The 108148-nt window shown below is 49.6% G+C and overlaps 2 protein-coding genes across 2 annotated transcripts; one reads left to right on the forward strand and one right to left on the reverse strand.

The window, feature by feature from the left end:
• Positions 1 to 8954: 8954 nt before the first annotated feature.
• Positions 8955 to 25424, reverse strand: MTX1 (metaxin 1). The gene is made up of 8 exons (XM_048482976.1): positions 25271 to 25424; positions 21724 to 21793; positions 17783 to 17862; positions 16458 to 16550; positions 13693 to 13879; positions 12002 to 12015; positions 11238 to 11469; positions 8955 to 9337 (listed from the first exon to the last, which is right to left on the reverse strand). The coding sequence occupies exons 1-8, from the start codon at positions 25349 to 25351 to the stop codon at positions 9117 to 9119; spliced, it is 978 nt and encodes a 325-aa protein (XP_048338933.1). The 5' UTR covers positions 25352 to 25424; the 3' UTR covers positions 8955 to 9116.
• An 18403-nt stretch (positions 25425 to 43827) lies between these two features.
• THBS3 (thrombospondin 3) lies at positions 43828 to 101071 on the forward strand. Its single transcript, XM_048482978.1, is given in 26 exon segments — positions 43828 to 44255; positions 51440 to 51646; positions 55312 to 55394; positions 55396 to 55500; positions 55502 to 55597; positions 57123 to 57225; positions 60220 to 60246; positions 61733 to 61815; positions 63396 to 63447; positions 65182 to 65330; positions 65432 to 65572; positions 66997 to 67074; positions 68077 to 68229; positions 70398 to 70508; positions 72633 to 72740; positions 74331 to 74490; positions 75800 to 75918; positions 78494 to 78546; positions 79510 to 79703; positions 82359 to 82537; positions 83400 to 83448; positions 85473 to 85669; positions 91172 to 91344; positions 96011 to 96150; positions 100647 to 100774; positions 100807 to 101071. Coding segments are annotated over 25 exon segments (2916 nt in total). The 5' UTR covers positions 43828 to 44155; the 3' UTR covers positions 100703 to 100774; positions 100807 to 101071.
• The last annotated feature ends 7077 nt before the right edge of the window (positions 101072 to 108148 follow it).

Here is a 108148-nt window from a genome sequence, read left to right on the forward strand (position 1 = left end):
AAAAAAATGCAAACCGTTAACAATATACGTATATAGAATATGCAATTGTATGCGCAATTATGATCTAGGAATTCTTTTTGTATTTAACTGTGTAATGAAACACAGTACATAGTAATAGTCAGCATACATAAGGGACTTTGGTTAGTGGTCATAATAGCTGTACACTGTCAGACTCTCGAACGTGGAAATAGCAGAGACGGTAGGAAAGTCCAAAAGCAGTTTATTCCATGCAAAGAGTAACAATGTATAGCAGGATCTGAGCTAGAGAGCTCAGATCCAGGACTTATATCTTTCAAACCCCCCCCCCCCATTCCACCCCACACCAAATGTCCATTACAGTTTCTACTGCTACAAAGCTATAAAGAACCTGGGAACCTTTCACACCTCTTTGAAGATGGGCTGGCGCCAGGAGATTGCTAACAGGAGATTGCTAGGAAGGGAAGAGGGAAACAGGAAAACAATTGCAAATCACACACAGCAAGACATCAAGATACTGACAGGCATGTTCCTGACATACACCTTCTTCGGAGTGCCAAAAAATCCAAAATAAGGCATTCTACAACGCCATTTGCAATAATCAGACGTTTTCATGAGCACTTCCTCAGTAGAATGCTGTGACCATTAGGTACAGTAGTAGTTCTCTGCAAACGGGTACTTCAATGCCATGTCAACACAGCAACTTTCAAGAGTTCCTAAAGTATTTTTAATACAGGACACGATCAGGTGTAGTACTAGGTTGCTGAACCCCATGACCTGTTGCCCTCCATCACTAGAAGCCATGGAGGGAGTAAAACTCTAAAAAGGGGCAAATAAGGCCTCTTCTTGGGGTTGCCAACATCCAGGAAGGAGCTGGAGATCTCCCAGTAGATCTCCCAGGAGCAGCAGTGGCGTAGGAGATTAAGAGCTCGTGTATCTAATCTGGAGGAACCGGGTTTGATTCCCAGCTCTGCCGCCTGAGCTGTGGAGGCTTATCTGGGGAATTCAGATTAGCCTGTTCACTCCCACACACGCCAGCTGGGTGACCTTGGGCTAGTCACAGCTTCTCGGAGCTCTCTCAGCCCCACCCACCTCACGGGGTGTTTGTTGTGAGGGGGGAAGGGCAAGGAGATTGTAAGCCCCTTTGAGTCTCCTGCAGGAGAGAAAGGGGGGATATAAAACCAAACTCTTCTTCTTCTTCTTCTTCTTCTTCTTCTTCTTCTTCTTCTTCTTCAGTATTACAACTGATCTCCAGATGATAGAGATCAGTTCCACCTGGAGAAAAACGGCCACTTAGAAGGTGGACTCTATGGCATTATAGCCCACTGATCTCTTTCCAACCACCTTTCTCCTGAGGCTGTACTTCCAAAATCTGCAGGTATTTCCCAACTCGGAGTTGGCAACCCTACCTCTTCCATTTTGGGAAATTCTTACCCTAAAGTTCCCGACAATTCCTAGAGTTACCCTTTCCTCTCCTGAGAAGCTCTAGGAATTGCCAGGAACTCTATGGTAAGAACTTCCAGTCAGTAGACAAGGCCTTATTTGTCTTTTTAATTTTTTTTTTCCGATCAACTCTAGCTGACAGCGAAATTTCAAGGCCAACATCCGAGATTCCTGCTCAAGCGAAAGAGGAAGTTGAAGCTCAAGGAAGGAAGGATCGGCTAATTTCATGGGTTGGGGGAGTTTCCATGTGTCAAAAGCTTCTTGAACTGTAATCGGGGGATGTCTGCACTTTTGGGCATGCCAGTTCGACCCTACTGGTTTATAGCCAACGAGGGCATCGTGGCCAAGAAGGGCATCCACGTCAAATACGTGGTGGTGGTTGTAGTGGTCCTGGGACACTGGCAACGATCTAGTTGAGAAATACCTTGACATTTAGGGGGTCAGACCTGTGGAGGACAGAGTTTGGAGAGGGAAGGGCTTCCGTGGGGAATAACGCCATAGGACACACCTATGCGGTCGTTTTCTCCAAGTGAACTGATTTATGTCACCTGGAGTTCAACTCTGATCCCACGAGATCTCCTGCCAACGCCTGGAAATTGGCAACTCTACCTCACTTTATATCATTGTTCATATTTTTTTATATTTCATTAATTACAAACACAATCACTTCTTTTTAACAACATCCGAAAGGTAAGTTCAACTTATTCGATATTAATTCAGGTTAAGTGTTTAATTCATACTCTCCCATCAGTTCCACTTTTCATAAGGTAAGTGTCCAATCAATGCAAAACCATGCATATACATTAATATATGTTCAGTCCATATTAGTTCATCAAAGTTTTATATGAATCCAAACTTTGATGAACTAATATGGACTGAACATATATTAATGTATATACATGGGTTTGCATTGATTGGACACTTACCTTATGAGAAGTGGAATTGATGGGAGAGTATGAATTAAACACTTACCTGAATTAATATTGAATAAGTTGAACTTACCTTTCGGATGTTGCTAAAAAGAAGTGACCGGGTCTTTGGGGAGACCGGCCGCTGATGCCCCCCCTTTTTTTTCATTTTATAACATCTGTGGATCCTACCGTCCCTTCCCCCCCCCCCCTTTCTTCTTAGGGGATTTGTTAATAGGACGTCATCTGTATATTTGATTGGACGCTGCTTTTAATGGGGTTAGTTTTAACATGTATAGAGCCACTATCTAATGCTTATTTAATTGAGTTGATACTATTGATTTTATTGTGTGCTCTATCTGTATGTTTTGTTCACCACCCTGAGCCCTTCGGGGGAGGGCGGTTTATTAGTAGTAGTAGTAGTAGTAGTAGTAGTAGTAGTAGTAGTAGTAGTAGTAGTAGTAGTAGTAGTAGTAGTAGTAATAACAATAATAATAATAAATTAGTATTAGTGTTAGTATTAGTGTTAGTATTAGTATTATTAGTATTATTAGTAATAATAATAATTAATGAAATATAAAAATATGAACAATGATATAAATTCATGCATGTATATATATACGCATATGAGAAATTAGTTACAGCCAGAGTGCAACAGTAGTTGTGGTACTTATTACTGATATTTACTGCTGCACCCCCCTCTACATCGCTGCCACGCCACTGCTGACCTCTATAAGGTGGGTTGGGAGTTGCTCCTACTGGAAACCAGCTTTCTGGGCTTTATATGGGCAGAACATAAGAAGTAGCAAGAATCTGCTCTTATTCTTTTCCCCAGGGGCGGGGGCGTGTGGGTGGTTGGGAGCCCTCCAAGTTTGGGGCCCAAGGCAGCTGCCCCTGTTGCTTACTGGCCAAATCTACCTCTGCATATGTGCTATGTGTACCCAGAAAGCAAACATGATTCCTTTGCTGTGGCTGCTTGAAGCAGACCTGTATGAAAACGACCCAGAGTTTCCAGAGCAACTGTTTGGGTCAAAGTCTGCAGCGCCACCTAGTGGACATAAAATTAGAATCATAGAATCATAGAGTTGGAGGAGACCCCGAAGGGCCATCCAGTCCAACCCCCTGCCATGCAGGAACGCACAATCAAAGCACTCCTGACAGACGGCCATCCAGCCTCTCTTTAAAAAAAACCCCAAAGAACAGTGAACTCTAATCTGGAGAACTGGGTTTGATTCCCCACTCCTCCACCTTGAGTCTCCTTACAGGAGAGAAAGGCAGGGCATAAATCCAAACTCTTCTTCTTCTTCAGGAAGGTAGAAGGGTTTCAGATGGGGCTGGATCCAGGTCTGGCCAAGGATTACAAGACAAATCCTTTTTGTTTCCGCCTTACAACCAGAAAACTGAAGGCACGTAAAGCTGCCGTATACTGAGTCAGATTCTTGGTCTATCAAAGTCAGTATTGTCTACTCTGACTGGCAGAAACTCTTTAGCATCAACGGGCAGAAGTCTTTCACGTGACCTACGGCACGACCCTTCTAACTGGAAACCCCAGTGATTGGCCCATGGTTGTCTGAACGCAAAGTAGATGCTCTGCTACATATTCATGGCGCCTCCTTCCAAACATTCGTCTGGGTTGGGGCAAATTGTAGATCATCTACAATTTGCAGCAGCAGAGAGAGCAGCAGTGGCGTAGGAGGTTAAGATCTCGTGTATCTAATCTGGAGGAACCAGGTTTGATTCCCAGCTCTGCCGCCTGAGCTGTGGAGGCTTATCTGGGGAATTCAGATTAGCCTGTGCACTCCAACACACGCCAGCTGGGTGACCTTGGGCTAGTCACAGCTTCTCGGAGCTCTCTCAGCCCCACCCACCTCACAGGGTGTTTGTTGTGAGGGGGATTGTCTTCTTCTTCTTCTTCTTCTTCTTCTTCTTCTTCTTCTTCTTCTTCTTCTTCTTCTTCTACATCTCCAGCCACCACTGATACAAATCCTTCCTTTACCAGCACACTGCGCAGTGCGGCTCATAGCTGTTTCCAATATGGTGTAGTGGCTAAGAGCAGGTGGAGAATTCTAATCTGGATCATTGGGTTTGATTCCCCACTCCTCCACCCGAGTGGCAGAGGCTTACCTGGTGAACCAGATGTGTTTCCGCACTCTTTATGCTCCTGCTGGGTGACCTTGGGCTAGTCACAGTTCTCTCAGAACTCTCTCAGTCCCACCTACCTCACAAGGCGTCTGTTGTGGGGAGAGGAAGGGAAAGGAGCTTGTCAGCCACCTTCAGTCTCCTTACAGGAGACAGTGGGATATAAATCCAAACTACTGCTACTACTACTACTACCCTGTTTCCCCGAAAATACGACATCCCCTGAGAATAAGACGTAGTAGAGGTTTTGCTGAAGTGCTAAATATAAAGCATCCCCCAAAAGTAAGACGTAGCAAAGTTTTTGTTTGGAAGCATGCCCGACGAACGGAACACCAGAGCATGCAGCTGTGGAGCGGAAAAATAAGACATCCCCTGAAAATAAGACATAGCGCATCTTTGGGAGCAAAAATTAATATAAGACACTGTCTTATTTTCGGGGAAACATGGTACTACTACTACTCTTAAGAACATAAGAACATAAGAACTAGCCAGCTGGATCAGACCAGAGTTCATCTAGTCCAGCTCTCTGCTACTCACAGTGGCCCACCAGGTGCCTTTGGGAGCTCACCTGCAGGAGGTGAACGCAATGGCCCTCTGCGGCTGTTACTCCCGATCACCTGGTCTGTTAAGGCATTTGCAATCTCAGATCAAAGAGGATCAAGATTGGTAGCCATAAATCGACTTCTCCTCCATAAGTCTGTCCAAGCCCCTTTTAAAGCAGCATATTCCAAACACCAATCACACGTTGTGTGAAGAAGTGTTTCCTTGTATTAGTCCTAATTCTCCCCCCCCCCCCAGCATTTTCAATGCATGCCCCCTGGTTCTAGTATTGTGAGAAAGAGAGAAAAATTTCTCTCTGTCAACATTTTCTACCCCATGCATAATTTTATAGACTTTGATCATATGCCCCCTCAGACGTCTCCTTTCCAAACTAAAGAGTCCTAAACGCTGCAGCCTCTCCTCATAGGGAAGGTGCTCCAGTCCCTCAATCATCCTCGTTGCCCTTCTCTGCACTTTTTCTATCTCTTCGATATCCTTTTTGAGATGTGGCAACCAGAACTGAACACAATACTCCAAGTGCGGTCGCACCACAGATTTATATAAGGGCATGACAATCCTTGCAGTTTTGAAAGGATTTTTTGAAAGGATTTAAAATTTGAGATGCCGTATCGATCAGCGTCTTTGAACATACGTAGAGAGTCTGGAAATAGAAGACAGGACTGCTGGTTTAGAAAAACACGGTGGTCTCAAAAACGCCGGAACTCCAGTTTCCCCGAAGAGCAAAAAGACAACCTCAATCTCTGAGACCACCCACCGTGCCTGCGGCCAAACGAGGATTCAACCCTGCCGCTTCCAGACCCAATGTTTAAACAGAACAACTCGGGGGGCCCGTACGCGCAAGAGGAGACGGACAGCGGAGCTGCCAAGATAAACGGGTCGACCGCACTGTCTTGGAAAGCTGAAGTTTACAAGCGAGAGGCACCAAGCCTCCGCAGGGCACGGAAGGTTGGTCCGGTTCCAGGCCTCGCTCTGGAAAACAGAAGCTGTGCGCTTTGGAACTTGGCAGGAGCAAAGAAATGAGATCACCCCGTCTAAATCAACAGCCACGGCTGGGGAAAATGCTTCTGTCTGGCCAAAGCACAGCAGCTAAACCCTCATGCAGCTGGGCAGCCGGCCCCGAACCACACGAGGAGGCCGAAGCCGGTGGTGCGAACAAGATCATGGGTTGCTGGGTCTGGCCGGCGGTGGGATCCAGGGGCAAGAAGCAGAGGTGGGATCCAGCAGGTTCTCACAGGTTACTAATTATTTGTGTGTGCCGAGAGGGGGTTGCTAATTGGTGGTTTTGCCACGTGATTTTTGCCTTAGCTACGCCCCTCCTCTCAGCAGTAGCGCGCAGAACTTGAAGCAGCCTAGCAGGAGGTGCACCGGCGTGCGTGGCAGCCTGCGCCTGCGTGCATTCGTTTCCCGCCCAAGGACCGGCGCAGCGGCTGCGTCCTTGCCACAGCCCCACCCAGGAATGCCCGGCCACGCCCCCGTTGTGCCCCGCCCAGCCCCATTGGCGCTACGCCACAGTTTGAATCCCACCACCATGGGAACCTGTTCCTAAAATTTTTGGATCCTACCACTGGCAAGAAGGCTCTGCCGATTATCCTTGCTCCCTTTTCCTCGCCAACGGTCACCTCTAGGCTGGATTATTGCTGCTCACTCTACACAGGGCTGCTCTTGGGTCTGGTTCGAAAAGTCCAGCCGGTCCAGAATGCGACAGAGAGGCTACTTATGGGATCCTCGGGTCTGTTGCATGTACAACCTGTGCTCTGTCGGCTGCACTGGGCACAGGTGGAGTAGCAGATCAAGTTTAAGGTGTTATCATAGAATCAGAGAATCATAGAGTTGGAAGGGCCATCAAGTCCAATCCACCTGCCATGCAGGAACACACAATAAAAGCCCCCCGACATACGATCATCCAGCCTCTCTTTAAAAAACTCCAAAGGAGACTCCAACACTCTCCAAGGTAGTGCATTCCACTGTTGAACAGTCCTTACCACAATTCAAGCAGGACACTGATAAGCTGGAACCTGGAATACTGTGTACAGTTCTGGGCACCACAATTCAAGAAGGACATTGACGAGCTGGATCAGGTCCAGAGGAGGGCGACCAAAACGGTCAAAGGTCTGGAGTCCATGCTCTACCAAGAGAGACTTAGGGAGCTGGGGATGTTGTTTGGTGAAGAGAAGGTTCAGAGGTGACATGATAGCCATATCTGAAGGGATGTCATGTCAAAAAGGGAGCAAACAAGAGGGAGACTAGGACCAGGAGTCATGGGTTCAAGGTGCAGGAAAAGAGATTCCACCTAAACATTAGGAAGAACTTCCTGACATAAAATGCACTCAAAGCACTCCTGACATATGCTGATCCAGCCTTTGTTTAAATACCTCCAAAGAAGGAGACTCCACCACACTCCGAGGTAGTGCCTTCCACTGTCAAACACCCCTGACAGTCAGGAAGTTCTTTCTGATGTTTAGGTGGAATCTCTTTTCCTTCACCTTGAATCCATTACTCCATATCCTAGTCTCTGAGGCAGCAGAAAACAAGCTTGCTCCCTCTTCGACATGACATCCCTCATACCTTCGGGACCGCGTTACCCCATATGTCCCCACTAGACCTCTGCGTTGGGCAGAGGCCAATTTACTGGTAGTCCCTGGCCCCTCAATGATGCGGCTGGCCTCCACTCGGGCCAGGACCTTTACAGCCCTGGCCCCTGCCTGGTGGAACACTCTTCCTCCAGCTGTCCAGGCCCTGTGGGATCTTGGTGAGTTCCGCAGGGCCTGTAAGACGGAGTTGTTCTGCCGGGCTTTTGGAGTGTCCAGCTGCTGAAAGTGCCCCCTCCCCCCCCTTTCATCCCCACAGAACTTTGGGTCCATTATCATCTACAGGACCCACCCTCTCTTCTCTCCGCTCGGGAGGGTTTAAGAAGGATTTCAGCGGGCATTGTTATGTAGTAATTGCTGCATTTTTACTTAAATTATTGAAAGATTCTTGTATTTGATTTTATGTCTATTTGTATTTGAACTTTATGTTGTTCACCGCCCAGAGCCCTTCGGGGGTTGGGCGGTATATAAGTTTGAAAAATAAAAATAAATAAATAAATAAATAAATAAATAAATAATAAAAAATACTGTTTCCCCGAAAATAAGACAGTGTCTTATATTAATTTTTGCTCCCAAAGATGCGCTATGTCTTATTTTCAGGGGATGTCTTATTTTTCCGCTCCACAGCTGCATGCTCTGGTGTTCTGTTCGACGGGCATGCTTCCCAACAAAAACTTTGCTACGTCTTACTTTCGGGGGATGCTTTATATTTAGCACTTCAGCAAAACCTCTACTATGTCTTATTTTCGGAGAAACAGGGTAGTTAAACATGGTTATGTCACCCCTTAACCTACGCTTCTCTGCAGACTAAACATCCCCAGCTCCCTAAGCCTCTCTTGGTAGGGCATGGAAGAAGAAGAGTTTGGATTTATATCCCCCCTTTCTCTCCTGTAGGAGACTCAAAGGGGCTTACAATCTCCTTGCCCTTCCCCCCTCACAACAAACACCCTGTGAGGTGGGTGGGGCTGAGAGAGCTCCAAAAAGCTGTGACTAGCCCAAGGTCACCCGGCTGGCGTGTGTGGGAGTGTGGGAGTGCACAGGCTAATCTGAATTCCCCAGATAAGCCTCCACAGCTCAGGTGGCAGAGCTGGGAATCAAACCCGGTTCCTCCAGATTAGATACACGAGCTCTTAACCTCCTACGCCACTGCTGCTCCAGATCCTTTACCATTTTGGTCGCCCTCCTCTGGACCCGTTCCAGCCTGTCAATGTCCTCCTTGAATTGCGGTGCCCAGAACTGTACACAATATTCCAGGCGAGGTCTAACCAATGCAGAACAGAGAGGTACAATTACAGCCCTCGATCTTGACACTGGACTCCTAAGAAGAGAAGACACAAGCTGAACGCAGAGAAGTCACGTGGATTTATTACCACCCCCCTCCCTGCTGGGTTCTGGAATGAATAAGTGGAAAGAGTCAGAGGAAGGGGGCGGGCCAGGGCCAGTCAGGTACAAAACAGTTTGTGGAACGACGGTGGCGCACGACGTCTTCGGCCTGTGTGGGTCACTCTTCTTTCTCCTCCTCTTCCTCCTCCAGGGCGATGGCACGAGGCCGTAACTGGCTGACCGCCTGCCTCTGGACGGAGACAATGCCGCTGAGGAAAGCGTAACCGATCATGGCCGCCAGCCCCACCAGCACGGACAGGATCTGGTTGCGGCGCTTGTAGGGGTCCTCCTCGGCTTCCTCGCCGGTAGCCGCCTTGGGGACTGGCGGTGGTGGATCCCCTAGTAAGGAAAGAAGATCCGTGAGATGCTGCACAACAGCTGGACACCTTACGATACTGGGATGCCCTCGGTCTGGCAGCCAGTTAGCAGTGTGATGCGGCAGCCAAGAAAGCCAATGCGATTCTGGGCTGTATCTAGGAGTATAGTGTCTAGATCAGGGGTCTTCAAACTATGACCCCCCAGATGTTCATGAACTACAATTCCCATCAGCCCTACCACTTGGCCATGCTGGCAGGGGCTGATGGGAATTGTAGTCCATAAACATCTGGAGGGCCATAGTTTGAAGACCCCTGGTCTAGATGGAGGGATGTAATTATACCTCTCTATTCTGCATTGGTCAGACTCACATTGTGTACAGTTCTGGGCACCGCAATTCAAGAAGGATACTGACAAGCTGGAATGGGTCCAGTGGAGGGCGACCAAAATGGTCAAAGGTCTGGAATCCATGCCCTATGAGGAGAGACTTAGGGAGCTGGGCATGTTTAGTCTGGAGAAGAGAAGGTCAAGAGGTGACATGATAGCCATGTTTCAATATCGGAAGGGATGTCACGTTGGTGAGGGAGCAAGCTTGTTTTCTGCTGCTCCGGAGACTAGGACCAGGAGTAATGGGTTCAAGGTGAAGGAAAAGAGATTCCACCTAAACATTAGGAAGAACTATATTGTCGAAGGCTTTCATGGCCGGAATCACTGGGGTGCTGTGTGATCAGAAGAACTTCCTGATAGTATCAGAAAAACTTCCTGATAGTAAGGGCTGTTCAACAGTGGAATGCACTACCTTGGAGTGTGGTGGAGTCTCCTTTGGAGGTTTGTAAGGAGCAGCAGTGGCGTAGGAGGTTAAGAGCTCGTGTATCTAATCTGGAGGAACCGGGTTTGATTCTCCGCTCTGCCGTCTGAGCTGTGGAGGCTTATTTGGGGAATTCAGATTAGTCTGTGCACTCCCACACACGCCAGCTGAGTGACCTTGGGCTAGTCACAGCTTCTTGGAGCTCTCTCAGCCCCACCTACCTCACAGGGTGTTTGTTGTGAGGGGGGAAGGGCAAGGAGATTGTCAGCCCCTTTGAGTCTCCTGCAGGAGAGAAAGGGGGGATATAAATCCAAACTCTTCTTCTTCTTCTTTAAACAGAGGCTGGATGTCCATCTGTCAGGAGTGCTTTGATTGTCTGTTCCTGCATTGCAGGGGGTTGGACTTGATGGCCCTTGGGGGTCCCTTCCAACTCTATGATTCTATGAACCAACAGTGAGGACCAGCCAGGCTCTTTGCAAGGCGAGCAACTGCTACTAAATCACTCCAGGAAATCTGCTACTCAACTGCTACTAAACCAGGAAAACTGCTACTAAATCACTCCAGGAAATCACTCCACGAAACTGCACCTTGGGATTGCACCCTGGGAGCAAAGAGGACCAGACTTTGGAGAGTCAGTGCTGCAGGAGGGAGCCATGACTAAGCAACAGAGAACCGGTTTTGCAGGTGGAAAGTCCCCTGTTCAATTCCCAGCATGTACTGATTTATTTAGAATATATTCTACACCACCTCTTTAGAGCCCTGCTTGAAGGAGAAGAGTTTGGATTTATATCCTCCCCCCTTTCTCTCCTGTAAGGAGACTCAAAGGGGCTTACAATCTCCTTGCCCTTCCCCCCCAACAACAAACACCCTTTGAGGCGGGTGGGGCTGAGAGAGCTCCGAAGAACCGTGACTAGCCCAAGGCCGCCCAGCTGGGTTGCGTTGGTGTGCACAAGCTAATCTGGTTCACCAGATAATCCTCCACAGCTCAAGTGGCAGAGCAGGGAATCAAACCAGCTTCTCCAGATTAGAGTGGACCTGCTCTTAACCGCTACACCAGGCTGGCTCTCTGGAGGCGGCTCATGGTTAAAAAACCACAGTGACGGGAGCGGTCCTCACCTTCATTCCAGGGGAAGTAGAGACTCAAGATGGCCGTGCAGTAATCGCAGAGGTTGGGCAAGGCCTTCAAGTGCTGCTGGAGCTTCCCGTTGGGCAGTTTGGCCTTCAGGAGCGGGGCCAGGTGGCTGAAGACGAAGGCATCCAAGGAAGCTGGCCTGAAAGAGAAAGAAAATGGGGCACCCCAAAATCCCCACCCCGTTCGGGGACCGTAGAGCGTGGGCTTGAAACAGTCCTCTCCGCTTCACAGAAAGGTCAAAAAGGAAACCAAGTTGTCATCTATACAGGGAATGGTTGCCTACTTCTTTCTCGGCCTAGCGCCGTGGTGGTGAACCTTTGGCCCTCCAGATGTTATGGACTACAATTCCCGTCAGCCCCTGCCAGCATGGCCAATTGGGGCTGATGGGAATTGTAGTCCATAACATCTGGAGGGCCAAAGGTTCGCCACCACGGGCCGACCATCAAATCTTTGGCCTTTAGATTAGATTAGATTAGATTAGATTAGATTAGATTAGATTAGATTAGATTAGATTAGATTAGATTAGATTAGATTAGATTAGATTAGATTAGATTAGGATAGATAGATAGATGAGAGAGAGAGAGGGGGGGTGGATAGAGAGGGATAGAGAGGGATGGATGGATGGATGGATGGATGGATGGATGGATGGATGGATGGATGGATGGATGGATGGATGGATGGATGGATGGATGGATGGATGGATCAGGCCTGCCTGCCCATGTTGATTTCTACGAAGTCTCCAAAGAACTTCTGCCTGCTGGGCTGGGCTGGGACAGGAGCCAAGGCACTCAGCATCCCGTACAGCCATGTGGGCACAAAGAGAGTTGCCGGTTCAAATCCTGTGCTCCACATCATGAAACCTGCGCACAGGCCCTCTTGGTCAGTCCCCCGCCTACAGCCATAAACCTTATGAGTTCAAAGTTGGGGCAGAGCGTCTCAGGAGGGAGCCAGAGTGGTGTAATGGTTAAAAGCAGGTGGATTCTGATCTGGAGAACCGGGTTTGATTCTCCACTGCTACATTCCTGCAGGGTGACCTTGGGCCAGTCACAGTTCTCTCAGGACTCGCTCAGCCTCACCTGCCTCACAAGGTGTCTGTTGTGGGGAGAGGAAGGGAAAGGAGCTTGTCAGCCACCTTCAGTCTCCTTACAGGAGAGAAAAGTGGGATATAAATCCAAACTCCTCCTCCTCCTCCTCCTCCTCTTCTTCTTCTTCTTCTTCTTCTTCTTCTTCTTGGGCTAGTCACAGTTCTCTCAGAACTCTCTCATCCCCACCTGCCTCACAAGGTGTCTGTTGTGGGGAGAGGAAGGGAAAGGAGCTGGTAAGCCACCTTGAGTCTCCTTACAGGAGAGGAAGGTAAAGATCCAAACTCTTCTTCTTCTTAAGGTTGCGATCCATGCGTAAGATTGGAAAAAAAACAATGCCTTTATTAGGGTCTGTTACTCCGGTCATCAAACGATACTCAAGAAGATTTCAAGAGCTTTATTGGAACCATGTCAGCCCAAAGGCTCGGGCCCTTTCCGCACAGGCGTAATACAGCGACCCAGGGACGGCAAAAACTCCATACCTGGGCTGCTGTTCACACTTCCTGGCCACCCAGGAGTGGGTGTGAAGCCGCCCCTGTTAACCTCGCAAAACAAGCGAGGTTTTTCCAAAGCACCGGCCTTCCTGCCGGGTGCGAACAGCACTGGCAGGAAGACGCTGCTTTCCCCCTCCACTCACCGCTCCTGTCCATGCCGTTTCTGAGAGCTATTAGAGCCCCGGAGCCCACACTGCCCTCCGACCCCTGGAGGCCAGAGGGCAGCGTGGGCGGGGCCCTGCAGCCCTCTAGAGTGACGCTGGATGGGATGGTAAGTGGGGGCGACCGACGCTGCTCCATAATGGAGCCAGCTTCTGGCTGAGGGGAAGTCGGGCCGGCCAGCACGGCCGAACGTCCCCGAGCCTCCACTGGCACAATTCAAGCCGGTGGAGGTGCGTTTCCACCCGTGTGCAGAAAGGGCCCAAGATAGCCGAAACTGAAGTTTGGCTCTCTGGCCTCTGGTATATATCTGTAAGTTACAGAAAAGTTCAACCCAAAATCCCACCCACCCACCCTCGCATTCCCATAATATCAGCACGTGAAAGTACGGTGGGAATAGAAGCATTGTTTAGGACAGACAGTTCACCCCTTCAGGAAGGCAGATAAGGATGAACGGCCAAGCTCTATTGACTAGTTACGTGCAAGCAGGGGAGGCTCAGAAGCCTTCAGCGATGCGGCCAGGTGAGGGCCGCAGCGTAATGGCCCGGGCCCAACAGCCTTGAGAGATCGGACCAAGACCCGCCTCGTCCAGAATTCTTTTCATCCCGCAGGGTCTGGTGGTCCACTGAAAACTGGCCAGCGGATGGGGATGTATACGTTACGCCCAATGTGGCAGGAAGGGTGAATGGCCGGAGCCACCCCACTCACCTCCTTCTCTAGCGCCTCCTCATTCTCCAGGCAATTCTCCCCGCAGATCATCTGCAGCCGCTCAAGCTGCCGCTTGTGCATGCGGCCCGGCAGGAAGAAGTTCAGAGGGAAGGGGATGGTCTCTGCGTACCATTTCCGCGTGTGCTCCACATAGTTTCTGGCGTCCACCCAGAACGTGTGAATCTGGAAGAGGGGAAAGCACGGCACTGAACCTCTACGCTGGCCCAGTTTTGCTACCTTTAATAATTTAAGAACATAAGAACATAAGAACGAGCCTGCTGGATCAGACCAGAGTCCATCTAGTCCAGCACTCTGCTACTCGCAGTGGCCCACCAGGTGCCTTTGGGAGCTCCCATGCAGAATGTGAAAGCAATGTCTAGCAGCTCCGAGTCAGGGATCTATTTCCTCTGAACATGGAGTGAGTGGTGGGTGGGAAGAGAGGTGCCACGGAATCCATAAACACGTTGAAGTTTCCTTATCCAGAAGCAGGCCGCTGGTCCATAAAGGCGCAGGTTCCCGTATCACTGCAAGGGAGTTGGACTTGATGGCCCTTAAGAACATAAGAACAAGCCAGCTGGATCAGACCAGAGTCCATCTAGTCCAGCTCTCTGCTACTCGCAGTGGTCCACCAGGTACCTTTGGGAGCTCACATGCAGGAGGTGAAAGCAAAGGCCTTCTGCTGCTGCTGCTCTCGAGCACCTGGTCTGCTAAGGCATTTGCAATCTGAGATCAAGGAGGATCAAGATTTATATTACAAGGTTGCGTGTGCGTCTGGAATTCCGCATTGGGCATGGAGTTCTTTGAATCTCAGCTTCACACCCTTCAGCGATTCTCAGCCCCATCAATTGCAGGATGCTGTCACTTCACAGCCTTGGCGACCCTGTAGGGTTTCCAAGGGAAGAGGCATTCTTGCCCTGAAACCTGGCTTGACAACACTACGTGTGAAAGGGATCTGGGAGTCCTGGCAGTCCACAAACTGAACATGAGTCAACAGTGTGATGCGGCGGCCAAGAAAGCCAACGCGATTCTGGACTGTATCAATAGGAGTATAGTGTCTGGATCAAGGGAAGTAATTGTACCTCTCTATTCTGCATTGGTTAGACCTCACCTGAAATACTGTGTCCAGTTCTGGGCACTGCAATTCAAGAAGAATATTGACAAGCTGGAACGGGGCCAGAGGAGGGCTTCTGGAATCCATGCCCTGCCAAGAGAGACTTAGGAGCTGGGGATGTTTAGTATGGTGAAGAGAAGTTTAAGAGGTGACAGGATAGCCACGTTTAGATATTTGAAGGGATGTTGTGTCGGTGAGGGAGCAAGCTTGTTTTCTGCGGCTCCAGAGACTAAAACCAGGAGTCACGGGTTCAAAGCGAAGGAAAAGAGATTCCACCTAAACATCAGGAAAAACATCCTGACAGTAAGGGCTGTTAGTGGAACTCACTACCTCGGAAGGTGGTGGAGTCTCCTTCTTTGGAGGTTTTTAAAGAGAGGCTGGATGGCCATCTGTCAGGAGTGCTTTGATGTCTCCTTGCATTGCAGGGGGTTGGACTCGATGGCCCTTAGGGTCTCTTCCAACTCTATGATTCTATGATTCATTAAGGGGTGGTTTGGTACTGTCTGCCTCTGCATGGCAACCCGGGACTTCCTCGGTGGTCTCCCATCCAAATACTAACCAGGACCGACCTCGCTTAGCTTCTGTGGTCTGATGAGATTGGGCTAGCCTGGGCCATGCATGTCAGGGGCCCTTAAGAACATAAGAACGAGTCTGCTGGATCAGACCAGAGTCCATCTAGTCCAGCACTCTGCTACTCGCAGTGGCCCACCAGGTGCCTTTGGGAGCTCACATGCAGGATGTGAAAGCAATGGCCTTCTGCTGCTGCTGCTGCTGCTGTTGCTACTGCTCCTAAGCACCTTAGAGGCTGCAGCGTTTGGCACTCTTTAGTTTGGAGAGGAGGCGGCTGAGGGGGGGATATGATTGAGGTCTATAAAATTATGCATGGGGTAGAAAATGTTGACAGAGAGAAATTTTTCTCTCTTTCTCACAATACTAGAACCAGGGGGCATCCATTGAAAATGCTGGGGGGAAGAATTAGGACTAATGAAAGGGAACACTTCTTCACGCAACGTGTGATTGGGGTTTGGAATATGCTGCCACAGGAGGTGGTGATGGCCACTCACCTGGATAGCTTTCAAAGGGGATTGGACAGATTGATGGAGGAGAAGTCGATCTATGGCTACCAATCTTGATCCTCCTTGATCTGAGATTGCAAATGCCTTAGCAGACCAGGTGCTCAGGAGCAACAGCCGCAGAAGGCCATTGCTTTCACCTCCTGCATGTGAGCTCCCAAAGGCACCTGGTGGGCCACTGTGAGTAGCAGAGAGCTGGACTAGTCACAAGCCTTTATTGGCATAAAATAAACATACAAAATCAGCATACAAAATTTGCCCATTATTGCTCACAATTATAGACACTGGTACTAAAAAAATACTAAATAATTAAAATATATACATTGGTCCTTCTGTAACTATAGGACCATTCCTTCAGCTAAGTTAACTCACTTAAACGGCCATCGGATACTGACAGAAGCCAGCAAAATTACTGCTGGCCATATGTATATCAAGTAATACATAGATTATTGGTATTCATCTAGACTTATGTCTGGACTAGATGGACTCTGGTCTGATCAAGCAGGCGCTTTATGATGTTCTTATGTTCCCTCCATTCACATATAGTTTCCTCCTGCTCTGACCTGGGGGAACTCACCAATACAGGCAGCAGCTTCTTCTGCAGCAGAGACACAAAGGCAAGGGTGTCGGCCCCCTGCCGAGCTGAGAGGTCATAGTCGGCGTTGAATTTCTAAAGCCAGAAGGAGACACAGACAGGGCTGAGATGACGGCCTCCAAACACACCTGCAGCTAAGACTCTGTGGTTGGAAAAAACATTTGACATGCCAAGAATGGGCCTAGAACCCATTTCACACTGCAAGCGGCACCTCGCGGGCCTGAATCTTTCTCCAAATTAAAAAAAAACCCCATTGCAGACAGGACAGCCAGCCTGGTTTAATGGTTAAGAGCAGGTGAACGCTGATCTGGAGAACCAGGTTCGATTCCCCACTCCTCCACCTAAGCGGCAGACTCTCATCTGGTGAACCAATTTGTTTCCCCGCTCCTCCACATGAAGCCTGCTGGGTGACCTTTGGGCTGGTCACAGTTCTTCCCTTGTGAATCCCTCAGCCTTCATTCTGGCACCTGCCCTTGGCACAAGGTGTCTGTTGTGGGGAGAGGAAGGGAAAGGAGCTTGTCGGCCACCTTGAGTCTCCTTACAGGAGAGAAAGGGGGGTATAAATCCAAACTACTCCTCCTCTTCTTCTTGGGCTAGTCACAGTTCTCTTGAACTCTCTGCCAGCTCCCACCTGATTCTCGGCTACAGGGGTGTCTGTTGTGGGGAGAGCAGAAGGGAAAGGAGCTTGTCAGCCACCTTGAGTCTCCTTACAGGAGAGAAAGGTGGGGGGGTGTAAATCCAAACTCTTCTTCTTATTGTAACATCTCTTCGTGCATCAGACTACTTAAATGAATTTACCAAAATAAATAAGTAAAGATGGGTGGGGTCTTGTTTTTTAACCTTGGGGGCACACTCCTTTTTAAAAACCTTTCTCCTTTTTTACAGCTCTTGCTTTTTTGGGATCTGGTTTCTTCTTGCGGTGCCCGGGGCATCAGCGAAATCCTGGAGTCATTATGTAACAAGATGTTCCACTCCCTCGTCCAACTGGAGAATCCGGACTAAACGATTTCAAGAAACCATGGCTTACGCAACCCGTTTGGCAGCAGAGTTGCCTATTAAAGGTTGATTAGCAACCTTGAAATCTGATAATGCCAAAAAAGGAAGGAGTGAGCTGGGTTCTTTGAACTGTAACCAGCCAGCCAAACCAAAAACCTTTTACATTTTACGAGACTTTTGCCTTTGACTGAGAAAAGAAACCCTTCTCTTTATTACGCGAGCCGGTTGGAAATTTAACCATGTAAAAATTAACTCTACAACGACTGGGGAAAAAATATGTGCCAAAGCTATCAAAGCTCCTGGTGATATACCTGTTTCCTGAGATGGGTAATTATCTGGTGCGTCTCCGAGAGGATGCCCTCGTCCTTGGTCCTCAGTGCTGGGAGGGTCCCTGGAAGCAGAAGCAGATGAAGAAGAAGAAGAAGAAGAAGAAGAAGAAGAAGAAGAAGAAGAAGAAGAAGAAGAAGAAGAAGAAGAAGAAGAAGAAGAAGAAGAAGAAGAAGAAGAAGAAGAAGAAGAAGAAGAAGAAGAAGAAGAAGAAGAAAGAAGAAGAAGTAGCTAAAGAGGAGGAGTTTGATTTGATATCTCCCTTTCTCCTGCAGGGAGACTCAGTAATGGGCTTACAATCTCCTTGCCCTTCCCCCCCCTCACAACAAACACCCTGTGAGGTGGGTGGGGCTGAGAGAGCTCCGAGAAGCTGTGACTAGCCCAAGGTCACCCAGCTGGCGTGTGTGGGAGTGCACAGGCTAATCTGAATTCCCCAGATAAGCCTCCACAGCTCAGGCGGCAGAGCTGGGAATTAAACCCGGTTCCTCCAGATTAGATACACGAGCTCTTAACCTCCTACGCCACTGCTGAAGAAGAAGGAGGAGGAGGAGGAGGAGGAGGAGGAGGAGTTGGAGTTTGGATTTATACTCCACCTTTCTCTTCTGTAAAGAAACTCAAGGTGGCTTACAAGCTTACAAGACACCTTGTGACGCAGGTGGGGCTGAGAGAATTCTGAGAGAACTGTGACTGACCCAAGGTCACCCAGCAGGAATGCAGGAGTGCGGAAACACATCTGGTTCACCAGATAAGCCTCTGCCACTCAGGTGGAGGAGTGGGGAATCAAACCTGGTTCTCCAGATTAGAATCCATCTGCTCTTAAGCACTACACCATGTGTAATGGAGGAATGTGTCATGTTACCACCTGAAGGAGACTTTTCGGGTAACCGTTAGGGAGATCCAAAAGATAATGCAATAGGCCGGGGGTCCTCAACAGGTGCCCATGGGCACCATGGCACCCATCAACAACTTTTTTTGCACTCCCCAATTGTTTTCAGGAAGTCTGTGCGGCCACGTAAGGCCTTTGTCTAGCAAAATTTCTGACTGGCTATTCAGATATTTTTTTTACATACTGCATTTACAGCAGCTGCCATCCCAGTGGTAGAGTCAGGATGGCGTAGTGGTTAAGAACAGCGGACTCTAAACTGGTGAACTGGATTTGTTTCCTCACTCCTACACATTCCTGCGGGTTGTTGTTGTTGTTGTTGTTGTTGTTGTTAAGAGCATGCATATATATTATTATTATTACATATTATTATTGTTGTTGTTGTTGTTGTTGTTATTAATTGGGTTTATAGGGACCGCCTTCCCCCCCGAGTGGCCTTGTGGGGTTACCTTGGGCTGGCTCCAATGTTCTCTGGTGAACTCTCCCAGTCTACCTGCCTCACAAGGTGTCTGTTGGGAGGAGAGGAAGGAAAAGAGTTTGTCAGCCGCTTTGAGACTCCTTACAGGAGAGAAACGCGGGGTATAAATCCAAACTCCTTTTCTTCCCAAGAATCTACACTGTCACTGAAATCAAGTGGGCCACCGGGGGGGGCGGGGGGGGGAGGAGCGCGGGGGTCGGGGAGGGCAGTGGTGGGATTACTGAACTGGTGCGAACTGGCTGAATCCCACTACTTCCCACACACCTTTAATTTATGCAGCCTAAGTATCTCTCTATAGCACAGGAGCAAGGCCAGTTTGCAAAGATGGCAACCTCAGTTGAAAAAAGAAAACTCTCCCAGAGAGATCTGAAGCCAATAATATTTTATATGGCTTTTAGTGGGATTATCACTAAGCCCAAATGACTAGTGCCTGTTTCCGGCTGGGAGGGAAGCCCAGGCTCTGAGGTGGCCAAGAGTCTGCAGAGCGAAAGGGAAGAAAACCAGCCCATCCTCATAAAAATTGTTGGGGGGGCGGGGTTGACTTCAGGATCAAGTGGCCACGACCCAGAGAAGGCTTCTAAAAGGCTTCTAAAAACTTTCTGTCCAGCCAGGCCACGCTCACAGAAAGCACCAAGCATCTTCGTAAAGGGCCTAACCATCAGGGGGCATTCATTGAAAATGCTGGGGGGAAGAATGAGGACTAATAAAAGGACACACTTCTTCACACAACATGTGATGGGTGTTTGGAATATGCTGCCACAGGAGGTGGTGATGGCCACTCACCTGGATAGCTTTAAAAGGGGCTTGGACAGATTTATGGAGGAGAAGTCGCTGTGGCTACCAATCTTGATCCTCCTTGATCTGAGGTTGCAAATGCCTCAGGAGCAGCAGCAGCAGCAGAAGGCCATTGCTTTCACCTCTTGCACGTGAGCTCCCAAAGGCACCTGGTGGTGGGCCACTGCGAGTAGCAGAGAGCTGGACTAGATGGACTCTGGTCTGATCCAGCAGGCTCGTTCTTATGTTCTTATGTTCACCAAGAGCTGGCTACCCCACCTGCCAAGACTTAGGCCCCTTCCACACATGCAGAATAACGCACATTCAATCCATTCTCACAATTGTTTGAAAGTGGATTTTGCTATTCCGCACTGCTGCAAAGTGCACTGAAAGTGGATTGAAAGTGCATTATTCTGCATGTGCGGAAGGGGCCTTAAGAGTTAGTGGGGAACTTCCAGGGCTCAGATGTTCAGAACTACCTCCATCAGTTTTCTACCAGCATGGCCAATTGGCCATGCTGACAGAGGCTGCTGGGAATTGTAGTTCCTGAACATCTGGAGAGCCGCAGGTTCCCTACCCCTGGGCTAGTGCAATGGTGGCGAACCTATGGCACGGGCGCCAGAGGTGGCACTCAGAGCCCTCTCTATGGGCACACGCAAACAGAGTTCGTCATGTGGGGGGAAATCACCCTCCTCCCACCCACACACACACATCTAGGCTGGCCTGGGCCGCTGGGCTCGATTATTAGCATTAAACCTAAGACCTAGTTTTGGGGAAGCAGTGTAGGTAACCCTGTTAAGCTGTAAAACCCCATTGATTTTCATGCGAAGAACTAAAGCGCGATCTTTTACTTGGGAGTAAGCTCGGTTGCCAGCAATGGGGCTTGCTTCTGAGTAAACCCTCCTAGGGTTGTGATTCACCCGTTGGAAGAGATGCACGGTTGCTTCAAAGCAAAGCCACCGACTACCACCAAGCTTACTCCTGAATAACGCACGCCTCGGAGCCAACCGTTTTTCCTAAACTGAAACCTCAGCATTCAGGTTAAATTGCCGTGTTGGCCCCTTTGCGATAAATAAGTGGGTTTTGGGTTGCAGTCTGGGCACTCGGTCTCGAAAAGGTTCGCTATCACTGGGCTAGTGGGACGGACGCATGGTCTGAGAAAAGGCTAACCAGGGCAAAGCTCATTTTTAGCATCAACTCCGCCTCAGATAAAGGAGCCACATCGTTGAAGTGCCTCTGTGGAAGCACAAAGATCATTTCCTCAACTCCACCCGCTCAGCACTGTTGCCATCGACATGGGACTTGGCAGGAGAGTTTCCTGGGTGGACAGGGACCTTTCTCCCTGCCCCCATGTTTTCAAAGTTATCTCAGTTTCCTTAGGGACTAAAAACATGCTTTACATTCAGAAGGCAAACACTGATTTTTCTACTCGACACGGCCAGCATGGTGTAGTGGTTAACAGCAGGTGGATTCTAATCCAGAGAGCCGGGTTTGATTCCCCACTCCTCCACCTGAGTGGCGGAGGCTTACCTGGTGAACCAGATGGGTTTCCGCACTCCTACATTCCTGCTGGGTGACCTTGGGCTAGTCACAGTTCTCTCTCTCTACCCTACCTGCCTCCCAAGGTGTCTGTTGTGGGGAGAGGAGAGGAGCTTGTAATCCACCTTGAGTCTCCTTAAAGGGCAGAAAGGTGGGATATAAATCCAAATTATGCTTCTTAATGTGAAGGCTATCAAATAGTACCTGTCGTCGATAGCCTTCACATTAATCCACCTTCTCTGAAACGTTACCTGACGGGCTTCGCCACGGGTTGGCGATTTTGTGAATCTTGAGAGGCGCTCCTGTGAATCGGGCGTAAGTCTGGAAGGGAAAGAAGAAGGGGAAATTCAGCCAGACTTACAGGTGTTTCTAAAACCTGGGGCTCGTCATTATTACGTTAAAAATAATGGTTTTACCAACTAAAAGACCGAGATTTCCTTAACTGAGCTACAAACAGTCCTGTTTATAAAGGCAGAAATGAAAGGTGAAGCTCGTCCCAACCCTGAGATTCCCCCGGCTTCCTTTCAGCCTCTCTGCAAAGGCACAGTGAAGAGGCCAAAACTCCTTTGCCGGGGGAGGTGGCTTGCGTGTGCATTCCCGGGAGAAGGCTCTAGCAAGCAGGCAGGAATCAAACAGGTGGACGCCGGGTCTCTAACTCCTGAGATTCCCCGCCTCTTTCTTCAGCCTTCTGCATGGCGCACAGCGACGAGGCCAAAACTCGTTTGCCCGGGGAAGGTGGCTTGCGCATGCATTCCCGGGAGAGACCTCTATCAAGACAAGCAGGCAGGAATCAAACAGGTGAAGCTCGTCCCAGCCCTGAGATTCCCCCGGCTTCCTTTCAGCCTCTCTGCACAGCAACGAGGCCAAAACTGCTTTGCCCGGGGAAGGTGGTTTGCGCGTGCATTCCCAGGAGAAGGCTCTATCAAGCAGGTAGGAATCAAACAGGTGAAGCTCATCCCAACCCTGAGATTCAGCCTCTCTGCAAAGGCACAACGACGAGGCCAAAACTGCTTTGCCTGGGAAAGGTGGCTTGCGCGTGCATTCCCGGGAGAAGGCTCTATCAAGCAGGCAAGAATCAAGCAGGTGAAGCTCATCCCAGCCCTGATATTCCCCCGCCTTCCTTTCAGCCTCTCTGCAAAGGCACAGCAACGAGGCCAAAACTCCTTTGCCCGGGGAAAGTGGCTTGTGCGTGCATTCCCGGGAGAAGGCTCTATCAAGCAGGCAGGAATCAAGCAGGTGAAGCTCGGGTCTCCAGCCCCCAGCATTCCCCCTGCTTCAGCCTCTCTGCAAAGGCACAGCGACGAGGCCAAAACCCCTTTGCCCGGGGAAGGTGGTTTGCGCGTGCATTCCTGAGAGAAGGCACTATCAAGCAGGTAGGAATCAAACAGGTGAAGCTGATCCCAGCCCTGATACTCAGCCTCTTTGCAAAGGCACAGCGACGAGGCCAAAACTGCTTTGCCTGGGAAAGGTGGCTTGCGCGTGCATTCCCGGGAGAAGGCTCTATCAAGCAGGCAGGAATCAAGCAGGTGAAGCTCATCCCAGCCCTGATATTCCCCCGCCTTCCTTTCAGCCTCTCTGCAAAGGCACAGCAACGAGGCCAAAACTCCTTTGCCCGGGGAAAGTGGCTTGTGCGTGCATTCCCGGGAGAAGGCTCTATCCAGCAGGCAGGAATCAATCAGGTGAAGCTCGTCCCAGCCCTGCGATTCCCCCGGCTTCCTTTCAGCCTCTCTGCAAAGGCACAGCGACGAGGCCAAAACCCCTTTGCCGGGGGAAGGTGGTTTGCGCGTGCATTCCTGGGAGGAGGCACTATCAAGCAGGCAGGAATCAAACAGGTGAAGCTGATCCCAGCCCTGATACTCAGCCTCTTTGCAAAGGCACAGCGACGAGGCCAAAACTGCTTTGCCTGGGAAAGGTGGCTTGCGCGTGCATTCCCGGGAGAAGGCTCTATCAAGCAGGCAGGAATCAAGCAGGTGAAGCTCATCCCAGCCCTGATATTCCCCCGCCTTCCTTTCAGCCTCTCTGCAAAGGCACAGCGACGAGGCCAAAAAACTCCTTTGCCCGGGGAAGGTGGTTTGCGCGTGCATTCCTGGGAGAGAGCTCTATCAAGCAGGTAGGAATCAAACAGGTGAAGCTGATCCCAGCCCTGATAGTCAGCCTCTTTGCAAAGGCACAGCGACGAGGCCAAAAAACTCCTTTGCCCGGGGAAGGTGGCTTGCGCGTGCATTCCTGGGAGGAGGCACTATCAAGCAGGTAGGAATCAAACAGGTGAAGCTGATCCCAGCCCTGATAGTCAGCCTCTTTGCAAAGGCACAGCGACGAGGCCAAAAAACTCCTTTGTCTCGAAGGTGGTTTGCGCGTGCATTCCTGGGAGGAGGCACTATCAAGCAGGTAGGAATCAAGCAGGTGAAGCTCATCCCAGCCCTGGATATTCAGCCTCTTTGCAAAGCAAGGCACAGCTTATCGCAGGCCAAAACTCCTTTGCCCGGGGAAGGTGGCTTGCGCGTGCATTCCCGGGAGAAGGCTCTATCAAGCAGGCAGGAATCAAGCAGGTGAAGCTGATCCCAGCCCTGATAGTCAGCCGCTTTGCAAAGGCACAGATGAGGCCAAAAAAAACCTTTGTCTGGCTATGCTGCAGAGCCCTGGGAGAGAGGCTCTACGCAAGCAGGTAGGAATCAAACAGGTGAAGCTGATCCCAGCCCTGATAGTCAGCCTCTTTGCAAAGGCACAGCGACGAGGCCAAAAAACTCCTTTGCCCGGGGAAGGTGGCTTGCGCGTGCATTCCCGGGAGAGAGCTCTATCAAGCAGGTAGGAATCAAACAGGTGAAGCTGATCCCAGCCCTGATAGTCAGCCTCTTTGCAAAGGCACAGCGACGAGGCCAAAAAACTCCTTTGCCCGGGGAAGGTGGTTTGCGCGTGCATTCCTGGGAGGAGGCACTATCAAGCAGGTAGGAATCAAGCAGGTGAAGCTCATCCCAGCCCTGATATTCCCCCGCCTTCCTTTCAGCCTCTTTGCAAAGGCACAGCGACGAGGCCAAAACTCCTTGGGTTCGGGAAAGTGGCTTTGGCGCTGTGCATTCCTGGGAGAGAGCTCTATCAAGACAAGCAGGCAGGAATCAAGCAGGTGGACGCTCATCCCAGCCCTGATATTCCCCGGCTTCCTTTTCAGCCTCTCCTCCTGCACAGCAACGAGGCCAAAACTCCTTTGCCTGGGAAAGGTGGCTTGGCGCGTGCATTCCCGAGAGACCCTATCAAGACAAGCAGGCAGGAATCAAACAGGTGAAGCTCTGTCCCAGCCCTGAGATTCCTGGGCTTCCTTTCAGCCTCTCTGCAAAGGCACAGCAACGAGGCCAAAACTGCTTTGCCTGGGAAAGGTGGCTTGCGTGTGCATTCCCGGGAGAAGGCTCTATCAAGCAGGCAGGAATCAAACAGGTGAAGCTCGTCCCAGCCCTGAGATTCCCCCGGCTTCCTTTCAGCCTCTCTGCACAGCAACGAGGCCAAAACTCCTTTGCCCGGGGAAGGTGGCTTGCGCGTGCATTCCCGGGAGAGAGCTCTATCAAGACAAGCAGGCAGGAATCAAACAGGTGAAGCTCGTCCCAGCCCTGAGATTCCCCCGGCTTCCTTTCAGCCTCTCTGCACAGCAACGAGGCCAAAAAACTCCTTTGCCCGGGGAAGGTGGCTTGCGCGTGCATTCCCGGGAGAGAGCTCTATCAAGACAAGCAGGCAGGAATCACACAGGAGAAGCTCGTCCCAGCCCTGCTGCCTCCCTCCTCCCCACCCCGGGGGGGATCCTGGACTCACCAGCACGGTCAGGCAGTCGGGATCCACGGAGGGCAAGCCCCAGCCGCCGGCCCAGCAGTACAGCTCCATGGGCGCCGCCATCTTCCAGCCCTCCCGACCCGGAACCTCTCCAAAGGCGCTGCGCTTGCTGCGCGCAAAGCCCCGCGCGTCCCGGGCCGTTTGCAGGGGTGGCTAAGCTATGGCGCGCCAGGTGTGCATGGACTACAACTCCCATCAGCCCCTGCCAGCATGCCTGCTGACAGGGGCTGATGGGAATTGTAGTCCATGCACACCTGGAGCGCCATAGGCTGGCCGCCCCTGGGAGGGCAAGCTGCGGCTTACTCCCGGGTAAATCTGCGCAATCGGCGTGCAGGCTTCCTCGGGAGTCAGCCTCACTGAGCAAAACGGGCTGGCTCTACACGAGGGAGGGAGTCGCAAGGATCCGGGCGCGGGACTGAATCCCGTGCTGGGGTTTTGATCCCGGGTAAATGCACGTCCCGATCCGGGACGAAGCCCTGCGCCGGTGACAAAGGGGGTTTTCTCTCCGAGGGCAGTCGGTGTAAGGATTGCAAAAGGGCTCTTTGTGCTGGCAAAGCGATGGGCTTGACTCCCGTCTCTGCACTCTGGTCTGGAATCATAGAGTTGGAAGAGACCCCCAAGGGCCATCCAGTCCAGCCCCCTGCCATGCAGGAACACGCAGTCAAAGCGCTCCTGACAGATGTTCATCCAGCCTCTGTTTACACATAGGCCCCTTCCACACATGCACAATGATGCACTTTCAATCCACTTTCACAATTGTTTGCACGTGGATTTTGCTATTCTGCACAGTGCATTGAAAGTGGATTGAAAGTGCATTATTCTAAAGGTGCGGAAGGGGCCTTAAATAAGCCCTGCGGAGTCCTTCGTGCCAAAGAAGCCGTCTCGGATGGATAGCACCCTAACTAGGGCTTGCTTCCGAGTAGAAACGCGCAAGATCCGCCTTTGAGCCTTCCAACATCATTTTTTTTTAAATTAAAGTTTATTGAATAGTCTCAAAAAATTACACAAAATAAGAAAAAAAGAAAAGAAAGAAAATTGTACAATACAAGGAAGGTGAGTTTAAAAGTTACACATTTGAAGCATGAATGAATCATAAGTTTTCCATCTCGTCGAGAAGAAACAAGAACAATTTTAAAAGTTTAGAGACTGTGATTTCTATATATCTTCATACATTCTCAGTAATTCATTCCAACATCAGTAATGTTTTTGAGCATGGGCAGAGGGCATTTCCTCGGACATCCCGTACCAGAGACAGGAGCTGGGGCAGCCTTCCAGACCTGACCGGGTGCCTTCCTCGCAGGGCTCCACAGAAGGTGGTCTTTCACTGCCCAAGACAGTGTGGGCTTGTGCAGCATTGGAAAATGTTTTCACGGACAACAATTTGATTGGCTATATCTTCTTCTTTTAAAAAAATTATTTATTTATTTCTTCGACTTTTGTAACACCCCCGGAGGGCTCTAAATCTCACATTAAAACCGTTTAAAACAGTGCACAAAACATCGCGTCCGGCAATCTAAAGGTCCCTCGGAGGAGGGAACGGAAAGGCCCAAGATGTAAAAGGCCGCATTGTGCTCCACTCTGCCAAAGAAGTTGTTCAAAGATTCTTGTGAGCTCTGAAAGGTACAAAAATAGAATAAAACTGATATCACAACAGGTGATTTGGGAAATACCTAACGAAAAGCAGGGGCCGTCTTAACAAAGGAACTAAAGAGGTGTATGTGGATGTGTGGGATCAATATGTTTTTATATTATTTTATATTATCACTACAAATATTTTTATATTATTGTATTGTATTGTTTTTATATGCTTTTATATGCCCTGAGTCCTTCAGGAGATTGGTAGGGTAAAAATGCAATAAATATAATAAAGCTAGATTCAAGTCCAGTAGCCCCTTCGAAACCGACAAGATTTGTGGGGGGTATCAGCTTTCGAGAGTCAAAATTCCCTTTATTAGAAGCCTACTCTCGAACCCAGCTCTCCTATTACGGACCAACACGGCTCCCCGCAGAAACAGTTAAAATATGTCTTGGGTTCCAGAGGGGCGGTTGCTTTTGTCCACTTAAGCTAAAATAAGTCAAGAAGCAGAAGAGTTTGGATTTATATTCCGCTTTTTGTATTCCTTTAAGGCATAGGTGTCAAACTCACGGCCCTCCAGATGTTATGGACTACAGTTCTCATCATCCCCCGCCAGCATCATGTAGTCCATAACATCTGGAGGGCCGTGAGTTTGACACCTGTGCTTTAAGGAGTCCCAAAGTGGCTTCCTCTCATAACAAGCCCCCTGTGAGGCAGGTGGGGCCGAGAGAGCCCTGAAAAAACTGGGACTGGGCCAAAGTCACCTAGCAGGCTTCATGTGTAGGAGTGGAAAAACAAACTCAATTCACCAGAACATAGTCCAACACTCATGGAGGAGTGGGGAATCAAACCCGGTTCTCCTGATTAGAGTCCACCTGCTCTTAAGTACTACAATATACTAGTGACTCCTAAAAGACAATGTGTTATTTTATTTTATTGTTGCATTTATATCCCGCCAATCCCCCTAAGGGCTTAAGGCGGCTTATAGTCAATTTATAATAAACATATAAAAACAGTACAAAAATGCAAGTTACAAAATATAAGAAGAAGAGTTTGGATTTATATCCCCCCTTTCTCTCCTGCAGGAGACTCAAAGGGGCTGACAATCTCCTTGCCCTTCCCCCCTCACAACAAACACCCTGTGAGGTAGGTGGGGCTGAGAGAGCTCCAAGAAGCTGTGACTAGCCCAAGGTCACCCAGCTGGCGTGTGTGGGAGTGCACAGGCTAATCTGAATTCCCCAGATAAGCCTCCACAGCTCAGGTGGCAGAGCTGGGAATCAAACCCGGTTCCTCCAGATTAGATACACGAGCTCTTAACCTCCTACGCCACTGCTGCTATTAATGCTAAAACCCAGTTTAAAACAATGTCTCTTGACATTTCAGAGTGGTGTCAAGCGGACATCTTGGACGTATTTGGAAAAGGATCGCCCTCATCCCCGAATCTGACAGGTTCCTGCTCTTGCTCTGGCTATAAGATTACACACAGGTGTCTTAAAGAGAAGTTCCTCTAAGCTTAAGCAGAGTGCGTTTTCCTGACTGCTGCTTCGGCAGCACCAACTTGCCAGGACAATTCTCCCTGTATGGGAACTTTGAAAGATTCTGTTGCTGAAATCAACTGGGCCTCAAGATTGGAGCAGTGGGATTTCATACAAAATAAAATATTAACTCACACAATGCATGATTACTGTATGGGGGCTCAGTGCCTCAGGATCTGAACAGCTCTGTCCCGTGGCTGTTTGCTATGCACGGCTAAGTGGAGCTTCCATGTTCAGAAGCAGTGTATCTCTGCATATCAGTAGCGAAGGTATCGAAGCTGGGGGAGACTTCAGTTTTGTGCCCCTCCTGGCTTGCAAATCTGAGGACCCTGAATAGGTTTCGGTGTCTATGGGATGCTGGACTAGCTGGACCATTGGTTGATGTAGCAGGACTCTTCTTAAAAATAACCTGCATTACAAAAGAGGTTGTGACCAGTTGTAGCTCTTACAGTCAAAAGAACTAAGTACTAAATAGAACTGTAATTTCACCTGCCACGTGCCGAGCCATATTTGTTTTGAGCAGAGCATTCTAAAACAAAGACGGCCCAGCACGTGGCAGATGAAATTACAATTCTACTTAGTTATTTTCAGTGAAAAAGATATAGCTGGTGTCAGTGGTGGGATCCAAAAATTTTAACAACATGTTCCGAGGGTGGTGGGATTCAAACAGTGGCGGCGCCGCACACATGCGCCTCCAGTCCCTATTGGGCAGGGAGGTTGCTTTAGTAACCCCTTCTCGGCACTCAGAAAAAATTAGTAACCACTTCTGGAGAAGTGGTGAGAACTGGTTGGATCCCACCCCTGGCTGGTGTCTTGAGCTGACTCAATGGGGTCCCCAAACTTTTCCAGCCTGTGAGAACCTTTGGAATCCTGACACTGCATGTCGGGTGCAGCCAGAGAACAGCTGTCGTAAATTGGCTGCCGAAGGAGGCTGAGACAGCCACAAAATGGCTTCCACAGCTTACTTTCAGTCACAGAGTTGTTACCGCGCTGCCTGGTAACTTATACTAACTCCCAAAGTACCCAGCTCTCGGCAGCGCAAAGGAACCCAAGCAAGACCCGACACGGCGAGTATAATATCATAGAAGATTTATTGAGATGCTGGCCTAAGTGTCAGCACCTCCGTTCCACACAACGACTGACTGCCAAGCACAGTGATGGTGAACCTTTTTGAGACCGAGTGCCCAAATTGCAACCCAAACCCCACTTATTTATCGCAAAGTGCCAACTCGGCAATTTAACCTGAATGCTGAAGTTTTAGTTTAGAAAAAAACGGTTGGCTCCCTCTTCTTCTGCCCCACCTGCTCGAGCAGGGGACAGCCTGCTCTAGCCTCCAGCAAGTCCCGCGCGCACCACTCTGTGCCCCTCTAGCATCTCTGCCTCCTCTGCACACACACCCCTCGGGCAGCAGCCACCTGTGAGCACGTCATTCTCAGTGGCCCAAGCTAGCCTAGATGTGTGTGTGGGGGGGATGATTTTCTGCCCTCCACATGACAAACTCTGTGAGCGCGTGCCCACAGAGAGGGCTCCGAGTGCCACCTCTGGCACCCGTGCCATAGGTTCGCCATCACTGGCCTAGCAGCTTCGCAATCTCTTAAATACATTTTCTCCCGTCGGGAGCCCGGGAGAATACAAGACAGCCCACCACCATTCACTAGCAAAGTTCAAAACAACCAATCATGCATTTGCAACATACAGGAACCAATCAGAGTTCGATAGGCATCTCCTTCTTGGATTTCGCGCCGGAGTAGGGCGAGGCGATGACGTACGCACTGGCAGGAGAATCACAAAGGGTCCTCCAGGTGTTCGGGGTCAGGGAATGGAGCTTGATGACAGATGGCCCCCTTATCTGCCTGCTGACGGGATTAGGCAGGGCGAGGCGCTTTCCCCGAGATCTTCTTTTGTGTACGCCCATCAGGGACCTTTACACGTGAAAGGATGGGCTCAGGTGGGACCGAGGTGGACTCCTGCCTTGAGCCAAGGAGGTTCCGCGCAGTCACAGATACAGAGAAACTTATAAATCCTATTTCCTATCTAATACAGTTGGCTTCTACCTAACTAACACAGAAATAAAACATAGTTCAATCTTCACTTAAAATAAAGTCCAGAAGTGGAATAAATTTACTTCTGGCTCCGCTATCAGAGTGAAGACCTTTGTGCTCTGGTGGCAGCTGAGGCCAAAGCAACATTTAAAAAAAACATGTAAAGGCCATCAGATTTCCATTTGCCAATCAGAAGCCTTGCAGGGCGAAAAATTCCACCAACTTTCTAAAAGCACTTGTGCGCATGAGGAAACGTGTCAATGGGCCCCGTGGTGCTGGTGGACACCATGTTGAGGATCCATGGTCTAGGGCAGTGATGGCGAACCTTTTCGAGACCGAGTGCCCAAATTGCAACCCAAAACTCTCTTATTTATCGCAAAGTGCCAACACGGCAATTTAACCTGAATACTGAGGTTTTAGTTTAGAAAAAAAAATAGTTGGCTCTGAGGTATGTAAGCTTGGTGGTAGTCGGTGGCTTTGCTTTGAAGCAACCGCACAACTCTTCCAATGGGTGAATCATGACCCTAGGAGGGTTTACTCAGAAGCAAGCCCCATTGCCAGCAACTGAGCTTACTCCCAGGTAAAGGATTGCACGTTAGTTCTTCACATGAAAATGAGTGGGGTTTAACAGCGCTTAACAGGATTACCTACACTGCTTCCCCAAAACTAGGTTTAATGCTAATAATCGAGCCCAGTGGCCTAGGCCAGCCTAGATGTGGAGGGGGGGCACTCTGTTTGCGCGTGCCCATAGAGAGGGCTCTGAGTGCCACCTCTGGCACCCGTGCCATAGGTTCGCCACCACTGGTCTAAGGTTTTCAAGGCAAGAGATATTCAAAGGTGCTTTTCCACTGCCTCTCTCTGCATAGCAAGTTCTGTGGTCTCCTGTCCAAATACTAATCCGGGCTGACCCTGGTTAGCTTCCAAGCTTGGATGAGATTGGACCAGCCTGGGTGGTCCAAGTCAGGGTATAGGAGAAACAGTGCCTGGTAGCAATTCTCCTTCCAGTGCAAAGGTACACGTTTCTCTCCCGCCTCCTTCCTCGTCTGTACATTTTCCTGGACCGGCAGCTGGCCAGGAAGAAGAAACTCCCCCTTGCCAAAAGCACTCTTGCCTGTATACTCTAAATTTAAATAAACTATATTTGGGTTTCTCTTCCTGCCCTTAGCTGAGGACATCATGCAAAATACAGACCAGATGTCTTCCTTTGCTTGTGGAGCACAATCCCCAGCAGAGGAGACGCAGAGAGCCGCAGCTCGTGGTTCTTGGCCCCACCTGGCCGGGTATGCGTCCGCTTTGCCAAAGAAGGTGCGAGCCAAGGTCTGGAGACGACCCTGTTGTGGCTTTGAGAGGGAGAGAGAGTCTCGCTCGCGGGGGCATCCTTGGCTACGAAAAAGAGAAGGTTTGCCAGACAGGCGGCCAACGCAGTCTTCTGCGGCTGCAGGATATTTCCCTCCATGGTGATCTCATTGTTAGAGAGTGGAAATCAGTCCTTCTTGAGAGGTAATGCCCCAGCCCTGACCAGTCACCCATCATTCAACAGTCTGCTAGCTTTTGCTCCTAATATTTCAGCCGCATCTACGGCTGGCATTTTCACAGGCAGGTCATAGTAAAAGGTTTCTCTTGGTGACATGTGGTGATCCATCTTCCTGTAGAAAACTTTATTTATTTCACACATTCTGAGGCTCATTCCGCACATGCAGAATAATGCACTTTCAAACTGCTTTCAGTGCTCTTTGAAGCTGTGCGGAATGGCAAAATCCACTTGCAAACAGTTGTGAAAGTGGTTTGAAAATGCATTATTTTGCGTGTGCGGAAGGGGCCGTAGACAGTACATACAGAAAGAAAAAAATCCCAAATCTGATATCTTCTCCTCCCTATAATAATAATAGTAAAAGAAAAGGAAAAAACACACACACCCGGTGGTGGGATTCAGCAGGTTCGCACTACTTCAGCAGAAGCGGTTGTTAAAATGGCATTTGTAAACAACCAGTTGTTAAATTATTTGAATCCCACCACTGCACACATGATGGATGGATGGATGGATGGATGGATGGATGGATGGATGGATGGATGGATGGATGGATGGATGGATGGATGGATGGATGGATGGATGGATGGATGGATGGATGGATGGATGGATGGATGGATGTTGGATGGATGGATGGATGGATGGATGGATGGATGGATGGATGGATGGATGGATGGATGGATGGATGGATGGATGGATGGATGGATGGATGGATGGATGGATGGATGGATGGATGGATAGATAGATAGATAGATAGATAGATAGATAGATAGATAGATAGATAGATAGATAGATAGATAGATAGATAGATAGATAGATAGATAGATAGATAGATAGATAGATAGATAGATAGATAGATAGATAGATAGATATAATGGTGACCCCATCACCTACTGCCAGGTCCTTTTGAAGGTGGAGATGTGGACAATCAAACCTGGGACTTTCTGCTTGCAAAGTGAAGGATCTTCCACGGAACCACAGCCCTTGCCTCATTTGTGGTTTAGTAAACCTAGGTTTATTAATGGCATTTAGCTGTAGACTTAGGTAGAATTTTGCAGTACTCTTCAGTCCAGTGGTTCTCAGTCTTTCGTATTTTACCAAAGCCCCATCTTATTAATCATATCCCACTTATGTACTGAAGAATGTGGCTCACATTAGGTTGCCGGCTGTAAACTGGCAAATTATTTGGGATTTTTGCATGGAAAATGAAGAAGGCCCGGTTTGTGAAAGGCTTTCGTTCAGTGCCCTCATACAACCAGCCACGTTGAGGATTTAGCCCAGAACCTTTTGTATTGTCCAGTATATGACACTGTTCGATATAAATTGAACCGGGCTGTACCATGGTTCCTTGGAACTGATGAGGAATGCATGACTTTATTGGCAGATGTAAATCTTTCTGTCAAATGTAGTACTGCCTCTTTAATACTTTTATCAATCAAAGTAAAAGAGGTACATGCAGAGGTGGGATCCAGCAGGTTCTCACCAGTTCCCGAGAGGGGGTTACTAATTATTTGTGTGTGCCGAGAGGGGGTTACTCATTGGGTCCGCTTTTCCGTCTCCACGCCCTCGCCTCCCCGAGAGGCATCCTGCCTTTGAACGTGAAGGCTCCATATGGCAATTGCGACTAATAATGTCACTCCCTGAACTGGGTTAATCCCTTCCAGGTCCTGCAATTCATTGATTCTCAGCCTTTCGTACCTTTTATCTCGCCAGCCTCTATCAAAGAACCTGTGTGTTTCACCACTGCGGTGTTCAGATTTGTGAGTTGGGGCATTTTCTATAATGTGATGATGATTTAGAAATGACCTGGTGCAAAAAAAATTGGGGGGGGGTCGTGGTGGGTTGGCTGCCCATGGGGGGGGGGCATCCAACTCAGGTTTTGCCCAGGGCTCAGGTTTCCCTAGGTACGCCTCTGCCCCCCTTTGCTGAGGGGGGGCTGGCGAGGGAACCTGTCACTTCCGCTGGCCCCCTTCCGCTGGCCCCTTTCGCTGGCCCTTCCGCCGGCCTCTACATCTGGGCCTATAACATCTATCTAGACCTACCGTTCTCCCTGGGGGTGGAAGAATTTAATATTAGGCACCGGGCGCCACCTACACCTATGCCTATATTTATTTTACATTTAAATGCTAATGTTTAGCTAGTTTTCGCTGCTTTTATAAGTTTTAGCCTATTTATGATGTTTTAAAATTGTATTTATTATCTGCTGTACACCGCCCAGAGCCCCTCGGGGATGGGGCGGTCTAGAAGCCCAAAGTATAAATAAATAAATAAATAAATAAAATAAAATTTTGGGATCCCACCACTGGGTACATGAGTTCCAAACTTTCAAAATGCATGTGGTTGTGCTATTTAGTTCAAGGTGCTATTGAATGTGTTTTATGTTCAACATTTTTGTAATCTCAGAATGTAAAATGATTGTACTCTATTGCATCTTAGCGGTGTTAAGGCCCATGACTATAACATCTAGCAAGCTACTAGGATTTACATCTCCCCAGCTGGAAACTGGATCCGATGAAGTGTATGTAGTAATAAACAGGCTTCTTCTCCTATACATACTCTGGCCACAGAATGTGACCCCCTGAGGGTGAGGAACTTTGAATTCCTCCTGGCTGAAACCTCCATGTGCAAAGGCAGCATATCTCAGATGCTGGGGAACAAACGGGCAAGCTGCTCCCTTTGTGTTTCACTTGTTGGCTTTCCGCAGCTCTCCAGCTAGTTAGAAACAGAGGCTGGATGAGTTTAATCTTCGATCTGACCCAGTAGGGGCAGCTCTTTTACGGCCGACCGTGAAAGCGGTTTCCAACGCGCTTGCGAAGACGCCTTTATGCTGCCGGCAGCCCACTCTTGGGCTTCCTCCTCCAGCCTCTCGGCTGCCAGATGCTGCATGTTTTCAGGAGATCGTGATGCTTGGCCCGTGTCGTGGTCTCCAAAACGGTTGCCATGGAAAGAAAACAAGGCCTGGCCGTCGCCTGCCAGATAAACCTCCCGCTCTGTAATTTGGGGGGAGAATCCCAGAAGGAATCCCGCCCCCACCCTCCCGAAGGAGCCCCTTTCATTAAGGACTGGGATGGGATCCGGGCCTGACCACAAGGGCCCGTCTTGACGTGACTTTGTGGCCTGGCAAGACAAGAAGCGGCGGAAAGGCCCACCTGGGCACGACTAAGCCCCGTTGTCATGGCGGCCGGGGGAAACAAAGCGTAAACACAGCTTCTCCAGCCGAGGGCTTGGCTGTAGCTCGGGGAAAACCTTCCTAGCCAACTTCAAAGGTTGGGTTGGGTTGGGGGGGGGGGCGGGAATCCTTCTTCCTTAGCATAAGTCACCCACAGCTGCATCTGAACGGGTCACCAAGGATGTTAGCCTTCATACTGAACTTTGTTCTTAAGTGTGTGTGTGTTGATGAGATTTTCAAAGCAATTTATTCTAATTGGATTTCTCCCCCTCAAAAGAAGAAGAAGAAGAAGAAGAAGAAGAAGAAGAAGAAGAAGAAGAAGAAGAAGAAGAAGAAGAAGAAGAAGAAGAAGAAGAAGAAGAAGAAGAAGAAGAAGAAGAAGAAGAAGAAGAAGAGGAGGAGGAGGAGGAGGAGGAGGAGGAGGAGTTTGGATTTATATCCCCTCTTTCTCTCCTGTAGGAGACTCAAAAGGGGCTGACAATCTCCTTGCCCTTCCCCCCTCACAACAAACACCCTGTGAGGTAGGTGGGGCTGAGAGAGCTCCGAGAAGCTGTGACTAGCCCAAGGTCACCCAGCTGGCGTGTGTGGGAGTGTACAGGCTAATCTGAATTCCCCAGAGAAGCCTCCACAGCTCAGGCGGCAGAGCGGGGAATCAAACCCGGTTCCTCCAGATTAGATACACGAGCTCTTAACCTCCGACGCCACTGCTGCTCAGGTTCAGATTTATAATCTAGATCGACAATGCAAGTTACTAGGCCCCTCCCGCGCATGCAGAATAATGCACTTTCAATCCATTTTCACAGTTGTTTGCAAGTGGATTTTGCTATTCCGCACAGTCAAATCCAGCTGCAAAGTGCTTTGAAAGTAGATTGAAAGTGCATTATTCTGCATGTGCGGGAGGGGCCCTTAGTCCACCACGAGGGGTTTTCAGAGCAAGAGACATTTAGGGCCCTTCCGCCCATGCAGAATAATGCAGTTTCTATCCACTTTTAACGCACTTTGCAGCTGAACTTTACTGTGCAGAAGAGCAAAATCCACTTGCAAACGATTGTGAAAGTGGATTGGAAGTGCGTGTGCAGAAGGGACCTTGGAGTTAGAGTTTCCAGGTTCCCGTGGCTAACTGACGGGGGACGGGAGGGTCACCAGATTCGGGTTTGGCATTCCTGGAGATTTGAGGATAGAGCATGTGGAAGACGGGGACCACTTTGGGGTGCAGTGCCATAGAACCAGTGGCGTAGCGCCCATTGGGCAAAGTGAACAGTTGCCCAAGGCGCAGAAATTTTAAGTCACGTGGGGGCGCCACTCTCCCAAGCATCCATTTTCTCCAGTGGAACAGTCCTGGAAATGAGCTGTAATTCTGGAAGATCCCCGGTCCACACCTGGAGGCTGGCAACCTTATTTGTATGTCTCAGCATCAGAAACTTGAACTTTCTGGGTCATCTTCCATCCAAAATACTCGCCAGAGCTTACCCTGCTTAGCTACTGAGATCTGAGAAGATAAGGCTAGCCTAGGCCACGGTCAACAATACAGTTTATGAATCCCACAATATACCTGTGATATTATTTGTGATGGAAATTGGGAAGGAAATGAATAATTTCTGTTGATACCAACTTTTATACTGCACCTTTTATACTGTACAGCAGTGGCGTAGTGGATAAGAGCAGGTGCATTCTAATCTGGAGGAACCGGGTTTGATTCCCTGCTCTGCCGCTTGAGCTATGGAGGAATTCAGATTAGCCTGTGCATTCCCACACAGGCCAGCTGGGTGACCTTGGGCTAGTCACAATTCTTCAGAGCTCTTTCAGCCCCACCTACCTCACAGGGTGTTTGTTGTGAGGGGGGAAGGTCAAGGAGATTGTCAGCCCCTTTGAGTCTCCTACAGGAGAGAAAGGGGGGATATAAATCCAAACTCTTCTTCTACCTCTAGCAGTTTGATCTGCCATAAATCCCAGGCATTTCCCTCTGTATGTCGTGAAAAGCGTCAACTGCCCATTCCCACATATTAAAAAGGACAGGACATTTTTCTCCAGGCTGGCTGGTAACTTCCAGAAGGAAAGAACCTGAGCTTATGAGAGAAAAAATGTGATTGATAAGTCATTAGAATCCCATCTTGGTTTTGCACAGTTAAAATGCAATGGGATCGTTTCTGCACTGTCCAAATATCACAGGTTGAGCAAGGGAAATATCCCGGTTTGGTCAAGAAGTCCACACGATTCCCGGTCCTAAAGCGGGTTTGTCCCGCAATATTTCCCTCATCCTGGGATTTTCAAAAATCGCCAATCTGGTGATTCTTTTCAAAAATCCAGCGGTGAATCCGCTACCATGCATACACCACGGGAGCAGAACCGGTTTATTTTTCCCACCCAGCCACCTGATCTCCTCGCCCCACCGCCCGCCCCCCCTTATCTCCCACCACTGTCATTCAGTTTTCAACTCGGCTGAGGCGCTAATCGTTGCAGGCCACCCTTCCCTAAACGTTCCTCCAAGCACTTTTTCTGCTCGTGGTAGTAGTAAGTAGTAACAAGCCTTTATTGGCATAAAATAAACATACAAAATAAGCATACAAAATTTGCCCATTATTGCTCACAGTTATAGACACTAGTATTAAAATATATACATGGTCCTTCTGTAACTATAGGACATTCCTTCAGCTAAGTTGACTCACTTAAACGTCATCGAATACTGACAGAAGCTAGAAACATTACTGCTGGCTATATGTGGTCATAATACATAGACATTGATTGGTATTCATCTAGACTTACGTCTATTATCTTTAGCAGAAATTTTGCTACATTCTCGCACACTGTGGGATCCATGTTGTTCAAAAGCATAGGTATCTTAAGAGCATCGGTTAGATTGTTATACAGAAATGGGATAAGTGCAGATTGCGACATTCTGATTTTTGCAAACCTTACACAATGAAAGAGGGTATGATTGAGTGTCTCCACCTGACCCATATTGCATGGACATAGCCTCCTCTGTTTATCAATTTGTTGATATCTGCCATAGAGTTTCTGCTCATGGTATCGACCAGGTGCCGTTTTGCCTCAGGAGTGGAATTACTATTCCATCACATCCCCATTTTCTTTTCTGTACACATATTGGTTGCTCAGGGCACACAGCTAGGGAGCTGCGCACTTTGGGACGAATGCTAATAGGCATATCGGGGGGGTCTCGTTTTCCACAAAAATATGAGAACGTGAGTGGGAATGTGATGTGACGCTGTGCCCCATTGTTTTTTGCTGCCGCTCGCCAGTGCCAGGCCCTATCCAGAACTGGAAAAGGGGGGGCCCTTTGTTTCCCCCTGCTCGCTGTGGGTCGACCAAGCAGAAGCGCGGCCTTTTTGTGGGGGTGGCAACGGCCCGAAACGGACCTTGGACGGGAAAGGCCAGTTTGAGTTCAGTGTTAAGGAGGGGTTGGGTGCCAGCAATTCAAAAGGCAGGGCAAAGACATTCATTCAAGCTGTCACCCCCCAAAAAAACAGCCAATCAGAACTCTGGGGATGTTTGCCAATGCGCAAATACGCTTGAGCTGTCAATACAAAAGACCCGGGCTCATGCGAAACGAACTGGAGTATTTCCTCCCGGTCTTCACTCGATTCCTTCACAGAAACAGGCAGCCATGCGGAGGGAGAAACCGGGATAAAATAGACCCGGGTTGTAAGATACCGATTGTAACCCAGTATAATTGTGCCATGTGGAAACAGCCGGGGCGTGCTTTGGGTTTTGGCCACAGAAAAAGACCTTGGCAGGAGATCCTGGGAGGCGAATCCTCTTCTGCCGACTGAAAGGGATCCCCCCCTTCCCTAAAATGGGTACCCCACATGAAAACCCAGCACTTGCTGGTTGGAGAAAGGAACCAAAGCCAGACCACAGCTACTCCCCCCCCAAAAAAAAAATTCCTGTTCTTGGGAGTCAGCCCAAGACTTGCAAAAACATTGAGGTCATGTTGGAAGCTCATAGACAAGCCCAGGGGAAGACAGGCCGCGAGTGACAAAGCTGGGTCGGTCTTTTACAAACTTTGCCACGAGGCTGTGGCACGGTGCCAAGGATTCCGGAGCGTAAAAGAGCTGCCGGATTAATGCACACAGTTGACAGAGAAAGAAGAGTTTAGATTTGCACCCAGCCTTTCTCTCCTGTAAGGAGTCTCCAGGCGGCTTACAAACCCCTTCCCTTTCTCTCCCCGCAACAGACAGCTTGTGAGGCAGGTGGGGCCTGAGAGAGTTCTGAGAGAACTGTGACTGGCCCAAAGTCACTCCCGCAGGCTTCAAGCTTAGGAGCAGGAAAACAAATCCGGTTCACCGGCTAAGAGTCTGCCGCTCCAGTGGAGAAGCGGGGAATCAAACCTCGTTCTCCAGATAACAGCCCCCCTTCTCTTAACCACTATGGCCCCTTCCGCACATGCAAAATAATGCACATTCAATCCACTTTCACAATTGTTTGCATGTGGGTTTTGCTATTCCGCACAGCTGCAAAGTGCCTTGAAAGTGGATTGAAAGTGCATTATTCTGCATGTGCGGAAGGAGCCTATGACACTCTAGCCTGTGAGAGTCTTTGTCGGCTGCTACAAACAGTGGTGGGGAGGCCATCCGCTAAATCACATTATGCAAAATTCAGTCCTTGATCCATTGAGTTCAGTTTCATCTGCTTTGACCATCAGGGGTTTGTCTGAGATCCTTCAAACTGGATATCCCCAGGATTGAACCGGCGACATTCAGCGTACACAGAGACATAGCCTATGCCCCATAAAAATTAACTTAAGAAGCTTTGCTGTCTGCGGTCAGACCTACAGTTGACTGACAGCAAGCCATCCTCGCAGTCTTGGGCAGAGAAAGTTATTTCCCAAAAGCTGCTCCCTGACAGTTTTTATAACCAAAAATTGGACCTGGGACCTTCGTCGTGCAAAAATACAGCTTCCTTCAGCCTATTCCACCTTGAAAGTTAATATCTGAAACTATCATAGAACAGAAGAAGAAGAAGAAGAAGAAGAAGAAGAAGAAGAAGAAGAAGAAGAAGAAGAAGAAGAAGAAGAAGAAGAAGAAGAAGAAGAAGAAGAAGAAGAAGAAGAAGAAGAGGAGGAGGAGGAGGAGGAGGAGGAGGAGGAGGAGGAGGAGGAGGAGGAGGAGTTTGGATTTATATCCCCCCTTTCTCTCCTGTAGGAGACTCAAAAGGGCTTACAATCTCCTTGCCCTTCTCCCCTCACAACACCCTGTGAGGTAGGTGGGGCTGAGAGAGCTCCGAGAAGCTGTGACTAGCCCAAGGTCACCCAGCTGGCGTGTGTGGGAGTGCCCAGGCTAATCTGAATTCCCCAGATAAGCCTCCACAGCTCAAGCGGCAGAGCAAGGAATCAAACCCGGTTCCTCCATATTAGAGTACACCTGCTCTTAACCACTACACCACTGCTGCAACAGACCAATGAATTCCCCACCCTTCATAATGACTCTTTTGCCTTGCTCTGTGGGTTCAGGCAGAGAAAAGGAAAACCCTTTCTGATATCGTGCTACCTTTTAACTGCTCACGGCAGGAATTCAACCCATTCCCTCCCGAATGGAAACCACACTTTCTACGACTAAATTGCTCCTCTCAGCAACTATAAAACTAATTCCCCGCATGTAGAAATCTAGCGTGTCAGGGGGAAATCCCGACTCGAAATCCTTTCCCTGACCTCTGAGTTTCTAGCTCTCTCCCTCATCTAGTTTTTTATGATGTTTCTAGATGACGGCTCCGTAATTTCGTAATCCAGCTTTAACGGCATCATGGGTTGCGTGCGTTATACTGCTGCTTCTGCATTGCCTTCGATTCTGTTATCTGCTTGGCTCGACTTGGGATCACTCAGACTAGCCCGATATGATCAGATCTTGGAATTTAAGTAGGGTCAGCCTTGGGTTGAACAGTAGACCACCAAAGAAGCCCAGGTTTGCTACGGAGAGGCAGGCAATGGCAAAACCCCTCTATTAGTTTCTTCCTTGAAAACCCCTCCGGGGTCACCATAAGTTGACTAAGCCTCCATCATCAAACGTTCTTGGGTGAAGCAAGCAAATAAATCAATAAAGGCCGAGGATGAAGTTTGATTGTTTGTTTCTCCCCCATGAAGGAGTTTCCAGCCAATTTCCTGTCTGGAATATAAACTTGTAAAATTCAGCAACGGTCTGTTGGCTCGGTCAAATTGGCCAGCCTGACTTGAGAACATCTCCAAGACTTATCTGCTTCGTATGGTGAGAGAAGAGACAAAGGAGAAAGCAGGCCATTTTTTTTTTTTTTTTAGCAAAGTTTATGGGCCGTTACAGATCTTCCAGGGAGGGGGCAAGTAACAAGCTTCGGAGGAACCCTAAAGTTTGCAAGCCGTAGTTTGAAAATCACTCTTGCGGTGTGGAAGGTTTAGTGGTCGCCGGGATGCATTCGCTTTGTTCAAAGCACATAAGAAGAGCAATAAGAGCCGCGGCAGCATCACGTCCTGCATTCGGTCTCACAAGTAGCCAACAAATTCCTCTGGAGGACCAACATGGAGGATAGAGAACGAGGCCTTCCCCTAATGTTGCCTGGCACAGAAGAAGAAGAAGAGTTTGGATTTATATCCCCCCTTTCTTACAATCCCCTTTCCCTTCCCCTGCCCCACCCCCCACAACAAACACCCTGTGAGGTAGGTGGGGCTGAGAATGCTCCAAAGAACTGTGACTAGCCCAAGGTCACCCAGCTGGCATGTGTTGAAGATGCCAGCCCTAGATGCAGGTGAAAAGTCAGGAGAAAATGCTACTAGAACATGGCCATGCAGCCCGGAAACCACCCAACACCCCAAGACTTACACAAATAGAAAAATAAAGCTGTCATGGAATGATGCTATCACTACAGCAAAGGGAAGTCACATATGACTGTGAAAAGCATCTTTGCCTTTTGATCTCCTGGAGGGAGGACAGGAAACTATGCAGAGGTGCTAGGATGCAACTTCAAAGGCCTAAGTTACCTCGTGGCCTGAACAGAGTTTTCCTGAGAGGGGGGAAACAAAGGTTTTTTTAATTCCTTCAAGCATACTATTAATTAAAATGGACCTTAACAAGTATAACATTCTAAACTTAAGAGAACTCTCGGTTTCTTGCTAATTTACCACAAAGCTAACAAAATAAAAAATCATACTGTTTTTATATAATCCTTCACTTTAAATATGATTGATAATTGCTTAGTACTAGCCATTATTATTATTATTATTATTATTATTATTATTATTATTATTATTATTGTTTAGTACTGTTTTAATATAATCCTTTACTTTTCATAAATAACTATTAACCATAATATAAACTGATTATAACTCAGGCATAACTATATACACCACTTTCATGACCCATTCCCATTAAACTGGGAACCTTGCTGATGAATAGCAATCGCTTGAAACCATATGTGGATTTTGTCCATGTTGAATGTTACCCATGTAAGAGTTAATTCAGACCACTGAGGTTTCCCTTAAAAAAAAGCTCTATGTAAGTTATTATGATGATTAAAATTAACATGTCACCTACCTGAAATTGTTACAGGTGCCAGCTGTGTATTGTCAAATGCTTTGACAGCTGGAATCACTAGGGTGTTGTGGGTTTTCTGGGTTCCAGTACTGGAACATGGCTGTACAACCCGGAAAACCCACACTACTTGGTGTGCAGTGGAAGAGCAAGACTGAAGCTTATAGACCAACAAGATGTTATCAGAGCTTTTACACTTCAATAGGTGGATTCCAACCCAGTAGCACGTTAGAGACCAAAAGCATTTTGGGGGTATGAGCTTTCCAGAGTCAAAACTCCCTTGGTCAGATACCAGATCCTAACCCCTACTCAGCCCTCCATAACTGTTCTATGTGGCATGTGAACATCTCGGAGGTATGCAGGAATGAGCAAAATTGCATTACGGGGCTGCGTTTTGGGGGACACAGCTACAGTGGCTAGTCCCAGACTCCGAAACACATTCCCAGCGATTGCTGACGAGTCTTTGTCATGAGTGCCAAATGGATCTTCCATGTTCAGGTGCAGTCTATCCCCAAATGTCAGTTGCTGTGGGCTACATGATGAAAGAAGGCTCTCGGTGGGTGGGGCTAAATATTAGCTACCAATCAAGCTAGCTAACAATAAATCCTCCACAGTCCTGGGCAGTTTATCTCTGAACATCGGTTGGCCTGCGGAGGAGTACCGTTCACACCATACTTCATACCATCATACCTCTCTACATGAGCAGTGGACTCTAATCTGGAGAACTGGGTTTGTCTCCCCACTCCTCCACATGAAGCCTGCTGGAAAGGAGTTTGATCACTATTGGAAACAGGTAGCGAAGTCCAAATAGGATGGCCAAGGACAGTTGGAAAATTCTCAGAGATTGACAGTGGATCCTAAAAGGTTCGGGAAAGAAAGGGACCTCAGTGAGGTATATTAATTTAATTGTTCATTTGTTTATTTATATCCCAACTTTCACCCCAGTGGGGACTCAAAACAGCTTACATATGGGTCACATATTACCTACTCTATGGAAATTATGCCATAGAGTGCCCCTTCCAAAGCAGCAGTTTTCCCTAGAGGGGCTGATCTTTACAATCCGGAGAGCCCTGTCATTGGGGGAAGATCTCCCGGCCCCACCTGGAGGCCGGCAACCCAACCTGACAGCCGGCCGGTCCTCTCTTCCCCGAAGGCTCCTGTGCCTTTAAGAGCGCCCGGGCAAGGCGGCCGCTTCGCCCCGTCTTTGAAGCCCGAGCCGCAGAACAGAGGGAAGCTTCCCCGCGCAGCAGCTCTTAAAGGGACAGGAGCCCGCCCGGAGGGGGGCTCGCCTGCCAGAGGTCCTGTAGTCGTGCTCCGCTTGGCCAGCCGGAAAATCTGCTCGGGGAGGGCTCGGCTGGGCAGGGCAGGGCTACGAGGGGAGGGACCCCGGAGGAGGCAGCGCTCCCCCCGCGCCGTCCCAAGCCAGCCCGGCGCCTCCGCTGCTGCCCTTTGTCCCGGCAGCGCCGCCCCTTCCTCAGGACCCCCCCCCCCCGGCTGAAAGCAGCGATGCCGCCGCGGACGCTCCTCCGGAGCCCCCTCGCCCTCCTCCCGGGGCTGCTGGCCCTGCTGGCCCCCCCGGGCACCAATGCCAGGCAGGACTTGCAAGGTAAGCCCCCCCCTCCCGGTTGGCACCTCCCCTCCCCCAGCCCGGTACCCCTGGCACGGCGGGACCCCCCACGGTCGTTCCGCCCCAGCGAGGAAGGGGAAGCGTGCCACGGTGCCAGTCCCAGCGCCTGGCACCGAGCGGCACCCCTGGCATCTCGGGGGCACGGGCGCTTTTGGCACGCGGGCGCTCTCCCTCCTTCCGTCCGCCCCGCCAACTCTGCAGGACTTGACCCGGCTGCTGGCACCCCGGGGGGGGCAGCGGGGTGCCAAGGCTCTGCCTGGCACGTCGTGCCTTACGCGTCTTGGCATCGCCACCCTGGGAGGGCAGAGAGCCGGGGATGTGGCATCCATGCCCCCGGGCGCATCAGAGCCTTGGCGTCTGGCTCGCCCAGCCTGAGAACCGCTGGGCTGGATCAGACCGCTAGGCTGACTGGTCGGAGCAGCAGCGGCGCAGGAGGTTAAGAGCTCGTGTATCTAATCTGGAGGAACCGGGTTTGATTCCCAGCTCTGCCGCCTGAGCTGTGGAGGCTTATCTGGGGAATTCAGATTAGCCTGTGCACTCCCACACACGCCAGCTGGGTGACCTTGGGCTAGTCACAGCTTCTCGGAGCTCTCTCAGCCCCACCCACCTCGCAGGGTGTTTGTTGTGAGGGGGGAAGGGCAAGGAGATTGTCAGCCCCTTTGAGTCTCCTACAGGAGAGAAAGGGGGATATAAATCCAAACTCCTCTTCTTCTTCTTCTTCTTCATCGTCGCCGTCGTCTTCTTCTTCTTCTTCTTCTTCTTCTTCTTCTTCTTCTTCTTCTTCTTCTTCTTCTTCTTCTTCTTCTTCTTCGGACGGGAACGGTCAGCCAGATGTTTCCGGGAAGCCCCAAAGCAAGGCACAAGGGTCGCCACCCTCTCCCGATGTGCCCCTTCCCGCAAACCGGTCCTCAGGGGTAAAGTGCCCCTGAATACGGAGGTTCCACTGCAGCTATAGCTGCCGATATCTTCAATGATGGGCCTCCTCCCCTCCACTTTCAGAATATCAGGTATCTCTGGCTAATGGGACCGGAGCAGCATTTAACAAGCTGGGTTTTAGGTTTTGTAGGTGTACTTTGTTGGGATTTTTAAAAATCATATGGTGTTTTATTACATTTTATTGCATCGTATTGAGTTTTATTGTTCTTGGCTTTGTCGTTACGGCACTATTGTATTTTACTGTATTTTGCAAGCCGCTTTGAATATTGCTGTAGAAAGGCAGGGTGTGAATACGTTTAACAAATAAATGATGTTTCTTTGGGACCCGTTGCAAATAAAGGCCAAGGGGATCAGTCATCTGAAGCTCAGCCTCCTGCCGTCCGGATCAGCTCTGGGAATTCTGAGCTTTGAGCTTTGGCCCTTTATTTACAGCTGAAGTCCGATCTTCATTTTATTCTCACAACAACCCTGTGGGGTAGGCTAGACTGAGAAAAAAATAACTGACCCGAGGTCACCCAGTGAGTGTTGGTGGCACATCCTAGTCCAGTACTGGCTCTCTCCGGATAATCTATCTACTTTCTTGGGTGCTGTGTGGTTTCCGGGCTGTATGGCCGTGTTCTAGCAGCATTCTCTCCTGATGTTTCGCCTGCATCCGTGGCTGGCATCTTCAGAGGATCTGATGGCAGTGAAGCAAGCGGAGTATATATACCTGTGGAATGTCCAGGGTGGGAGAAAGAACCATTTGCATTAAATTAAAAAGTGTTAAGGGTGCAAGTGTAATTTTTCATGTGTTAAATGGAATCCACATCAGGAGAAAATGCTGGAGCATCACCCACACTGCTTGGGAGGCGGCATGGCCCTCCAACGACCCTGTGCGGTTGGCTCCCCACCCCGTTTCAGGAGCAAATCCACTGCATCTGTGAGGGAGGGGGAATCCCCCCACACTGCCTGGGAGGTGGCAGGACCCTCCAACAACCCTGTGAGGTGGGCTCACCACTCTATTTCAGGAGCAAACCCACCACATCTCTGAGGGTGGCGGGGGCATAACGCATTCGGCTTGGGATGGGGCAGGGCCCTCCAACAGCCCTGTGAGGTAGCCTCTCCGCTCCAATTCAGGAACGTGACAACGTTACGGCACTGGAACAGGTACAATGGCTATTCAGATTGTAAAATGGTTCAATAAAAACACATAAAATATGTAGCACCAAAATGAAACAGAAACATCTTTAGTTAGCAAAAAGAACTGACCTACGCAGAGTAAGACCATTGGTTCATCTATCTCAGCGTTGCCCCTGATCTGTTTGGCAAATATCCAGGGAGGCCCTCAAGTAGAAAATCATTTTTTCCAATCACCCAAGATCCTTCTGTGGAGATGCAAAAGACTGAACCCAGGACTGGCTGTGATGGGTTTTCTGCGTGGCCGTGATCTGGTAGTTTTTGCTCCTAATGTTTCGCCCACATGGTGTGGTGGTTAAGAGCAGGTGGATTCTAATCTGGAGAACCGGATTTGATTCCCCATTCCCCCACCTGAGTGGCGGAGGCTTATCTGGTGATATGTTCTCCTACACTCCTGCTGGGTGATCTTGGGCCAGTCACAGTTCTCTCAGGACTCTCTCAGCCCCACCTACCTCACAAGGTGTCCCTTGAGTGGAAGGTGAGATATAAATCCAAACTACTCCTCCTCTTCTTCTTCTTCTTCTTCTTCTTCTTCTTCTTCTTCTTCTTCTTCTTCTTCTAAATAATCAACAAATACTCTTCTTCTTCTGAATAATCCTCCTCCACTTCTTCTCCTTCTCCTCATGTGATGGGGGGTTGCATTTCTCTCCCCTTGACGTGCTTCTGAAGAGGCCAGCCATTGATACGGGCAAAAAGTTACGAGCAAAAACTACCAGACCACAGCGACCCCGCTCAGAAAACCCACCATAACCTGTTGATTCCGGCCAGGAAAGCCTTCGACAGTATATGGGACCTTTGGCAAAGTGTACGTTCAGTCTTTGAGCCACAACCGTTCCTCTTTGACGCAAGTTCTGGAACGGGCCAGTCTGATTCTCGCTCCGGGCTTGTCCAGATGTCCCCGTCCACCCTCGCAAGACAGAACCGGACCTTGTGCCTGGCGTTTGAATTGCTAGACCCGTAGCCAACCTTAAGGCCGGGGCCTGCCAGGTGGCCACCTTTACGGGAGGCTGCAACATTCCATATCCACCCCTGGTTGTCCAAACTACGAGTTGTTAACCAGGGAGGAAGAAGTTCTCATTGTGGAGTACAACAGTCTGTTTGTACTGGAAGGTCTGGGCTGAGTGCGACTCACGCCAGGGCCCCCAGTTTTGGGCTCTGTCTGTGTGGGATCTTATGCGCCTCTCTGCATCCTCGGGAGGGGGGCGGGTCTGGCTCATACGGCTGTAGAAAGCCTTCCTTTCAGCCAGAGAAAAACCACAATGGCCTCAACAGCCCCATAGAGCCAGCGTGGTATCGTGGTTAAGAGGGGTGGACTATTCCGGACATCTGGCTTTGTTTTCCCGCTGCTCCACATGAGCAGACTAATCCGGTGAACTGGAGTTAAGAACATAAGAACAAGCCAGCTGGATCAGACCAGAGTCCATCTAGTCCAGCACTCAGCTACTCGCAGTGGCCCACCAGGTGCCTTTGGGAGCTCACGTGCAGGAGGTGAAAGCAATGGCCTTCTGCTGCTGCTGCTGCTCCCGAGCACCTGGACTGTTGCAGTCTTGTTGTTTCCTTGCTCCTCCACGTGAAGCCTGCTGGGTGACCTTGGGCGAGTCACAGTTCTCTCCGAACTCTCTCAGCCCCACTTGCCCCAATGCTTTGAGACTCTTTATGGTTGAGAAAAGGGGAGTATGGCATAGGAGGTTAAGAGCTCGTGTATCTAATCTGGAGGAACCGGGTTTGATTCCCAGCTCTGCCGCCTGAGCAGTGGAGGCTTATCTGGGGATTTCAGATTAGCCTGTACACTCCCACACACGCCAGCTGGGTGACCTTGGGCTAGTCACAGCTTCTCGGAGCTCTCTCAGCCCCACCTACCTCACAGGGTGTTTGTTGTGAGGGGGGGAAGGGCAAGGAGATTGTAAGCCCTTTTGAGTCTCCTGCAGGAGAGAAAGAGGGGATATAAATCCAAACTCCTCCTCCTCCTCCTCCTCTTCTTCTTCTTCTTCTTCTTCTTCTTCTTCTTCTTCTTCTTCTTCTTCTTCTAGGCCTCCATGTATGTCAATACAGACAGTGTAGGAAAGTAGGGTTGCCAAATCCAAGTTGGGAAACCCCTGAAGATTTGGGGTAGGGTTAGGACAGAGACCTCAGTGGGTTATAATGCCACAGAGTCTGCCCTTCAGGGAACTGATCTCTAGTCTGGAGATCAGTTTGCAATTCTGGGTGAATTCCAGACCACTCCTGAAATCTGACAGACCTAGTGAGAGTCAACCCCGTTTATCAGTCTCTGATCTCACAAGATATAAATGTAATAATACTATTCGTATCCTCTCTCCCCAATATTGCGGCAAAAGTCTACGGCAGCAACGGCGAACCTTTTCGAGACCGAGTGCCCAAACTGCAGCCCAAAACCCACTTATTTATCGCAAAGTGCCAACACGGCAATTTAACCTGAATACTGAGGTTTTAGTTTGGAAAAAAACGGTTGGCTCCGAGGCGTGTGTTACTTGGGAGTAAGCTTGGTGAAGCAACCGTGCAACGCTTCGAATAGGTGAATCATGACCCTAGGAGGGTTTACTCAGAAGCAAGGCCAGTCTAGATATGTGTGTGGGGGGGGATGATTTTCCGCTCCCCCTACATGACGAACTCTGTGTGCGCGTGCCCACAGAGAGGGCTCTGAGTGCCACCTCTGGCAGGCGTGCCATAGGTTTGCCACCACTGGTCTATGAGGAGAAATATGAAGGACCAGGACCAGAGGTGGGATCCAGCAGGTTCTCACCAGTTCCCGAGAGTGGGTTACTAATTATTTGTGTGTGCCGAGAGGGGGTCACTAATTGGGTCTGCTTTTCCGTTAGAAATTCCATTAGAAATTCAAAAAATCACAAAGTCCTGTTGTTTCCTACGTGGCAGGTTAGCGAAGGTAGAAAACGGGATAATTCTCCCTGTTGGGCTGTTTTAAAAACATGTTTTAGTAATATGGTAAAGTCCCTTGTTCAAGGAAAGTATCCTTCTTTTGATTTCTAGAAACAAAATTAAGTATTTGAAAGTATTAAGCATTTGACAGGCAGTCAATTAGAGGAGAAGTAGTTTCTGTTGGCAGTAGACGATAGGACTTGCTATAATGAGTTTAAATTATGGACAGAAAGATACCAGCTGGAAATTAGGAACTTTTTTTTTACAGTAAGAGTTTTTGACAGTAACAGAGAAATTATTAATGCCCCGCCCCCGGAATGCCCGGCCACACCCCCATCATGCCCCGCCCAGCCCTATTGGCGCTACGCCACTGTTTGAATCCCACCACCATGGGAACCTGTTACTAAAATTTTTGGATCCCACCACTGACCAGGACACACTGGCTGTAAAGAAGGAACCTCCAGTGATGTTTATGCTCAACCTTGTAGAGTGATCCCTGGTGGTCAGAGCAGGATTTGTACAGCTATTCGTTGTTCTTTGCAAACTCCCTGGGGGAAGGCAAGACACACATGTGATCAGAACCGGTACTTGCTTATTAAATAATCTTAGGCACAAATTCAAAATGGGGGAGCATGTTTCAGTTTTTAGGAAGAACAGAGGCAGATCAATATGGGGGTCTCTAATCCAGCACCCTGGTTTCTATGTTGGTCAACCAGAAGATTCCTTCCTCCATTGCTTCCGCGGCAGCTTGAGGTAGACTGCATTCGAATGTGGAGGTTCTGTCACACCGTCCACATAGCACCAGAACGCAGAGCTGCTTTCTGAATTGCTCCTGATTCAGCGCTTACTGACCTATTAAAACCACCAGGTGTCCTGGTGAAGAGAGGGGGACTGTAATCCAGCGAACCGGGTTTCTATCCCTGTTCCTCCACATGAAGCCTGCTGGGTGATCTTGGGCCAGTCACAGTCCTCTCAGAACTCTTTCAGCCCCGCCTGCCTCACAAGGTGTTGTGGGGAGAGGGAGGGGAAGAGATTGTAAGCTGTTTTGAGACTCCTTAAAGGTAAAGGAAAGCGAGGTATAAAAAAACCAACTGTTCTTTTATTTGTACGAAAAGGGAACGGGCATTCAGGGTTTTACTTGAATAGTTTAATAAAACATGAATTATGAAGACGCAACCTACATTCGGAGGTAGACTGCCCCTTTATTGAGAGGTTTCCTTTGCCTGTTATAAGGGTTGCCAGCTCTGGGTGGGAAATACCTCAAGATTTTGGGGGTGGAGCCTTGGAAGGGCGGGGCTTAGGAAGGGGAGGGACCTCCCCAGCAGCTATTTTCTCTAGGGGAACTGACCTCTTTCAGCTGGCGATTAATTGTACATCCAGATCTCCAGGCCCCACCTAGAGATTGGCAACCCTAGTCATGCTATGCTCTGTTCCGCAGAAAGATGGTAGTTGGGTCAGTTGAGGTGCAGTTCGGTTGAGAACATTGTATGCTTCCGCATAGAATATAGTCCCAAACGAATATGAGAATTGTTACTCATTTTTATGCATTGTCTTTATCAAAACCATTATTTTGTGCCTTATTGAACTATTACTTTGATACAAGAGCATTCATGCCAAAAGGTATTTTTATTTTTGAACGAATGAGGGGAAGCAGGGCTAGGTAGTCGCTAGGACCCATGCAGAGCATTCTGCAACAAAGAAGGTCCGGCATGTTTTGTTCCGTGGCAGAGGAAAATACAACCCTGCTATCATCTTTTTGTGGAACACCCACTCGTATCCCCTTTTTATCCCATCCTTCCTCCAAGCTCCCAACTATGTTCCCATTTCCCATTTTTGCACAACAAACCTATGAGGTGGATTGGGCCGAGAGAGAGCAACTAGCCATAAAGAGATTCATGGTGGAGTGAGACTTGAACTCGGGACTTCCGGTCTCGGTTCACTCTGCTAGCCTTCCACCCACTGGCATTGGTCCAAACCCCCCTTTTTAAGCCAGCTGGACTTTGTAGTCGCATCACCACATCTTGCTGGACAAGTTCAACGCTTTTCGTATTCGGCAGTCGTAATTCCTAAGGGGAGGGAGTGTGTAGATACATTAGCAAATACGCTGTGGAATGTGCAGCTGAGTTCCAAGTTGACTTTTTGTCCCTTCCTCGTAGTAATTGACCTCCTGACAGTGACGGAGCCGCGGCACATGGCCAGCGTCGCCAGCAAGATCCGGACGGAGCAGCTGTCTGTCAACGACATCTACCTGATATCCACCTTCCGCCTGCCCCCCAAGCAGGGTGGGATGTTGTTTGGCCTACACTACAAGAAGGACAATTCTCGCTGGTTTGAGGCCTCGGTTGTTGGCAAGAGTAACAAAGGTGAGTGGGCAGGAGCAGGAAAATGGCCCAGAGCTAAACAAGCGGTGTTAGGTTAGGCTGACCAGCCGTCCCGCTTTTGGCGGGACAGTCCCGCCTTCGCACAATTTGTCCCGCGTCCCGCGGGTTCCTTCCGTTGTCCTGATTTTTGGGAGGCTGCCGCACTGCCTTCTGGGGCACAAGGCAGTGCAGCAGCCTCCCACGCGTGGCCGCAGGAGCACGGCCTTCTGGGGTGCTGCTGTTTCCCGCCCTGTGACAGAAACAGTGCACGCGCACGCGGCCGCAGGAGCACTGCCTTCTGGGGCGCTGCCGTTTCGACGGGAAACGGCAGCGCCCCAGAAGGCAGTGTGCTTCTGCGGCTGCGCGCACATGCGCGCGTGCGCACAGCCGCCTACCCTGTCTTGGGTTCACAAGGTGACCATCCGGTCACCTTATGTTAGGTCCCTTCCGCACAAGCAGAATAATGCACTTTCAATCCACTTTCAATGCACTTTGCAGCTGGATTTTACTGTGCGGAATAGCAAAAAAATAGCAATTCTGAAAGTGGATTAAGAGTGCATTATTCTGCATGTGTGGAAGGGACCCCAATCAAGCTAGCCCTGTGTGGATTTGTCTGTGAAACAGAGAGGACGCTGAGTTTTGTGGCCCTGCCACGTGGGCTCGAAAATGCCAGTTTCAATTTTGCTTCCCCCGTGGGCAAACTGAAAACAGGATAATGTTCTTTTTGTGACATTTTTCAGTCCGTCCCTAGCTGCCTTCGTTGTCTTTTGTATCCCTACAGACAAAAAGTGAGAGACGTACTTTAACAAAAACTATTAAAGTGGGGGACAGCAGCAGTGGCGTAGGAGGTTAAGAGCGCGTGTATCTAATCTGGAGGAACCGGGTTTGATTCCCAGCTCTGCCGCCTGAGCTGTAGAGGCTTATCTGGGGAGTTCAGATTAGCCTGTGCACTCCCACACACGCCAGCTGGGTGACCTTGGGCTAGTCACAGCTTCTCAGAGCTCTCTCAGCCCCACCCACCTCACAGGGTGTTTGTTGTGAGGGGGGAAGGGCAAGGAGATTGTAAGCCCTTTTGGGTCTCCTACAGCCGCTGCGCCAGTCCTTGGGTGGGAAACGAATGCACGCAGGCGCAGGCTGCCACGCACGCCAGTGCACCTCCTGCTAGACTGCTTCAAGTTCACGCTACTGCTGAGAGGAGGGGCGTAACTAAGGCAAAAATCACGTGGCAAAATCGCCAATTAGTAACCCGCTCTCGGCACACACAAATAATTAGTAACCTACTCTCGGGAACCTGTGAGAACCTACTGGATCCCACCTCTGGGGATAGGGCGGGATATAAATCCGAAATAAATAAAATAAAATAAGTTTTCTGAATATTTGTTATTCTGTTCACATAATTCTAATTGTGGCTTTGATTGGAGACTGGATGGTGCATTGGTAGCTGAGACGCGAGGTATCAGTCTTTAAATATGGCCGCCATCCCTGCTCTGTAAAAGCAGAGGTGGTTTGGGGCCAAATGCTACCACCTCTGTCTTCATATTATTCACCGTTAATGTCTATTGCCTACAGTCTTCATGGGGTTCCTTCCAGGCCCTGGAGTCTAATCCTGCTTTGTGCCAAGGAAATCAGATAATTGTAACACAGCAAGCCAAAGTTTCAGATGTAACTGGAGTCCAGTCACCAGGGCCCGTGGATAAGACTCAGGGGGGGCCCACACGTGGCCCTTTTCTGTCTGAGCTAGTGGAAGGGAGCAAAAAGGTTAATATTATTAGAGAGCCAGCGTAGCGTAGTGGTTTAGAGCAGGTGGAGTCTAATCTGGAGCACTGGGTTCAACACACACCCCCTCCACATGCGCGGCAGACTCTGATCTGGTGAACTAGATTTGCTTCCCCGCTCCTCCACATTTACGTGATAAATGACTTCTGCCGGAAAGGCCTTGGATCTGTTCAGACAGTTGTTGAAACGCCTCCGTTTGCGCAACGGGATATTCTGCGCCAAGAAAAGCTGGATAATTTTGCAACTCTCCAAAAGTATAGAAATTAAAATCCCAGGGGTGTGATTTCTCTTCCCCCCTCCCTCTCTTGTTTAATACGGTCTACAGTTCTGAGTGCTTGAACAACGGGGAAAGTTCATAGGAGAAATCTTAGCTAACCTGTCCCCTGGCTTCTGAAATTTCAACATGCGTGGCCTGGCGTATTTTCACAGACAGCCTGAACGAAGAGCTACCGCTGACCGTTATGGATGCAGAATTGTGCTCTGTTGGCGTCTCTGTGTTAAAAGGCCTATAGCAGTGATGGCGAACCTTTTCGAGACCGAGCGGCCAAACTGCAACCCAAAACCCACTTGTTTATCGCAAAGTGCCAACACGGCAATTTAACCTGAATACTGAGGTTTTAGTTTAGAAAAAACGGTCGGCTCCGAGGCGTGCGTGACTCGGGAGTAAGCTTGGTGGTAGTCGATGGCTTTGCTTTGAAGCAACCGTGCAACTCTTCGAACGGGTGAATCACGACCCTTGGAGGGTTTACTCAGAAGCAAGCCCCATTACCAGCAACCGAGCTTACTCCCAGGCAAAGGATCGTGCTTTAGTTCTTTGCAAGAAAATCAGTGGGGTTTAACAGCGCTTAACAGGGTTACCTACACTGCTTCTCCAAAACTAGGTCTTAGGTTTAATGCTAATAATTGAGCCCAGCGGCTCAGGCCAGCCTAGATGTGGCGGGGGGGGGGGGGGCTCTGTTTGTGCGTGCCCACAGAGAGGGCTCTGAGTGCCACCTCTGGCACCCGTGCCATAGGTTCGCCACCACTGGCCTATAGTATTTGAATTGTAAGTGAGAGCAGGAAACCCGTTCAATTTAAAACCATGCCTGAAAGGGCCGCGAGCCAATTTAGAAGTTCCAGTGGCCACGGGTCTGATTTACAGCCTGTGTCACATCTAGGATTGGCTCCAGTGCTTTTCGGACTCTATGAACTTGCAAGCCCTCCTTGGAAGCTTCAGGTGTAGAAATTTGCTCCTGTTCGTCAAAAGAACCGCAAGTGAGACCCCTTCCGCACACGCAGAATAATACACTTTCAGTCCACTTTCACAATTGTTTGCAAGTGGATTTTGCTATTCCGCACAGTAAAATCCAGCTGCAAAGCGGATTGAAAGTGCATTATTCTGCATGTGTGGAAGGGGCCAAAGAGATACAGGCCCAGAGGTGGGATCCAGCAGGTTCTCACAGGTTCCCTAGAGTAGGTTACTCATTATTTGTGTGTGCCGAGAGGGGGTTACTAATTGGTGATTTTGCCCCGTGATTTTTGCCTTAGTCACACCCCTCCTCTCAGCAGTAGCGCGCAGAACTGGAAGCGGTCTAGCAGGAGGTGCACCGGCGTGCGTGGCAGCCTGCGCCTGCGTGCATTCGTTTCCCGCCCCAGGACCGGCGCAGCGGCTGCGTCCTGGCCACAGCCCCGCCCAGGAATGCCCCGCCCCCGGAAATGCCCAGCCACGCCCCATTGGCGCTACGCCACAGTTTGAATCCCACCACCATGGGAACCTGTTACTAAAAATTTTTGATCCCACCACTGTGCAAAGCTGATAATTTCACCCAATATTGCCTGCTGCTGCGTTTGCGACAGAATTTCAACATGCACGTAGCCTCGATCGTAACCCTGCCTTCTCCGTCCCGCCACAGTCCTCATCCGATACCTGCGGGCTGATGGCAAACTCCATTCGCTGAATCTGCAGAATGCCAACTTGGCCGACGGCCGATTACATGACCACCACGGCCCTCTTAGCGGCTGGCGAGGCCTTCAAGGAGGGAAAGCTTACTATGTCGAAGCTGAGGCTGTATGTGGACTGCAAGCGGAAGGACGTGGACTCGAGGCAGCGGGGGGCTGCCCCAGATGGTGCCCATAGACCCGGACCAGGTAGAGGCAATGGAAGTGCGAACGGGACAGAAATCTTATCTCCGCATGCAGGTGAGGAGAATCTGAACGTATAAGAATGCTTCTCAACATACTGTCTCTGGAGAGCCAGCGTCGTGTAGTGGTTTAGAGCAGGTGGACTCTAACCTGGAGAACAGGGTTCGATTCCCCACCCCTCCACATGAGTGGCAGACTCTTATCTGGGGAACTGAATTTATTTCCCTACTCCTCCACATGAAGCCTGCTGGGTGATCTTGGGCCAATCACAGTTCTCTCAGAACTCTCTCAGCCCCACCTCCCTCAGAAGATGTCTGTTGTGGGGACAGGAAAGGAAAGGAGTTTGTAAGCCCCTTTAAGTTTCCTTACAGGAGAGAATATGGGGGGGAGGGGTATAAATCCAAACTCTTCTTTTGAACTATGTACGTGAAGAGTTGGTTTGATTCAAAATGGGTGGGGTCTCTGTGAGGGGGATCTTTAGTTCACTCATGTCTGAGGCCTAACTTTTCAGGCCTTCCCCTTCATCTGGAACCGGGAAAAAAATATATTTCCCGTCCTGCCCACATGTGCAATTCTTCCTCTGGGGGCTCGGACCTGTGCACATGGCTGTCGCCCTATTTTGTCTCCATGACAACCCTGTGAGGTAGGCCAACGAGAAAGATTGTGATTGGCCCAAAGTAATGCAGTGACTAGGCTCAGGGGTAGAGCAACATAATGTCCCAATTCGATCCTCAGCGTCTCCAGTAAGTTAGAAACCGAAGGATGCTTTAACATGGGGTGGTTCGGCTTATGTTCTGCTTGCCGGTCCTAAGCGGGGAGTCAGATTTTCGTTGAGCAGTTTGCCTGTCCGTGAGCCACTCAAACGTGTTCTTCAGGTTATGTTTCAAACAAACAGCAGAGTTCAGCGGTGTGAACAGTCCTCTGAACCGGTTTGGGCTATCATCCAAACTGAGTAGGGTTGCCAGCTCCAGATTGGGAGATTCCTTGAGATTTGGGGGTGGAACCTAGAGTGGGGCAGGGTTTGGGGAGGGAAGGTTACTCAGTGGGGTACAATACCTTTGTGGAATCCACCCTCCAAAAGCAGCTATTTTCTCCAGGGGAACTGGTCTCTGTAGAGTGGAGACCAATAATTATTCTGGGCGGTCTCCAGGCTTCACTTGAAGGTTCGCCTAACACTGAACCAAAATATTTGGTTTATTAGATGAGAAGGGGGTGACATTCAGTAGGTGAGTGGAGCTAGAGACCAGCCATCCCTGTAGAAGCTCCCCGGCCACATTCACAGGTCCTTTGCAGAGCCAGCGTGGTGAAATGGTCAAGAACAGGTGCACCGGGTTCGATTCCCCGCTCTGCCACTTGAGCTGCAGAGGCTTATCTGGTGAACCGGATTAGCTTGTGCATTCCAACAGAAGCCAGCTGGGTGACCTTGGGCTAGTCACGGTTCTTCGGAGCTCTCTCAGCCCCACCCACCTCACAGGGTGTTTGTGGTGGGGTGGGGGAAGGGAAAGGAGATTGTCAGCCCCTTTGAGTCTCCTTACAGGAGAGAAAGGGGGGGATATAAATCCAAACTCTTCTTCTGTGGTAGGGCTTCGTGGAGACCCTGAAGCTGATTTTGGGAGGGTCGCTGGGCCGAGTCGGAGCTCTGAGCGAGTGTCCCTTCCAGGGGGATGAATCGATGCAAAACACAGGTCAGTCATGGGTTCTAATACCCTCGTCATGATTTTGTCTTTTTTTGGTTCCTTGTGTTTATTGCTGTTTCGGACTAACTAGGGTTCACCTGGCCTCAGACTCCCTCCCAGGTTGTTCGTCGGCCAGAGCTTTATTGCTTGGTTTATTTTCAACTGGCGCCCTTGTGCATCCATGTATGTGTGAGAAAATAAAAATTATATTTAAAAAAAAGAACTAGAGTTGCCAGGCAGAGGGATTGATGGGGTAGGGGCAGTGGTGGGATCCAAAACTTTTAGTAATAGGTTCCCTCGCCAGCCCCCCCCCCCTCAGCAAAGGGGGGAGAGGCGTACCTAGGCAAACCTGAGCCCTGGGCAAAACCTGAGTTGGTTCCCCCCGCTCCCCATGGGCAGCCACCCCACCATGACCCCCCCAAATTTTTTGTGCACCAGGTCATTTCTAAATCATCATCACATTATAGAAAATGCCCCAACTCACAAATCTGAACACAGCAATGGTGAAACACACAGGTTCTTTGGTAGAGACTGGTGAGATAAAAGGTACGAAAGGCTGAGAATCAATGAATTGCAGTACCTGAAAGGGATTAACCCAGTTCAGGGAGTGACATTATTAGTCGCAATTGCTATATGGAACCTTCACATTCAAAGGCAGGATGCCTCTCGGGGAGGCGAGGGCGTGGAGACCAGAAAGCAGACCCAATTAGTAACCCCCTCTCGGCACACGCAAATAATTAGTAATCCACTCTCGGGAACTGGTGAGAACCTGCTGGATCCCACCTCTGGGTAGGGGGTGAGGGCAGAGTCCTGGGGGAAAAAATTAAAAAGAAAAATAAGGCCTCAGACACTTGCTGGAGGTTCTGACCATAGAGTTCCTAGCGATTCTTAGAACTACCCGGAAGTGTCAAGGGCAGCTCTGGCAATCTCATCATCTTGCCATAGAGTTTTGGCAATTGCTAGAGCTATCGTTGTCTCTTCTCTGGGTAGCTCTAGGAAATTGCCAGGAACTCTATAGTCTGAACTAAAAGTAAGTCACGGAGGCCTTATTTTTTCTTTTTGTTTTTTTTCTCCCCAGGGTGATCGCACTGCCTCCTTTGGTCCGGTCTCCACCCGTCAACTGAGTTGGCAAGTAGGGGCTGCGATTGGCTGGAGGGTCTCCTGCCATAAGCAGGTAAATGGGAACTCTAGCCGTTTACAATAGAAAGACATGTTGCATCAACCGCTTTTTATGTATTTGTGCATAACAAACAACAATAAAGTGCATAATCAGTGAAATTCAGTGCAAAACAAACTGTGCAAAACACTCCTTAACAATTCTCAACGATACAGCTTACAATAGTGTCAATTGCAGCATTCACTTATCGTGCCTCCGACACGTCTCAATGTTAAGGTGACCAGATTTTTACTCCTGTAACGCGGGGCGCGCCCACGCCCGTGCCCGCGCACCCGCGCGGCTGCAGGAGCACACTGCCTTTTGCGGCGCTCCCCGGTCAGGAAACAGGGAAGCGCCGCAAAAGGCAATGCGCTCCTGCGGCCGCGTGCGCGCTGCCGTGCTGCCGCACTGCCTTCTGGGGCGCTTCCCTGTTTCCCGCCCCAGAAGTGCCCCAGAAGGCAGTGTGGCAGCGCAGGAGGCGCACGCGGCCGCAGGAGCGCATTGCCTAATCGGGACCATTAAAAAACCCCGCGGGACGCGGGACACATTGCGGAAAAGCGTGAGTGTCCCGCCAAAAGCGGGACGGCTGGTCACCTTACTCAATGTTGTCCTCTTATATTTTTAATTGTAACGAAATTCCGTGTCCATAATTTTCAAAGGGACAAAACACATTGTTCTGAGAGACTGCATATAGGCTTCAGTGTGCTGCATTTCCAGTATGTCGAGCCCATATTCTGTCGCGCTGAATTACTTTATGTCTGAATGGTGAGCGGACCGGTCTGTGCCAAATCCGAATATTTAGAATGAACGGATTGCGCTATTTTAGCCGTTTTCGAAACAGTCTTCTTCAGATCATACTTTAATTCCGTCAGCCATCATTGGGATAATCGTTCAAGGTGATATTCTCACATCCGTTCATTTCCCCATCTAACGCGACGTGTCGGAGGCACGACAAGTGAATGCTGCAACTGAAACTATTGTAAGCTGTATCGTTGGGAATTGTTAAGGAGTGTTTTGCACAGTTTGTTTTGCACTGAATTTCACTGTTTATGCACTTTATTGTTGTTCGTTATGCACAAATGCATAAAAAGCGGTTGATGCAACGCGTCTTTGTATTGTAGTTAGTATCAACGTTGCATCTAGTGAGTGATTAACCCTAGCCGTTTCTCAGATACAGCAGCAAATCAAGTGATCGTGCAGCAGTCGGGGGGAATCCCCCCCCACAAAACGCACAAATTCAGCTGCTTTGTAAATTGGGGCGTACCTGCCAGCGGGACATGTAGGGACACATGTCCCTGGGCACCACGCATTTGATCACATGGGGGTGCAAAATTGTGCCCCCCCACATGATCAAGCCATGGTCAAGGAGCCCGCACATGTCCCTCCGGCAGGTATGCAGCCTCCAATGAAGGTAGGGGATCCAGCCCGACAGTGGCAGGCTTCTGGCTTGGTGCCGGCTGTTGCTGCTTCCCCACCTGTATTGGAGGCCCAGCAGCGGGGTGGAAGGCGTGGGGGGGGGAGTCCAGAACAGGTGTTGTCCTGGGCACTATTTCCCCCCGGTACGCCTCTGGTGTTGTTTGCAACCAGCTGAATAAATTACCAGATTAAAAACTGAAAAGTAAAACCCTCTAGCACCCTCCAGAGCCAAAGGGGCTCGATGAACTTCCAGAAGGTCAAAAGAGAGGGATCAGAATAGACTTCCGAGGGGGAGGGGATTTCACAATTCAGGGGCCACCACGGACAAAGCCCTCCAGCTTTGTTATGTCTCTTTGGTTTTTCTAAACCGTGTTGCCCTGGGCCGCTCATCACATTTCACTGGTTTCTTTTTTCTTTTGTTTCTCTTTCAGTATCCAATGTGATCAATTCCCTCTTCGGTGAGTTCAGGGCTGACCTTTGTTGTGTCTCCGTCTAGTGTTTCGTATGGGTTTTTGTATGTGAGAGAGAATCCAGGGTCTGTGGAATGAAGTCTGGGTAATTGGGGTATACTGGTTAAGAGCAGCGGGCTCTAATTTGGTGAACTGGGTTTCTTTCTCTGCTCCTACCTACATAGACAGAACTTCCACGGCCACCTGGGTACAAATGCCCCGGGCGACCGATGTTCAGTCGCATGGGGGGGGGCGGAAAATTGCCCCTCACACTCCTCCTCCTTTCCCCCCTCGGCTTGGCCCGGCCTGGCCCTGCCAGTCTGCTTTTTCAGCCAGGCTGAGAGGCACCTTCAGAGCCTCTGCCAGCGGAAGGAGCAGCCTGGTGGGGCCGCTGCTGGGCACCTCTTGACTCCGCCCAGTCCTGCCAGGCCCAGCCCCACCACTGGCTAAGATAAGTAGGGCGGGGGGGGCAGAGATGGGGGGGCGATCAGGTGTTACCCAGGCGGCATTTTCCCTTACTATGCCTCTGCCTACCCATGAAGCCTTCTGGGTGACCTTGGACCAGTCCCAGTTCTCTCAGAACTCTCTCAGCCCCACCTGCCTCACAAGGTTTCTGTTGTGGGGACAGGAAGGGAAAGAAGGGTTTGTAAGCCGCTTTGAGACTCCTTATGGTTGAGAAAAGCAGAGCATAAATCCAAACTCTTGATGGAGATTGCCGTATTTGAAGGGCTATCGCTTAGAGGAGTGCAGAGAGCTGTTCCTGTTGGAAGCAGAGGATAGGACTCGCAAGAATGGGTTTGGATTATGAGTGGAGAGGTACCGGCTGGATATTATATATATATATTTATATATTAAGAGTTGTTCAGCATTGGAATTGGATGCCTAGGGTGGTGGGGAGCTCCCCCTCTCTGGCAGTCTCTAAGCAACAGTTGGACAAACATCTGTCGTGGATGATTTGGGCCCGTGGTGGCGAACCTTTGGCACTCCAGATGTTATGGACTACAATTCCCATCAGCCCCTGCCAGCATGGCCAATTGGCCATACTGGAAGGGGCTGATGGGAATTGTAGTCCATAACATCTGGAGTGCCAAAGGTTCGCCACCACTGATTTGGACTGATTCTGCATTCTGAGGAGGTTGGACTAGATGGCCTGTCTGGCCCCTTTCAGCTCTATGATTCTATGGGAGGAACCCAAGACCATAGGGGGAGGGGCCTGGAGGATGCAGATTGGCCCCTCCATCTAAACCAGTGGTTCTCAACCTTCCTAATGCTTCGACCCTTTAATACAGTTCCTCATGTTGTGGTGACCCCCAACCATAAAATTGGTATATATAAAATATATAAAGACCATTTTCCGATGGTCTTAGGCGACCTCTGTGAAAGGGTCATTCAACCCTCAAAGGGGTCGCGACCCCCAGGTTGAGAACCACTGATCTAAACCCTGTGGACAGGCATCCTAGAGCGCAGGGCAATGAACTGTCGCGTCTAATGGCAGGTGAACAGACGAAGGCTTTGGTGAAGCAGCTCACCCTCTTCAACCAGATCCTGATGGAACTTCAAGAGGACATGAGGGATCAGGTGAGTGTGGATGGGCACAGGTGGAATCTAGTCTGTTGGGTTCAATTTGGAGATGCTCTCTGAGACATGGGATCTCCAAGGCTTGGAGCAGGGACAACCCTCTCTCCCGTCAGATACTCTTACACATCTGAACCGAAATGGTATTGTTTAAGCAGAAAGTTGCAGGGGGAGGGGGGGTTTCAAGGGGAGGTTGTGCAGTACAGCAGTCTTTAATACATATTTCCTCTTTATTGTGGATATTGTGGTAGGTACTAGAACTCAGCCCTGACCTAGATGCTCCAAGCTAGCCTGTTCTTGTCAGATTTCAGAAGCTGAGGCTGCTTCTGCCCGGCCACGCTGGAGGTTGGGTCGGCGTATATGACGCCGACCCAACCCCCCCGGGACCGTTCGCATGAACGGTCCTGGTAACGGCTGGGAAGACGGCGATGCGCTGCGCCGTCACCCGATCGACTTACCATCCCTGCGACCGTCCGGCGTGTCGCCGAGGCCAGGGGACACGCCCCCATGCCCTGCGTGACTGCTCCGGAGTCGCAGGGCAGGGGGGCGTGTCCCCAGGCCTCGGCGACGCACCGGATGGTCGCAGGGACGGTAAGTCAATTGGGCAAGGGGGGAGGGATGGCACCTTCCAGCCGCTGCCATTCGAACAGCAGCGGCTGGAAGCCTCTGTTTTCCAAAAACCTCGCTCGGGGAGCGAGGTGGGAAAACGGCGGCTTCGCGCCGCTGGGGAGGAGCGAGGCCGGCGCGGCTGTGCCCCCCATGCAAACAGCTCCCTTGGGACGGCATTTTTGCCATCCCGAGGACGCTGTAAAAGGCCCGTGCGGAAAGGGCCTGATCTGGAGAGCTGGGTTTTATTCCCCACTCTTCCACTCTGAGTGGCAGAGGTTTATCTGGTGAACCAGATGTGTTTCCGCACTCCTACATTCCTGCTGGGTGACCTTAGGCTAGTCACAGTTCTCTCTGAACTCTCTCAGCTTCATGACCTCACAAGGTGTCTGTTGTGGGGAGAGGAAGGGAAAGGAGCTTGTATGCCACCTTGAGAAAGAAAGTTGGGGTATACATCCAAACTCCTCCTCCCAAGAGCCGCTGGTATATTTTTGGTTGGTGGGGCGGGCTGCGTTTCTCCCTTCTTTTCTGCCCCCCCCCTTGACTAAATGGCTGGAGCCCGGGGACATATGATCCCATATGTTCCCCTGGGTGGTATGCCCCTGGTGTAGAAGTACTTTTGTCCTCCAATCAGCAAACTAAAAAGGGCAATCAAGACTGTCTCCTTCCAGCATGAAATGGGAGATTGTCCCAGGGACATTATGGGGATCTCTGGGCAGTTTTACATTTCTGGAGGGAGCAGACAGGGGAAGCATCTGTGGATGCTAAAAGGCCTTTGCCAGGTGGTGGGCCTCGGCAAACGCCCCATTTGCTGTCATCTCATGTGGCCACAGAATGTTCTGGAAGGAAGCCCGGCTCTGTGGAAGGGTTGGTGTGATGCCCTCTTGGCTGCCTCCAAAAGGGTTTCTCTCTTCCTTGGGCCCGCGTGCCAGTGCCTGTCATGACGCCCGTTCTAACACCCTATAAATTCTTTTCAGGTGAAGGAAATGTCCTTGATCCGGAACACCATTATGGAGTGCCAAGTGTGCGGTGAGTGCTGGGTGGGAAGAGCTCCAAGCCAGGAGGCTGGCCAAGTCTTGAACACAAGTTTCCTCACATTATCCGTTAGATCCTGACAACCCCCTTTTTAGCCGCCGATCTGTTTATCTACGGCTGGCAGGTTACATGGAAGGCAAAAGCAAATTCGGTGTGTTGGGAAGAGATAATCCAGGGGCTTCGGACTTGCTAGTATCTAAGGCAAGCAGTGGTGGGATCCAAAAATTTTAGTATCAGGTTCCCATGGTGGTGGGATTCATAGCGCCAATGGGGCTGGGCAGGGCACGACAGGGGCGTGGCTGGGCATTCCGGGGGCGGGGCACTCCTGGGCGGGGCTGTGGCAAGGATGCAGCCGCTGCGCCGGTCCTTGGGCGGGAAACGAATGCACGCAGGCGCAGGCTGCCACACACGTCGGTGCACCTCCTGCTAGCCTGCTTCAAGTTCTGCGCGCTACTGCTGAGAGGAGGGGCGTAACTAAGGCAAAAATCACGTGGCAAAATCACCAATTAGTAACCCCCTCTTGGCACACACAAATAATTAGCAACCTACCCTCAGGAACCTGTGAGAACCTGCTGGATCCCACCTCTGAGGACAAGGCGTCGTGTAAACGGTTTATAATTTGGCCTCTTGAAGGTAACCAGGTTTTAAGCAAACGAAAGAAAACACAGCATGCAAAAATGTAAATTAAGCCCAGTTGGAAAGTCATTCCTCCGCCCATTAACTTGTGCATCAAACCAAATGGCATCTACATTTTGATGGAAAGGCTTGGGGAGGTATGATTTAATATATATAATAAAAGTACAGCGTCTAGACCAAGGGAAGTAATTGCACCCCTCTATTCTGCATTGCTCAGACCTCCCCCAGAGTACTGTGTTCAGTTCTGGGCACCACAATTCAAGAAGGATATTGACAAGCTGGAACGGGTCTAGAGGAGAGCAACCAAAATGGTCAAAGGTCTGGAATCCATGCCCTACAAGGAGAGACTTAAGGAGCTGGGGATGTTTAGCTTGGTGAAGAGAAGGTTTATTTATTTATTTATTTATTTATTTATTTATTTATTTATTTATTTATTTATTTATTTATTATTTATTTAATTTAATAGACCGCCCTACCCCTGAAGGGCTCAGGGCACTGACATGATAGCCATGTTTAAATATTTGAAGGGATGCCATGTTGAAGAGGGAGCAAGCTTGTTTTCTGCTGCCTATGAGACTAGGGCAGATTCCGCACGGCCCAAAAACAGTGGTGTGAAAACGGTGTGAAAACAGCGTAAACCCTTTTACACCATTTTAAACCATTTCATACTGGTTTCACGCTGGTTTCACACTGCTGTTTTGGGCCCGTGCGGAATCTGCCTAGGACACGGAGTGATGGACTGCAAAAAGATTTGGAGTAATGGCAGGAAAAGAGATTCCATCTGAACATTAGGAAGAACTTTCTGACCGTCAGGGCTGTTCGACAGTAGAATTCGCTGCTTCGGAGATAGGTGGAGTCTTCTTCTTTGGAGGTTTTTAAACAGAGGCCGGATGAACATATGTCGGGAGTGCTTTGATGGTGTGTTCCTGCATGGCAGGGGGTTGGACTTGATGGCCCTTGGGGGTCTCTTCCAACTCTATGATTCTATGAAAACAGCTACCCACAGCACAGCACAGGATGCCCACTGCTGAGCTATCCATCCTCCTAACCAGTTTTCTGGAAACAAAGCCCTGTGCTTTCCCCATTTTCTAGGCTTTCATGAGCATCGGTCCCGCTGCAATCCAAATCCTTGTTTCAGTGGGGTAGATTGCATGGAGACGTACGAGTATCCAGGCTACCGTTGTGGGCCTTGCCCTCCGGGCTTCGAAGGCAACGGCACCCACTGTGCAGACATCAACGAAGTAAGTGGGGCTGAATATTCTGGGGGGGAGGGGCACCAGAACTGGAGAGGTGTGGTGACATAGATATAACTCGCATCTGACTCTCCATCTGTTGCCCACAGTGTGCCTATAACAACCCCTGTTTTCCGGGCTCCAAGTGTCTGAACACAGCCCCAGGCTTCCGCTGCGAACCGTGCCCAGCTGGCTTCAAGGGAAATATCATCTCTGGGGTAGGGGTTGACTACGCCAAGGCTAGCAAGCAGGTGAGATTGTTGCTGTGATCGGAACCCAGGCCAGGCACTTTCTGAATCCACAAGGCCAAACTAAACAATGCAGGAGATAGCATGAATCAGTGCCCCTGTAGCAAAGCACCATACGCAGAAGATCCCAGGGTTCGATTCCAGGCATGCCTGTTTGTTATTCTTTTTATTTTATAAAGAATGTGAAAAATAAACAAGAGCATTGTTAACAGGGAAAGAATGGCAATGAGAACTTACTTAGCATCTGTCAGCTTCTAAAACTTACATCATTAAATATGCTGCTTAACATTTTCTAATCGAAAAAGATCTAAATAGAACTTTTTTCCTTAGGCCAATTACCCTCTGCCGGTGTTCCCTGGCTTTGCACCGTTCTGGTGTGAAAAGAATTTCACATCAAGTTCCAAATTCCTGGAAAAAGGCAATTGTGGGCGATTCCGCACACAAGTAAAATAGGTTCGACCCAGTTCCCTGAGAAGGGTACTGACCTAGGTCGAAGCCATTGTTGTTCCCCACTGCAACCAGCTTGATCCCAGCTCGGAGGGCGGAATCATCCTGTGCCTCTTCGCCGCTCCATTCCGATTGGCTACTGTTCTACGGCCATGTTCCATCTATCCCCACACACTTTATAAAAAAAACTGCCACAGGAATGGAGGAACAAAGGTGGCGTTTTTTGATTGGCCGGCTGTACGCATGCCCGAAACACTCAGCTGTGATTGGCTGAATGGGGGATTCCTGGCACCAGAGATTCCGTGCTTTACTGGAATCGAGCTGAGTTCGAGCGTGGTTCCCTGAAAAAGTAGTAGTTCCCAACTGGAGTTGGAATTTGACCGTTAACACGGGGCGAAGCTGGTACAAAACCACATTGATCCCAGTGTTTGTGCAGAGCACTTAGGTCGAACGCAGCTCAAACTTAGGTCGATAACCCAAGTGCAGAATCGACCTGTGTCTCTCAAACCTACTCAATAAGGATTATAAGATTTTTGTGGCAGTTATGACCAGTAGACTGAAGATAGTATTAAAAAGGTATTATAGGGAAAGAGCAGAATGGGTTTCTATCAAAACGATATTTTAGGAATAATGCTAGGACAGTGGTCAATGTTATTGAATACTTGAATTTAAAAATTGACGAACGGGCGGTTCTAATATGGAAAAAGCTTTTGACAGTATTTCTTGGACATTCATGCTCAAAGTTTTAAAAGCTCCTGATTATGGGGGAAACTATAATTGGGTAAAATCAATATATATGGAACAGTCGGCTAAAATTAAACTAAATGAAGAAATCAGAAGATAATGGATGTATGCCACAAAAAACATTAACACGCGGGGGCTGGGAGAGGAGTGGAAACCGACTACGGGTTGAGGGAAGATATCTGATAAGGTACTCCAAGGTTTCTAAGTGATTCCCGTCTCCACCCCCTTTCTGTCAGGTATGCACAGACATTGATGAATGCAATGACGGGAACAATGGCGGATGTGACCCCAACGCTATCTGCACCAACACAGTGGTGAGTCCATTCAGTTGGGGAAGAGCTCAGGGAATGATAAGCAGGTGTCGGTACTTTGTTGGAGGTTTTTAAACAGAGGCTGGGTGAACATACGTCGGGAGTGCTTTGATTGTGTGTTCCTGCATTGCAGGGGGTTGGACTTGATGGCCCTTGGGATCTCTTCCAACTCTGGGCGATTCCGCACATGAGTAAAATAGGTTCGACCCAGTTCCCTGAGAAGGGTACTGACTTAGGTCGAAGCCATTGCTGTTCCCCACTGCAACCAGCTTGATCCCAGCTCGGAGGGCGGAATCATCCTGTGCCTCTTCGACGCTCCGTTCCGATTGGCTACTGTTCTACGGCCATGTTCCGTCTATCCCCACACACATAAAAAAAAACTGCCACAGGAATGGAGGGATGAAGGTGGTGTTTTTTGATTGGCCAGCTGTACGCATGCCTGAAACACTTAGCTGTGATTGGCTGAATGGGGGACTCCTGGCACCAGAGATTCCGCACTTTACTGGAATCGAGCTGAGTTCGAGCGTGGCTCCCTGAAAAAGTAGTAGTTCCCAACTGGAGTCGGAAATTTGACTGTTACACGGAGCGAAGCTGGTACAAAACCACGTAGATCCCAGTGGTTGTGCGGAGCACTTAGGTCGAACACAGCTTGAACTTAGGTTGATAATGCAAGTGCGGAATCGACCTCTATGATTCTATGTTCTGAGTTCAAGTCTAGTCAGAGCTTCAACAGGGCAGGGCCTTGGGCTGGCATAAATGCCCTAGAACCACCCATTCAAAGCTCTCCAGCAGTCTTTGTGGAGGGAAATCTTTGTTTATCTCAGCCTGTGTGCCGGAAAGTTGCCAGAGTGAGCTAGCTGGGCTGAGAATCTGACTTAGTGTAAAGTTGGCCAACCAAAAATGGCAGTCTAGAAGAGGTAAACGAGATGGCGTTTGTAGGCTGGTACTGTAGCTTGTGGTGATGAAAATAAAGGCTGGACAGCCATGGGTTCTGTATCTCAACAGGGATCTTACAAGTGCGGGCCCTGCAAATCAGGCTTCGTTGGGAACCAGACGGGCAGCTGCACCCCACAGAAGACGTGCCAAAGCCCCACACACAACCCTTGTCATGTCAACGGCTACTGCCTCTTTGAGCGCAATGGAGACGTTTCCTGTGCGGTAAGTCACTGCCTTGGAGAGTGGTGGAGTCTCCTTCTTCGGAGGTTTTTAAACAAAGGCTGGATCAGCATATGTCCGGAGTGCTTTGATTGTGTGTTCCTGCATGGCAGGGGGTTGGACTTGATGGCCCCTCTGGTCTCTTCCAACTCTATGATTCTATTCTATTATTCTAAGTCAATGTCAGTTGTGAGCAGATTTATGTCAGAAGACTCCTGACAATACAGAGGCGTTCCTCCCTTTGGGCAAAGTGGGCAGCTGCCCAGGGCGCCACTTTGTGCTGGGTGACAAAATTGCAGGTTCGTTTGTGGGGGATTTTGTATTTTCAGTGTTTTTTCCATTTTTGGCCTGCAGGGGGCACAGATTTTAGGCTAGCAGGGATATTTTGGGAGACTCTCCTGATGATATCACCCAGGTTTGGTGAGGTTTGGTTTAGGGAATCCAAAGTTACGGACTCCCAAAGGGAGTGCCCCCATCCCCATTGTTTCCAATGGGAGCTAATAGGAGATGGGGGCTACACCTTTGAGGGTCCATAACTTTGGACCCCCTGAACCAAACTTCACCAAACCTGGGGTGATATCATCAGTAGGGTCTCACGAACATTTTGGTGCTGCTATCTTAGTAATTGCACCCCTGACAGCAGGCACCCCCTAAATTTCCCCAGATTTTCCTTTTTAAATCCACTCCCTTCCTGCCAATGCTTGTTTTCTTTCTTACTTTTATTCTCTCAATGCCTAATAAAGGTTATTATTATTATTATTATATCCACCCCCTTCAGCATGGATTTAAAAAGAGAATCTGAGGTCCCCAGTTTTAACATCGAAAGGGATGCTGTTTCGGGGTGGGAAAGAATCCACCCCAAAACAGCATCACTTTCAATGTTGTTTAAACTGGGGACCCCAGATTCTCCCTTTAAGGTGGATTTAAAAGGAGAATCTGGGCTCCCTAAACACCATTGAAAATTATGCTGTTTGGGGGTGGATTCCAGCATCACTTGTTTAAACGAGGGAGCCCAGATTCTCCTTTTAAATCCACCTTAAAGGGAGAATCTGGGGTCCCCAGTTTAAATAACATTGAAAGTGATGCTGTTTCCCCCAATTGGGGGGGGGCTGGATACAACACCATAAAATGTTTTCATAGCAGCAATAAAACATTTTGAAAGCATTTTGAAAATGTTTTCCCAAAATTATTTCTGCTGTGTGGCATGGCCCATTGCTGTGTTCAGATTTGTGAGTTGGGGGATGTTCTACAATGTGATGGTGACTTTGAAACAACCTGCTGGAAAAAATCATTGTTTGGTCACGGTGGGGGAGGGTGGCTGCCCATTGGGGGGGGGGAGAATCAAACTCAGGTTTTACCCAGGGCTCCAGTTTGCCTAGGTACGCCTCTGTGACAATAGGCCTTGCTACAACTGCCCAGCTGGATTCCCCATGGCTGGATGCGTCAGGAAGCCCACAAAATGCAGGAAATTGGACACCTATGCAGGAAATTGCCCTACATGGTTGATGCTAGCGCCTAGTATACAGCCCCCCAAACCGTATTCAGCCTGGGGCGCATTTGGAATTCAGATGCAGCATGGGGAGGCGCAGTGACAAAATGGCGGCTGCAAGAGGCGGAGCCAGCCATGAAATGATCGCCATGGCTTACCTTCAGTAACACAGTGTAGATCCTCGTGCTGTGGTGGCAGCTGATTTACAAAAATCTGCACAGCTGGGCAAATATCCAATAGCCAATCAGAAGATCTGCTGGGCAAATGCCCAACTTGGCTCCGCCTACTTCCTAAAAACCCTTGGTGGGCATTAGAAAAAGTGTGGGTGAGCACCCTCGTGCCCACAGGTATCCGGGATCCCCTGATCTAATAGTAGACCACCTCTAAATGCAGAGGCCTCATTTACCTACCAGCTATCGGTCGGTTTCCATGAATTTTCCTGGTCCCCTTTTGAAGCCAGCTAAGGCAGCCGTTGTCAGCATATCCGTTCTATTAGGTATGTAGTGTCGAAGGCTTTCACAGTCGGAATCACTGGGGTGCTGTGTGGTTTCCGGGCTGTATGGCCGTGTTCTAGCAACATTTCCTCCTGACGTTTCACCTGCATCTGTGGCTGCGTCATCCCCAAGTCTATCTGATCCTTTCTACTCTTTGTTCCCTACCAATTCCTTCTTTGCCTCCTCAGTGCCACGTGGGCTGGGCTGGGAATGGCAACATATGCGGACGGGACACGGACATCGATGGATACCCGGATGAGCCGCTGCCCTGCATCGACAACCACAAGCATTGTGCGCAGGTAGAAAGGATTCCATAGCAACAGAAGAGCTGTGAGAGAGACCATAAAGAGGGATGGAGAGATTTATTTATTTGTATTTATTTATTGAAGCATTTACATCCTGCCTTTCCTCATGACTGAAGGAGGCTTACAAAGATAGTTGAATACATTTTCAGTTTGAAACGAAAAATAAAATAACAAATGCTAAATCCTTCTCTTCCTTAATAGATGCTTGCTGTCGTACCCCTCAAAAGCCCAGGCAAGCAGGCAGGCTGTGCATTGGAGATCTCTTTTTTACTGTAACCCCAACCCTGCAGGATTTGATGCAGTTCCGCAGGGCCTGTAAGGCTGAGATGTTCAGGCCTACAGTTGAGAGCACTCGTGGGAGTTCAGAACACTCATCTTAGCTGTCTGCCCTCCCTTCTCTTTTACCTATTTACCGATATTTTATCGGTTCTCCATCCCTATTAAGGGTACCATATTGTTTCTTTTCCCTTATTTTTCTTCTCTTTGACTGGTCCCCATTATTGTTATGTGGTTTAAGTGTACAATTGAAATTTTCCTTCCTTCCTTCCTTCCTTCCTTCCTTCCTTCCTTCCTTCCTTCCTTCCTTCCTTCCTTCCTTCCTTCCTTCCTTCCTTCCTTCCTTCCTTCCTTCCTTCCTTCCTTCCTTCCTTCCTTCCTTCCTTTTCTTTCTTTCTGTCTCTCTGTCTTGTGTCTTCCTTCCTTCCTTTTCTTTCTTTCTGTATCTCGTGTCTTTCTTCCTTCCTTCCTTCCTTCCTTCCTTCCTTCCTTCCTTCCTTCCTCCCTCCCTCCCTCCCTCCCTCCCTCCCTCCCTCTCCCTTCCTCCCTCCCTCCCTCCCTCCCTCCCTTCCTTCCTTCCTTCCTTCCTCCCTCCCTCCCTCCCTCCCTCCCTCCCTCCCTTCCTTCCTTCCTTCCTTCCTTCCTTCCTTCCTTCCTTCCTTCCTTCCTTCCTTCCTTCCTTCTTGTCTGTCTGTCTTCTTTCTTTCTGTCTGCCTCTCTGGTGCTTTCTTTCTTTCTTTCTTTCTTTCTTTCTTTCTTTCTTTCTTTCTTTCTTTCTTTCTTTCTTTCTTTCTTTCTTTCTTTCTTTCTTTCTGGCTCTCTGGTGTCTTTCTTTTCTTTCTTTCGTTCTTTTTTCTTTCTGTCTTGTGTCTTCCTTCCTTCCTTCTTTCCTTCCTTCTAGTCTGTCTGCTTCTCTGGTGTCTTTCTTTCTTTCTTTCTTTCTTTCTTTCTTTCTTTCTTTCTTTCTTTCTTTCTTTCTTTCTTTCTTTCTTTCTTTCTTTCTTTCTTTCTTTCTTTCTTTCTTTCTACAATAAATAATAAACATCCCATCAAAACATAACAGTGACTAAGATGGCATTTATATCCTGGTCCCTTTACAGCAATAAAACCTACCCCACCAAGGGGATCTTGATTAACATTGGTAGGTGTTTACAAAGGATTCAAATGTTAATGAGGGAGACCTAGTGTGTGAACTATTGCTGACTCAGCCATAACCCTGGCAAAACAGCTCTGTCTTACAGGACCTACGGAACTGCATTTTAATGGATATTGAGGATTTTAAATTGAAAATAGTGTTGTCAGAAATTGTTGTCATCTGCTCAGAGCCTGGCTTAGTAGTAGTAGTAGTGGTGGTGGTGGTGGTGGTGGAGGAGGAGGAGGAGGAGGAGGAGGAGGAGGAGGAGGAGGAGGAGGAGGAGGAGGAGGAGGAGGAGGAGGAGGAGGAGGAGGAGGAGGAAAGCGCCTTAGTCGCAACCCTTTCATGGCAGCTCCGTGAAATGCAAAAGACTTACAGGGAAAAGGCACAAGACTTACAGAGGCAAAAGACTTACAAGGCAAAAGACTTACAGAGGTGGTTTGGCAATGCCTGCATCTGCATAGCAACCCTGTGCTTGGTTGGTGATCTCCAAGGACAAACTAGGGCAGACCCTGCTTAACTTCTAAGATCTGATAAGTTCAACTAGTCTGGGCAGTCCAGGTTGAGGTTTATACATTTACCATATATTTAACTACTGATCATATTTTTTGCATTAGAAATTATTAATTCGTTGACCAACCATATGTCTCAGTCTACGACAGCACCTAACACCTTTTGTCATAACAAACACCCCCGACTTCACTCAGGACAACTGCCGGTTTACGCCGAACTCAGGCCAAGAGGATGCCGATAACGACGGCATCGGGGACCAGTGTGACGACGATGCAGACGGCGACGGAATCAAGAACGTGGAGGTGCTCAAATCTCCACTTCCTGTTTAAGCTGGGTTGGGGGCAGAGGCAGGATCCAGCAGGTTCTCACCTGTTCCCGAGAGTGGGTTACTAATTATTTGTGTGTGCCGAGAGGGGGTGACTAATTGGGTTTGCTTTTCCGTTAGAAATTCCATTCAGTCCAAAAATCATGAAGTCCTGTTGTTTCCTATGTGGCTGGTTAGTGAAGGTCGAAAACGGGATAATTCTCCCGGTTGGGCTGTTTCAAAAACATGTTTTAGAAATACGGTAAAGTTCCTTGTTTAAGGAAAGTATCCTTCTTTTGATTTCTAGAAACAAAACTAAGTATTTGAAAGTATTAAGTATTTGACAGGCAGTCAATTGGAGGAGAAGTAGCTGTTTCTGTTGGCAGTAGACGATAGGACTTGCTATAATGAGTTTAAATTATGGACAGAAAGATACCAGATGGAAATTAGGAACTTTTTTTTTACAGTAAGAGTTTTTTACAGTAACAGAGAAATTATTAATGCCCCGCCCCCGGAATGCCTGGCCACGCCCTTGTCGTGCCCCGCCCGGCCCCATTGGCGCAATGCCACTGTTTGAATCCCACCACCATGGGAACCTGTTACTAAATTTTTTGGATCCCACCACTGGTTGGGGGGATGGGCAGGGCCGGCTCCAACCAATAGTCAATACAGGCCACTTCCTGGAGCTGCAGAATCTCAGGGGCTCCCAGGTCAGACGGTCATTTGTGCCTGGTTTTGACAACCATCAAGTGAAGCTTTTTTCAGCTCGGCAAGATATGCGCTGCGTGCTGAAAATCCTAGATTCCACCCCCAGTATGAGGACCTCACGCTGTAAAAGACCCCCACGCACAATAAAATAAGAAGCGTTTGGATTTATACCCCCCTTTCTCTCCTGTAAGGAGACTCAAGGTGGCTTACCAGCTCCTTTCCCTTCCTCTCCCCACAACAGTGAGGTTAGTGGGGCTGAGAGAGTCCTGAGAGAACTGTGACTGGCCCAAGAAGAAGAAGAAGAAGAAGAGTTTGGATTTATATCCCCCCTTTCTCTCCTGCAGGAGACTCAAAGGGGCTTACAATCTCCTTGCCCTTCCCCCCTCACAACAAACACCCTGTGATGTAGGTGGGGCTGAGAGAGCTCCGAGAAGCTGTGACTAGCCCAAGGTCACCCAGCCGGCGTGTGTGGGAGTGTATAGGCTAATCTGAATTCCCCAGATAAGCCTCCACAGCTCAAGCGGCAGAGCTGGGAATCAAACCCAGTTCCTCCAGATCAGAGTGCACCTGCTCTTAGTCACTGCTCTTAGCCACTACGCCACTGCTGCTCCAAGGTCACCTATCAGGAATGTAGGAGTGCGAAAACGCATCTGGTTCACCAGACAAGCCTCTGCCACTCAAGTGGAGGAGTGGGTAATCGAACCTGGTTCTCCCAGATTAAAATCCATCGGCTCTTAACCACTACGCCACGCTGGCTCTCAATAGATGTTAGAAAACTACTGTCCAGTCAGAGGAGACCGTGGTAGATTTGATGGTGTGTCTTGATATCAGGAGGCGCCTTACAGTCGTTATCCTTTTTCTGTCTCTGTCACTGGCGTAGGATAACTGCCGTCTTTTCCCCAACAAAGACCAGCAAAATTCAGACACCGACTCGTTCGGGGATGCTTGCGACAACTGCCCCAACGTACCCAACAACGATCAGGAGGACACTGATGGCAACGGGGAGGGAGATGCTTGTGACAACGATATTGACGGGGATGGTAAGGAGATGTGAGAAGTCCCAGAGGGTGTGAGGACCCCTGGAGGGTGTGAGGAGACATGGAGTGAAGAAGGCAGAAGGGCAGTCTCTTGGGATGGCACTCTCTCCATTACCAACAGCTGAGCTTACTCCCAGGTAAAGGATTGTGCCCAGGCCAGCCTAGCTGTGTGAAGTGGTGGTGATTCCCCAGGCTGCCCACAGAAAGGGCTCTGAGTGCCACCTCTGGCACCCGTGCCATAGGTTCGCCACCACTGCCCTAGAAGCAGCACACAGATCTAGACGTCAGTGTTTCTCACACAGGCTGAGCCAGAGGTGGGATCCAGCAGGTTCTCACAGGTTCCCGAGAGTAGGTTACTCATTATTGGTGTGTGCTGAGAGGGGGTTACTAATGGGTGATTTTGCCACGTGATTTTTTTGCCTTGGATTACGCCCCTCCCTCTCAAAGCAGTGATAGCTGCTTAGAAACTTGAAGCAGCTCCCTTGCAGGAGGTGCACGAAGGCATGCATGGCAGCCATGCGCCCTGCGTGCATTCGCTTTCCTCGCCTAAGCGCGACCGGCGCATGGCAGCTGCGTCCTTAGCCACCTTGCCCCAGGAATGCCCCGCCCCCGGAATGCCCAGCCACGCCCCTGTCGTGCCCTGCCCAGCCCCATTGGCGCTACGCCACAGTTTGAATCCCACCACCATGGGAACCTGTTACTAAAAATTTTGGATCCCACCACTGGGCTGAGCGCATGTTCTAGAACCATCCGCAATGCGACACTCTCCATTTCAGTCCTCGCTTTTTCCTAAAGTGCCAGATTGGTGTTTGCTAAATAAATAATTTTATTCCGCTTCTCCAGACAAACGGCCTGAGGTGGGTCGCAAAGTAAAACATGGTTAAAAAGTAACATAAAAATTGTTCAGAAAGAACCACTGGTGAAAACGTGTGTCACTTCTCTCTGTGATACACCTCTGAAGATACCAGCTGCTGGTGCGGGTGAAACGTTAGGAACAAGATCCACCAGACCACAGCCACACAGCCCGGAAATCCCACAACAACCAGTTGAGTCCAGCCATGAAAGCTTTCGACAATACCAGTTAGAGTCCGCTGCTCATGTGCAGGAACGGGGAATCAAACCTGGTTCTCCAGATTCATATCCACCGCTCTTAACCGCTACGGCACTACATAAAAACACAAGGCCAGACAAGTGGCAGTAGGGCTTTCTGACGGCGAAGGAGGCGGGACACAGATTGAACAATTCAGCTTTGGGGCAAACAGAGGGTGCAAGTTGATACTTTAAATGTTCCTTCCCCCCCACCCTTCTACAGGTATTCCCAATGGGCTTGACAATTGCCCCAAAGTACCCAATCCACTGCAGACGGATCGGGATGAAGACGGGGTGGGCGACGCTTGTGATAGTTGCCCCGAGATGAGCAACCCTACTCAGGTAGGAGAATTCGGGGCTGGGATGGAAGGAAGGGGGCGCCGGACTCTACAGGGTGTCGGGTCCAGAAATTATAGACAGGGCTCAGGGAATCCTAGTTATGAATTAGGCGATAGACTAGGAGTGTCCAACTCCGGTGCTTCAGATGTGTGTGGACTACAATTCCCATCAGCCCCTGCTGGCATGGCCAACTGGGACTGATGGGAATTGTAGTCCACGAACATCTGAAGCACCGGATTTGGACGCCCCTGAGGTAGACTGTACCACCTCAGATTGCAAGTAGGGGTGTGCTCTCCAAAGCTGCAGAAGTCCCAGCCCCAAGGAGCTTGCAGTAAAGTCTGGCAATGGAGAGAGAACACAACAGTGGGAAGCGCCAAGATAATTTGGCAGGGGAAGTCTTAGTGATCGTGAGGCCCTGGGCAAAAGTTCCAAGCTACAGGCCTCACGTTGCCCAAGTGAGAACAAAGCAGGCAGGAACTTACTCATTCCCTTCTCTTTCTACCCACCTCTGCTTTCTTTTCCCCCTTTGGTTGGCTCATGTTTCTCAGTCCAGGGCCCTGGGTAGCGGCTCTGGATGCCCATTAGCTACTAAAACAGGGGTGGGCAATTATTTTTTCCATGGGGCCATATAAGAAACAGAAAATATTGTGGAGGGTCACCAAAAGGTAATAGGCGCTTTTGAAAGTTCCTTCAAGAGAAGCCGGCAGCCAAGGCAACCCAAGCTTCCGCTTTTCAAAGGCTTCTTTGCTCCCCAGCACGGCAGGGGGGCCAGTCAGGGTCATCCGGCAGGCCGGATGTGGCCCGCGGGCCATATAATGCCCAGGTCTGTACTAAAAGGTAGAAGGCTGTTTACTAGTAATCAGAACTGTAAGCAATGCACAGAAAATGCCTAGCAGTCAGTAGGGTCGAATAGCTTAATACTTACTCAATCACTAGTGTGAATAGAGCCTACAAATGGGGCTATGAAACAACGAATGCCCCAATCTCTGCAGACATATGTCAAAGCATACAATCCTTCAACAATTCACATCAGTGAAAACTTCCCTAAGCTCAGTAGAAAACCCACAACGAGCCGCCAGTATCCAGTAGCGTCTGGCTTCGATGAATTTTCGAAGGCACGTGGTATTTTCCATGTGCGTAAAATTTTGTCCAAAGAAAGTCATTCTTGCAATTCAGTTCAGCCTGCGTCACTCTCTGCGCTGCCAATTCTTGCTGCAAAATGTCAGGCAGGGTCAGAGAATCCCAAGCAAGCTCTCCTAACTGGAATCGCCTTGGGAAATTTCTCCGAAAATGCATTTTGTAAGAGTGTTGTCATTCACACAGGCTCCGTTCCAGAGCTCCAGCATAGAGGATTTGAAATACTCCAGCTGATAAATGAGGAGCACATTTAAACTTGCCACCAAGACTTCACTGCTTATTTTTTTCCAAACTCAGTGACCTACATAATAACATTTGGAAATGGCAGAATGGCAGTTAATTTATTTATCTACGGTTAACAACCAGTAAAACCTCAATTCATAAAAAGCCAAATTCCAAATTATTTACAAACGAAGAGATTAGAACAGTGGTTCTCTACCTTCCTAATGCCACGACCCTTTAATACAGTTCCTCATGTTGTGGTGACCCCCAACCCTAACATTTATCCATTTTACCGATGGAGAACGCTGATGCAGAGAGTCGTAGGCGACCCCTGTGAAAGGGTCGTTCGACCCCCAAAGGGGTCGCGACCCACAGGTTGAGAACCACTGGATTAGAAGGTTAAAATATAAAGTAAAATTTATTTTAACATTCCTCTATAGGAATTAAGGGTACACCTGCTCTCCTGTATTTGTTGACTAAAACACAAAACCGAGCTACATCACTGGAAACTCCTCGTCCTTCCCCAACAGCAAATAGTTCAATTTCCATTTATTGTCTTTTCCAGCCCATTCAGTCAAAAAAGAGGCCCCCGGATTTCTTCCCTGGGCTTATCATATAGAGGGCACTTAAGCAACTTGTGTTCAAGCGAATCCACTTCTTCCAAGGAGAAACCACAGGGCCTCTGTTCGTAGGGGATTTTCTTGAATCTATTCCGCACATGCAGAATAATGCACTTTCAAACTGCTTTCAGTGCTCTTTGAAGCTGTGCGGAATGGCAAAATCCACTTGCAAACAGTTGTGAAAGTGGTTTGAAAACGCATTATTTTGCGTGAGCGGAAGGGGCCTATGACACCAGATGGCAGGGTGTTGCTTTGAGTCAATGAAAACATCATCCTTTGATCTTTATTCTCTATTAAAAAAAACAAATAAGGGGATGGTTTCACCTGAAATCTAAAGGTTTCAGGAGCCAGGTATTCTGGGGAGAGGTTTAAATCAGATTGTCTCTCTATGTCATAAGCTCTTTGTCTGACAATCTGGAAGAATGGGAAATTTGATAAAAACCGATGTGTCAGGATTTGAAATCGAACAGATCTCTTAGAAATCGACCGTGTTTTGAACGGGAGGGGTTTTGTTTCTGCCAAAAGTGGATCGTGTAGCAGTTGGGGAAGGATTGGGCGTGGCAGATCATTTGCTCACCTGAGCCTCTGGTATCTTTCAGACAGATGCGGACAGTGACTTGGTGGGCGACGTATGTGACACCAATCAGGACAGGTAAGCATGATGCGAACTTCAGGATGGGGAAATATGTCCTCTTCAATTATTACTTCTTTCATATAGAATCTTTGGCCCCTTCCACACACATAAAATAATGCGTTTTCAAACCACTTTCACAACTGTTTGCAAGTGCATTTTGCTATTCTGCACAGCTTCAAAGAACACTGAAAGCAGTTTGAAAGTGCATTATTCTGCATGTGCGGAATGAGCCATAGAGTTGGAAGAGATCCCAAGGGCCACAGGAACGCACAATCAAAGCACTCCTGTCAGATGGCCATCCAGCCTCTGTTTAAAAACCTCCAAAGAAGGAGACTCCACCATACTCTGAGGCAGTGAATTCCACTGTCTAACAGCCCTGACAGTCAGGAAGTTCTTCCTGATGTTTAGAAGAAGAAGAGTTGGATTTATATCCCCCCTTCCCCCCTCGCAACAAACACCCTGTGAGGTAGGCACAGCTGAGAGAGCTCCGAAGAACTTTGACTAGCCCAAGGTTGCTCAGCTGGTGTGTGTTGGAGTGCACAGGCTAATCTGAATTCCCCAGATAAGCCTTCACAGCTCAAGCACCAGAGCGGGGAATCAAACCCGTTTCCTCCAGATTAGAGTACACCTGCTCTTAACCACTACGCCACTGCTGCTCCACTATGCCACTGTTGTTTAGGTGGAATCTCTTTCCTGCACCTTGGGATGCACTACCCAGAGTGTGGTGGAGTCTCCTTCTTTATAGGTTTTTAAAGAGAGGCTGGATGGCCATCTGACAGGAGTGCTATGATTGTGTGTTCCTGCATGGCAGGGGGTTGGACTTGCTGGCCCTGGTGGTCTCTTCCAACTCTGTGATTCTATGATCCTAGAAAAAGCAGGAATCTCAGGACGCTGCCCTCCACTGCTCCCCCAACTGCAGGAGGGTTCCTGTTTCATAACCCCCTAAGTCTCATTCACACCATTCCTTTCTGTCTCGTCCAGGGATGGGGACGGCCACCAAGACAGCAAGGACAACTGTGCGGAGGTTCCCAACAGCTCTCAGCTGGACTCAGACAACGACGGGTTGGGGGATGAATGCGACAACGATGATGACAATGACGGCATCCCCGATTACGTGCCCCCCGGCCCTGACAACTGCCGTCTTGTGGCCAATCCCAACCAGAAGGATTCAGACAGTGAGTGCAAAGGGTACTGGATTCAAGTGCTAGACAGATTGGTCGAATAGGTAGGAGTCCCCTACGGTGTGCTGGCAACTGAACCTGAGCATGGCAAACTTCCTTGTACCGACAGGAAGTTGCCGCGTGCGGGAAGCGGAAGTGGCGTGCAGCAAACTTCCTTGCACCGACAGGAAGTTGCTGCGTGCAGGGAGCCGAAGTGGCATGCAGCAAACTTCCTTGTACCGACAGGAAGTTGCCACGTGCAGGAAGCAGAAGTGGCGTGCAGCAAACTTCCTTGTACCGACAGGAAGGTGCCGCGTGCAGGGAGCAGAAGTGGCATGCAGCAAACTTCCTTGTACCAACAGGAAGGTGCCGCGTGCAGGGAGCAGAAGTGGCATGCAGCAAACTTCCTTGTACCGACAGGAAGGTGCCGCGTGCAGGGAGCTGAAGTGGCATGCAGCAAACTTCCTTGTACCGACAGGAAGGTGCCGCGTGCAGGGAGCCGAAGTGGCGTGCAGCAAACTTCCTTGTACCGACAGGAAGGTGCCGCGTGCAGGGAGCTGAAGTGGCATGCAGCAAACTTCCTTGTACCGACAGGAAGGTGCCGCGTGCAGGGAGCAGAAGTGGCATGCAGCAAACTTCCTTGTACCGACAGGAAGTTGCTGCGTGCAGGGAGCCGAAGTGGCGTGCAGCAAACTTCCTTGTACCGACAGGAAGGTGCCGCGTGCAGGGAGCTGAAGTGGCATGCAGCAAACTTCCTTGTACCGACAGGAAGGTGCCGCGTGCAGGGAGCTGAAGTGGCGTGCAGCAAACTTCCTTGTACCGACAGGAAGGTGCCGCGTGCAGGGAGCAGAAGTGGCATGCAGCAAACTTCCTTGTACCGACAGGAAGTTGCTGCGTGCAGGGAGCCGAAGTGGCGTGCAGCAAACTTCCTTGTACCGACAGGAAGGTGCCGCGTGCAGGGAGCTGAAGTGGCATGCAGCAAACTTCCTTGTACCGACAGGAAGTTGCTGCGTGCAGGGAGCAGAAGTGGCATGCAGCAAACTTCCTTGTACCGACAGGAAGGTGCCGCGTGCAGGGAGCAGAAGTGGCATGCAGCAAACTTCCTTGTACCGACAGGAAGTTGCTGCGTGCAGGGAGCAGAAGTGGCATGCAGCAAACTTCCTTGTACCGACAGGAAGGTGCCGCGTGCAGGGAGCAGAAGTGGCATGCAGCAAACTTCCTTGTACCGACAGGAAGGTGCTGCGTGCAGGGAGCTGAAGTGGCATGCAGCAAACTTCCTTGTACTGACGTACAAGGAAGTTGCTGTGCCTATTGCTCATGCCTGATGCCACAGCAGGGCCGAGAGGAGGTAAGCTCCCCCATCTGTAATTGGCCATTAAGTATTATTCCAAGGCCGGAGTAAATCAGAATTTGCAAGCTGGCTTGCTCTATTCAAATATTTCTACTCTGATTTAACATTTCACCGCAATTTAAGAAGGATATGGCAAGCTGGAGAAAGTCCAGAAGAGGGCAACCAAAATGGTAGAAGGTCTGGAATCTGTGCCCTACGAGGAGAGACTTAGGGAGCTGGGGATGTTTAGTTTGGGGAAGAGAAGGTTAAGAGGTGACCTGATAGCCATGTTCAGATATCTGAAGGGATGTCATGTCAAAGAGGGAGCAAGCTTGTTTTCTGCTGCTCCAGAGACTAGGACCAGGAGTCATGGGTTCAAGGTGCAGGAAAAGAGATTCCACCTAACCATCAGGAAGAACTTCCTGACAGTCAGGACAGTGGAATTCACTGCCTCGGAGTGTAATGGAGTCTCCTTCTTTGAAGGTTTTAAAGGAGAGGCTGGATGGCCATCTGTCAGGAGTGCTTTGATTGTGTGTTCCTGCATTGCAGGGGGGTGGACTTGATGGCCCTTGGGGTCTCTTCCAACTCTATGATTCTATGATTTCCCTTGTGGGAATGAACCTGTGAGTCTTTGGCTCCCCCCTGTGGAGAAAGGCAGGATGTGAAGTGAAATAAATAAGAACCATCAGACTGATCTTTTTTAAAACCACAAATTTCTTCATCCGGATGTATAGAATAGGAGGCCGGGTATCTCAGGGAGGGAGTAGACTCCTGAATAGACTCCTGAAGACTCTCTCCTGAGTAGACTCCCTAGTGCCTGAGTAGACTCCCGAGTGCCTATCCAGAGGTGGGATCCAGCAGGTTCTCACAGGTTCCCGAGAGTAGGTTACTCATTATTGGTGTGTGCCGAGAGGGGGTTACTAACTGGTGATTTTGCCACGTGATTTTTGCCTTAGTTACGCCCCTCCTCTCAGCAGTAGCGCGCAGAACTGGAAGCAGTCTAGCAGGAGGTGCACCGTCATGCGTGGCAGCCTGCGCCTGCGTGCATTCATTTCCCGCCCAAGGACCGGCACAGCGGCTGCATCCTTACCACAGCCTCGCCCAGGAATGCCCCGCCCCCGGAATGCCCGGACACACCCCCGGCATGCCCCGCCCAGCCCCACTGGCGCTACACCACAGTTTGAATCCCACCACCATGGGAACCTGTTACTAAAATTTTTGGATCCCACCACTGTGCCTATCCATGCATAAAAATGTTTGTACTCAAGGCATAGACAGCCATAATAGGGCTTTTCAAGCACTTTTCCATGTACACCTTGCAATTTCCCTCTCGCCTGCAGGTGACGGCATCGGGGATGCTTGCGAGGAGGACTTCGACAATGACACGGTCGCTGACCCGATGGACGTGTGCCCGGAAAGCTCTGAGGTGACGCTGACTGACTTCCGCGCGTATCAGACGGTGATCCTGGATCCCGAAGGGGACGCCCAAATTGACCCCAACTGGGTGGTTCTCAACCAGGTACAGTGAAGAGCACTGGGTTTCAAGAACAGAAATACACCTGGGAAACAGGGTCCGCATCAATGGGATTGAGTTATTCTGTGGGGGAAAGGTAAAGGCGTATCGGGGGAAATGGTGCCTGGGGACAACACCTTCTCTGGGTGCCCCCGTTGCCCCTCTGCGTTCTCAGGGGCGTGGCTTGGGAATGCTGAGCCACGCCCCCAGCCTCCATGCAGATCTGGGGAGGGCAAAAGCCGGCCTGCATGGAGGCTGGGGGGTGTGGCTTGACAGTGGCAGACAGCCTGGGCATCTGCCACCGAGCTCCGCCCCCTGCCTCTCCTGAGCCAGCCTGCAGGGAGGAGGGGGCGGGGCTTAGTGGTATGTATTAAAACACCGTTTCATCATGTGCGGGGGCCCCTATAGGCCGTACGCCTCTGGGGAAAGGCCAGCTGGGACAAATTGAGGAAGAAGCACGGTTGTTGGTTCCATACCCAGATTCAGCTGCGAGGTAGCCAAAGGGCTCTTTAACCCCATCCTTTCCATTGTGAATATCAGCAGAGGCCTTGGGAGAACCTTCCATTCATGTACTGTAGCTGCTTGTTCCCACTTGCCTGTATTTTTCTCCCTCACCACTGAGGGAATCACAGGAGGGCTCTGCCAAGGCCTCTGAGAATGACACTTGGCAGGGAGGGGGTTAAAGAGCCCTTTGCTTTCTTTTTTTTTCCAAGGGAAAAAAGTGCCGAGAAGCATCTGAGGTTTGGATCTTTGGATTTCAGGGTTGTGCTCAGCAGGGCAAGTGTAAGCCACGGGGGCTGGAGTGTGCCACTTTAATTCACTCAACCTCTTCTTTGCTCTGCTTACTATTTTCTCTTCCCTCACACAGGGCATGGAGATCGTGCAGACAATGAACAGTGACCCAGGCCTAGCTGTAGGTAGGAAACATGTTTTATATTTCCACTTTTTTAATATATACAAATGTATGAGATTGTATCTTGCTTTGGAGGGTGAACTATAGAGCATTATATTCCACTGAGGTTCTTTCTGATCCGCCCCAGGATCCGACCCCCAAATCTGCGGGAATTTGCCCAACCCAGAATTGGCAACCCTGCCTTTTATCATATATGGACCTTAGAATCATAGAGTCGGAAGAGACCAGAAGGGCCATCAAGTCCAACCCCCTGCCATGCAGGAACACACAATCAAAGCACTCTTGACAGAAGGCCACCCAGCCTCTCTTTAGAAACCTCCAAAGAAGGAGACTCCACCACCCTCCGAGGCAGTGAATTCCACTGTCAAACAGCCTTTGCTGTCAGTAAGTTCTTAGGTGGAATCTCTTTTCCTTCACCTTGAACCCATGAAGAAGAAGAAAAAGAAGAAGAAGAAGAAGAAGAGGAAGAGGAAGAAGAGGAAGAAGAGGAGAAGGAGGAGGAGGAGTTTGGATTTATATCCCCCCTTTCTCTCCTGCAGGAGACTCAAAGGGGCTTACAATCTCCTTGCCCTTCCCCCCTCACAACAAACATCCTGTGAGGTAGGTGGGGCTGAGAGAGCTCCGAGAAGCTGTGACTAGCCCAAGGTCACCCAGCTGGCGTGTGTGGGAGTGCACAGGCTAATCTGAATTCCCCAGATAAGCCTCCACAGGCTCAGGCGGCAGAGCTGGGAATCAAACCCGGTTCCTCCAGATTAGATACACGAGCTCTTAACCTCCTCCGCCACTGCTGTTTGAGAGTTTAGATTGTTTTAGAGTTTTTGGATGGGGTGAGAGCCAGTGTGGTGCAGTGGTTCAGGTGCACTCTCATCTGGAGAACCGGGTTTGGTCCCCTGCTCTGCCACTTGAGCTGCGGAGGCTTCTCTGGTAAACTAGATTAGCCTGTGCACTCCAGCACACGCCAGCTGGGTGACCTTGGGCTAGTCACAGTTCTCTCAGAGCTTTCTCAGCCCACCCACCTCACAGGGTGTTTGTTGTGCGGGGGGGGGGAGGGGGAGGAGATTATAAGCCCCTTTGAGTCTCCTTACAGGAGAGAAAGGGGCGGATATAAATCCAAACTCTTCTTTGTTAGCGGGTAGACCCGCGGCACGGCGGGTGGTACGTTACCAAGAGCAGGAGTCAGAAGCTTGGATACTTAGCTGTAGCACCACGACAGCAAACACACCACAGGAAGCAGGTAGACTTCAGTGAAGTGCAGGTTTATATATAGTGCAGCTATTTACCCTGTTTCCCCTAATATAAGACATCCCCGAAAAATAAGACGTAGTAGAGGTTTTGCTGAAGTGCGAAATATAAGGCATCCCCCGAAAGTAAGACATAGCAAAGTTTTTGTTTGGAAGCATGCCCAACAAACAGAACACAGGAAAAATAAGACATCCCCTGAAAATAAGACATAGCGCATCTTTGGGAGCAAAAATTAATATAAGACACTGTCTTATATTCGGGGAAACACGGTACAAGTATTTACATCAGCAAGGAACAAACGGACAGCATGCTTCGCCAGACACAGTATTCCCTAACCAGCCGCGTACAGTCACATCTGTTCAGTTTATATAGTTTTAATTCAGTTTAAATTATGTTTTAAATGTTTGTTTTAACCTGTTGTGAACCGCCCTGAGCCCTCAGGGGGAGGGCGGTATAGAAAACTAATAATAAATAAATAAAAATAAAAATATACATACATGGTCCAATCAGTGTAAAGGTCACACTGTCCTGTTGTGACCGGTTTGATCTGGTTTAGTCCAGCTCACTGCCCCTTACATCAGCTAGGTGAGCTGTCACTTAGATCACACTGATCTAGTTCATCACACAATATGCTCAGTGGGTTACTTCAGTACTCTGACATTCTTCTTCTATTGTGGTTTTACCATCGGTGGATATTTGGTACGGTTTTTCTTGCAGCCCCGCCCTGAAGCCGTGGGAAAGGACGGGGAATTCATGTACATAAATAACCCCCCCGTCTTTCTGCAGGGTACACAGCGTTCAACGGGGTCGACTTTGAAGGCACCTTCCACGTGAACACCATCACCGACGACGACTACGCCGGATTCATCTTTGCCTACCAAGACAGTGCCAGCTTTTATGTGGTCATGTGGAAGCAAACAGAGCAGGCCTATTGGCAGGGCTTGCCCTTTCGGGCCATGGCCGAACCAGGCCTGCAGCTAAAGGTCAGGGATCTGTCCCCTTCTGGATATCATGCAGTAGTTTGGCTCGTAGGTTTTGAGCATCTTCAAGGGCAGAGACAACAGGAACGTAATCTGAACAAGAAGGCGAAAGCCCTGTGAAACTGCTGCCTCCTTGTACAGATTCCATCCACCTGTGTCTTGCTCACAACCTTCCAGTTGAATGTTCTTCTTTACATTAGCTGAATGGAACCTCCATGTTCAGAGACAGTCTATCTCTGAGTGCCAGCAGAAACACACAGGAAAAAGATGTTGCTTTCATGGGCGGTCCTTTGGTTCTTTGATGCTCTCTCAGTGCTTCGCTTAGAAATCATGCCACCTGGTGCTCTTCTATGCAGAAGTCAGTCTGGTAGAGTCACTGAACAGTCTTCGTTGATTATTGGCGTGGTGGCCAAGTTTGCAGATGATACCAAATTATGTAGGGTGGTGAGAACCACAAAGGATTGCAAAGAGCTCCAAGCGGACCTTGATAAATTAGGTGTGTGGGCTAAGAAATGGTAAATGCAGTTCAATGTAGCAAAATGTAAAGTGATGCACATAGGGGCAAAAAATCCAAACTTCACATACACGCTACAGGGGTCAGTGCTATCAGTCACAGACCAGGAAAGGGATTTGGGCGTCTTAGTGGATAGTTCCATGGGAATGTCAACTCAATGCATGGCAGCTGTAAAAAAGGCAAACTCTATGCTGGGGATAATTAGGAAAGGAATTGATAATAAAAATGCAAAGATTGTCATGCCCTTATATAAAGCAGTGGTGCGACCGCACTTGGAGTACTGTGTCCAGTTCTGGTCGCCGCATCTCAAAAAGGATATTGAGGAGATAGAAAAAGTGCAGAGAAGGGCAACAAGGGATGAAGAGGGACTGGAGCACCTTCCTTATGAGTGAGAGGCTGCAGCATTTGGGACTCTCTTTTTAGTTTGGAGAGGAGACGCCTGAGCGGGGATATGATTGAAGTCTATAAAATTATGCATAGGGTAGAAAATGTTGACAGAGAGAAATTTTTCTCTCTTTCTCACAATACTAGAACCAGGGGGCATTCATTGAAAATGCTGGGGGGAAGAATTAGGACTAATAAAAGGAGAAAACACTTCTTCACTTAAACATGATTGGTGTTTGGAATATGCTGCCTCGGGAGGTGGTGATGGCCACTAACCTGAATAGCTTTAAAAGGGGCTTGGACAGATTTATGGAGGAGAAGTCGATTTATGGCTACCAATCTTGATCCTCTTTGAGCTGAGATTGCAAATGCCTTAGCAGACCAGGTGCTCGGGAGCAACAGCCGCAGAAGGCCATTGCTTTCACATCCTGCAGGTGAGCTCCCAAAGGCACCTGGTGGGCCACTGCGAGTAGCAGAGAGCTGGACTAGATGGGCTCTGGTCTGATCCAGCTGGCTTGTTCTTATGTTCTTATTTGGAAGAGGAGGAGGAGGAGGAATTTGGATTTATACCCCACCTTTCTCTCCTGTAAGGAGACTCAAGGTGGTCTACAAACTCTGCCACGTTTATGGTTGAGGGCAAAAGTAATATTCTATCTCCTCTCCTCTTTCCCTTTTCCTCCCCCCCCCCGCATCCCCCCCCCCGCATTCCCAATAGCGGTGTCATTGGTGGTTTTAAGGTGTATGGTTTCAATTTAATTGTTATCCCTTACTTGAGTTTATGGTGCCAATATACAGTAGATTTTATTGCTTTTATTGCTATTAACAATGTTAGACACAGGGTGGTGTAGTGGTTAAGAGCAGCGGACTCTAATCTGGAGAACCAGGTTTCGATTCCCCGCTTTTCCACATGAGTGGCAGATTCTTATCTGGTGAACTTATCTGGTGAATCTGGTTTCCCTGCTCCTGCACATGAAGCCTGCTGGGTGACCTTGGGCCAATTCTCTCAGAACTCTCCCAGCCCCACATACCTCACAAGGTGTTTGTTATGGGGAGAGGAAAGGAAAGGAGTTTGTAAGTCACTTTGAGTCTCCTCATAGGAGGAAGAAGAAGAGGAGGAGGAGGAAGAGTTTGGGTTTATATCCCACCTTTCTCACCTGTAAGGAGACTCAAGGTGGCTTACAAGCTCCTTTCTCTTCCTCTCCCCACAACAGACACCTTGTGAGGCAGGTGGGGCTGAGAGAGTTCTGAGAGAACTGTGACTGGCCCAAGGACATACCCAGCAGGAATGTAGGAGTGCGAAAACACATCTGGTTCACCGGAATCAAACCCGGTTCTCCAGATTAGAGTCCACCTGCTCTTAACAACTACACAACGCTGGAGAGAAAGGTGAGGTATATATCCAAACTCCTCCTCCTCTTCCTACTTACTTACTTACTTACTTACTTACTTACTTACTTACTTACTTACTTACTTACTTACTTACTTACTTACTTACTTACTTACTTATTATTAGATTTTTATACCGCCCTCCCCCGGAGGGCGGTATGAGCCCACATTGAGAATGGCAGCCTATAAAACAAATAACATTAATAAACTGGTCAATATGCTTGCAGGGGGGAAAGAATAGAGTCCCAATTGGCCATGCTGGCAGGGCCTGATGGGATTTGTAGTCCATGAACATCTGGAGAGCCGCAGGTTGCAGACCCCTGGATCTGGCCCCACCTGGAATACCACCTGGTGAATAAAGCTGACTCTGACCCTCTTGCATCTGTTATTTGGAGCAGCAGCTGATATGCTGACTTAGATGAGGCCGCCCGGGGGGCTAAAGAGCCCGTTCCCAGCGCCAGATGGTTTGAACACAAGGAAAACATCTTTATCTGTTAGAAGGGTCGTGCCTTGCTCTTTACTGAAAGCCTCTTCAAAGCCGAGTCCCAGCAATAAAACCATAATATCCGTCATAAATTTTTAGAAATGGGTCAGAAGTTGGCAGTCGTTTATAGATAAACTCATAAACAGGAGATAAAGGAGTGGTTGACTAGCAACCATAATCCAAACCCTCTTCCCTGCCAAAGGCCAAGAAAAACAATGGCCTTCAGGAACTCCTAGAACATAGAAGGTCCCTCATCCTAGAGAGTCCCTGAGAACAGCTGGTTCTGATGCCAGGCAGCCTAATATTTATTTACTTTTTTAATACCTCACCTTTCCCCCCCATCGGGGAACCAAAGTGGCTTAGAATCATAGAGTTGGAAGAGACCAGATGGGCCATCAAGTCAATGCAGGGACACACAATCAAAGCATTCCTGTCATATGTTCATCCAGTCTCTATTTAAAAACCTCCAAAGAAGAAGACTCCACCATAGTCCAGGGAAGTCCATTCTACTGTCGAACAGCCATGACTGTCAGAAAATTCTTCCTAATGTTTAGGTGGAATCTCTTTTCCTGTACCTTGAATCCATGACCTAGTCTCTGGAGCCGCAGAAAACAAGCTTTCTCCCTCTTTGACATGGCATCCCTTCAAACATTTAAACATAGCTATTACGTCCCCCCTCTTAACATTCACTTCTTCAGACTAAACATCTCAGGCTCCCTAAGTCTCTCCTCGTAGGGCATGGATTCCAGACCTTTGACCATTTCATTAGCACCTCAGAAGAGCCCTGCTGGATCAGACCAGTGATGGTCCATCTAGTCCAGCATCCTGTCTTTCACGGGAGCATTTCCTGCCTCCAGATCTCTTGGTCCCCAATTCACAGTCCTAACCTTGATATAAGTACATTAGGAGAGTCTCTGTGGATCAGACCAGTGGTCCATCTAGTCCAGCATCCTGTCTCACACAGTAGTCAACCAGTTTCTCTGGAGCACAGGTGTCAAATTCGTGGCCCTCCAGATGTTATGGACTACTGGCAGGGGATGATGGGAGCTGAAGTCCATAACGTCTGGAGGGTCACGAGTTTGACACCTGTGCTCTGGAGGTCCCACAATCTGGAGGTACAAATGCTGAGCCTTCCCCTGATGTTTCTTCCTGGCACTGGCCTTCAGAGGTTGACTGCCTTTTGCTTTCCTTAAGCTCATGTCATAGGGGTAGGAGGGCAAAATGGCGCCTGGGGCAAAATGGCGCCCGCCCCATGCCCCCCTCGTGCCTCCCCGCCCCCCTCCCTGTCCCCCCCACTTACCTTAGTTCCTCTCTCCTGCCTCTTAGTTCCTCTCTCCTGCCTCTTAGTTCCTTTCTCCTGCCTCTTAGTTCCTCTCTCCTGCCTCTTAGTTCCTTTCTCCTGCCTCTTAGTTCCTCTCTCCTGCCTCTTAGTTCCTCTCTCCTGCCTCTTAGTTCCTCTCTCCTGCCTCTTAGTTCCTCTCTCCTGCCTCTTAGTTCCTCTCTCCTGCCTCTTAGTTCCTCTCTCCTGCCTCTTAGTTCCTTTCTCCTGCCTCTTAGTTCCTCTCTCCTGCCTCTTAGTTCCTCTCTCCTGCCTCTTAGTTCCTTTCTCCTGCCTCTTAGTTCCTCTCTCCTGCCTCTTAGTTCCTTTCTCCTGCCTCTTAGTTCCTCTCTCCTGCCTCTTAGTTCCTCTCTCCTGCCTCTTAGTTCCTTTCTCCTGCCTCTTAGTTCCTCTCTCCTGCCTCGTAGTTCCTCTCTCCTGCCTCTTAGTTCCTCTCTCCTGCCTCTTAGTTCCTTTCTCCTGCCTCTTAGTTCCTCTCTCCTGCCTCTTAGTTCCTCTCTCCTGCCTCTTAGTTCCTCTCTCCTGCCTCTTAGTTCCTTTCTCCTGCCTCTTAGTTCCTCTCTCCTGCCTCTTAGTTCCTCTCTCCTGCCTCTTAGTTCCTCTCTCCTGCCTCTTAGTTCCTTTCTCCTGCCTTGCCCGGAGGCCTGCCCGGAGGTTTGAATGCCCGATTTTGAAATGCCCGATGGATTTGAAATGCCTGCTCGCCGGATTTTGATCGCCTGAAATCGCCGATTTTGAAATGCCCGGAGTTTTTGAATGAAACGGATGCAAAGGAAGGAAGGAAGGAAGGAAGGAAGGAAGGAAGGAAGGAAGGAAGGAAGGAATGGAAGGAAGGAAGGAAGGAAGGAAGGAAGGAAGGAAGGAAGGAAGGAAGGAAGGAAGGAAGGAAGGAAGGAAGGAAGGAAGGAAGGAAGGCTCTCCTGCCTCTTAGTTCCTCTCTCCTGCCTCTTAGTTCCTCTCTCCTGCCTCTTAGTTCCTTTCTCCTGCCTCTTAGTTCCTCTCTCCTGCCTCTTAGTTCCTCTCTCCTGCCTCTTAGTTCCTTTCTCCTGCATCCTGGTGGGAACTACACGTCCCAGGAGCAAGGTCTCCTGGGAGGTGTAGTTCCCACCAGGCTGCAGGGGAGAGGAACTGAGCGGGAAGAGAGAGGAACTAAGAGGTAGGAGAGAGGAACTAAGGTAAGTTGGGGGAAGGGGCGGAAGGGCAATTTTTCACCCCCACCAGTGCGCGCCCGGTGCATGGCACACACACCACCACCACCACCGTCCCCTTATAGCTCCGCCACTGGCTCATGTGCTAAATTATTGCAAAGCCTGAAAGTACACAGTGGGGGGGAATCCTGAAATGTCTTGAAATATTCTGGTGGTGACATCCTCTCCTGCTTCTTTACTCCTCTGTCAGGCAGTAAAGTCGATCACGGGCCCTGGTGAATACCTACGTAATGCTCTGTGGCACACGGGCCACACCCCTGATCACGTGAGGCTGCTCTGGAAGGACCCGCGCAACGTGGGCTGGAAGGACAAAACCTCTTACCGTTGGCGTCTCCTGCACCGGCCTCAGGTGGGCTACATCAGGTGAGAAGCCGGGCTGCAGGGCCAACAAGCAGCAAGCATTTTTCCTGCCTTATTACTGTCTTCCTTCACTAACACCTTAATGGAGATTTGTTGCGTCAGAAAGATTTTCATCCCTTCTTGTTTCAAAATCCTGGATCTCTGGGTCAGAAACTTTGTTGTGAAACAGACCAGAAGAAGGTGAATCGATGCAAAATGTAGTTTGTTGCTCTGATTAATATAAGACTCTCTCTTATTTTTGGAGAAACACAGTATCAACCCCCCTCCCCATTTAAAAAAAACCCGGACAAAAATAAATAAGTGACACAGCGGAGTGAGCTTAGGAAATGGCACCAAAGAGGAAGTCTGGGGGCTGGAAAGAGAGGTGGGAAACATTTTGAAGACACATACACAGCAAGTGAAAACTATTTAGAAACTTTTTCACAAAAAGAATTGTTAAAATCCAGACTGCATATAAAAAGTTTTTGAGGCTTGAAATAAAACTTTTTTGGACTAAAAACCATGCGGGACACCTTCAGTTTAAAGCTAGACCTGGCAGATCCCAGCCTTTAACTGTGCCCCCGCCCTGCCCCACAACTCCACATGTTGTTAGGGGCATGCAGGTCAATGCTTGCCCTGGGCGCCATCTTTAGAAGATACACCTCTGGAACATTGAAGAGGTACACAGGGGTGTAGCTAAGGAAAATGGAGCCTGGGGCAGACTCTGAGTTTTCCACCCTCCCGTGGGCCCCTGCGCCCCCACCCCACACCCACTTACTTTAGCCAGCAGTGGGGCCAGGCGGGACTGGGCGGGGCGCACACATCGGCCTCCGCCGGGCCTATCCAGGTGAGGCTGGCACGGCAGCGACTTCTGCCAAGCCTGGTGGGACGGGGCAGAGGGAGGGGGGAAGGAGGAGAACAATTTTCCGCCTCCCTTGTGACCCCAACAGCAGCTGCCCGGGGCGCCTACCCCACCCCGCCCCACGGAAGCTACGTCACTGGAGGTACATAAACCATTTCCAGCACCAATAGAGGAGAATGAAGTGTGGAAATCCAGAGAGGAGGAGGAGGAGTAGGAAAAGAAGAAGAAAAGTTGGATTTATATCCCTCTTTTCTCTCCTGTAAGGAGACTCCTTTCCCTTCCCCCTTCACAACAAACACCCTGTGAGGTAGGTGGGGCTGAGAGAGCTCCAGAGAACTGTGACTAGCCCAAGGTCACCCAGCTGGCATGTGTTGGGAGTGAACAAGCTAATCGAGTTCCCCAGATAAGCCTCCACAGCTCAAGCGGCAGAGCAGGGAATCAAACCCGGTTCTCCAGATTAGAGTGCACCTGCTCTTAACCTCTATACCACGCTGGCTCTTTGCAAGACGCGATGCCCCCAAGCTTGGTGGGGTGAGAAAAGGCTAGGAATAGATCTGTGCTCTGTTCCTTTCTCTCTGTCCCCCCCACCCCAGCCCCGAGAGGTTCCGTTCCTTGTTTAAAACTTTGGCCGCTCCCATTTTGGGTTGACAGCTCTAAGAGGTGGGCTGGGTTTGTGTGTGTTGAGGGGTGGGGGGGGGGGAAAGCATGTTTGCGCAGCCCCTGAGGTTTCTGGGAAATCGCACACAGCCATGCCCCCCCCCCCCACCGGCCCGCCTCGTCAACATCGCCACCCAGTTCCCTTCCCTAAGAACCATTCACTTGTTGGGCCCCAAGTCCCATTGTCCTCGTTGCCATGGCAACCCAATACGGAGAGGAATGCCTCGGCCCACCACAGGCCTTTTAAAATGCAAAGCAGCTAAACAATGGGGGTACGTGGGGTGGGGTGGGGGACAGAAGAGGGCAGAGAGGGAGGAGACGGCTCGGGGCCTGGGAACGTCTTGAAGCGTTTGCTCCGACTCTTCCCTCCCGCCCTCTCTTTGCATCTTTCCCTCGGTTGGGATTTCGGCTAAGTTGCTCCGACCTCTGCGGCGATCTGTGCACAACCCCGCTCGGACGGGGCAAGCCGAATGAAGTGGGACGCCCCTGTGCGATTTGCGATAACTCTTTAAAAGTGTCGTCTCGCAATCCTGGGAGGCGTAGGAAGTCCCCTAAACAGATTCTGTTCAGTGGTCGACTGCCAGTTGAGTGGTCGACTGCCAGCTAGGGCGTGGAGATCCCCTGGTTTAGAAGTAGAAGAAGAGTTTGTTTTTATGCCCCACCTTTCTCTCCTGTAAGGAGACTTAAAGCAGCTTACAAGCTCCTTTCCCTTCCTCTCCCCACAACAGACACCTTGTGAGGCAGGTGGCGCTGAGTGAGTTCTGAGAGAACTGGGACTGGCCCAAGGTCACCCAGCAGACTTCATGTGTAGGAGCGTGAAAACAAATCCAGTTCACCAGGTAAGGGTCTGCCGCTCCTGTGGAGGAGTGGGGAATCAAACCCGGTTCTCCAGATTAGAGTACACCTGCTTTTAACCACTACACCACACTGTAGGGCTTTATGACATTATACCCCACTAAAGTTCCCTTTCTTACCCAAATCCTGCTGACTCCAGGCTTAAAACCACCAGATCTCCAGAAATTTCCCATTCCAGGCCTGGTAACCCCAGGGCTGTGTTTCTAGCATCTGTGAAGTGTACTTTCTATAGTGTCAGACCACTGATCCGTTCTAGCCCAAGCGGCAGCCTTCCAGGATGGCGTCTGACTTACCCCGCTTCATTCAGCCGGCGTGGTGCAGTGGTTAAGAGCAGGTGGATTCTAATCCGGAGAACTGGGTTTGATTCCCCGTTCCTCCACCTGAGTGGCGGAGGCTGATCTGGTGAACCAATTGTGTTTCCCCACTCCTACATTCCAGCTGGGTGACCTTGGGCCAGTCACAGTTCTCTCGGGACTCTCTCAGCCCCACCTGCCTCACTTGCCAAGGCTCGTTCCGCACATGCAGAATGACGCACTTTCAAACTGCTTCCAGTGCTCTCGGAAGCTGTGCAGAATGGCAAAATCCACTTGCAAACAGTTGTGAAAGTGGTTTGAAAACGCATCATTTTGCGTGTGCGGAAGGGGCTACTAGGGTGTCTGTTGTGGGGAGTGGACAGGAAAGGAGCTTGTCAGCCACTTTGAATCTCCTTTCAGCAGAGAAAGGGGGGGTATAAATCCAAACTACTCCTCCTCTTGGGATACTTTCCCCAACTTTGACAGTCAGCTGTCCTTTCTTTAACGGAAGTTGTCAAGACTTAAACCTGGGGTGGACTGTCTGGAAAGGAGCCAAAATCAAAGGAAAGGAGCCAAAGTCAAAATCTTGTCTCTGCTTGCTCAGGATTTTCCGCTCTGTAGCTGCAGCTCAACTTTCTGGAATTTCAGGCTCAGAAAGGTGGTTCCCAATATTTGGTAGCTGAGACCCTACAACAGGACTGAACATTCAGCATACAAGAAAATGTTCTCCCATTCAGCAGCGGGCTCTCCCAGGCATTTGCAGACTTGCATGCTGAATAGGTGATAGCAGCGTGGTGTAGTGGTTAAAAGCAATCTGGAGAAAAGGGTTTGATTCCTCACTCCTCCACATGAAGCCTGCTGGGTGACCTTGGGCCTGTTACATTTCTCTCAGAACACTCTCAGCCCACACGGAAGCAGGCAGCAGCCAACCCCTTCAAGAAGAAGAAGAAGAAGAGGAAGAAGAAGAGGAAGAGGAAGAGGAAGAAGAGGAAGAAGAAGAAGAGGAAGAGGAAGAAGAGGGAGGAGGAGGAGGAGTTTAGATTTATATCCCCCTTTCTCTTTAAGGAGACTCAAGGTGGCTTACAAGCTCCTTTCCCTTCCTCTCCCCACAACAGACACCTTGTGAGGCAGGTGGGGCTGAGAGAGTCCTGAGAGAACTGTGACTAGCCCAAGGTCACCCAGCTGGCATGTAGGAGTGCGGAAACACATCTGGTTCACCAGATAAGCCTCTGCCACTCAGGTGGAGGAGTGGAGAATCAAACCTGGTTCTCCAGATTAGAATCCACCTGCTCCTAACCACTACATCACGCTGGCTCTGTAGGAAAAGTTGAAGGCAGTAGAAAAAGAGGCCCCAATATGAGACAAATTGACCCCGTCTAGAAATCCACACCCCTCAGTTTGCAAGACCTGAACCAGATTGCTAACAATTGGATGTTTTGAATATGCTTAATTCATAGAGTCTCCATAATGCAGAAGTAACTTGAAGACCCTTAATCCACATGTACGTAGGCAACATAAACCAACAGATAACCTTTGTAGTTCTGCCAAAGGTGCACCAACAGAGTTGCCCACAAGGATTTTTCTCCCCAGCTACAGTCTGTTTCGCATAAAGATGTTAGTTCGGTCAGTTGAGGTGCCGCAGTTGAGAAAACCATATGCTTCTGCATTCAAATATAGCCCCAAACGAATGTGAGAATTATCATTCATTTTTACACACCCTTCCTTTGTCAAAGCCATTATTCTGTGTCTATCGTGCTTTGATACAAGGGCTTTTATGGTTCTTTGAATGACTATCATCAAACATCCAAACAGACGGAAGGAGCAGGGCTAGGTGGGCACTAAGACCCAGGTGGAACATTCTGCAACAAAGATCTGGCATGCTTTATTCTGTGGCAAATATACCATCTGCCGATATCTCGGTGTGAAACGGAGCCTAGCTGAGTCCATTCAGGGCCCGTCGTTTGTCCGCTCCATACAAGATCATCTCACTTCCAGTCTTCCTTGGCTCCGTCTCCCTCTGCAGGGTGCTACTCTACGAGGGACCCCAGCTGGTGGCTGATTCGGGGGTCGTAATCGATACGACCATGCGAGGCGGCCGCTTGGGAGTGTTCTGCTTCTCGCAGGAAAACATCATATGGTCCAACCTGCAATACCGCTGCAACGGTGAGATTGCAAGGCGGGAAGAATACATGGGGGGACGACACACGGGGTGTGCAGGCATGCATGGGGAGATTCTTGGTGCTACTGACTGACGTAGCTTTGTTGGCCCGAGCAAAACTCTTGGTGGACATTTACATTTATCAGTTTGAGCTACAGAAGTAAGGATGAGAACCTCCAGGAGGGACTTCGAAATCCCCCAGAATTACAGCTCATCTCAGACTACAGAGATCAGTTCTCCTGGAGAAAATGGTGGCTTTGGAGAGTGGACTTTATGGCATTGTAACCACCACCACCACCACCCCCACCGAGGTCCCTGCCCTCCCCATGCTCCATTTCTAAATCTCCAGGGGTTTCCCTACCTGGATCTGGCAACTCGAATCTCCCGTCCCCCGCTGGCAGAGGTGGGATCCAGCAGGTTCTCACCTGTTCCCGAGAGTGGGTTACTAATTATTTGGATGTGCCGAGAGGGGGTTACTAATTGGGTCCGCTTTCCGTTAGAAATTCCATTAGGTCCAAAAATCGCAAAGTCCTGTTGTTTCCTACATGGCTGGTTAGTGAAGGTAGAAAACGGGATAATTCTCCCTGTTGGGCTGTTTTAAAAACATGTTTTAGAAATATGGTCAAGTTCCTGGTTTAAGGAAAGTCTCCTTCTTTTGATTTCTAGAAACAAAATTAAGTATTTGAAAGTATTAAGTATTTGACAGGCAGTCAATTAGAGGAGAAGTAGTTGTTTCTGTTGGCAGTAGACGATAGGACTTGCTATATTGAGTTTAAATTATGGACAGAAAGATACCAGCTGGCAATTAGGAACTTTTTTTTTTACAGTAACAGAGAAATTATTAATGCCCCGCCCCTGGAATGCCCGGCCACGCCCCGTCGTGCCCCCGCCCCGCCCCATTGGCGCTACGCCACTGTTTGAATCCCACTACCATGGGAACCTGTTACTAAAATTTTTGGATCCCACCACTGCCTGCTGGTGACCAAGGGGCAGAGGCATATCTAGGGAAAATGTAGCCAGGTGCAAAATCGGAGTTTTCCGTCCCCCATATGGGCGGCCGCCCTCCCCCACCAGGACCAAACAACTTTTTTTGGACCAGGTCTTGAAGTCAGTGTATGGACCCGGTGGGAAGGAGGAGAGGTGTGGGGCGATTTTCCACCCCCTACATGACTAAATGGTTGTAGCCCAAGGACATTTGATCCCATAAGTCCCCCTGGGCGGTACACCCCTGCCAAGGGGCACCTGGCAACCCAATGCAAAACTGATGTCAAATTAGCAAAGACGCTCTTCATGAAGTGAGTGAACACGATAGGACTAGTGAATAGAGTTGCTATAAAATTTTGCCTGGAGTGGAACAGAAATACACAAAGCTACCACGAGAAATGGCAGCGTTGCGTTCAGTTCTCGGCATTTCCCGTCTCGTACAGGATGATTTACCCCATGCTGTCAACGTTGTGGATTACGCCACCTTTGCCCCCCATCTTTAGTCGTTGACGGCAAGAGTGGAGAAATTCACAATGTGTTGAGGTCAGGGCAAATACTTGGGAAGAGGCGGCGTCAAAGCCAAGAGGAAGAGGAGAGCGTTGCTCCTGTTGCTAGGCGACAAAAATGCACAAGGAGCGTGGGAAAGGGTTGCTAACTTCGGGAAATGATGGTGAATTGGGGTGGGGCTTATGGAGGGGCGGGCTTTGCAGAGTGGAGGGAGCTGAGCAGGGTATAACATCAGGGTATAATGTCCACCCTCCAAAATAGTTGTTTTCTCCAGGGAAACTGATCTCTGTAGTCTAGGAATGGGTTATAATAAGGTGACCAGATTTTCACGTTTTAAATGCGGATCTTGGCAGCACATCGCCACAGGAGGCCGCACTGCTCTTTAAAGGCACAGAGCTCCTGTTTCCACGCCCTGTGACAGGAGGCAGGAAAAGGGAAGTGCCCCAGAAGGCAGTCGCGCGGCAGCCTTCCAAAAATCGGGAGAATTAAGCAACCCCACGGGACGCGGGACAAATTGCTCAAAAGCGGGACTGTCCCGCCAAAAGCGGGACGTCTGGTCACCTTGGTTATAACCACCTGGATGTTAATCACCATAACCATGGGAAGCAACAGCAACAAAGGATCAGGGATGAAAAAGAAAGTGGGCATTTACTGGGGAGGAAACAGGAAGTAACTGCTGAATAGGAAGGAAGCAGGCATTTAGGAAGGAAACAGGAAGTAGGTAATGAAGAGGAAACAGGAGAGAAAAGCAGGGTATAAGTCCAAACTCCTCTTCTTCCCAAGAATCTACACTGTCACTGAAGTTGAGGTCTGGCAATAATTTTCTGGATGGCTCCTCTTTTCCTACTGCCTTCAACTTTTCTTAGAGAGCCAGAGTGGTGTCATGGTTAAGAGCAGGTGGATTCTAATCTGGAGAACTGGGTTTAATTCCCCACTCCTCCACCTCAGTGGCAGACGCTTATCTGGTGAACCAGATGTGTTTCCGCACTCCTACATTCCTGCTGTGTGTCCTTGGGCTAGTCCCAGATCTCTCTGAACTCTCCCAGCCCCACCTACAAGCTCTTTTTCCCTTCCTCACCCTACAACGGACACCTTGTGAGGCAGGTGGGGCTGAGAGAGTTCTGAGAGAACTGTGACTGGCCCAAGGTCGCCCAGCAGGAATGTAGGAGTGCGGAAACACATCTGGTTCACCAGATAAGCCTCTGCCACTCAGGTGGAGGCATGCGGAATCAAACCCGGTTCTCCGGATTAGGATCCACCTGCTCTTAACCACTGCACCACGCTGGTTCTCTGAGAGGGTGGGGCGTGTGCCTGTGTTAGACAGTGGGCATTCCTGTGGGTATTGCCAAGCTATGGGGCCTTTCCATCTTCCCCGACTTTTGGGGATGAAATGAACACACAGGGATGCTTTCTGTCATCATCCGTTTTATTGCGAGAAGCAATAAGGAGAAGCAAAGGCTCTGGCGGAATTAGGGGCCACACCGGATGGTTCCAGAACGGAGCCTGTTTTGCCTGCCAGCCCTAGATCAGGATCCGTGCTCGCAGGAGCCCCAAACCTCCAACTGGAACACAGCCCCTTAAAAAAAGAAGTCATTGTGAAACCATAATATATATTTTTATATTATTATCATATGAAGAAGAAGAGTTTGGATTTATGTCCCCCCTTTCTCTCCTGCAGGAGACTCAAAGGGGCTGACAATCTCCTTGCCCTTCCCCCCCTCACAACAAACACCCTGTGAGGTAGGTGGGGCTGAGAGAGCTCCGAGAAGCTGTGACTAGCCCAAGGTCACCTAGCTGGCGTGTGTGGGAGTGCACAGGCTAATCTGAATTCCCCAGAGAAGCCTCCACAGCTCAGGCGGCAGAGCTGGGAATCAAACCCGGTTCCTCCAGATTAGATACACGAGCTCTTCACCTCCTACGCCACTATGTTTAATGTTTTCAAATTTAATTGTTATATTTTAGGAAACTTTGTTGTAACCCGCCCTGAGCTCTACAATAGGGTGGGTACAAACAAACAAACAAACATTCTTCTAAACTGCAAGGCAGTGATTGACAGCAGGTGAATCTCCTTTCACCTCCATCCACCCCCACCCCACCACCCCAGGGCGAGGTGAGCTGTGAGTGATGAACAAGTTATGAACAAATTTCTCATTACACATATCGACACTCAGTACAAACGTTGGTGGCATTTCGGCTAAACTGCCAGGTCTTCTGTCTCCCAATGAATGCTGGGTGATTGTCTACGATCAAGCTTTTTCCTTAGCTCTTTCGCAGAACTACACTTCCCAGGGGTCTTTCGGGGGAGAAGAATGATGGTTAAACCAGTTTTCATTCTGTTGTGAGGAAATCTTTTTACAGTGACTTTGAACTTGAAGGTAACATAGGGAGGGATTTCAGAATCAAGCATGGAGAATTCTCTGGACTCTTGGAGAGTTAGAATTTCAAGGCTCAGGGGGTGGGGTGGGGGGAGCCCTGACAATTAAAACTGGTATTAAAAGCACTGCAAGTGTAAATATGCTGTATATAGGGGCTCGATATATGTGCATGGGCAGCTAAGGCATTTTATGGCATGGATGTAAATACCATTGCCTGATAAATAACATCCCATTAAGAAGAAGAGGAGTTCGGATTTATATCCCCACTTTCTCTCCTGTAAGAAGACTCAAAGGGGTTTACAATCTTCTTTCCCTTCCCCGCTCACAACAAACACTCTGTGAGGTGGGTGGGGCTGAGAGAGCTCCGAAGAACTGTGACTAGCTCAAGGTCCCCCAGCTGGCATGTGTTGGAGTGCACAAGCTAGTCTGGTTCACCAGATAAGCCTCCACAGCTCAAGTGGCAGAACTTGAAGCAAGCCCAGGGAATTGAACCGGGCAATCAAACCCGGCTCTCCAGATTAGAGCGCACCTGCTCTTAACCACTACACCACGCTGGCTCTTTTAAGGGGTCGTGATTTTTTCCCCTCCGCTGTTGCAGCACGATTGTTGAGCGTCCCTTTCTCTTTCCACCGCAGACACCGTCCCCGAGGATTTCGAGCCATTCCGCCGGATGCTACTGGAAGAGCCGTGAAAGAAGAGCGCAAGAAGCTGTTCCTCACCTGTGCTGGATCGGGGCCTCTCTTCCCAAAGACTCCCGGTGGCCCACCCCAAAGTGGGCATCCGTTGCCCCCCTCTCACACACACACCATGGACTGGAAAACTGTCAGAACCCATCCTGCAGCAACTGGAAACCCCAAAGCTGCAAACCCAGCCGGGCAGCTAACGCAGGATCCTTGGTCACAGATTCAACAAAGGATTGTGGGGCAGCGGAGATACCAACCGGTAGACCGGGGCTTCTGCCGAGCTCATTCCCACCTGTGCTGTGGATGCCCTCTGGAGTTTTGCTTTCTTTCTTTGGGAAACAATTTGCCCATAAAATTCTGGCTGTTTTTTTTTTCTACCTTCTGTTGCTTGGATGGCAGGTGGAGCCGGAAGGTGTCTCTGATCTGAATCCAGCTTTCTAAGTTACCCCGTATTACCCAAAGCATTCTGGCATGCTGGATTTTCACAGTTCGGGGCGTTACAATCGTTTACATTGTCCGGGATCCTTTTCCAAGAGCAGGGCAATAAGCAATAGTGTGCCCAACCCTATATACCCTACAGAATTCCATGCCAGTTCGATCATAGAATCATAGAGTTGGAAAAGAGACCCCCAAGGGCCATCTAGTCCAACCCCCTGCAATGCAGGAACACACAATCAAAGCACTCCTGACAGATGGCCATCCAGCCTCTCTTTAAAAACCCCAAAGGAGGAGACTCCACCACCCTCCGAGGTAGTGCATTCCACTGCCGAACAGCCCTGACTGTCCTGATGTTCAGGTGAAATCTCTTTTCCTTCACCTTGAACCCATGACTCCTGGTCCTAGTCTCTGGAGCAGCAGAAAACAAGCTTGCTCCCTCACCAACATGATATCCCTTCAAATGATGCCACAATGAAAGTTTTGGCTGTCTTTCTGCCTTCCAAAGGACCCTGGGAACCGTCATTTGGTGAGAATGCTAAGAACATTGTTAAAGACCCCAAGACATCCAGCCCTCTCAGAAAACTACAGTACCCAGGGTTCCTTGAGAATAGCTGTTTAACCCATTCCTAGCAGGAATATGCCCTGCTCTGGATTGCCCAAGCTCGCCCAATATCATCAGATCTCAAAAACTCAGCAGCTTTGGCCCTGGGCCTGTCCCACCCGGGCCAATAAAGCAGAAGCATAGGGTTGGTGTAATAGCAAAAACGCTTGTTGCCTCAGAGCCGCTTCGCGATGGTTGGAGCATCCATGCGGACCAGCATGCGTGATTGGCTGGGACCTTGAGGCCTCCGCATGGAGGTGGGACGTATTTTTTTTGTTGGTCGCCCAGTTCTGCGTGGCTGCGCAGGAATGCACACATGAACCCCCACAGCCACTCTGGCATCCTGCAGTCCCCCGATACGACCCTGTGTGGCTACACAGAAGTGAGCTGGGAATTAAAAAAAAAAACAGAAGCGTAGCCAGAACAGAAGCGCCTCCTTCTGGAGCAGCAGTGGCGTAGCGGCTAAGAGCAGGTGCACTCTGATCTGGAGGAACCGGGTTTGATTCCCAGCTCTGCCGCTTGAGCTGTGGAGGCTGATCTGGGGAATTCAGATTAGCCTGTGCACTCCCACACATGCCAGCTGGGTGACCTTGGGCTAGTCACAGCTTCTCGGAGCTCTCTCAGCCCCACCCACCTCACAGGGTGTTTGTTGTGAGGGAGGAAGGGCAAGGAGATTGTCAGCCCCTTTGAGTCTCCTGCAGGAGAGAAAGGGGGGATATAAATCCAAACTCTTCTTCTTCTTCTCTTCTTCCTGCCCAGCCATTTGCTGGCCACAGCTGCAGAATGGCGTTTTTTGAAATGAACCGCTAATTTAGCGATTCTCAAATATGCCATTTTGGGGGAAATAGGACATTGCAGCTTAGTTTCAGCAGCAGTTGGGGGAAGTCCCCCCTCCCCCGAAATGGTGTTTTTATCATCCTTACACTGCTGTTTTTGGCCCATGGATTACAGGCCCTGGTTAGTACTTGGATGAGAGACCACCAAGGAAGTCTGGGGTCACTGCGCAGAAACAAACGGGGGCAAACCATTTGTCCCTTGCCCGGAAACCCCCACGAGGGGTCACTTTCCAGCTCCAGTGGGAATATGTGCCAGTTCAGGGCTGCTCAGAGTTCAGCCCCAAACTCTGGAAGAGCTCTGAGTAAACATTACAATAATGATGATTTCTTCTTTTCTGCCGCCCTGATTTTTCCTCTTGGCTGAGGGATTTTGCAGCGTTGTGTTTCCCCCGAAATCCAGTTTTCTGACCAGCCGGGCCCTGAAGACCAGTTGCGGGCCTTCATCCACCCTCCCCAGACCCTCCGTCCTGTAGGTGGCTCCATAACCCCAGCCAGCGTGGTACAGTGGTTAAGAGCAGGTGCGCTCTAATCTGGAGAACCGGGTTTGATCCCCCACTCTGCCACTTGAGCTATGGAAGCTTATCTGGTGAACCAGATTAGCTTGTGCACTCCAACACACGCAAGCTGGGTGATCTTGGGCTAGTCCCAGTTCTTCTGAGTTCTCTCAGCCCCACCCACCTCATAGGGTGTTTGTTGTGGGGAGAGGAAGGGAAAGGAGTTTGCAAGGCCCTTTGAGTCTCCTTCCAGGAGAGAAAGGGGAGGGTATAAATCCAACTCTTCTACTTCTGATGAAGCCCGCCTCTCACGTTTCGCAGAGGCAGGCAGGAGCAGTCCTTGGGCGGGTATGTCCCCAGCAGGCACCCGTACGTGCACCCAGGACGGCAGGAGGCCGGGACAAGTGCAATATTAGTGGGTCAACAAACAACACTGCACTCCGTCCCATCCCTCCGGCTGCCCTGGAAACCGTGCCTGTTTGGGACAGTAAAGGGCCCGGCAGGCCCCTCTCACGCAGGGGGACCTTCAAGGCACGTCTTCATGTTCAGGCTTCTTGATCGGAGCGATACTCTGGAAAAAGAAAGTTCGAAAGTTTAGTGTGGGTGTCCCAAACCCACCCAACCTGTTCTCCCAGTGGATTTACAGCAAGAGTTCCCCGGTCTCGTCCAAGTCCCCCCGCGAGTGTCGCTTGGCATCTGGGAATTCGGTTAAATAATCACCCGCTTGGCCCAGGCTCTGGGGCGTTGCCGTGGCGATGAGTGTCCCAGCAACGGTCAAGTGAATGCGCGGCACTGGTGGGCAGCAAAGAGCCTTTCCCTTCCCACAGACTCGTTCCCTCCGATGGGGCTGTTTCATGCAGGGGGGACTCACTCCGTGGCAAGGCGACAGGTGCGAATCCTTGCCGAAAAACCCGACTGAGTTCGGCAAGACCTCGAAATTGTCAGCCCCCGCATAAAGTTAGTTCCGGGGTTATTTTGCAAAAACTTGCAACTGCTTTCCAAAGTTCCACCTGACCCCTGCCAATCCAAAGTTCTACCTGATCCCTGCGTGGCAGGGGGATGGACTTGATGGCCCTTGCGGGTCTCTTCCAACTCTACGATTCTATGAATCCAGCTGCTCCGCTAGCAGCATGACCTGAGACACAGAAAGTTCAAGGGCGGAGCGTGTTACCGATATGCCGAACACTGCCCACTCGGTCTTAAGACCCAGGAGCAGGGCAGGTGAAGTTGGCAAACTCAAGACCCACCTGTTGGCTTTGGACAGGGGCCTCCTTGGCAGGGCTCTCCCTTCCCTCTGTTGCTTTCCTCCCTCCCAATTCCCACTTGCCTTTCGAAGGGGCATCCTCTCTGCGCCCCAGCCTGGCCGATGCTTGTAGGGCACTCGGGGCGGACAGGGTCGGGATGCGGCTCCTCTTTCGCCGCTCTGTCAGTTCCAGGCCCTGGCTGGTGTCCGTCCTTGCAAAACTTCAGCTCCGAGGGGGCCCCTGAGCACTGCCCTTCTGGCGCACAATGGAGCCGCCAGGGACGGGAGCGTCGGCAACAATGGACATGCCTGGGCTCCAGAGCCCATTCAGGCAAGAAAAAAAGCCCTCTCTTAAAAGGGCAACGCGCAAGCTGCCAAGGGAGACGGGGACAGGGAACGTACACAGACAGCGTTACACCCTGTAAGTGGGACTTAAGCGTACCGATAGCAATTGACAATAAACAAAAAACACTGCCAGTCCGGCTGCTTAAACAAACCTTGATACTTACTAATTTACTAAGCGAATTGGAAAGTGAAATTAAGTGCACTACTGTCGAAAACAGCAACGAACATATATCAATACAAAAAGTTACAAAAAGTAGTAGAACAAGAAGAGTTGGGTTTATATCCCCCTTACAATCTCCTTTCCCTCCCCCTCCCCTACAACAAACACCCTGTGAGGTGGGTGGGGCTGAGAGAGCTCCAAAGAACTGTGACTAGCCCAAGGTCACCCAGCTGGCATGTGTTCGAGTGCGCAAGCTAATTGGTTAACCAGATGAGCCTCCGCAGCTCAAGTGGCAGAGCGGGGAATCAAACCCGGTTCTCCCGATTAGAAAAAGTACAACCGCTAACAATATACATATACAGAAAATACAATTGCATACATAGAAACAACAAGATCTAGGAATTCTTTATGTTTTTATTGGGTCATGAATGTAAAGATGCTGTCCTTTACTGTCAGCATACCTAAAGCACTTGGTTAGTGGTTACAAGAGCTGTACACCTTCTTTAGGAGTGCAAAAATATCCGGAATAAGGCATTCTAAAATGCCATTCTGAGACATTTTTGTGAGCATTTCCTTAGTAGAATGCTGTGACCACTAGGCACACAGACAACACAGGGCCTCGGCCCTGGAGACCGCTTGGAAAGTCAGCACTACTGCTTCTGAGCACGGGCCAAAGCCTTTCCCCTGGCTTGTAAGCAGTAGCTGCACCAGATAGGGCCATATAATGTCTTTTCAGGGCCTGGCTTCAAATCTCAGTCCCCATGAACAACCCTCCGGCAAGTTCCACAAAGGGTAGAAAAATACAAGACGGATGAATTTTCACACATGTGATTTCAAAGCAATTTCTACTAACCCCAGCGTGGTGTAGTGGTTAAGAGCAGGTGGATTCTCATCTGGTGAACTGGGTTTGTTTCTCCACTCCTGCACATGAAGCCTGCTGGGTGACCTTGGGCCAGTCACAGTTCTCTCTGAACTCTCTCAACCTCATTTACCTCACAAGGTGTCTGTTGTGGGGAGAGGAAGGGAAATGAGCTTGTAAGCCGCCCTTGAGTCTCCTTACAGGAGAGAAAGGTGGGGGTATAAATCCAAACTCTTCTTCTCTTGCGCAGGCTTCATTTCTATTCTCCTCACAAGAACATTAGACGTTCAAGCCACAGATATTCTTACCTTTAGGATTTGTGTATTTCCCCCCCTTTTATTTAGAAACATGGGCAAGTTCGTGCTTAATAGAACTGCCTTCAAAGAGTGTGGGCAGGACAATAGATAATTAATTCATTGCCACCAGAGGAAAGAACTTCTAGTTATTTGCAGGTGATATAATTTTGTTTCATTAACAAAGGTGGGACTTGCAAGCTTCAGGGCATTATTGAAGTGTTGTTCTGAAAAAGAAATGTCTATGGGTTTGTGGTGAGTTTTTCTGGGTGTAACAGACTTCCCTCTGTGATACACCTCTGAAGATGCCAGCCACAGATGCAGCCGAAACGTTAGGAACAAGATCTACTAGACCACGGGCACACAGCCCGGAAAACCCATCACAACCAGTTGAGTCCGGCCGTGAAAGCCTTCGACAGTCTAAAAATATTGATACAACTCAATTAATTTCCTATGGAAATACCTCTTAGCCAGTGGTGGGATTCAAACATTTTAACAACAGGTTCCGATGGGGATGGGATTCAAATAATGACTCTTTAAAAGTATTTTTAAAAATGTTTTTTCATATCACTTTTTTATTTTAAGTATTAAAATATTAATACTTAATAAAAAATATTTTAAGTATTAAAACAGTGAAAAGGGAAATTTTAACAACAGGTTCTACAGAACCTTTGGAACCCCCTGAATCCCACCTCTGCCTCTTACCCACTAAATAGATGGCTGATAGAATATAAATCTGAACAAGTATGGTTCTATAATAAGGTGACCAGATTGTCACCTTTTTAAACCGGGACCAGGGTGGGCGGGTGCGTGCACACACGCGCACGGGCGGCCGCAGGAGCACACTGCCTTCTGGGGCGCTCCCATCACAGGGCGGGAAAAGGCGAGCACCCCAGAAGGCAGTGCGGCAGCCTTCAAAAAATCAGGACAGTAAAAAAAACCCGCGGGACAAATTGGTTTAAGGCGGGACTGTCCCACCAAAAGCGGGACGTCTGGTCACCTTGTCCTATAACTATCCGGGGGCTAATTACAATTGCAAATTGTGTTGGAAATTACATATCAAATCAATCCTAGTTAAAACTCAAAGGCAGACTGGAGCAATCGCAACATTCATTATAGAAGCGCAGTTTGGTCAGTTCCGCATAGCAAACGTGTTACGGGTTGCAGTCATGATAAACGAACCCGTTTTCCTGTTCGCGGGCGTACCGCGCAGGCAGCAATTGGAGCCTTCGGAAACAACCTGGGTTGCGTTTGCGCCTTCACGCAGAGACGCTTCTCTTTTGTTATTATTCTCTTTCATAATTATTCAATTTATAAACCACTCTCCTTGGAAGAGTGGAGCTCAGAACAGTGCACAACAATATATACGGTGGGGTGCTGTGTGGTTTCCGGGCTGTCTGGCCGTGTTCTAGTAGCATTTGCTCCTGACGTTTCGCCTGCACCTGTGGCTGGCATCTTCAGACGATCTACCATGAGATCCTTTGAAGATGCCAGCCACAGATGCAGGCGAAACGTCAGGAGAGAATGCTACTAGAACACGGCCATACAACCCGGAAAACCCACAACACCCCAGTGATTTCGGCCGTGAAAGCCTTCGACGATACAATATATACAATTAAAATTACACAATACAATTTAAAGGTTTAAATCTACAATTCCCACAGAATGGCAGCCTTATCCTTTCAACCTCGAGGGTAGGGTTAATAACAAATATAAAATATCAATAAAAAGCATAAGCCAATGTAACCCCCATGCAGAGGTGGGATGCAGCCTATTCGCACCTATTCTGTAGAACCGGTTGTTAAAATTTTGGTCAGTTCGGAGAACCGGTTGTTAATGATTAACTCCACTAAGGACAAGGGGGTAATTTCTGTCCCTGGGTACAACAAATCTCGTCAAGTGGGGGATGCAAAATCACCCCCCGCGGGCCCCCTGCCCCTCATGGCATTCCCAACTTCAAAGGTGTTCACAGAAGGATTTCTGTTACACACTTGAATCGAGTGGCTTCATAGAATGGACAGTGGAAAAAGACACATTAGTTAGTTTTCTTTCAAGGGGAATAGATAAAGTAGTTATAGGAATCTGAAGGATAAGTAGGAAGTACAGGGGAAGGAAATATGGGGAGGCAAAATAGCAGGGCAACTGTATTTTTGGTGATGTTTTAATTGGGGGAGTTCAGAGAGAT

The sequence above is a fragment of the Sphaerodactylus townsendi genome, unplaced genomic scaffold, assembly GCF_021028975.2.
Source record: "Sphaerodactylus townsendi isolate TG3544 unplaced genomic scaffold, MPM_Stown_v2.3 scaffold_33, whole genome shotgun sequence".
Classification (NCBI taxonomy): domain Eukaryota; kingdom Metazoa; phylum Chordata; class Lepidosauria; order Squamata; family Sphaerodactylidae; genus Sphaerodactylus; species Sphaerodactylus townsendi.

Excerpts from the sequence above, each read along its gene's own strand:
- MTX1 (XM_048482976.1), bottom strand. The coding sequence starts at position 25,351 with ATGGCGGCGCCCATGGAGCTGTACTGCTGGGCCGGCGGCTGGGGCTTG. Across the intron at positions 21,794-25,270 it reads CCGACTGCCTGACCGTGCTG|ACTTACGCCCGATTCACAGG; the intron begins GTGAGTCCAGGA and ends TTTCCCTTCCAG. Across the intron at positions 13,880-16,457 it reads AGAAGCTGCTGCCTGTATTG|ATTCACACGTTCTGGGTGGA; the intron begins GTGAGTTCCCCC and ends CCCCTCTTCCAG.